General features: G+C 38.5%; 2 protein-coding genes across 3 annotated transcripts; one reads left to right on the top strand and one right to left on the bottom strand.

The window, feature by feature from the left end:
* The first annotated feature begins 58732 nt into the window (after window positions 1–58732).
* On the top strand, window positions 58733–67296 carry LOC107779373 (gamma-glutamylcyclotransferase 2-3). The gene is made up of 8 exons (XM_075233046.1): window positions 58733–58964; window positions 59500–59576; window positions 60218–60271; window positions 62079–62135; window positions 62241–62281; window positions 62372–62443; window positions 66850–66929; window positions 67071–67296. The coding sequence occupies exons 1-8, from the start codon at window positions 58856–58858 to the stop codon at window positions 67145–67147; spliced, it is 567 nt and encodes a 188-aa protein (XP_075089147.1). The 5' UTR covers window positions 58733–58855; the 3' UTR covers window positions 67148–67296.
* A 2166-nt stretch (window positions 67297–69462) lies between these two features.
* On the bottom strand, window positions 69463–88920 carry LOC107779372 (uncharacterized). 2 transcript variants are annotated; one of them, XM_016599797.2, is made up of 9 exons: window positions 88616–88920; window positions 86562–86667; window positions 73899–74194; window positions 71697–71802; window positions 71260–71607; window positions 71072–71160; window positions 70845–70969; window positions 70299–70553; window positions 69463–69755 (listed from the first exon to the last, which is right to left on the bottom strand). In XM_016599797.2, the coding sequence occupies exons 1-9, from the start codon at window positions 88711–88713 to the stop codon at window positions 69727–69729; spliced, it is 1452 nt and encodes a 483-aa protein (XP_016455283.1). In that variant the 5' UTR covers window positions 88714–88920; the 3' UTR covers window positions 69463–69726. The 2 variants fall into 2 exon arrangements, with proteins under 2 accessions (XP_016455283.1, XP_016455284.1); XM_016599798.2 differs by having other exon boundaries at window positions 69463–69749; window positions 88616–88916.
* Window positions 88921–144179: the final 55259 nt, after the last annotated feature.

The following is a 144179-nucleotide window of genomic DNA, read 5'->3' as shown; positions in this document are numbered from 1 at the left end:
TAATGTTTCGATGCTCCGGAGCTATCACGACGATCCGTCGCACATGTTGGATTTCAGTTCAGTCCAGTTGGACAAGGATCTATATTATATTGAGGAGCCAGTGGCAATATTGGACATGCATGTTAGAAAGTTGAGGTCAAAAAACATTGCATCAGTGAAGGTCCAATGGCGGGGTCAGCCGGTCGAGGAGGCGACCTGGGAGACCGAGCAGGATATGCACAGACGTTACCCTCATCTTTTCACTACTTCAGGTATGTCTCTATGCACGTTCGAGGACGAATGAATGTTTAAGTGTAGGAGGATGTGATGACCCGGCCGGTCGTCTTAAGAATTAATGCCCCGATCCCTTATTAACTGCTTTCCCCAAGTTTATTTCTGTTAATGTGATTTGTCGGGATGTTCGGTTTTGAGTTTCGGGGACTTTTGGGACACTTAGTCCCTAAATAAGAGGTTAAGTGTTGGAAAGTTGAACGTAGTCGGAATAGTGTGAACACGGCCTCGGAATAGAAATCTGATGATTCCCTTAGCTCCGTTGGGTGATTTTGGGGTTAGGAGCGTGTTCAGATTGTGTTTTGGAGGTCTGTAGCTAATTTAGGCTTGAAATGGCGAGAGTTGAATTTTTGAAGTTTCCGGTCCGATAGTGAGATTTTGATCTAAGGGTCGGAATGGAATTCCGAAAATTGAAGTAGCTCTGTAGTGTTGAATGTGATGTGCTTGCAAAATTTCAGGCCATTCGGATGAAATTTGATAGACTTTTGATTGAAAGCATAAGTTAAGAGTTCTTGGAGTTCTTAGGCTTGAATCCTATGTTAAATTGGTGATTTGATGTTGTTGTGAGTGTTCCGAAGTTTTAAACAAGTTTGAACGATGTCATGGGATGTGTTGGTACAATTAGTTTGAAGCCCCTGGGACTCGGGTGAGTTCCGGGATGTTTTAGGTCGAAAATCATAGCTGTTGCAGGTCTAGAAGAGTTGCAGGCCTCGGAACCCACCAGTGTGGTCTGCAGAAAGTCCAGTGCGTCCGCGGTGGGGGCTGTGCGGCCGCACAAAATGCAGTGCGGTCCGCGGTGAGGAAAATTTCACTGGTCCTACTTCGGAAGCTCATATCTTTTGATCTACAAGGAATGTTGGGATGATTCAAAAACAAAAGTTGAAGCCCTTCGTGTCTAATTTCCATAAAGATAAGGAAATCATAATTTGGACATCTGTAGAGAAAGTTATGGCTAAAATACTAAAGCATGTCACTGCAATCAAAACCTGTGCGGACAGCACTCGTTTTTGTGCGGACCGCACTGGTTTTGTGCGGACAACACTCGTTTTTGTGCGGACCGCACTGGTGGAAATCCGAGTGGTGCCCTATAAATACGAGGTTTTAGGTTTTATTTCATATTTTGACCTAGAGAGCTCGGATTTTGGCAACTTTCGAATCTTTTTCAAGAAATTCATTGGGGTAAGTGATTCTAACTCAGATTTGGCTAGAGTACATAGATCCATCATTGAATTCATAATTTAATTCGTGATTTAAGATGGAATTTGGGAAGAAAACATGTGAAATCTTTCAAAAATGTAAAATGATGATTTGAAGGATCAAATGGTACCGGAATTGGATAATTTTGGTATGGTTAGGCTCGTGAGGGTATGAGGTTTCTGAAAATATAAATTTTACTCGATTTCGAGAAGTGGACCCGAGGGGCATTTTGGTCATTTTACATAATTTCACGTATTAACTTAGAATTTAATTGTAGAATTAGTTACTTGAAGTGTTATTTACATTATGCAATTGAATTGAATAGATTTGGGCCATTTGGAGTCGAGTACTCATGGTAAAGACGTGGTGTGGGGTTGATTTTGAGCTGGTTTGAGGTAAGTGGCTTGTCTAACCTTGTGTGGGGGACCTTCCCCTTAGGATTGGTATATTTGGTAATTGAAATGCCTTGTACGTGAGGTGACGAGTGCGTACTTGTGCTAATTGTTGGAAATCCGGTTTTCTTTAAGTAAATACTAGTATGTTTCCTTTCCTGTTTCTATTTCTTGCACTATTAAGCCTATTTTTAGCTTAAGAAAGCATGTCTAAGTGACTTAATTGCTTTATTTGATTCAACCTGCCTTACTTGAATTCTGTGCAGCATGCTAGGCTAGAATCACTTATTTCCTTAATATGAAATTTTGCCATTTCTGTTTATCTTCCTGTTGCTGCTGTGTATTTATTTTGGGACTACGGATGTGGGATTCCGGTAACATCCAAAGCCATGAATCTAACCTCAAAACACATAAATACATTGAAACTCAAGAACTTCTAAAAATAGAACCATGCGTCTGATTCCTATCAAATCAACTTGGAATGACGCCAAACTTTGCAGACAAGATCCAAATAACAAAACTGACATTTTCCAAGTCCAACTACCAAAATTCAAACCTGATAGCCATAAAGTCAAACCATAGTCATACCTAAGAAATTTCTAAACCTTTAAATTGCCAACTTTCGGCAAAACAAGCAAAATCAACCTAGGAACTTTCGAATTCAATTCCAGAAATATGACCTAGTCTGAAATTACTAGATGAACCTATTAGAGCCATCAAAACACAGTTCTGGTATCATTTTCAGAAAAGTCAAACCTCGGTCAATATTTCTAACTTAAGCTTCTAAAATGAAAAATATTCTTCCGAATCAATCCTGAAACTATTGAAAATCAAAACCGACCACACACGTAAGTCATAATACACAATATAAGGCCATTGAAGACCTCGAACCAGTGAATAGAATGCTAAAGCTTAAAATAACCAGTCGAGTCGTTATTGAGGTATTCCTTGTGGACCGGTGTTTGAATGGCGTCACACACTGCGGTGGAGTTATGTTGGGATATGATCATTTATAATAGATTCATGTGTATTGGTGTTACTATGTGTGATAGGTTCATAACATTGCGCTTGTGGCGGTGCCTGTTGAGCTTGTGGAGCGGTTCTCTCATTTGATTCTCTTTCCATTTTTTGGTACATTTGAGTTGTTGCTTATTGGTGCACGGGTTCCACAGTTTGTGGCTTTAGGTAGCATTTGTATGGCATGTTAGTAGAGAAGCTTGTATTCAATGAGATGAGGCCATTGGACTTGGAATAAGTGTTATCACATTTGATTACAGTATGTTTTGAAGAATAATATAGGAAGTTGGCTTATAATTTGGCAATGGTTCTTATCAGGACAGAAGATCCATGACTGGTTGATATGATAAGTGGTTATGAGATTCTGCGTGTGTGATGACCCAAAAGGTCATCACTTGGCTTAGAAGTCAATTCTGTATCTCAAGGACTCAAAAACCTCTTTTTGTCCCACCTCGATATGTGTGCACAGTCCAGGCGAATTTTCGAAAAGCTTTTATGTGCAATCTAAGTAAAATAAGGAAATTGGCCTATAATTTGATTAAAATTGAGTTTGGTCAATATTATTGGTAAACAGACTCGGACTCATGATTCAACAATCTCGTAGGGTCCGTAGTAAAAAAAATGGGACTTGGGCGTATGCCCGGAATCAAATTCCGAGGTCTCAAGCCCGAGAAAAGAATTTTTAAAGAAAATTGTTTGCTGGAAAAATATAAAGGCCTTTAGAAGTGAAATGATGCATTTTCTTGATGGTATCGGGCTCGTATCTTGGTTCCGGAGCTCGGTACAAGTTTAAAATAATAATTAAGTTGAATCTGTGAAGTTGGTAAGAATCGGAGTTCGTTTGGTATAAATTAGACCGTTAGTTGAGAAAATGGAAATTTGAATGTTCTTGAGTAATTTATGAATTTGAGGTTGAATTCGTAGTTGTTGATGTAATTTTATGAATTTGAGGTTGATGATTTGATCACACAAGCAAGTCCATATGATGTTTTTAGACTTGCGTGCATTATTATTTTGGAGCCCCGACAGCTCGGGTGAGTTTTGGATAAGCCACGGAGTGAATTTGGACTTAGGAAAGTATCTGGTATTTTTGCCCAGGCCTCTGATCTCGCAATTGCGAGATAAGGCTTCACAAATGTGAAGATCTCAGGCTTGGGAAATGCGACCCAGGTGTCGCAATTGCGAACCAAGTTTGGGCAGGCCATTCTCGCAAATATGACAATTTGGTCGCAAATGCGAAAGGGACAGGGGTCACAAATGCGACTATTCCTTCGCAAATGCGAAGCTAACAGGATTTCAAAGGGTTCGCAATTGCAAACCCCTTGTCGCAATTGCGACAACTGAGACCTGTTAAGTGGGATTTTGACGGGATTCTTCTCACTTTTCGAACTTTTCAAACCCTAAAACAGCTTGGGCGATTTTTCAAAGAAAGGTTCTTCTCCAAATAAATTGTAAGTCATTTTTAACTTATTTCTTTCAATCTAATCCATCTTTTCACATGATTTCATTTCAAAATTAAGGGTTTTTCATGGGAAATTGGGTGATTTTGGGTAACACTTAGGATTTTCAAAATTTGGGGATTTGGACCTCGATTTCAGGTCCGATTTCAAAACTAATTACATATTTGAGTTCGTGAGTGAATGGGTGATCAGGTTTTGGTTTGAACTTCAGGTTTTGACCAAGTGGGCCCGGGGTCAATTTTTGACTTTTTGGATAAATCAATGGAAAATCTATTTTCATGCATTAGAATTGGTTTATTTAGCATATATTAATGTTATTAAGTAAATTGTGACTAGATACAAGCGAATTGGAAGTGGAACCGAGAGGTAAAGCGGTAGTTGAGGCTTAATTTGTCCGTGGAATCGAGGTAAGTGTTTGGTCTAACCTTAGCTTAAGGGAATAGGAGTTATGGTTTTATTTGCTATGTGTTAAGTGTTGAATACGATGCATAGGTGTGATGACGAGTATCTATACGTTGCTGTCAACCATGCCTGTGAGTCTTATACTATGATTGTTGTGACTCCGTTATGAATTGTTAATGTTTAATATGGTGATTATAAATGTTGAACAAGGCTTATGAAAGTATTCTTGGTAATTGACCATTGTTGTGTATTGGCTCAAGTTGAGACTTATATTGTGAAGTGATGGTGGAAACGAGATGAGGTATATTGTTGATTCCCTTGCTGGGATGTTATTGTTTATGATATTATTTCCCTTACCGTGATGTTATTTCTTATGATATTATTTCCCTTGCCGGGATATTGTTGTTATACTATTGTTCCCTTGCCGGTATACTTTTGTGATTGGTGTTGATTTGTATATTGGGATCGGGTTGCACACCGCAACAAGGAGTAATAAAGGTGGACAGGTGGGGTCGGGTTTCACGCCACAACATCATTATATGATTGGGATCGGGTTGCACACCGCAACAGTATTATATGATTGGGATTAGGTTACATGCCGCAACAGTATTATATGATTGGGATCGGGTTGCACGCCACAACAAGAAAGAATAGAAGTGAATATTGATTCTTATGGTGAGAGCTAGAGTAAAAGCACAAAGGGTGATGTCGTGCACTTGTTACTGTTTTCCTTATTCTTGTTGATATGAAATTATGGTGTTATTTATGCTTCTCTATTGAAATTTTGTTAGTACTTGATATTCCCCGCAACATGATTCCCCCTTCCCATCTTTAACTGCTAGTTTTTGTTATCATTATTTGTCGTATATGATTTAACTGCACAGGTTTATTTGGTAGTCTTGTCCTAGCCTTGTCACTACTTCGCCGAGGTTAGGCTCGACACTTACCAGCACATGGGGTCGGTTGTGCTGATACGACACTATGCACTGTGTGTAGATCCTGATGCTGAAGCATTTGGACCATAGTGAGGTTGTTGCCTTCAATCCAGCGGAGACCCGAGGTAGTCCTGCAGACATCCGCAGGCCTTAGCGTCCCCTTCTATCCTATTTCCTTCTGTTCTTACTTATTTTAGAGACAAACATTTGTTTTTCTTTGTTCAGACCCTATTAGTCTGTGACATTGTGACACCAATTCTGGGTGGAGTTGTATTTTGGATTTCGTATTAGTATTTAGTTAAATTGTTGAGTTTCGTCTTCCGCACTTTTTATTCTGCTGTTGATCATATGTTAACTTGTGAAATTTTTAGAAGATAAGGAAAAAGGATAATAAAATTTGTAATTGTTGGTTTGCCTAGCTTTCACTAGTAGGCGCCATCACGACTCCCGAGGGTGGGAAATCTGGGTCGTGACAAGTTGGTATCAGAGCTCTAGGTTGCTTATGTCTCGCAATTCACAAACAAGCTTAGTAGAGTCTGAGGGATCGGTACAGAGACATCTGTGTTTATCCCCCAGAGGCTACGAAGTTTAGGAAAACTTCACATCTATTCTTTCTTATCGTGTGATTTGATTTCTCAATGCTAATTGAACTTCCACTCTATTCTTTCGCAGATGGTGAGAACACGTATCGCTTCATCAGCTGACCAGCAACCCAAGCCCCCAGTAGCAGCTCCTGCAAGGGGCAGAGGCCGAGGCCGTGCTAGGGCCCGAGGCAGAGGCAGAGCTCAGCCTAGAGCTATAGCAGCAACACCAGTGGCAGAGCCTTAGGTTGAGTTTGATGATGAGGTCCAGCCCAGTCAGTTCCAACAGGACCAGCTCAGGTTCCAGAGGGGTTCATCGCCACCCCGGTACTTCAGGATGCTCTGGTCCGTATAGTGGCCTTATGAAGAGTGTCGCCTAGGCAGGCTTACTTTCTGTAGCACCAGCCGTCTCTTAGGATAAGGGATAAGTACAAACTCCTGCTACTCGCACTCCGGAGCAGATGGCTCCCCAGTTTCAGACTCCAGCATCTCAGCCAGTCGAGGTAGTTCTGTCACGCCCCAACCTCAGGAGGTGCGACCGGCGCTCAATCGAGTGAACCCACAGAGCAAACCTTTTTGTACACCTTCTACCCAACTCACTATGATCAATAAATCATGATTTCATTTAAATTAGACAATAGAGAAGATCGTATATGTAACATTGCTTGTTCATTTTACATTACAATTCTTAAACCATAGTCAAGTTTCTAAAATTTCATATAGTTATAGTTCAGAGGAAACAAGAGTTTAGAATTACAACATAGTTTAGTGACCCATCCAATGCCCGTACATAACCCATATAAACGTCTACGGAGCCTCTAAAGATACAAAAGACAGTGTTGCCGGCTATACCTCAAAAAATGGAAATTTATCACAAAATATATACTGTGTAACCCATGGAAGAGAAGGGGCTCACCAAGATTTCTGAGAGGAGGATGCTCCGCTACCTGTGATCAGTACTGTCTGCTATAGAGCCACTTATATCCATTCAAAAGATGTAGCATCCCCGGCAAAAGGCACGTTAGTACCATGTAATAGTACTAGTATGTATAACAAAACACCATCTCATTAGAAAGAACAACCATACAAGAATAAAAAAAATCATATGGACTAACAAAAAACTTTAACAATCACCACGTCATCAAATAAAAGGAATCACATAACTTTCACATAATTTCCATAGCTTTAGGTTGGGACATTTCATACTGTTGCATCATCGTTCACAATACTACCGCTTTCTTGCGCGGAGTTCGATCACGACCCGATCGGCTAGGTTACCTCACTTGAGATATGTACCTCAGTCACAATTTAATTCTCACTTTTTGGTTTCAACATCAGCACAATACCACCATGTGTGCGGCATGGCATCCGATCACGGCCCGATCGTCTAGGTCGTCTTACCAAGACGTTTTTTCCTTTTCCATCAGTCATCTCATTTCAATCTTTATTTCACATATATCAGTTCATCGGTACTTGGGGCCACAATTATCACATCATACTTGGCACTAGGCCATATTTCATAATGCATGTTTCACATCATTTCCACTTTCAACATTAACCTTGCCATTTAGGATAATGGGCACATACGAGAGCAATTCAAGTTGTAAGCATTGAGAGGAATTCACATAGTTCGGCATAATAATCACAATTTAAACTTGACTTGAAATCTAGGCATTTTAGCACATAGTTCACATTCTTCACACACCCTAAATTTACCAAGAATAACACATGGAGACACACCTTTCACATTTATTCTTGCAACACCAATTCATTTGAAATAACAAGTACTACATCAATCAAATTCGGACTTATAACATTTGCACATGGGATCTCAATTTCTAAGCAAAGGGGTTTTAGCCATACATACCTCAATAGAGCTTTCCTAAAATTCTTGCAATAATTCCGGAACTCCTAGCAACTTCTATCTATTTTATGAGAATTACAAGTTGAACCAAGAATTAGAGAGATGATCAAGATTCTAGCTCATTTGAGCACATTTTTCAAGCACTAAGTGTGCATTATGATTTTAAGCCCTTTTTGTGAAAGATTCTATCATCTTATACCCCATTTGTTACATTCTTAGCTCACAATCTCTCCATACCCTTTTATCACACATGCATGCAAGAAAACCTATCTTTATACTCATGAACCCACTTGTTAATTACTTATAAGAATTTTGAAATCAAAGAGAAGGGCACAAGTTCTTACCTCTTAGGGTGAAAGCCTAGTAACTTTACTTGATAATCTTTAAAGATTTGTGCAAGGATTGAATAGAGACTTAAGAGGATCACTTTTTCCCTCTATAACTCTTTCTCTCACTCTAAATGTAGTAGAAAATGACACAAAAGGGTCTAATGGGGTGTTTTAATGGAATGGGGTCGGGTTTTAAAAGTTAGAAAATAGGAGCCCCGACTCAGTCTGCAGTAGCATATGCGATTGCATAACTGACATACGGCCCGCAAAAGGGGCCTTCAAGATTTGAATATACTGCCTGGGTATGTGACCAATATGCGGTCCGCATACCTATTATGCGGTCGCATAATGTACCAGAGAACGGCCCCTCGCAAAACTCCCAAGGAGGTTATGTGACGACTATGTGGCCCGCATATCGTTTATGCGATCGCATAATTGGCCGCACAGTTGAGCTCAAAATTAGCCAACATTCTGACTCACTTTGTGGTAGATATGCGGCCCGCATTGTTGTTATGCGGTCGCATAATGGGCCGCAGAAATGCGCTCTTCTGAAAAACATTTTCCTTAGCTTTTTAATGCACATATCATCTCAAAAGGTCCGAAACACATATTTTGAACTTGGCACTACGAGATTTCGGGTTTTTGAGAAAAAAATCATGGGGCCTTACATGTTCAGTCGAGAGTTGTGGCTCAGACCGGTGATGGAGCAGCTATGTCTGTTGATTCCTTGTGGAGGTTGGACAGGTTCACCAAGATTTTTACTACCACTTTTGGTGGTACATCTTCTGAGGATCCCCAGGATTATTTGGACAGCTGTCATGAGGTTCTATGGAATATGGGGATAGTGGAGACCAATGGGGTCGACTTTGCTGCTTTTCGTCTGTCAAGATCCACCAAGACTTGGTGGAGGGATTATTGTTTGGCTAGACCAACTGGGTCACCTGCTTTGACTTGGGATCAGTTTTCTCAGCTATTTCTATAGAAGTTTCTTCCTATCACTCAGAGGGAGAACTATTGGAGGTAGTTTAAGCGTCTCCAGCAGGGTTCTATGACCGTCACTCAGTACGAGACCAGGTTTATTGAATTGGCCCGTCATGCTCTTCTTATACTTCCCACCAAGGGAGAGAGAGTGAGGAGGTTCATTAAGGGACTCGTTCAGCCTATTCGATTGCAGATGGCTAAGGAGACGGGGAACGAGATTTCTTTTTAGGATACGGCTAATGTGGCCAGGAGAGTTGAGATGGTTTTATCACAGGGGAGTGGTCAGGGGTCTGACAAGAGGCCCCGTCATTTTTGCAGGTTCAGTGGTGCCTCGTCTGGAGGAAGGGATTCTTTTGGTAGGGGCTATCCTTCCAGACCGTTTCATTCAGCACTACAGGCATCTCATGGAGCTTCAGGGGTCGTGGTTCTTATGTACCTCCTTCAGGAAAACCAGCTCCTATCAAAGCACCTCCTCTTTAAAGTTATTCTCATGGTCAGCCGGCCCGCCAGGGTCATTCTCAATTTCCTCAGCCACAACACTCAGTTAGATGCTTTGAGTGCGGTAATTATGGTCATGTACGGAGGGCTTGTCCAAGATTAGTGGGTGTTCAGTCGCAGCATCAGGGTTCCCATGCCATGGTTCAGGCACCGGGTGTTCCACCACCCGCTCAGCCAGCTAGAGGTAGAGGTGGAGGTAGATGTATTAGAGGCGGAGGTCAGGCCGCTAGAGGTGGAGTCCATCCAGTAGGAGGCCGTCCCAGGGACGTAGTTTAGAGTGGTGAGGCCCAACCCTGATGTTATGCTCTTCCAACTAGGCCCAAGGTTGAGGCCTCCGATGCAGTTATCATAGGTACTATTCTGGTTTGTAGTAAAGATGCTTCAGTTCTATTTGATCCAAGGTCTACATACTCCTATGTGTCATCTTATTTTGCCCCATATTTAGTCATGCCTAGTGATTCTTTGAGTGCTCTTGTATATGTGTCTACACTGGTGGGTGATTCTATTATAGTGGATCATGTTCATTGTTCATGTATAGTTGCGATTGGGGGTCTTGAGACCCGAGTAGATCTGTTACTTTTGGATATGGTTGATTTTGATGTCATATTGGGGATGGACTAGTTATCACCTTACCACGCTATCTTGGACTGTCATGCCAAGACTGTGACCTTAGCCTTGCTGGGTTTACCTCGTTTAGAGTTGAGAGGAACTCCTGGTCATTACACTCGTAGGGTTATCTCATATATGAAGGCTCGGCGTATGGTTGAGAAGGGATGTTTGGCCTATTTGGCGTATGTTCGTGATTCTAGTTTCGAGGTTCTTTCTATAGATTCTGTGCTTGTTGTTCATGAGTTTTTAGAGGTATTTCCTTCAGACCTGCCGGGGATGCCACCCGATAGGGATAATGACTTTTGCATTGATTTGGCTCTAGGCACCCAACCCATTTCTATCCCGCCATATCGTATGGCCCCGCCAGAGTTGAAAGAATTGAAAGAACAGTTGCAAGACTTGCTTGATAAAGGCTTTATTAGGCATAGTGTCTCGCCTTAGGGTGTGCCAGTGTTGTTTGTTAAGAAGAAGGACGGATCGATGAGGATGTGTATAGATTATAGGAAGTTGAACAAGGTCACAATCAAGAATAAGTATCCATTACCGAGGATTGATGATTTTTTTGACCAGTTTCAGGGTGCCCAAGTGTTTTCTAAGATCGATTTGAGATCTGGATATCATTAGTTGAGGATTAGGGCATCAGATGTCCCTACGACAGTTTTCCGCACTCGGTACGGGCATTATGAGTTCTTAGTGATGTCATTCGGGTTGACAAATACCCCAGCAACTTTCATGGACTTGATGAACTGAGTGTTCAAGCCTTACTTGGATTCCTTCGTGATAGTCTTCATTGATGATATTTTGATCAACTCCCGTAGGCGAGAGGAGCATGAGAAGCATCTTCGTGCAATTCTCCAGACTTTGAGGGACAGTAAGTTATATGCTAAGTTTTTGAAATGTGAGTTTTGGTTGAGTTCAATTGCATTTTTGGGTCATGTTGTATCAATAGAGGGTAATCAGGTGGATTCTAAGAAGATTGCAGCAGTTAAGGACTGGCCTAGACCCACATCAACTACAGAGATCCGGAGTTTCTTGGGTTTGGCGGGCTATTACCGTTGGTTTGTGGACGGGTTTTCATCTATTGCAACCCCAATGACCAGGTTGACCCAGAAGGGTGCCCAATTCAGATGGTCGGACGAGTGTGAGACGATCTTCAGAAGCTCAAGACAGCTTTGATTACAATGTCGGTGATGGTATTTCCTACAGGTTCGGGGCCATATACAATGTATTGTGATGCATCTCGCATTGGACTTGGTACGATGTTGATGCAGAATGGCAAGGTTATTGCATATGTTTCGCGACAGTTGAAGATCCACGAGAAGAATTATCCAGTTCATGATTTGGAGCTAGCAGCCATTGTTCATGCGCTAAAGATTTGGAGGCATTATTTATATGGCGTGTCGTGTGAGGTGTTCACGGATCACAAGAGTTTGTAATACTTGTTTAAGCAGAAGGAGCTAAATTTGAGGCAGAGGAGGTGGTTGGAGCTATTGAAGGACTATGATATCACCATCTTATATCATCCGGCGAAGGCCAATGTAGTGGTCGATGCTTTGAGTAGGAAGTCAACCAGTATGGGTAGTCTTGAGTATATTCCGGTCGGTGAGAGACCGTTTGCTTTGGATGTTCAGGCTTTAGATAATCAGTTTGTGAGGTTGGATGTTTTCGAGCCCAGCCGTGTGCTAGCTTGCACAGTCGTTCGTTCTTCATTATTTGAGTGTATCCAAGATCGGCAGTATGATGATCCCCATTTGCTTGTCTTTAGGGACATAGTGCGGCATGGTGGTTCCAAGCAGGTTACAGTTGGACATGATGGAGTTTTGAGGATGCAGGGTTGTATTTGTGTGCCTAATATGGATGGACTTTGAGAGTTGATTCTAGAGGAGGCCCATAGTTCCCGGTACTCCATTCATCTGGATGTCGTTAAGATATATCAGGATTTGCGGCAGCATTACTGGTGGAGGAGGATAAAGAAGGATATTGTTGCATATGTGGCTCGGTGTTTGAATTGTCAACAGGTAAAGTACGAGCATCAGAGACCTGGTGGTTGTTTTAAAGGATTGAGATTCCTGAGTGGAAGTGAGAGCGTATCACTATGGACTTCATTGTTGGACTTCCACGGACTCAGAGGAAGTTCGATGTAGTGTGGGTTATTCTTGATAGGCTGGCCATGTCAGTGCATTTAATTCTCGTGGCAGTCTCCTATTCTTCAGAGAGGTTAGCAGAGATCTATATCAGGGAGATTGTTCGTCTCCATGGCATGCCCATGTCTATTATTTCTGACCAAGATACGTAGTTTACCTTGCATTTCTAGAGAGCAGTTCAGCGTGAGTTCGGCACACTGGTCGAGTTGAGCACAATATTTCATCCTCCGACGGACGGACAGTCCGAGCGTACCATTCAGATTTTGGAGGATATGCTCCGAGCATATGTTATTGACTGTAGAGGTTCGTGGGATCAGTTCTTTCCATTAGCAGAGTTTTCCTACAACAACAGTTACCAGTCGAGCATCTAGATGGCTCCCTATGAGGCTTTATATAGTAGGCGGTGTCGGTCGCCAGTTGGATAGTTTGAGCCGGAAGAAGCTCGGTAGCTGGGTACAGATCTAGTATAGGATGCCTTGGACAAGGTTAAGATCATTTAGGATAGGCTTCGTACAGCTCAGTCCAGGCAAAAGAGTTATGCCGACCGTAAGGTTCGTGATGTGGCATTCATGGTCGGAGAGCGGGTATTGCTTCGAGTGTCGCCCATGAAGGGCATGATGAGATTTGGGAAGAAGGGCAAGCTAAGCCCTAGGTTCATTGGTCCTTTTGAGACTTTTGATCGAGTGGGAAAGGTGGTTTATAGACTTGCGTTACTGCCGAGTTTATCAGCTATTCACCTAGTGTTTCATGTGTCCATGCTTCGGAAGTATCATGACGATCCATCCCACGTGTTAGACTTCAACATTGTTCAGTTGGACAAGGACTTGACCTATGAGGAGGAGCTGGTAGTTATTCTAGGCCGGCAGGTTCGTCAGTTGAGATTAAGAATTTCCCTTCAATTCGTGTGTAGTGGAAAGGTCAGCATGTTGAGAAAGCGACCTGGGAATCCGAGTCCGATATGCAGAGCCGATATCCCCATCTTTTCTCCGACTCAGGTACTTTTATTATGTCTGTTCAAGGACGAACGGTTGTTTTAGAGGTAGAGAATGTGATGACCCAAATGGTCATCAATTGTCTTAGAAGTCAATTATGTGTCTCGAGGCCTCGAAAACCTCTTTTTATCCCACCTCGATTTGCGTGCATAGTGCGGGCGCATTTTTGAAAAGCTTTTATGTGAAATCCAAGTAAAATAAGAAAATTGGCCTTTAAATTTGATTAAAATTGACTTTGGTCAACATTCTTGGTAAACAGACCTGGACCTGTGATCCAACAGTCTCGTAGGGCCCGTAGTAAAATATAGGACTTGGGCGTATGCCCGGAATCGAATTCCGAGGTCCCAAGCCAGAGAAAAGAATTTTTAAAGAAAATTATTTGCTGGAAAAATATAAAGGCCTTTAGAAGTGAAATGATGCATTTTCTTGATGGTATCGGGCTCGTATCTTAGTTCCAGGTCCCGGTACAAGTTTAAAATAATAATTAAGTTGAATATGTGAAGTATGGTAAGAATCGAAGTTCGTTTGGTATAAATCGGACCTTTAGTTGAGTAAATGGAAATTTTAATGTTCTTGAGTAATTTTATGAATTTAAGGTTGAATTCGTAGTTGTTAATGTTATTTTTATGATTTGATCGCACAAGCAAGTCCATATAATGTTTTTAGACTTGTATGCATGATTAGTTTGGAGCCCCGAGGGCTCGGATGAGTTTTGGATAGGCCACGAAGTGAATTTGGACTTAGGAAATTTCAGCTAGTATTTGGTATTTTTGCCCTGGCCTCTGATCTCGCAATTGCGAGATCAGACTTCGCAAATGTGAAGATCTCAGGCTTAGGAAATGCGACCCATGCATCACAATTGCGAACCAAGCCTGGGCAGGCCATTCTCGCAAACGACAATTTGCTCGCAAATGCGAAAGGGACAGGGGTCGTAAATGCGACTATTCCTTCGCAAATGCGAAGCTGACAGGATTTCAAAGGGTTTATAATTGCGAACTCCTAGTTGCAATTGCGACAACTGAGACCTGTTAAGTTAGATTTTGATGGGATTCTTCTCATTTTTCAAACTTTGTCAAACCCTAAAACATCTTGGGCGATTTTCCAAAGAAAGGTTCTTCTCCAACTAAATTGTAAGTCATTTCTAACTCATTTCTTTCAATCTAATCCATCTTTTACATGATTTCATTTCAAAATTAAGGGGTTTTCATAGGAAATTGGGTGATTTTGAGTAACACTTAGGATTTTCTATTTTTGGGGATTTGGACCTCGATTTAAGATCTGATTTCAAAACTAATTAGATATTTGAGTTCGTGAGTGAATGGATGATCAGGTTTTGGTTCGAACTTCATGTTTTGACCAAGCGGGCCCGAGGTCAATTTTTGACTTTTTGGGGAAATCAATGGAAAATCTATTTTCATGCATTAGAATTGGCCTATTTAGCATATATTAATGTTATTAAGTAAATTATGACTAGATATAAGCGAATTGGAAGTGGAACCGAGGGGTAAAGCGGTAGTTGAGGCTTAATTTGTCCATGGAATCGAGGTAAATGTTTGGTCTAACCTTAGCTTGAGGGAATAGGAGTTGTGGTCTTATTTGCTATATGTTAAGTGTTGAATATGACGTATAGGTGTGATGACGAGTATTTATATGTTGGTGTCAAGAATGCTCGTGAGTCTTATACTATAATTTTTGTGACTCCATTATGTATTGTTAATGTTTAATATGATGATTATAAATGTTGAACAAGGCTTATGAAAGTATTCTTGGTAATTGACCATTGCTGAGTATTGGCTCAAGTTGAGACTTATATTGTGAAGTAATTGTGGAAATGAGATGAGGTATATTGTTGATTCCCTTGCCGGGATGTTATTGTTTATGATATTGTTTCCCTTGTCGGGATGTTATTGCTTATGATATTGTTTCCCTGGTCGGGATATTGTTGTTATACTATCGTTCCCTTATCAGGATTCTTTTGTGATTGGTGTTGATTTGTATATTGGGATCGGGTTGCATGCCACAACAAGGAGTAATAAGGGTGGACAGGTAAGGTCGGGTTGCACGCCGCAACATCATTATATGATTGGGATTGGGTTGCACGCCGCAACAATATTATATGATTGGGATCAGGTTTCATGCCGCAACAGTATTATATGATTGGGATCAGGTTGCATGCCACAACAGTATTATATGATTGGGATAGGGTTGCACGCCGCAACAAGAAAGAATAAAAGTGAATATTGATTCTTATGGTGAGAGCGAGAGTATAAGCACGAATGGTGATGTCGTGCACTTGTTATTATTTTCCTTATTCTTGCTGATATGAAATTATGGTGTTCTTTATGTTTCTCTACTAAAATTGTCACGACCCTAGTTCACCAACCGTGAACATGTCATGACGGCACCTAGTCTTCGTGACTAGGTAAGCCTAACACTTGCGGAAACATAATAATTGCGGAAAAATAGAATACCATATTTAATTATCTAAAAAGGAAATTGTACTGAATGTCGCTCGGCATATACGACTTAATATCTCAAGACTAAAACAATCCCAAAACCCGGAAACTCACGGGAAAACACAGGCTACAAAAATGTATAGTGAGGCTCCAAACTCCAGAATACCTAACAAACGGAAGGAAAGAGAACTAAGTACTAAAGATAGAATAAAGAGGGAGACTCGTCGGTCTGCGGACGCAGCAGATCTACCTCGAATTCTTCGTAGTCCTCCTGCCTCACTGATAGTGCACCTGAGTAGAGGTACCTGGATCTGCACATGAAAAACATGCGCAGAAGAGGCATGAGTACACCACAGCGGTACTCAGTAAGTGCCAAGCCTAACCTCGGTTGGGTAGTGACGAGGAAGGTCAGGGCCCTACTGAGGTTATATAAAATATAAAGATGGCAGGATAAGATAAGCAGTGCAATTGAGAACCTACAGTAAGAATCTATGCAGGATAATAAGAGTACAATAACGGAAACAATGATGAAAGCAAACCATAAGGAAAGTAACCGGGGATCTCTAAGTATCCCGAGGATCTCTTAGTATCCTCGACATGTACTAGGGATCACTTGGTATCCCGAGGATCTCTCGGTATCCTTAATATATGCCATGGATCTCTTGGTATCCCGAGGATCTGTTGGTATCCTCAATATGTACTAGGGATCTCTTGGTATCCCGAGGATCTCTCGGTATCCTCAATATATGTGCGGGGGATCTCCCGGGAATCTAACCCGTAGTCCCAAAGTAAATGTGCAGGGGGAATCTCCCGGGAATCTAACTCGTAGTCCCAAAGTAAATGTGCAGGGGGAATCTCCCGGGAATCTAACTCGTAGTCCCAATTTAAAACACAGAGCAGCAACACAAGAATATTAAATTAAACGCTAATTTCGTACCAAGTAACATCTACTTCTATCCTAACAGGCTTCACGTAATGCAATTCAGGCAATTTAAGCAAATAGGCAATTAAGTCAACTAAACATGCCTTTCTAAACTAGCAACATGCTAAATTCACAAGTAGAATAAAACAAGAAAAGAACTCAATTGAAATACTTAAGGAAAAACCGGATTTTCAACAATTAGCTCAAGTACGCGCTCGTCACCTCACGTACAGGGCATTTCAATTATCAAATATAGCACACCCTAAGGGGAAAGGTCCCCCACACAAGGTTAGACAAGCCACTTACCTTGAACCGGCTCAAAATCAACTAGAAATCACGCTTTTGCCACGAGTATCCGACTCCAAATGGCCCAAATCTAATCAATTCAATTGCATATCATAAATATCATCTCAAACAAATGATCCTATGTTTTAATTCAAAGCTAATACGCGAAATTATGGAAAATGACCAAAACGCCCCTCGGGCCCACATCTCGGAATCGGTAAAAATTTATATTCCCAGAAACCTCGCACTCTCACGAGTCTAACCATATGAAAATTATACAATTCCGACACTATTTGGTCCTTTAAATCATCATTTTACATTTTTGAAAGGTTTCACAATTTTCTTCCCAAATTCCCTCTCAAATCACGAATTAAATGATGAATTCAGTGTTAGATTCATGTATTCTAGCCAAATCTGAGTTAAAATTACTTACCCCGATGAATTTCTTGAAAAACCTTCGAAAAATCGCCAAAATCCAAGCTCTCTAGGTCAAAATATTAAATAAAACCCAAAACCTCATATTTATAGGTACCCCTCAGGTTTCCAGCTACTGCGGGCCACACCAAAACTCACGCGGTCCGCGCAAAGGCAACGTGCGGCCGCACAGGCCTCCCTCTAAAGTGACAAGCTTTAGTATTTTGGCCAAAACATTTGCCACAGATGTCCAAATTGTGATATCTTTACCTTTCTTGAAACTAGACACGAATAGCTACAACTTTCGTTTTCGAATCGTCGCAAAATTACTTGTAGATCAAAAGATATGAGCTTCCGAAGTAGGACCAGCGGGAGGGCCCTTCACCGCGGCCGCGCCCCACTTTGTGCGGTCCGCGCGACGCCTACCGCGGCCGCGCCCGTTTTTGTGCGGTCCGCACAGCACTTAACGCGGGCGCACTAATTTTTGTGCGAACCGCGTGAGTGAGCTCTGGGGCCTGCAACCCCTGTAGACCTGCTACAACTATGGATTTTGCACTAAAACATCCCGGAACCTACCCGGAACTCCTGGAACTTCAAACCAATTATACCAACACATCCCATGGCATCGCTCAAACTTGATCAACACTTCGAAACGCTTATAACAATATCAAATCACCAATTTCACATAGGATTCAAGCCTAAGCACTCCAAGAACTCTTAAATTATGTTTTCGATCAAAAACTGTATCAAATCTCGTCCGAATGACCTGAAATTTTGCACACACATCCCAAATGACATGACGGAGCTACTAAAACTTCTGGAATTCCATTCCGACCCTCGGATCAAAATCTCACTATCGGACCGAAAACTTCAAAAATTCAAACTTCGGCATTTCAAGCCTAAATTAGCTACGGACCTCCAAAACACATTCTGAACACGCTCCTAGCTCCAAATTCACCTAACGGAGCTAACGGAACCGTCGGATTTCCATTCCGAGGCTGTCTCTCCATTGTTCCGACTTCGGTCAACTTTCTAACACCTAAGCTCTCATTTAGGGACTAAGTCTCCCAAAACTCCTCAAAACTCAAAACTGAGCATCCCGGTAAATCACATTAGCAGAAATAAACTTGGGGAAAGCAGTTAATAGGGGATCGGGGCATTAATTCTTAAGACGACCGGCCGGGTCGTCACATCCTCCTACACTTAAACATTCGTTCGTCCTCGAACGAGCATAGAGACATACCTGAAGTAGTGAAAAGATGAAGGTAATGGCTGCGCATATCCTACTCGGTCTCCCAGGTCGCCTCCTCGATCGGTTGGCCCCGCCACTGAACCTTTACCGAAGAAATGTTCTTTGACCTCAACTTTCTAACTTGCCTGTCCAATATTGCCACTGGCTCCTCAACATAGGATAGATCGTTGTCCAGCCGGACTGAACTGAAATCCAGCACGTGCGACGAGTCACCATGATACCTCCGGAGCATCGAAACATAAAATACTGGATGCACTCCTGCCAAGCTGGGAGTTAAGACAAGCTCATAAGCAACCTCCCCAACTCGCCTCAATATCTCAAAAGGGCCAATAAACCTCGGACTCAACTTCCCTTTCTTCCCAAATCTCATGACGCCCTTCATAGGCGAAACCCGAAGCAAAACCCGCTCACCAACCATATAGGAAACATCACGAACTTTTCGGTCCGCGTAACTCTTCTGTCTGGACTGGGCTGTACGGAGTCTGTCTTGAATCACCTTAACCTTTTCCAAGGCACCCTGAACTAAGTCCGTGCCCAATAATCTAGCCTCGCCCGGCTCAAACCAACCCACCGGAGATCTACACCCTCTCCCATATAAAGCCTCATACGGTGCCATCTAAATACTGGACTGATAGTTGTTGTTGTAAGCAAACTCCGCCAATGGCAAGAACTGATCCCAAGACCCTCCAAACTCAATCACACACGTGCGGAGCATATCCTCAAGAATCTGAATAGTGCGCTCAGACTATCCGTCCGTCTGAGGGTGAAATGTTGTACTCAACTCTAATCGAGTACCTAACTCATGTTGCACGGCCCTCCAGAACCGTGATGTGAACTGAGTACCTCTATCTGAAATGATAGAAACTGGGATACCATGCAGACGAACAATCTCCCGGATATAGATATCCGCCAACCGCTCTGAGGAATAAGTAGTACACACAGGAATAAAGTGAGCGGACTTGGTCAACCAATCCACAATAACCCAAATAGCATCGAACTTTCTCAAAGTCCGTGGGAGCCCAACTACAAAGTCCATGGTGATCCGCTCCCACTCTCACTCCGGAATCACTATCTGTTGAAGTAACCCACCTGGTCTCTGGTGCTCACACATCACTTGCTGACAATTGAGGCACCAAGCTACAAATCCAACTATATCCTTCTTCATCTGCCTCCACCAATAGTGATGCCTCAAATCCTGATACATCTTCGCGGCACCTGGATGAATAGAATACTGCGAACTATGAGCCTCCTCCAATATCAACTCCCGAATACCATCAACATTGGGTACATAGACCCGACCCTGCATCCTCAATACCCCATCATCACCAATAGTCACATCTCTGGCATCACCGTGCTGAACCTTGTCCTTGAGGACAAGCAAATGAGGGTCATCATACTACCGCTCCCTGATACGGTCAAACAAGGAAGACCGAGAAACCACACAAGCTAGGACTCGACTGGGCTTCGAAAGGTCCAATCTCACAAACTGGCTGGCTAAGGCCTGAGCATCCATTGCCATAGGCCTCTCTGATGCTGGTAGATATGCCAAACTCCCCAAGATCTCCGCCCAGCGACTCAAAGCATCGGCCACCACATTGGCCTTGCCCGGGTGATACAAGATAGTGATGTCATAGTCCTTCAGCAACTCTAACCACCTCCTCTGGCGCAAATTTAGATCCTTTTGCTTGAACAAGTGTTGCAAGCTCCGATGGTCAGTGTAAATCTCACAAGGCACACCGTATAAGTAATGGCGCCAAATCTTCAGGGCGTGAACAATGGCAGCTAACTCAAGGTCGTGAACAGGGTAGTTCTTCTCATGTATCTTCAACTGTCTGGACGCATAGAAAATCACCCTACCATCCTGCATCAACACCGCTCCGAGGCCAACCCTCGAGGCAACACAATAGACTATATAAGACCCCGAACCTGTAGGCAGTATCAAAATTGGGGTTGTGGTCAAGGCTGTCTTGAGCTTCTGAAAGCTCGCCTCACACTCCTCCGTCCACTGAAATGGAGCACCCTTCTGGGTCAACCTGGTCATAGGGGCTGCAATCGATGAAAACCCCTCCACAAAACGACGGTAGTAGCCAGCCAAACCAAGGAAACTGCGGATCTCGGTAGCTGAGGATGGTCTGGGTCAACTCTGCATGGCCTCTATCTTCTTCGGATCCACCTGAATACCTTCACTCGATATCACGTGGCCTAAGAATGCCACTGAATCCAACCAAAACTCACATTTCGAGAACTTAGCATATAACTTCTTCTCTCTCAGAGTCTGAAGCACAGTTCCCAGGTGCTGCTCATGATCTTCCCGACTCCGGGAATACACCAGAATATCATCAATAAAGATAATGACGAACGAGTCAAGATATGGCCGGAACACACTATGCATCAAATGCATAAAGGCTGCTGGGGCGTTGGTCAGCCCAAATGACATAACAAGGAACTCGTAATGGCCATACCGAGTTTTGAAAGCAGTCTTCAGGATATCTGGTTCCCGAATCTTCAACTGATGGTAACCTGAGCGCAATTTAATCTTAGAAAACACTCGTGCGCCCTGAAGTTGGTCAAATAGATCATCAATACGAGGCAAAGGATAACGGTTCTTAATTGTAACTTTGTTCAATTGGCGATAATCAATACATATATGCATAGAACCATCCTTTTTCTTCACAAACAAGACAGGAGCACCCCAAGGCGATACACTAGGCCGAATAAAACCCTTATCAAGCAATTCTTGTAACTGATCCTTCAACTCCTTCAACTCAAGAGGAGCCATACGATATGGGGGAATAGAAATGGGCTGAGTGCCCGGCAACAGATCAATGCCAAAATCAATATCTCTATCAGGAGGCATGCCTGGAAGATCAGCTAGAAACACATCGGGAAAATCCCGTACTACTGGAATTGAATCAACTGAAGGAGTATCAATACTGACGTCTCTCACATAAGCTAAATACGCGGCACACCCCTTTCCAACCATATGCTGAGCTTTAAGAAAAGAGATAACTCTACTGGGAGTGTGATCTAAAGTACCACTCCACTCAACACGCGGACTACCTGGCATAGCTAGCGTCACGGTCTTGGCGTGACAATCAAGAATAGCATAATGGGGTGACAACCAGTCCATGCCCAGAATAATATCAAAATTAACCATGTTGAGTAACAATAGATCTGCTCTGGTCTCAAAACCACGAATAGTAACCAAACAAGACCGATAAACGCGGTCTACAACAAGAGAATCTCCCACAGGAGTAGAAACATAAATAGGAGAACTCAATGAATCTCGGGCTACACCCAAATACGGAGCAAAATAAGAAGACATATAAGAATAAGTAGAGCCTGGATCGAATAGAACTGATGCATCTCTGTGACAAACTAGTATAATACCTGTGATGACGGAATCGGAGGCAACAGCGTCGGTACGAGTAGGAATGGCATAATATATGGCCTGGCCTCCCCCTCTAGGGTGACCTCTACCTCCCCGACCTCCACCTCTAGCTGGCTGAGTAGGTGGGGTAGCAACTGGAGCTGTAACCATAGCTTGAGAACTCTCCGGGGTACGCTGTGGCTGAGAAATCTGTGAAGGTGCACTCCTCCCAAGTCTAGGTCACTCCCTTATCAAGTGGCGTGTGTCACCACACTCGAAACAAGCTCTGGGATGACGTGGTGGTTGTGACTGGCTAGGGCCAAGTCTGTTAGACTGACCTCTGAAAGCACCCCGCACAGGAGGCGCGCTAGAAACTGGAGGTGCATAATATGGCTCCTGAGATCTGGGAGGAGTTGGAGCATTGCTGGCTGCTGGAAGAGATGAATGAACGGGGCGACTCATATAGCCCCTACCATGATGACCTGCAGCTGGGGTATGGGTACCAGAATAATGGCCCGACTCACGAGACCTCTTGGCCTCCCTCTCCTCTCTCTCCCTAGCATGCATACCCTCAATCCTCCTAGCAATGCTCACCACCTACTGATAAGAAATGTCCATCTCTAACTCACGAGCCATACTAGATCTGATGGGAGGAATAAACCCCTCAATAAACCGGCGAACCCTCTCGCGGACAGTAGCAACCAAGGCTGGTGCATGCCTAGCCAATCTGGTGTAACGGATAGCATACTCTGAAACAGTCATAGCTCCCTAGCGCAAATGCTCAAACTCTACGCGCCATGCGTCCTTGAGGCTCTGAGGAACGAACTCTCTCAAGAACATATCTGAGAACTGGGTCCAAGTCAGTGAAGCATCATCGTCTGGACTGTCTAACTCATAAGTGTGCCACCACTCATAGGCGGCTCCCCGAAGTTGGAAAGCAGTGAAGGAAACACTGCTCGATCCGGTAATACCCATAGTGCGAAGAATACGGTGGCAATCCTCCAGAAATCCCAAGGCATCATCTGTCGCTAGTCCACTAAAAACCGGAGGATCATACTTCTTGAACCTCTCGAGTCTTCGCTGCTCATCCTCAGAAGCAGCTGCCCCATCCTCGGGCTGAACTAGTACTACAGTCTGTACATGAATGATCTCTAGGACCTGCTCAACCTGCACTCACTGCTCAGGAGTGTGGGCGGCGGGAGTTTGTGCCCCTCCCCCGGCCTAGGATGTGGCTGCAGCAAGGGGAAGCAACCCTGCCTGAGCCAGCGTGGTGTACATACTCATAAATTGTGTCAATGTCTCCTGAAGGGCTGGAGTAGTAGTGGTTGTAGGTGTGTCGGGTGCCTGAACTCCGGCTGGATCTGCTGGCGGTACCTCAGCGGCAGCTCGCGCAGGTGCTCTGGCTGCACCCCGTGCGCGTCCATGGCCTCTGCCTCGGCCCCTGCCTCTGACGACTGCAGGAGGGGTGCGGGTGCCTGATCGTTCCGAGTAGCACGTGTCCTCACCATCTGTGAGAGAATAGAAGATAGAAGTTTAGAATTGATGTCAAAAATATCGCACGACAAGGAAATCAATGAAGTGAAGAATTTTCCTAAACAGTTACATAGCCTCTCGTAGATAAGTATAGATGTCTCCGTACCGATCAGCGAGACTCTAAATAACCGGCCTGTGTTCCGTGACTCCTATGAACCTAGAGCTCTAATACCAACTTGTCACGACCCTAGTTCACCAACCGTGAACATGTCATGACAGCACCTAGTCTCCGTGACCAGGTAAGCCTAACACTTGCGGAAACATAATAATTGCGGAAAAATAGAATACCATATTTAATTATCTAAAAAGGAAATTGTACTAAATATCGCTCAGTATATACGACTCAATATCTCAAGACTAAAACAATCCCAAAACCCGGAAACTCACGGGAAAACACAGGCTACAGAAATGTATAGTGAGGCTCCAAACTCCAGAATACCTAACAAACGGAAGGAAAGAGAACTAAGTACTAAAGATAGAATAAAGAGGGAGACTCGTCGGTCTGCGGACGCAGCAGATCTACCTCGAAGTCTCCGTAGTCCTCCTGCCTCACTGATAGTGCGCCTGAGTAGAGGTACCTGGATCTGCACATGAAAAACATACGCAGATGAGGCGTGAGTACACCACAGCGGTACTCTGTAAGTGTCAAGCCTAACCTCGGTTGGGTAGTGATGAGGAAGGTCAGGGCCCTACTGAGGTTATATAAAATATAAAGATGGCAGGATAAGATAAGCAGTGCAATTGAGAACCTACAGTAAGAATCTATGCAGGATAATAAGAGTACAATAACGGAAACAATGATGAAAGCAAACCATAAGGAAAGTAACCGGGGATCTCTAAGTATCCCGAGGATCTCTTAGTATCCTCGACATGTACTAGGGATCTCTTGGTATCCCGAGGATCTCTCGGTATCCTCAATATAAGCCAGGGATCTCTTGGTATCCCGAGGATCTCTTGGTATCCTCAATATGTACTAGGGATCTCTTGGTATCCCGAGGATCTCTCGGTATCCTCAATATATGTGCGGGGGATCTCCCGGGAATCTAACCCGTAGTCCCAAAGTAAATGTACAGGGGGAATCTCCCGGGAATCTAACCCGTAGTCCCAAAGTAAATGTGCAGGGGGAATCTCCCGAGAATCTAACCCGTAGTCCAAATTTAAAACACAGAGCAGCAACACAAGAATATTAAATTAAACGCTAATTTCGTAGCAAGTAAACATCTACTTCTAGCCTAACAGGCTTCACGTAATGCAATTCAGGCAATTAAGTCAACTAAACATGCCTTTCTAGACTAGCAACATGCTAAATTCACAAGTAGAATAAAACAAGAAAAGAACTCAATTGAAATACTTAAGGAAAAATCGGATTTTCAACAATTAGCTCAAGTACGCGCTCGTCACCTCACGTACAAGGCATTTCAATTATCAAATATAGCACATCCTAAGGGGAAAGGTCCCCCTTACAAGGTTAGACAAGCCACTTACCTCGAACCGGCTTAAAATCAACTAGAAACCACGCTTTTGCCATGAGTATCCGACTCCAAATGGCCCAAATCTAATCAATTCAATTGCATATCGTAAATATCATCTCAAACAAATGATCCTATGTTTTAATTCAAAGCTAATACGCGAAATTATGGAAAATGACCAAAACGCCCCTCGGTCCCACGTCTCGGAATCGGTAAAAATTTATATTCCCAGAAACCTCGAACTCTCACGAGTCTAACCATACGAAAATTATACAATTCTGACACTATTTGGTCCTTTAAATCATCATTTTACATTTTTGAAAGGTTTCACAATTTTCTTCCCAAATTCCCTCTCAAATCACGAATTAAATGATGAATTCAGTGTTAGATTCATGTATTCTAGCCAAATCTGAGTTAAAATCACTTACCCCGATGAATTTCTTGAAAAACCTTCGAAAAATCGCCAAAATCCAAGCTCTCTAGGTCAAAATATTAAATAAAACCCAAAACCTCATATTTATAGGTACCCCTCAGGTTTCCAGCTACTGCAGGCCACACTAAAACTCACGCGGTCCGTGCAAGCCAGTGCGGTCCGCGCAAAGGCAACGTGCGGCCGCACAGACCTCCCTCTAAAGTGACAAGCTTTAGTATTTTGGTCATAACTTTTGCCACAGATGTCCAAATCACGATATATTTACCTTTATGAAAACTAAATACGAAGGGCTACAACTTTTGTTTTTGAATCACCTCAAAATTCCTTGTATATCAAAAGATATGAGCTTCTGAAGTAGGACCAGCGGGAGGGCCCTTCACCACGGCCGCGCCCCACTTTGTGCGGTCTGCGCGATGCCTACCGCGGCCGCGCCCGGTTTTGTGCGGTCCGCACAGCACTCAATGCAGGCGCACTAATTTTTGTATGGACCGCGTGAGTGAGTTCTGGGTCCTGCAACCCCTGTAGACCTGCTACAGCTATGATTTTTGCACTAAAATATCCTGGAACCTTCCCGGAACTTCAAACCAATTATACCAACACATCCCATGGCATCGTTCAAACTTGATCAACACTTCGGAACGCTTATAACAACATCAAATCACCAATTTCACATAGGATTCAAGCCTAAGAACTCCAAGAACTCTTAAATTATGTTTTCGATCAAAAACTGTATCAAATCTCGTCCGAATGACCTGAAATTTTGCACACACATCCCAAATGACATGACGGAGTTACTAAAACTTCCAAAATTCCATTCTAACCCTCGGATCAAAATCTCACTATCGGACCGGAAACTTCAAAAATTCAAACTTCGGAATTTCAAGCCTAAATTAACTACGGACCTCCAAAACACATTTCGAACACGCTCGCAGCCCCAAATTCACCTAACAGAGCTAACGGAACCGTCGGATTTCCATTCTATGGATGTCTCCCCACTGTTCCGACTTCGGACAACTTTTTAACACTTAAGCTTTCATTTAGGGACTAAGTGTCCCAAAACTCCTCAAAAATCAAAACCGAGCATCCCGGCAAATCACATTAGCAGAAATAAACTTGGGGAAAGCAGTTAATAGGGGATCGGGGCATTAATTCTTAAGACGACCGGTCAGGTCGTCATAGAAATTCTATTAGTACTTGATATTCCCCGCAGCATGTTCCCCCTTCCCATCTTTAACTGCTAGTTTATGTTATCATTATTTGTATTATATTATTTAACTGCACAGGTTTATTTGGTAGTCTTATCCTAGACTCGTCACTACTTCACTGAGGTTAGGCTCGACACTTACCAGCACATGGGGTCCGTTGTGCTGATACTACACTCTTCACTGTGTGCAGATCCCGGTGCAAGAGCATTTGGACCACAGTGAGGTTGTTGCCTTCAGTCCAGCGGAGACCCAAGGTGGTCCTGTAGACGTCCGCGGCCCTTGGTGTCCCCCTCTATCCTATTTCTTTCTGTTCTTACTTATTTCAGAGACATACATGTATTTTTCTTTGTTTAGACCCTATTTGTAGTATTCTTAGATAGTCCGTGACATTGTGACACTAGTTCTGGGTAGAGTTGTATTTGGATTTTGTACCAATATTTAGTTAAATTGTTGAGTTTTGTCTTCCGCACTTTTTATTTCGTTGTTGATCATATGTTAACTTGTGAAATATTTAGAAGATAAGGGAAAGGGATAATAAAATTTGTAATTGTTAGCTTTCCTAGCTTTCACTAGTAGGCGTCATCATGACTCCCGAGAGTGGAAAATCGGGGTCGTGACAACGTGTTTCTTTCATCATTTGGCAGTGTATGAAGGTTTAGAACAAGGTTTTATTGGATATGAGGTTTTTTACTAGTACCAGATTTGTCATTGAGCAACTACTCTAGCCGAAAGCTATTGTTATGTGTATCTGAGTAATGTGATTATATCTTGGGTCATGGATATGGCTTGATACAACTTGTTCAAACTTGCACAATGTTCATATGTGAGATTCAAGTCTTGTAATGGATACTGGATGTTGGAGATTTGATTCTAAGGCTTATGGACCAAGGTTAAAGTAAGGATATTCAGTTAGGTTGTGATGTCAGGCTTATATGGATTGGAATGACTTGGGATCGCCCATGGGTATGTGTATGGTGAGTTTATACAATGATTTGATAGCTTTGGAACGACTCTTGGCATATTCAAGGACGAACTTATGTTTAAGTGGGGGAGAATATAACGATCCGACCGGTCGTTTTGAGCATTTGTATTTAGTTTGGTGGTTTGAGGTCATGCGTAGCTTCATATGGTGTATTATAAGTTGCGTGTATTGTCAGTTTTAGCCTTCGAGTTGTTCGAAATTAATTTGAAAGAATAATTCTCATTTTAGAAGCTTTAAGTTGGAAGAATTGACCAAGTTTAACTTTTGTATATTTGACTTCGGATCAGAATTTTGATGGTTCTGTTAGGTCTGAATGGTCATTTTGGACTTGAACGTATGCCCAGATTTGCATTTGGATTTTCTAGATAGTTTTGACGCTAATTGGAGAAAGTTGGCTATTTGAAGGTATGCAATGTTCATGAATTTGACCGGGAGTTAGCTTTGATGATATCGGGTTTGTGACGGGAGTTGGAATAGGTTCTTTATGTCATTTGGAACTTGTGTGCAAAATTTGATGTTATTCCGAGTTAATTTGATGAGGTTCGGCACGAGTTTTGGAAGTTGAAAGTTCAAAAGTTCACCAAGTTTGATTTAAGGTGTGATTTATAGTTTTTATATTGTTATATATGACTTGAGGCCTCGAGTAGGTCCGCATTATGTTTTGGGACTTGTAGGTATGCTCAGACGTGGTCCTGCGGGGCTCGAGTGAGTTTCAGATATGGTTTGGATCATTTTGCCTCATGTTGCATTGCTGAAGAATTTCTGGTGATGGTGTTTCCGTATATGCGGAAGTTTGGATGCAGATGCGAGTCCATAGATGCTGACATGTTATCGCGGAAGAGAAGATGATCTAGTGGGCATGAAGGCCGTAGGTGCGGGGACCTGAGTGCATCCGCGCAACTGCAGGTGCAGTCCCCTGAGCGCAGAAGCGCGATCACAAAAGCGGAGTTCTGATCGTAGAAGCGGTATGTGCTGAGTTGAGTTGTTGTCACAAAAGCGAAATTGAGGCTGCATATGCGATTACACAAAAATGGGCATTTAGTTTCATATGCGACTTACTTGGGCAGAATATTATATATTCGAGGGTTTGTTTATTTTATCATAACTTGAGATTTAGAGCTCGATATTGAGCGATTTTAGTGAGGATTTTCACCAGATGGACTGGAGTAAGTATTTTCTACTCGGATTTGATTATATTAAATGATTCTATCTTTGATTTTGGCATTTGATTGATGATTTAAAAATATAAAATAGGGGTTTTGTCTCAACTTTCCTAAAGTGAATAATGGAGTTTTGAACATCGACTCGGAGTTGGATTTTGAATAAAATTAGTATAGTTGTACTTGTATTCAAATGAGTTATCGGCATTTGTGAGTTTTGTCGGGTTCCGAAGTGCGGGCCCGGGTTGGATTTTTGGTTGAATTTGATTAAAGATTTGAACTTAATTATTTGGGTTTGTTTCCTATAACATTATTTGATATTTTTGAGTTGCTTTTGGCTAGTTTTGAGCCGTTCAGAGGTTGATTCGCGCGGGATGGAAATTCTAGAGTATTGTTTGGTTTGCTTGATATTTGATTTGGATTTTTCAAGGTAAGTAACATATCTAAACTTGGATTTGAGGGTATTTAACCATGGGAACTATGTCATATGAGAAGTATTGGGGTGACACACGCGCTATGTGACGGGCATGTGTGCGTGCACCAGTGTGTTCATGATTTGAGGTGGATATTATACTATAATGGGATTGGTTTTCTATCATACCTTGTTAGATCCGTCTTTCTAAACCTGTATGATTATTTGAGTTCTGATTCATGTTAGAAATCATGTCTAGGCTATATGCTTAATTGTTTGAGACTTGATAGGGCTATCATTTCTGTTTCTGAGCTTTTTGACTAAATTGTACACATACTCTCAGTCGTGGTGTTATATTGATATCTCTGTCTAAGTACTTTCTTATTTGATTCCTCACATGTTGTTGATGCCTCCTATGTGTAACACTGTTGAACTTAGTATTGTGAGATGTATTATCTGAGACTTGAATGGTTAATGACTGAGTTTGGGCAATATAGCTGATTTGGTATTGATTTTGAGGTGGCGCGTACGACAGGCTCATATTGGGATAAGTGTTATTGATTTGGACTATTTGGGCTATGTGATTATAATCAGCACTTGGGTAGCATCCGCCCTTCCGAAGTATGACATACCAGCAGTGGGCGCTTGCACAATGTTTTATGTATGTGCTTTAGTGATGGGATTCCATGACAGGAACCCGTATAGTGCTAAGTGTTGCTGTGAGTGATGGTGTGAGCCTTAGGCCATGCACCATAATTGTGTTGAGTATGGTTATTCTGGTTTCACTGTGTTAATATTTGATGACTTGACATGTAGGAATAGGGATATATTTCCTCATGCTAGACATCATATGACATTTTATGATTTGATATGTATATTTGACATGTAGGCATAGAGATGTATCTTTGCTCATGCTAACTGGTAAACAAAAATTCTTATCTGGTGACGTGGATTGAAAAATATAGTTCTTTGGATAAACTTATGTTTCATTGATTTCAGTGGTAAGATTTGGACTTTGGCTGTCATAGTTGAAAGCATGTCTATTTTCCAATAAAGATAATAAAGCTGAGCATAATATTTTTTAAGTTATTTACTATTTCCGACATTATCATACTCATGTTACTATCGATTATTGATGTTGGGTTGTGATTATCTTTTGAACACTTCAATGCTTTCAACCTGATGTTAGGTTTGTTACTTATTGAGTACATGGGGTCGATTGTAATCATACTACACTTTTGTGCCTTGCATGCAGATCTTGGAACCAATGTTGTTGTATATGGCCGGACTTGGCATTGAAGATGTACTTACTTTCCGGATATAGCTACCACTTGTCCTTGTAGCTTTATATTTAAAAATCTATTTATGTACATTTCGAACAGTTGATGTATTTATTTTGTACCATCTTTATAAATTCTAAATCTTAGAGGCTTTTGATTTGTACTGCCAATCCTTGGGATCCTTATATAGAATTTCAGTTATTGTACTCATTGACTTCTAATATTCTCATTTGAGTTGTGTTGAATGTTATTTGGCTTACCTAGCGGGTTAGGTTAGGTGTCATCATCACTAGTTGGATTGTTGGTCATGATAGTTATGGCACATAGTTTCTAAGACTAGGTAAGCCTAACACAAGATGAGATTAACAGAGTTAAAACAACTCAAATCAATAAATAGAAACTGATGAAATATAAAATTGGCAAAAAGATCAACAATCATACATCCCAAAACTGGTAATACTGAGCCATAATCTCTATAGAGAGTACACTAGAAATATCAAAATACAACATTGTTTAAAAATACAATAACAGTAGCAAAGAAATAGTAAAAGGTGACATTGAGGCATGTGAACGGACATCAGGTATACCTTGATGTCTCCACAGCAACTCGGAAATCAGCTCACTAATGACCAGCTTGCTCAGAGGTGCCAAGATCTGCACAAAAACATGTAGAAGCGTAGTATGAGTACACCATATATGGTACCTAGTAAGTATCAAAACTAACCACAGTGGAGTAGTGATGAGGTTCAAGTCAAGACACTCACTGGACATATACCTTGTGCAGAAATATCAATATAGAACTAATAATGAAAATCATAATCAATGAATGGCAACAAAAAGTAAGCATGTGATAACACGACAAATTAACCAAAACAAGTAAACACAAAGTGAAATCAGTTAAGGAAATAATGATATGTTCAAATTATTAAGCTATTCCAACACAAGAATAACAACAAGAATCACCCCGAGGTACAACACCTCATGATCACAAATCTCAAGTCACCTTTATGTCGTTGCGTGAGCTTCACATTTTAAATATAATTTTTCCGAAATAGCTTCACGCGCATAAGCTCCCTTATCTCGCCACGTGGCATCACAATGAAGTATTTTTCCTAACTAGCACCATGTGCATAAGCACTCTTATCTCGTTGAATGTGCATTAATAGACACACCACCCTTATGTCGCTGCATGCGCATCTCAATCACAACATAACAATGAACCACACATCACATGCCCATATGTCACAATATTGCTCAAACAACAATACCAATACCACAACAATACATAGCCTACGGTTCAACAACAATAATACAAGAGTACAGGAAGTAAATTAATAATGAAATGTGCTTCATATAACAACAACTTCAATTCAAGGCATATTAATAGCCTAAGAGTCTAATCTGGTCAATTACCATATGTAAGACCGTGTACACATTTGTCACCTTGTGTATACGTCTTTTTACACAGTACAAGTAGTGCAAATAGACCAAATCCTAAGAGGAAGTTTCCCCATACAAAGTTAGCCAAGATACTTACCTCAATTAGGCCAATTCAATACTCTAAAAATTCTTTTTCCTTAAAATTCACCTCCGCTCATCTCAAATCTAGCCAAAACAACTTAATAATGTCAAACAATACAAGAAAAACCAATTTCAACTAATAAAGGTAAGATCTTTACACAAATTCCTCAAAAGTCAATAAAAATCAATTCCAGACTCACCTGGTCAAAACGCGAGTCGAAGGATAGATATCGACTATCCATAACCCCACTAGTCCATACATGTGTTTGGTTTTCAAATCCGAGCACAATTCGACTCTCAAATCTCAAATTTTTATTTTTCAAAATATAGTAAAAAATCCCCAAATATTTTCATCAAATTTCATGATTTAGATATTAAAACTCATAAATAATCATGTTGTATAATCAAAACTGAGTTAAAATTACTTACCTAATAACTTTGTATGGAAATCTCCTCTTAAAATCGCCTCCCACTGAGTCTATGGCTCAAAATATAGTAAAATAAGACTAAGTCCCAAAATTCCAACCTTTTGTTCAACTGTGGATGTCGCAAATGTGACTTGGGGTTCGCAATTGCAACCCCTCACAAATGTGACACAGGCTCGCAAAATCAAACTTTGTCAGCCCACACAGATGTCGCAGTTGAGACAAAGGCTTTACAATTGCGATTACAACCTACTTCGCAAATGTGACCTAACCAATCCATGTGTTACTTCTCAAATGCGATCAAGATGTCGCATTTACGACATCTGAAGCCCCCTGCCCTTTTCACAATTGTGATAATGGTGCTCGCAATTGCGATAATTACAACACCAGCACACCAACAACCTGAAACAATTCCAAACCAATCCGAAACACTTCCAAATTTCACCTGAGCCCCCAGGGCTCCACACCAAACATACACACCAGAGCCTAAAAACATCATACGAACTTGCTCATGCGCTCAAAATATCAAAATTAGCATTCGGAACCACGAATCAGACACACAGAAATTACAATGAAGCTCAAAATTTACTAAAATCACAACCAAGCATCTGATTCCTACCAAACGAACTTGGAATGACATCAAACTTTGCAGACAAGTTCCAAATGACAAAACGAACCTAATCCAAGTCTTGAAACCAAAATTCAAACCCAATAGCCATAAATTCAAACCATTATCAAACTTAATAAAATTTCTAAACCTTCAAATTACCAGCTTTTCGCAAAACAAGCCAAATCAACCTAGGAACCTTCGAATCCAAATCTGAGCATACGCCTAAGTTCAAAATTACCATATGAACATATTGGAACCATCAAAACGTCTTTCCAGGGTCATTTTCACAAAAGTCAAACCTTGGTAAGCATTTTCAACTTAAGCTTCCAAACTAAGAACCAATTGATCTACCTCAAACCAAAACCTCCCCGAAATGAAACAAACCATCCCCGCAAGTCATAAAATCATAAATACACATACAAAATTCTTCAAAACACAAAATGACTGATCGGATCATTACATTACCTCTATTGTTGAGGTTATCACTTAATTATATTTCATATACAGAATTACGAGTTATATACAAATTAATGATAAATAATTATTCCTTAGTAATAGCACATTTAATTGCTAATAACTACTACTACATATGCCTATCGGCTACCCCTAACTTACGTGTATTTTCTTATCCACCTTTTTCCTACGTCTGCCAGCCAATCCCACCCCGATATTCACATCCCAAAACCACCCCTGTAATCACCTCACATATTTTCTTTCCCTTTTAAACTTTATCTCTTTGAAGCTTTGAATTCAAAATAGAATTTTAAAATTATTATTTATTTGCATTGGGTGTTATTGTAGATGACTGAGAATATCCGTTAGAGTTTATATATTAACTTTGAGGGAGTTTGGTGAAGATTAGATTTGATTTTGACTAGATTTTCATATTAAAAGTTGAAGATGAAGACGATCACATGATATACAAAATACATACAAACAACATTGTTTACCCCAAAATTGGGTAACAACTGAATTTGTATGCGGTTTATAGGATAAGTGGTTTAATTCTATACGAATAATCAAGAAAAATAGATAAATGAATTAAAGATGAAACGAACGATCAAACCACTCGCAATGCTTAGAACAAGGTTGATCTTAGGTTGAATAATGAGCTCGTCCTTGATTGTGCCCTCCATTTAAGCCCATTCATGAATAAAGTACAGAACAAGTGAGTAAAACTACCAACAGTAGCTTAGAGAAAAAAAATAAACTTTATTACCTTGAATTGTGTGTTACAAATGTGTTAGATTAAAGAAGAACTTCCCCTTTATATAGTAGGAGAGTTTCAGCCCTACTAAAAGTCTTAAAAAGGTAAAAATATTCTTTTTCTGGTAACTACCAATCCATAATCGACATTGAGAGAGATTCACGCCATGATATCCGATTGAGGGAAAGTATCACGACCCTCTATCTGTCATGCATAGCCATTCTCCATGTCTCCTGATGCCTTAGAACTTATACTTGGCTCGGGGCGCGTTGCTTTACATACTCGATGACAGATACATCATTCACTCTTCCTACATCTTGGTTCGAAGGGTCTCTAACCCTGATTACTATCTCGCGGATCCGTGCTCTCCCTCCATTCTCCCATTCGTGAATAGGGGAAGACATTGCCCCTAATTTTACCCGTACACATATAGTCCCCTCATTTTTGGTAGAGTAGGTTTACCAAAATGATGGGAAGGGATAGATGGACCTCGATTCCTTCCTTCATACATTACAATTGTAGTGACAAGTCAATGAAACATCCCATCAGTCGCGTCCTTCTGACTTCGGAGTGTCAACCGCCAGTTGACTGTCTTCGAATGTGAAATGTCACACATTCATTGTCTTTCCTCTATTAAAGCTCCGACTCTTTTTTACTTCTCTACTTTCAAATTCCATAACTCTTAAACATACCGTCGAATTCTCTACTTGCCTTTAACTCCTTCAAATCTTCATAGATTGCTACTTAGACCTTCATATTTTCATCTTCAACCTTCATACTTTTTTGAATTTTCAACCCATACCTTCATATCTTTATGCCATCTTCAATTCTTCATATTTTATCTTTAAACCTTCATATTTTTTCTTAAAACCATCATATTTCCCATATCCCTATTGCAAAACTTCTAAGTACATGTCTCAGCAAACCACTCCTTCATCTTCCAACCCGGCCACAAATATCAAGGTGATCATTCCTGAGGTGGCCCAGGAGATTCCTTTGAAGAGCTTCCTACCCGAGGGTTGCTCCATCAGCAATGACATTCACATCTAGAAGGCCTCCAGGTAATAAGACCAAGGTGAGGGATCAGGGAGGAACATATACTCCATTACTGAGGAAATACTACCCATTGTCGGGGTAACTGTAACTGGGAGGGCACGGAGGTGGTCGTCCCCGGGCCCAATGATGACATCACCACTCACGTGGAGGGGTACATAAGTGTTTAAACTTACCCCTATATGGTTTTCCTAGTGGACCTCGTAGTTCTCCACTTATGTAAAAGGCATGAGGTCTGCCTTAGGAAGATTCACCCATCTTTTTGAAGGATTGTAATCCTCCTCCGACATATTGTGAATGACACTGAATCACCTCGGTTTACCCTCAACCATCTACTTCATCTATACAGTCCCCGAATCTTCCGAGGGGTGTTGATCAAGCTCGTCCACCGAGCAAGCAACGCTCCATTCTCGAGCATCAACGAGCACCGAGATCGAGGCTGGCGGGGGAGGTTTGATCGGGTGAAAATCAAATACATCATCCCTCTAAATTTCTACCATTCCTGGTGAAATAAAACGTATCATGTAAGTGTCTTCCTTCTCGAGTTTTTGGCATTCCCTTTTATTCTTTTTCTAATTGTCTGTCTTTGAAGTTTTGCAGCGGTTGCTCGGGTTCCTAATATAGTCTCCCATTTCAAGGAGGGGATCGAGGGGATCTGCAAATAGATACCCTACTCCGAGCGCACGTGGCTCAAGACCTCGAAGGGCAAGCGGGAGGCATGTTCCCATGGTGAACTTTCTGAATGATTACATCCATACATATGACTTATATTTCGTTAAGTCCTCTTCTTTCTCATAGGCTTGCCCAAGATCACCGAGCTCAGGCTGTTGAATGAGGACGAGTATCCGTCCTTACTTGCAAAACCCTACACTTTGGGGAATCCCAGGAACACCGCAAATAAGGAGAAAAACAAGTCCTCGAGTTCCCCGGATGTCGAGGTGGGGAAGAAAAGGGTGGCCATCGGGATCCAAAAAACAAAATGAGCACCAAGTCTAGGGTACTGGATTCTAATTCCCTTTTTCAACTTAGAGATTACCCCAATGATGACAGCCTCGAGTTTATTGCGCATGAGTCCACCCTCAACAAGGAGGATCAGGCAGCAACCAAGAAAAGTGTCCACGAGGTTGATCCCCCTCTAGCTCGGGGACCAGAAGGAGAGATGGAGGCCGTGGTCTCTCGAGAAGCCACTCTGATCCTGAAGAAGGTAGTTGGTGTTATCGACATCATGACGACATCGTCTTATACCTAGTCCATGCTCGAAGAGGCCCAAGCGGGCAAACAGAACTCAAACAAGAAGGCATAGGGCCCAGATTCTTCCCTCAATACGTTCTTCGATGGCATAGACCTGGCTGCATTGGAGCACTTTTCCGAGCTTGGCACCTAGAGGTCCCGAAAAAGAATGTACCATTAGGGGTGGGCGAGCCGAGCTCGAGCTGGAAACTGGTGAAGTAGTTCCCTGCCCCAAGTGTGGACCCCGACCGTAAAAGAATGGTCGTTCTTACTATCTTGACGGACGCTCGGGAACTGTCCGCTCCTATAGGTGTGGCCAGCTACCTTCATTGCCTGGTGAACAAGGAGGAACAGGCAAAGATGAATGAAGTAGGCACGTCGAGCCTCTTCAATGAGGCACAATAGGAACTAAACCTGGTAGGACATTTATCCTTTGTATCTTTTGTGGATTTTGCTCAGCATATTCTAATGAGTTTATATTTTTCAGGCTTCATTGCCTCACCATTAAAGCTTCCTTTGGTCTCGCTTGGAGATCAACCAGCTCGAGTTCGAGCTCAAAAATCAAGTCTGGAAGAAGGACATGCATAGGGCTCTTAATGAACAACAAGATGAGGCCCTCAAGGACCTCCCAATTTTCTGAGCAGAGCTAGAAAAGGCTCAGAAGGAGGCCTTGTCCATGAAGCGGGAGCACGCTGACCTGGTTGAGAAGGTAAAGATCATTGAGGCTAAAAATGAGAAGCTAACTCATGGTGACTAACAATGCAACTTCGCATGTCCAAGAGAAGGTAGACCTGATCGACTATCTTCGTGTTAAGATGGACGAGGTCATGGCCACGACTGAGGCATAGAAAGGCAGGATGGACCTATTAGCTTTAGAAAAAGAGGATGCAAAAGTGGAGCTAGCTTCAGTCAAGGACCAACTCGGGTGGCAAAGGACAAAGCCGACAAGTTGTCTCGGCTAAATGATGAACTCCAAGCAAAACTAAACTCAGCCGTCACGGAAGGGGATGCCTTCGGCCAAGAATATGATGTGTTGAGGTCTAAGTTGGAGGCAACTTCTATTTATTCCTCCGACATCAAGGAAATACTGGCCCAGTACAAGGATGATGTGGAGATAGCCAAGGTCTGCTTCAAGATGTAGACCGAGTATGTAAAGAGGCTATCTGTCCCGCCCCCCTTTTCTATAAAGCAAATTCGGGTTCATGACATTTGAGAGGACAACTCATTCCCTCTTGGGAATTGGGTTTTTTGAAGAGTCGCCGCCTAATGATTAAAGTGCATTAGGACACTAAAGAAGAGTTCGAGTTGGAAAACTAGAGTTCGGGCAAGGGCTAGAAATTATCTCGAGGGGAAGGTGTTAGGCACCCCCTAAGATCCACAAGTGTGATTCCCAGCCATGCTACAATTGTGACTTTGAATAACAAGTAAGCAAATAGAAGTCTCAAGTAGAAGGGGGTTTTCATATAACATTGCAAGCAAGTTGAGAGTTTGACGAAAGTAAAGAAAGCAGAAATTTTAAAGAAATAGTTTGAGAATAAAATAAACAAATAAAGAAAAGGGGGTCCTAGGTTTACAAATAATATGGATCACATCAATGCAATACCCGATAATAACTCCTCAGAAAAGGGGTTACACGTGGTATTAGCGCACCGGTCATCATATCCATATCTACCTTTTCCCACCCCATTAAGGTATTAAGCGCGGAATAGTATCGTTACTTATTGTATGTTAGTACCCGCCCCAATCCTATCATTCCCGAAGGCATTCGGGACTACTAGTCCTAAAGGGAAGGGAGATTTGGCTTTTCAAAGTTTTAAAAGGATAAAATTCTAGGGCGACAATCAAAACATATAAGGCAGGTATGGGAGAACACATAACAGTTTAAAGGGATCAAACGGGCCTCCTCATTTAAAGAAACAAATTGTTTAGCATGACTTACAAATACTGGTTATGGTCTGAATTAAATTTAAAGCGTTAGAGAAGGCTGATTTATCACATATTTCTCATATGAGAAGTCCAAATTAGGCCTCCACTGGTTGTAATTATCAAAGACTGATGCAGTTAATTAATTACCTAATGGCTTGCCTAGCTGAAACCTATAGGCATGATATCTAACAACGCTTATATATATATATATATATATATATATATATATATATATATATATATATATATATATATATATATATATATATATATATATATATATATATATATATATATATATATATATATATATATATATATATATATATATATATATATATATATATATATATATATATATATACTTTACAGATATTAAACGATATTAATACTGATTTTAGACTTGTAAACGATTCAGATTCGGTTAATTACTCCTATAGGCATGCTTTCTAAGCGTCGTTGGTTTAAAACAATTATGAAAGTGTAGGAGTCCTATAGACATGGTATCTAGGATGCATTTTGTTATTTTTAACCTATAACTGTTTGCCTAATGATGGAGGTATATGCGGAAGTGCAGAAAACCTATAATCATGATTTCTATATGCAGAAGTGCAGAAAAACTTACAGACATGATTTCTATGTGATATGAAGAAGTGCATAAACTTATAGGCAGGATTTCTATATGAAATGCATAAGTGCAGAACTTGTAAATAGTAACACCTATGAGCATGTTATCTACCCTTTGCATACATAAATGACTCTTCCCTTCTTACTTAGAACCCCATAAGTTATAATAAAATATTACAGACCAGAATGAATCAAGAAAAGTAAAATTACATCAGAAATTTAAGCTATAACCAAGGAGCCTAATTCAGACTCAAGGTCTAACAATATGAGATGAACCAACTTCCAGGATCAGATTTCCAAAGTCTTTCTCTCATTTGGGATGTGTCAAAGTTCCCTAAGAGCCTCAAGTGGACTCCAGGTAGTGCTTACACCCCAAATATATTGCAGACTTAAGCAAGTGTAGTGTGGAAGAGCCAACCCTCAAATTTCCAAGTTCAGAGGGAACTCAAGGTCCCAAAGCAAGGCTCATAGGAGGGGGCAGAACTTAGAATCTAAGAGAGAGTGCAAGTGCATAGAGGGGATTTAGGGGAAGGCTATGATAGGCGGTGGTCATGCCCAGCAATTAGGAGTGCTAGCACACCCTTGACCAGCCTGTTAGCCAAAGTTGGGAGTTAGGATCCATTGAGATCAGGTTTAGACCTAAGCAACAACTTGGATGCTGTCAGGCCATGAACCTTAACTCAAACACATAGAAGGGAGTGGGGGTATAGGTGTTGATACCCAATTTTTCCCTATGTATTTCTATACAAAATACTTTCAAAATAGCATGTACATGCATATATAAGCATGCCCCAAGAGTTTTGGTATTTTTTCTAATTCTTAAAGATTTTTAAAATCAATTTATTATCTATTTTAGTAGTACAAAATCCATAATTATTCCCAAAATCATCAATTTTGGTGAATAATTTATTTTATTCCCATATTTATACCAAAATATAACTAAAGTGATTTTTGCATATTTTTACAAATTTATTTGGTATTTTTTAAGTTAAATTGCATATAATTGCAATTTTAGCCTCCTTTAAGATTTAATAGCATTTTATAATTGTAAAATTGGTCCCAATATTTTAAATTAATATTTATATATTATTAATTGGGTCAGTACTTTTAAGTTGCTTTTAAAATCATTTTTATTATTTTTATAAAATAAAAAGGAAAAACTGGCTATTTAACATTTAGCCTCATTTCATTTCAATTATAGCCTATTTACATTTCAATTTTAGCCCTCAAATTAACCCAATCTTAACACCCAATTGGACCGGCCCAATTACCACTCTAACCCGACCCAGCACCTATTCAACCGACCCAGCCCATAACCCCTTTTAATCTCGGCCGTTAATCATTTAGATCAACGGCCACCGTTACTTCTTACCTTTTTTAATCCAAACGACCCTAAACCCTACCTCATTCTTTCAGAGACGCCGCCTTTGAATCCCTTCTTTCTCTCAACTCTCTCTCAACTCACCTCAAATCCTAGTCGCCGCCTCTCACTGAAACCCTAATCCATGGCTTCCCAGGCTCATCGAGGCCTATACCAGCCTCTCATGGCTTCTACGTGCTCGTTTCTGAGGTCCTATGACCAGATCTTGAAAGGTTTCGACCAAGCCTTTGCTTGATGACTGTTCTCCGGTCGTCTCAAACCTTTGTCCGGCCAGCCATGGCTATCCGAGTTCGACCTTCGACTCTCCAGCTTAGATCAATGGTTTTCAAAGCCTTCCTCATCACTTGGGTTTCTTACGAAACCCTAATCTCTAGGGTTCCTCCGATTTTATTTCAGATCTGCTCCGGATCTATGTGTGTTTTGAACTTGCTAAGCATTTTTTTCTCGAAGTTTCTTTAATTTTGCTTTCAAAACTCTTTATTCTTCAACTAGGGTTTCATGTTAAGTTATTTCGAAACTCTTCTCTGATTCTCGACATGTTTTACTGTGTTTTGCTTGTGTTGTTTTTCTATTTGAGTTAGCATGTTGAAAACCCTAATTTTGGAATTTTGTTTGAGTTTCTTAGTCTGTTTGTTTGTATTAGTTTGATTTACCTTGTTTACACCTGATTAGCATTGAAAACCCTAATTTTTGGGGTTTATTTGAGATTCTGAATTCGCTTGTTTGTTTCACTTGTTTATCGCCTCTAAACTCGACTAATTTTTGAAAACCCTAGTTCTTTGGGGCCTATTCGAGTCCCTTGAGTTTATTCGTGCAATTCGTCTGTTTGAAGTTGCTCAGCCTGATTCTTTTTGTTTCAGCATCTCTCTTCCTTATGTGTTTCCTTTTTATTCTGAGTTCCAACTATCTGTCAAACTCTACTGTGTTTTCAGAAAGGTTTTTACTTGATTCTTCGCATGCTTCTGATCTTTTACTCTACTACTAAATCACTGAAACCTGACCTACGTGACTATCATTCCATGAATACTTGCTCTATGCTATTACTGTATGTTGTTCCTTCTCGCCATAGCTTGGCCTCACATGCTTATTACTTGTGCACTTCATTTATATACTGAGTCCCTTCTGTGATTGATTTTCAAACTCGTGACTAATTTGTAAAACTTTTCCTTATGAAATTCTGATTTTTTACTCGCCCGTTAAGGGTTAATTGATTCTCTCTCTTTGTTTGGCCTCACCAGATCCTTTCCAAAATAAGTACATTCCTGTATTTAGACTTAATCCCTTACTATATGGTTTTACTGCTCATTTTATGGTAACAATCATTCTGCTTACAAACTGATCTTCTTTCCTTATATTAATCATGTTAGTGTCCGTTTGAGCAGTAATCCCTTGATTAAAGGGGAATACTTGTGTTAATTGATTCTGACTATGTTTATTTCCATGTTTGTGTTGAAACCTTATTTGTTACCTTATTCTCTACTCGTTTTCAAAACTATAAATACATGTACCTCTTCTCTTTCAAAAAAAAAGTTCGAACACACAGCATAAGTCACCACTTCTTCTCTCAAATACACTTAGGTTTTCTAAAAAAGCATTCGAGTTTTCTCTGAACTCATAAGCTCTCTTCTCTGATTGTGTTTGGCTGCAAGTATCTTGCTTTTCTTTGTGCTTACTTTTCTGCAACTGGTATGTCTCTTCTTGTTTAAATTCTGCCCCTTCTCTTATGTGTTTATGCTTCAGTCTTTTCTTTTTTTTATTTTATTGCTTTCTGCAAGCTTGTTATTCCTGCTCCTATATGAATCCCCATCCCTGAACCCTTTGTCTGTTGAGTTATGGTTCAGAAAATATGACAACCTTTGACATTGTTGTTCATGTATATGGACTGGACTCCCTGAGTCCTAAACTCTTTCAATTCCCATTCCATTTCCCCCTTATATGTATTCTGAGCTTGAGACCTTGGTCTGGCAGTGTCCTAATCACTGCCCAGATCATAGTCTGACCTTCAATAGGTTTGTGCTCTTATTTGTTGGCTGAACAGGCTTGGTCAGGGGTGTGCCAGCCTACCTTGTGGCTAGGCATGACCACCAGCCTGCCATGGCATTCCCCAATCCCCTCTCTTGCACTTACACTCATTCTTAGAACCTAAGTTTTTCCCCTCTCTTGTGAGACTTGCTTTGGGATCCATGAGCTCCCTCTGAACTTGGACACCTAAGGGTTGGCTCTTCCACACTGCACTGTAACTCTTTCTAATTAACATCTTGGGTGTAAGCACTGCCTGGAGTTCCTGAAACTCCTTGGATCTCTGAAACACCCTAGATAAGAGAAGGCTTTGGAAATCTGGATCTCGGAAGTGGTTCAATCACATATTGTTAGATACTAAGTCTGAATTAGGCTGCTCGGATGTAGCTGTAATTTCTGATGTATTTTTTATTTCTGTCTTATTTTTTACTGGTCTGTAATAATTTGTATAAACTCATGGGATTTTAGTGAAAAGGGGAGGGGGTTACTTTTCATGCACAAAAGGGTAGAAATCATGTCTATAGGTTTAATTTCTACACTGCGCAATTTCACACGTAGAGACCATGCTTATAGGATTTAACTTCTAAACTTTCTGCAACTATGCATATAGATACCGTGATCATAGGGGTTTACATTTCTGCACATAATGATACCATTAGGCAAACTGTAGGCTTAATTATAAAGTTGCATATAGATACCATGTTTGTAAGACTCCTGTTAAAAAGTGTTAAAATCAGTTAACGTATAGAAAGCATGCCTATAGGAACTTCGAGTCGGAACTGTCTCATTTGTTCAAAACAGCACCAACCGTTTAAATTAATATATACTTTGGTAAAACTGGCAGTCTTCTGTGATTTTCTGAACCTCGTAAGTTAACAAAAATTTTCTAAACCAAACTGGCATTTTCTGAAACTCACTTTTTTCTGATAAGGTTCGTGAAACTCTTTTTTTTTCAACTAGTCTGCATGTCTTCTGAAGCTCATTTCTTTTCTTTTAAATCTTTTTCAAAAATAGTACATTCTTTTTCTGAAACTCGTTTCACTCTGGAAAAAAAACTGGTAACTCTTTATAATCAGTCTGCTTTTCGAAATCGTTAGTTCTATCCAACACATAGCTAAAAGTGGACTAGTCTTTAACAACTGCATTCGAGCGAGCCTAATGTGGCTTCCTGTCTAAAAGTATGAGTTGAACTAGTCTGCTTATTGCTTTAATTTTAAAGATCAAACCAGTACATGCAAGACATGCTAAACTCTATGGCTTATCTGACTTAAGGAGGTTTACTTGAGCCTTACTTGCTTATCTGCTTCCCCCTTTTACTTGCATTACGTGTTTTGATTGACGCCTAGTGTTTTGTCCTTTGAAAGCTCTCAAAAGGCCCCAAATATCTTTCCCTTTAGGATTAGTAGTCCTAAATGCCTCCGGGACTGATAGGATTGGGATGGGTACTAGCATGCAATAAGTAACGAAACTTTCCCGCACTTTAATACCTTAACGGGGTGGGAAGGGTAGAATATGGATATGATGACCGGTGCGCTAATATCACGTGTGACCCCTCTTCTGAGGAGAGATTGCTGGATATTGCATTGATGTGATCCATATTGTTTGAAAACCTAGAAACCCCTCTCCCCTTTACTTGTTAATTCTTTAAGTTTTCTTTTAAACTTTCTAAACTCCTTCTACTTCATTTCATTTTCAACTCTAAAACTTGTTTGCAAAACTATGTGAAAACCCTTTTCTATTTGTCTTCTTAGAGTCACAATTGTAGCATGGCCGGGAACCACACTAATGGATCTTGAGGGGTGCCTAACACCTTCCCCTCGAGATAATTTCTAGCCCTTACCCGAACTCTGGTTTTTCCAACTCAAACCTTTCTTAAAGTGTCCTAATGCACTATAATCATTAGGTGGAGACTCTTCAACTTCTAAACCCAATTCTCGAAAGGGAATAGAGTTGTCCTCCCAATGTCGTATACCCGATTTCGACCCGTAGAAAAAGGGGGCGTCGACAATAGGGAATTCATAACAAACAACAAATGCAAAGAAAAAAAATTTACATAGTTAACATTAATCATTGAACATGAACAGCAAAGTAAACAAGCTTGCAGAAACTGTAAATAAACACATAGGGGAGTGAGGCAGAAAATTTAAATTAGAACATACCAGTTTTAGGGAAAACAAACAAGTAAAAGCAGTCTTGAGAAAGCCAAGTTGCAAGCAAACAATTCCAAAAGATCTCAGAAAGAGTAGAATGTTGTAAGAGTATTGAACTCAAAGCAGTATTGCAAGTATGTAAGTAAGTCGAAAGTATTGAACTAAAGGCTCGAGGTATTCAACTCGAAGTAGTGGTGTAAAAGTATAGAATTGGAAGTGTGTTAAAAGTGCGGAAGGGTAGTCCCTTTTATAGTGTAGAGAAGCAAGTAAGAAAGGTAAGAAAATAACTTGCAATCAATCACATAGAATTTCCCTTCAGTTAAGGGATTTGATTTCAAACGGGTAGAAGACATTTAAGGAAAGAAATTTTGATTAAACCCCTTTCAAAGTAGCACAAACGGGGTAAATACATAGAAGTTTATTTAAGGAAAAGCTCAGTGGTACACGGCTTGGGAAAAATAAGGAAAGGGAATCAACTAAACAGCCAGGGAAATCAAAGTTACAGGTTTAATCTCGAATGAACCAAGTCAGGAAAGGTAAAGAAGGTTCAATTAGAGAGAATTAGTATCAATCAGTCAGGACTCATTAAAAGGAATTAGAAATCAATCAATTAGTTAGTAAAGACCTTTTAAAATAAGAGTTCCCATATATAAAGCACACAAACATGTGAATCAAGAAGTTATATAGAAGAGAGTTTACTCAAATAGAGGTTCAGAATCATGAGCAAGAAAGGGTACAAGTCCAGTTTGCTCTGAGAGTTCAGGGTCCCAAAGCGGAACCCTAACTCGCACAAATTCAAAATTTCCAAGAAACCCCCAAATCCTAGGGTTTCATAGAGATGAGAAAGCAAGTCATTGAAACAGGCTCAGAAGCCTCTTTCAAAGACTTATGAGAAACAAACAGTCATGATACAAAGAAAGAAGGCTAATTTGGGGTCATAGAGAACATATTTGAGAAACTCGGAACTTAAACAAGTTCAGAAAAGAAGAGGTGATACATACTTAAATTAAAACATAGGAAACATGTTCAGCAAGAACACAAACAGAGTCTAATAGAGCAAAAAAAAAAAAACTCAACAGTAAGCACATATAGTAGAAGAGTAAGGGAAACATAACAAGGATTAATAGGAGTAGCAGGTATAGTAGAAAAATAAGAGTAGGAGAACAGTACACGCGTAGTAAAAGAAGCCATACGAGCATAGCACAGACAAACACACATAAAAAAGAATCAGAAAGATCTTTTTTGAAAACTTTTTCAGAAACGATTTTTGAAAAGAAAATTTGGGGTAAACACTTCAGAAGCCCAGTAGAACACGAACATACCATAGATCTAAGAAAATAAATAGAGAAGAGCCTCGAACAACTTAGGATTTCGGAGAATCCCTAGAAATGAGAAAGGTTTGGAAGAAAAATCAGATCCTGAGTCGAAGAGGTAAGGAATCAGGCTCCTGAGGCCTGAATGTGCCGGAGCATGGCCGGAGAAGCTATAGAAATGAAGATCTGAGAAGATCTGGAAGAACCATCGAAGTCAGCCTTCAAAACCTCAAACACCCAATGTATAATGATGGATAAGGGTGAGTACAGACCATCCATGGCTTGAGAAGCCATAGATTCTGGTGAAAACCTGGTGAAATAAGGTAGGAGGAGGCTAGGGTTTCGAAGAGCTGATGGGAGGATTTGAGAGCTTTTTGGGATTCAAAGGCAGCGGGTCAGGTGATAATAAGGGAGATTAGGGTAGGTCGTTTGGTTTAATTATGGAAGGGTGAGTTACGGCCATTGATCTTGTGTGATCAACGGCCCAGATTTAGGAGGGTAGGTAGGAACCAGGTAAGGGTCATTTGGATCGGGTTGTGGGTTTAGTCAAATTAAAAATTGGACCGGTCCAAATGGGTTAAGATTAGGTCAAATAATGATTAAAATTGAAAGGTAAAAAGGTTGTATTTGAAATGGAATGAGGCTAGATGATAAATAGCTAGTTTTCCCTTTTATTTTATAAAAATAGTAAAAAATAATTTTAAAAGCAAACTAAAAGTACTGAGACAATTAATAATATATAAATATTAATTTAAAAATACTGAAAATAATTTTACAATTGTAAAATGCTATTAATCTTAAAGTAGACTAGAATTGCAATTACATGCAATTTAGCTTTAAAATACCAAATAAAATTTGTAAAAATATACAAAAATCAGCTTAACTATATTTTGGTATAAATATGAGAATAAGATAAGTTATTCACCAAAATGATAATCTTGGGAATAATTATTGATTTTTGTACTGCTAAAGTGGACAATAAATTGATTTTAAAATCTTTTAAAAAAATTAGAAAAAATACCAAAATACTTGGGCATGCTTATATATGTATATATATGCTATTTTGAAAGTACTTTTGTATATAAAAAATACATAGGGAAAAATTGGGTATCGACACTATCCCCCGAGAGAGACCCTCGAGGAAGTTCGTGCTCGAGGTTTTGACCTGTCAGCCAAGATTGAAGAAGCTAGGAGACTTGAGGCTGAGCAAAAGGAACTCTATGAGCCTGAGGGTCTCGAAGGCTCCTAGGGTTCTGAGGACTTCGACAGTTCTTGTGGCGAGTCGAGCCCCGGTGAAGACCAGGCGTAAATGCATTAGTTATTTTTTAGTTTTTCCTTTTGTATTTTTTTGTTTATTTTGAGGTCGTTTCATCATGCCTTTGTAAATATTTTTTGGAATATATAAAAATTTTCCCTTTTGGCAACACCGTAACTTTACTTTCCAGCATCTATTTGCAATTTTCTGTTTGCATGTCGTTTTTAATGCCTTAGCATAAAATCAAATATAGTCTAGAGCATCTATTCTTCAGAGGCTTGAATGAGGCCCAACTTTTATAGTAATTCCGCGCAAAACCCCGTAAAATTTTACCTAGAACCCGGACTTTTTGGGTTGCACAATTCGATGAGGAATTGGAAAAATTATTTTGTAGAACATGTCATTTCTGCGGTCCACTATGCGACCGCAGAGTCACTTCGCGGACCGCAGATAGGCCGCATAATGCAATAGAGCCAAAGCCAAATTTGAAGGACATTTTGCGGTCAAATATTCGACGGCAAAATCATTTTTCGAGCCGCACATTCGTTGCAGATTCGACTTGAAGAATTCCGGAGGGGACTTTTGCGATGTATTATGTGACCACATAACTGGTCTATAGACCGCAGACTTGTCGCAAACCTAATCTGAACAAATCAATTTTAGAAGGTGATTTTGCGGTCCATTTTGCAAGCTGCAGACTTGATATGCGGTGCACTTTGCGACTGCAAAATTGACTTCGAAGGGTCCATTTTTTGATTTTATAAACCGACCCCATTTTGATTAAAAGCCATTGGGCTCATTTAGAAGGCAAAATCTGGTGTTTAGAGAGAAGGGAAGGGAGCTAGAGAGAGAAGGAAGGGCACCCAACATCTCCATACATCAAATCCTTGCCCAAGCCTTGAAATTCAATAAGGAAAAGTTGCTAGTTATCTTCTAAAGAGAAAAGATTCTATACCCTAGTCTTCAATTTCGAATTTGGGGTAGGAGATGGGTAATGGGGAGTGTGATTCTTGGGTATGAGAGTGTTATTTATGTATGCATGTACCAACAAGGTTTGTGGGAAGGTTATTGGGCTCAAATGGGTAAACATTGGGTTGTGGGATGAAAGAATCCACCATAAAAGAACCTTGAAATCATAATGCACACATAATGTTTGAGGAAATGCTCAAATGAGCTGAATTCATGAACCTCTTCCTAATTATGGTTCAATTTTGTTATGCCTTTAAATAGATTGAAGTTGCTAGGATTTTTGGAATAGTAATTTAAGGAATGCTCAAAGCGAGGTATGTTGGCTAAACTTCTCTTGTAGAATCGAATTCCATGTTGTACTCATAAGCCATCGAGGAAGGGTAGGTTGAAACAACCTAACCCCGAAACTACACGTGTCGGTGTAGGTGTGATTGAGGGGTAAATCCCCGTACTGATGTGTTAAGATTGTTTTCCCCTAAATGGGTGAGATGGTTGTATTGAGATTATTTCCCCCTTATTTGGGATGAAATTGTTACTAATCTTAGATTGTATGTTGACTCACATGGCACATGTGGGAAGATGACCTAGTCGATCGGGTAGAGATCAGACGCCATGTCGCGCACATGGTAGTATTGTAGTGGGATTTCTTGGGGTGAGATGACTTAGTCGATCGGGCTGAGATCGGATTGGATGTCTTTGGGTGAGATGGCTTAGCCTATCGGGCCATGATCAGACTCTATGCTATACACGGTGGTATATCGGTGCTAAAGATCTCCCAACCTAAAATATTGGAATTTACTTGAAACTTATCTTGCTCCTAATTTGATGTTTTTATATTGTTTGAGGCTTTCATTGATTCTATGTTGTTCCTCCTTGCACCGTTACTTGATTCATTGAGAAGGTGTTTAGTCTTACATACTAGTATTATTCCATATGTATTAACGACCATTTTGCCGGTGGCGCTGCATCTTTAATGGATGCAGGTGGTTCCACAGTAGGCAACATCGATAAGTGATAGCGGTACACCTTTTCTCCTCAACTGACTTGGTGAGCCCCACTTCATTTTGAGGTCTTGTATCTTTTGTCATCTATGTATAGTGTTTTGAGGTATATCAGGAGCCTTGTTGCTAACACCAACATGTTACTCTTTTATGTCCATTAGAGGCTCTGTAGACATAGTGTGGGTTGTGTTGTGGTTTTGGGAAAGTCAAGCTAAAGATGTTGTATTTGTATCACATGTTTCCACCTATAAACTATGAATATGAAATGTAATATTTTGGGAATTTTCGAATGATGTACTAATAATAATGAATTTGGTATTGCTCATGTAATCTTCTCATTGTCTAATTAATGGAATACATCCTCACTTTATTCATGGGTAAGGTCAAGTAGGAAACATCTAGAAGGCTTGCTCGACTGAGGTATCTCGGTTGAGCACTGGTCGCGCTCCCCGAGGTTAGGGGATGACACTCCGGATTACTTATGACTTTGAATCTTTGATAAAACCGAAGGCCATTAAGATGTTTAAGTGTCTTAGACAATATTTTTGTCGAGGGTAGCCTTTTAATAGGTTTCGAATTTTTGTAAGGGCCTTACTTTCTGAGTACAGACTTCAGACGTCTCCGAGCCATTTTTAGGGCAGTCGTAGCCTTTCATATTCGAGTACTGCCTATTAGTCTTGGTGCCTCGGGGATTCAATAGCCCAGGTCATCCGAATTTTTATCGGTCAACATTCCCCGAGTATGGGTAGCCCGTGGGCTTTAGGATCCAGGATCGGAGAAGTGAGCTACATAGTAATAAAGTATAAGGAAGCAAAGATTTCTTTCAATGATTAATATGTAAGGTACATGATCGGAGGCGCATAAGCCTTGTATCGTGGCTAGAGTGGACTATATGGGCACGGTTCGTATGACTGTTTGATCCTTACAATGAATCCTAACCACCAAGCCTTAGATTTTGACACATTAAATTTTCTTTTCCCTTGGTAAAGATCTTAATATAGGGGTAATGTCCCCCAGTATTCGAGGCTGAAATATGAGGGCTCGAATATTGTTTATTTGATGCAAATGATCATCAGTTCCGATTTAAGATCGATCTTCAAAACTAAGGTAGAACATTTTACTGTTTTCTCGCTAAAAACCTTGCCGAAAAACCTGATTGGGACAAAACTGGTTCAAGGAAAAAAGAGTGCAACACGTGATTCCAGAACTAATAGCCACATCTGCCCCTGGCCGAGTACTTATATGCGTTAGTCCCTAATGTAACAAAATTAAAAAGGAATTAAGTTTGTACTTTAGCAGTAGTACCATTTTAAGTGTGCCTCGTTCCAATTGTTTGGTAGTTGAATGTCGTTTCCCCCTTCGAGTTTATATGATCATTTGCCGGTTATTCTGACAAATTGATACGGTCCTTCCCAATTCTGGCCCAGCTTCCCTTCGTTTGGGTTCCTGGTATGTAGTGTTACCTTTATCAATACCAAGTCCCCGACTTGAAAATATTGGAGGTTGAATCTTCTGTTGTAGTACCTTTTTACTCGCTACTTCTAGGCGGCCAACCAGACCAGGGTGGCCTCCCGCCTTTTGTCCAAAAGTTCCAGGCTCATGGTCATGGCCTCGTCGTTTGACTCTTCGGTAGCATGCTAGAACCTGAGGCTCGGTTCCCCTACCTCGGCTGGTATTAAGGCTTCATCCCCATATACCAGGGAAAATGGGGTCGCTCCGGTGCTCGACTTAGAAGTCGTACGGTATGCCCACAGGACTTCGGGTAACATTTCCTTCCATTTTCCTTTCGAATCTGTCAACCTCTATTTTAGGTTTTGGATTATAGTTTTGTTCGTTGATTCCGCTTGCCCGTTCCCACTAGGGTGATAAGGCATTGATAATATCTTTTTGATCTTGTGATCTTCGAGAAACTTACTCACCTTTCTACCGATGAATTGTTTCTTGTTGCCGCAAATGATCTCGGCGGGTATCCTAAATTGACATATTATGTGAGCCCAAATGAAGTTGATGACTTCTTTCTCTCGGGCCTTTTCGAACTTTTGAGCCTCAACCCATTTGGAAAAATAATCGGTCATAAATAGTATAAATTGAACTTTACCAGGCGCCCATGGTAGGGGACCGACAATGTCCATTCCCCACTGCATAAACAGCCACAGAAATAGGATCGAGTGGAGCATCTATCCCGGTTGATGGATTATTGGGGCATGTCTTTGGCACTCGTCGCATTTTCGTACGAAGTCTTTTGCATCCTTCTCCATTTTAGTCCAGTAGTAGACGGCTATTATTAGCTTCTGAACTAAGGATTCTGCCCCCGAATGGTTCCTGCAAGGTGCCCTCATGAACCTCTCTCATGGCGAATTCAATCTCTCCCGGTCCTAAGCATCTAGCTAGTGGGTCGAAGAAAGATCTCCTGAACAATACCCCTTTGACTAAGCTAAATCTGGTAGCTTCGGTGTGCAGGGCTCTCGATTCTTTGGGATCCAAAAGAAATTTTCCCATCCTCAAGTAGTTTACGTATTTGTTTCTACAATCCCAAGTCAAAATTATTGAGTTTACTTCGGCGTGAACTTCTTCTATCACTAGTTCACCAGTTGTACCACTGCTCCCGAGCTAAATTCATCAGAGTCGACTGACAACCCCAAGTTAGCCAGTACATCGGCCTCACTATTTTGATCTCAGGGTACATGATGCATAGTCTATTCCTGGAATTGGGGCAAGCTTACCTACAATTTTACCAAGTACCTCTGCATCCTCTCTTCTTTTACTTCGAGCGTTCTATTGACTTGATTTACCACAAGGAGAGAGTTGCATTTGGATTCTATCATTTCGGTCCATCTTAGCCAGCTTTAGACCTGCAATAATGGCCTCATACTCGGCTTCATTGTTAGTTAATTTTACAGTTCTAATAGATTGCCTAATTATACTTCCCATAGGTGGTTTTAACACGATACCAAGCCTGGAACCCTTCGCATTAGAGGCATCATCCTTGAACAGGGTCGAGATTCCAGAATTAGCCCCCGAGATGAGCAGTAATTACTTTTCGACTTTGAGTATTAAGGTCGGCATAAAGTCAGCCAAAAAGTCTGCCCAAATTTGAGATTTTATGGCAGTTTGGGGTCGATACTTGATATTGTACCCGCTAATATCCACGGCCCGTTTGGCCAATAGGCCTGAGAGCTCGGACCTATGCATGATACTCCCTAGTGGGTAAGAGGTTACGACACCTATAGGGTGGCATTGAAAGTACGGTTTCAGCTTCTGAGAGGCACTTAGCAAAGTAAGTGCTAACTTCTCCAGGTGAGGATACCTCGATTCGGCATCGCCTAGAGTTTTACTGACATAGTAAATAGGAAATTGCGTACCTTGTTCCTCCCGAACTAGAACACCACTTACCATCACCTCAAAAATCGCCAAGTAGAGTATAGTTGTTCATCTGACTTCAGATTGTGCAGCAGAAGGGGGCTCGACAGGTACCGTTTGAGTTCTTCCAAAGCTTGATGGCATTCCGGAGTCCAGGAAAAATTATTTTTCATCTTCAATAGTGAGAAGAATCAGTGGCTTTTTGTCTGAGGACCTCGAGATGAACCGGCCCAATACGGCTATACGCCCGGTCAGTTTTCGAACCGCCTTGACGTTGTCCACTATGGTGATGTCCTCTATGGCCTTTATTTTGTCGAGTTGATCTCTATCCCCCGATTGGATACCATGAACCCGAGGAATTTACCCAAACCAATCCTGAATGCGCACTTCTCTGAGTTTAGCTTTATGTTGTATTTCCTTAGTATGTCAAAGGTTTCCTGCAAATGTTTCAAATGGTCCTCTACTCGCAGGGACTTGACCAATATACCATCAATATAAACTTCCATTAATTTTCCTACTTGTTATTCGAATATCCGATTTACTAGGCATTGGTAAGTAGCATCAGCGTTCTTTAATCCAAACGTTATTACGTTATAGTAGTAGGTGCCGAATTTGGTTATGAAAGAAGTCTTTTTGTTTGGGTCCATCCAAATTTGGTTGTACCCAGAGTAGGCGTCAAGAAAACTGAGTATCTCGTGTTCGGCCGGCGCGTCGATCATTCGATCGATGTTAGGCAAAGGGAAATAATCCTTAGGAAATGCCTTGTTTAAGTTTTTATAATCCATACACATCCTTAGTTTATTTCCTTTTTAGGTACTACCACTATGTTGGCTAACCAATCCGAGTATTTAACTTCCCAGATGGATCCTATTTTTAGAAGTTTGGATAACTCATCCTTGATGAATGCATGTTTGATCTCGGACTGTGGTCTCCTCTTATGCTTAACCATATGGAACTTAGGGTCCAAACTCATCTTGTGAGTGGTTACCTTCGGTGGGATCCCTGACATGTCAAGATGGGACCAAGCGAAACAATCGGTATTAGCTTTAAGAAAATTAATAAGTTTTTTCCAGAGCTCGGGGTTTAACCCTGTGCCCATGTATACCTTTCGATTCGGTAGATGCTCGGTTAATATGACTTGCTCCATCTCTTCAACCATTGATTTGGTGGTGTCGGTCTCATCAGAAACTATGAATGATCTCGGGACTCCGTAATCATCCTCATCGTCTGCTCCTCATTCTTCTTGTTTCTCCTATTTAGCCGAGGCTGGTATCAGTGATTGCTATTTGATCTCATCCTTTTTGGTTGGTTCCGTATTCCTTAACATCGAAACCGTGGGCACCGGGATTACCTCATCTATAGCAAACATATCCTTTGCGGCTATTATTTTCTATAGACTATTTTGACTCCCCCCGGTGTGGGAAATTTCAATGTCTAGTGCAAGGTCGAGGGTACCTCCCTCATGTTGTGGATCCATGGCCTTCTGAATAGAGCGTTGTATCTCATGTCCCATTCGATCATGTAGAACATCGTTTCTTGGATTGTCTAGTTATCTCTCCTTTTGTGGTCTTACATGCCATGTTAAATCCGTTCAACACCCTGACTGCTGGTACAATTTGGTCCTGTAATCCTAATTCCTCTACGACCCTTGATCTGATGGCGTAGCTACTTGGATCAATCATCACATGTTTAACTCGAGATTTATTGATAAGTACGAATATTACCAGTGCATCGTTGTGGGGCTATATGATGACCTCAGCATCTTCGTTGCTAAATGAAATGGCTCCTTCCGGAACATAATCACGGGTGCGTTTTTGCCTTGTGACAAATACTTTAGTGCATTTTATCATTGGTCCTTGGGGAACATCGACTCCTCTGATGATCGTGTTGATGACATGTTGAGGCTCCTCTTTTTCGACCTGTTTGTTGGCGTCCCTGTTCCTGAAGTGGTTTTTGGCTCGCCCACTCAGGAATTCTCAGAGGTGCCCGTTGTTGAATAACTGGCAACTTCTTCTCTTATCTATCGGCAAACTTTGGTCCTACAACTGTGGGTGCCATAATACTTGCACATCAAATTAGGATCTCTCTGGATAGGGTCATACTACAATGGTCGGGGCCACTTGGTCTCTTTTGATATGCCCTATGGCTGACATGATACTGGCAGTGTCCACATTGAAGTTGTACTCCAATAATCTTGGTGGTTCCCTACTCTCGAGCGGTCATTCGAACCCATTCTTGCTCATCAAACCTCGACCGCTGGTCCCTCGATCTCTTCTCTTCTCATTCATTTGAGGTGATGCCCAGATCCATTTCCCCTTCGGTCTGTGTTGTATGGTTTATACTAATCTCGGACCGGTCTTGGCTCATGATCAATGGCTCTCTTAAATCTATAATCGGCCCTGATGGGATAAACAAATCCAAAAGGTGCCCCGAGTTGGTCATCCTCGACCCTGATCTTTGACTAGTACCTGTTGTGGACATTGGCCTAGGTTACCACTGGGTACTTCACCAAATTTTGCTTTAGCTGTTGATAGGCCAGGGAACTTCGGGGGTTGAGTACCTGAGGGAATGCCTGAACGGCCCAATCATCTGCAACCGGTGGTAGGTCTATCTGTTCCATCCGGAATCTTGACACAAACTCTCTGAGCATCTCGTTATCCCTTTGTTTGACCATGAAAAGATATGACTTTCTGGTATCGACCTTGATGGCCCCGGCACGGGCCTTTACGAAAGTATCTACAAGATAGCAAATGAGTCCATAGAATTTGGGAGCAAGTTGTGATACCATATCATCGCCCCCTGGACAAAGTCTTCCTCAACTTCTTCAGTAACACCGACTTGATCTCATCATCTTCTAAATCGTTCCCCTTGATTGCGCATGTATAGGAGGTCCCATTCTCATTTAGATCCATGGTCCCATTATATTTTAAGATGTCGGGCATACGAAGAATCTTTGGGATCGGCTTTGGTGTCGTGCTGGGAGGAAAGGGCTTCTGGATAAAAAATTTGGAGTTCGATCCCTTCAATATCGGGGGTGCTCCCGGGTTCTGATTGACCCTGAAGTTGTATGTTTCCACATTTTTGTCTTTAGCGTCAATCTTTTTCTCACCTGACTCCACCCGTTTTGTTAACGCTTCGAGCATTTTCATTACCTCGGGGGTTACCCCGGGTTTGACTTCACCCGATCTCTTGATAATTTGTTCGTCTCTTCGGGTGCTTTCCGGGGATTGTTCGGGCTCGACCTTGTTGGGGGCGTGGTTTTGATTCTGCAGCTGTGCTATTGCCACTTGTTGAGCCTGCAACATTTTGAAAATCAGCCATAGGCTTACCCCATTAGCTTCGTCTTTAGGTGCTTCTCGAGCTGTTGGTCGGAGTCTCTCGCGAACACTATTTTCGGGATCGGTTGGCAAATTGATGTTGATGGCCAGCTCCGAGTTAGCATCGACTGGGTCGATAGTTGGGACACATTTGGGATCAGCAGGAAGCACATCATTGCTGGGCACCAAATTATTATTTTCGTCGTGATAGCCAGACTCAGCGTCAACGTTCAAGTGAGCAGTCTAAGAGTTTGACATTTTTAGGCTGACTTGAAACTAAGATTTCAAAGAACAAGCGTAAAATAGGGCGTATTATGTAGATTCGTGCCATATCACCACTTTTATCGATAGTCCTATGGTGGGCGCCAAACTGTTTACCCCAAAATTGGTTAACAATTGAATTTGTACGCGGTTTAATGGATACGTGGTTTAATTCAATACGAATAATCAAGAATAATAGATAAATGTATTAAAGATGAAACGAATGATCAAACCACTCGCAATGTTTAGATCAGGGCTGATCTTAGATTGAATAACGAGCTTGTCCTCGATTGTGCCTTCGATTTAAGCCTAGTCGTGAATAAAGGACAAAACAAGTGAGTAAAACTGTCAACAGTAGCTTAGAGAACAAAAATAAACTTTTATTGCCTTGAATTGCGTGTCACAAATGTGTCAGATTAAGGAAGAATTTTCAGTTATATAGTAGGAGAGTTTCAGCCCTAGTAAAAGTCTAAAAAAAGTAAAAATCTTCTTTTCCAGGTAACTATTGATCCATAATCGGCATCGAGCGAGATTCGTGCCATGATATATGGTTGAGGGCGAGTATCACGGCCCTCTATCCGTCATGCACAACCGTTCACCATGTCTCCCGAGGCCTTAGAACTTATACTTGGCCCCGGGCGTGTCGCTTTACCATACCCGATGACAGATATATCGTTCTCTCTTCCGAGGTCTAGGTACGAAGAGTCTCTAACCCCGATTACTATCTCACAGATTCGTGTTCTCCCTCCGCTCTCTTCCATCGGGGAATCGGGATAGACATTTCCCCCGATTTCATCCGTACACAGATATACAAAATACATATAGCTTACATAATTGTATGTAAGATGTATGCAAATTATATGGATGGTGTATGATGTTGTATGAAGCATGGCAGACAAATCATACCTAATTAACTACACGTTTGAAGTATATCAAAACTGTATGAAAGCTGTGATAGTTGTATGAATATTGCCCGATGTTGCACAAAATTATATAAAAATTATATGATGTTGTATGAAGGCATACAAATTGTATCTAGAAACGACCCCACCAAGGAAGATGTATAAAATTTTATGAATATCGTATAAAAGTTGTATATTATTTCATCAATTCGTTTTTTTTTTCTTCTCGATTTTACTTGTTGCTTTTGAATTTATTTGTGTTGGAATATTTCAAAACTATACCGAGTTTTCTTTTTGATGCTCGCATTAAATTGATTGTTGTTTCTGAATATTTTGGCGTTTAAGTTTAAAGTTTTGGAGATGAAGCATGATTTTTATTGTCACCATTGATGATAAAAAGTAAAGTTAAGTCTATGTTGTTTTGCGACCGCCTTTCAAAATTGTATCATAAATATGTGTGATTTGTAGCTAGCTAATTGTGTATGTTATTTTCAAATGCGATTTACTTTCCAATTACTAAGTTGTCGTCAATTTGTCAAATTTTGAAGCTACATATTAGTCAATTTCGGCATGAAAAACAAGATGTTTAACGGTGGATTAATTTGTAGAATCTTTTTAAAACTGATTTACCAAATTATTAGCTAATCACAATATATTTAAGGTATGTATTAATCGATGAAATTCTCTTTGATATAGTCAAATCATGTAAATAAGTTATTAATATATCATATATGGGCAAAAATCCCATAACAGCTTGTTTGGATGGTTGTTACACATCGTTTCATAATGTATTGTATATATTGTATTGTTTTATAATGTATTGTATTGTTTGGATGGTTGTTACACATCGGTTCATAATCTCATTCTTCATATCGTATTGTTTTATCTTGTACTATATTGTTTGATGAATACAATGTTTGGATAGATTGTATCGTTTGCTGTTGTTTCATGATATCATACACCAGCAATATGAAGAATAAACTTGCAACATTATAAAGAAAAATTATGATACGGGGTAAATTTATCATATAAAAGATAGGGTAAATGATAAAATAAAATTATTTAATAATAATGAAGGGTGAGATGAGAGAAAAAGATAACGACGCAACCACACCAAATTGGTCGTTACATAAAGTGACACATTTCGCCGTTACGTAACGACGAATTTAACAATACGATATAATAAAATCTAAGTAACAACCAAAACAAACATCCTATTTAAACTAACAATACGGTACAATAGGTAACAACCCCATTTAAGTGAAACAAATAAGGCTGAAAACCGCTCGAATTACAAAATTTTAGAGGAAAATATATTAAGAAAACTCGCCATTCTGTCTTGGCATCTCGCCATTGGATGCTATTAAAACTTTCTGTATTAAAAGTTATTCATAAACCACTGCATTCTTGGCTCCGTTGCTGTTCACTTTTCATCTCCTCTCTCTCACTCTCAAAACACAGCGAGAGTCTGAGAGAGAGTGAAAATGGTGATGTGGGTATTTGGATATGGATCTCTAATTTGGAAGCCTGGCTTTAACTATGATGATCGCCTTGTTGGTTTCATCAAAGGCTATCGCCGTGTCTTTTATCAAGGTGAACCTTCTGCCTTTTCCTAAACTGTTTCTATTTTAATTTTCTTTTAATATGTACATTTGATGGTTGGAATGCTACTCCCCTCCCTGCAAAATGTTCCGGAGCTAGCCTTGCAGTTGCGGGCCCGGTAACTTTGTTCAAGAAATCTATTGAATGATACACATATTGTTAATTTAGAATCCATTAACTTAAAAGGGCTACAATCCGAACCCATAAGCTTTAAATACTAGCCCCGCCTCTGAGTTGTCACGTGCTTCTTTTTCAGAGTTTCTTTAATGTGACACTCTTTCCCTTTTAGTATATTTAAACTTCTGATTTTACACTTAATGTTATTATTTGTAGACATAAATGAGTATGACTTATTTTAGACACACGTTTAAAAAAAAATTCTTTGTTAAACTACATGTCCAGTCATATAGTATCAGATAAATTGAGACGGATGAAGTATTAATTTATTTTAGATTTAACTATGACAGTTGGTCAAGTTGACGCTGGTAAGGAAACAGTTTTTATGAATACATGCTATGTAATGTAGGCAGTACTGATCACAGAGGGACACCAGAATTTCCAGGTAGAACAGCGACACTGGAGCCAGCTGAAGGAGAAGTTTGTGTAAGTGCTTTTCTACATTAAGCCATTTGATGTTTGTGTCCTGAAAAATGAAAAACACTTTCAGTTTTATAGGTTGTTATGTTTGGATTCTGAGGTGATGATGTAACATTGGTTCCTTCTATATTCACTTCTTCTGAGTCCATACATTCTTTTGTTACAATTAGTCCAAATGCACAAGTTGATTCTACAGCTGATGTCTTCATTTTAAATCAACATTATTAGTCAAAACAATGCCGGATTGATGCAAAGGGAAAAAAATGTCTGATGCGATGACTGTCTGTCCTGTATTCCTCAAATGTCTGATTGATGCAAAGGAAAAAAAGTAGAGTATGAAGTGTATATATTTGAAAGAAGATAAGAAAGCTATTCCTCTTGGTGGCTCTTTTCCCTTGCCTTTCCTCTTGTGTATTCAGTCACAACAGTGTGTATACGTTTGTCCTTTCTTTCTTAGAGCTATGAAACTGATCAACTTAGTAGTGACGTCTATTCTTAACCAGAGCAATGCAAAATCTTCAGCATATTGTTTCCAGCAACAACATACATTCTCAAAGAGAAAAAGGAACAAAGAGCTTGTGTGCTGTTTTATGTGATGAAATTTATCTGCTTACGTGTGACTGATGACTCTCTATGCTTCTGATCAGTGGGGTATTGCCTATAAGATAACGAAGAAGGAAGATCAAGAAGTTGCACTGACGGTATGTCTCTTTTTTATGCAAAAGGTTCTTTTATTTTATCCTTTCTCCAAGTGAAAGATTATAAAGTATATGTCGTTTCAGCTTTTTAAGTGAATACGAGACTCTGAACACCGAAATTTGTGTTTACATGAACGTGAGAATTCAAAAATTCATGCTTTTGTCAGATATGCATTTGAATCACATTCAGTTTTTACTATTTGAATATAATGAAGTGTTATCTTGCTGTCTTAAAACCTATTGACTTTATGCACTGAAGAGCCGAGTTGTTTGTTACACTTGAATTCAGTGTTGTCAAAGGCTCATTTAAGGCGCGCTTAAGCCCTGAAGCTCAAAAAGCTTAGGGAGGGTGCTTCACCTCGCTTAAGCTGAGCTTCAGTGTAGGCAAGGCACTAAGTTGTGCGCCTCATTGCCCATGAGTTCTATCCTAAATCGAGCAGTACTATACGACAAATATTATCGGCAAATAAGTGTATTAGTTGTTGATAAAGACATTAGGAATGGGTCTGTTTCTTTTTTCTTGAATTACATATGTATTTTTATATTTTTCCTTAGTTGCGCCTTTTTTAACTAAAGCTCGCACTTCAGTTGCGCTTAAAGCCCCAATCGACCTGGACCGCTTTTTAGAGCTTTTTGCTTTTGACAACAGTGCACTTGATAGAGGAAGTTCTGGATTTAAGGAGGTGAAATGTGGTCTAACTTTAAATATTTTGGGATCAGTCTGATCTAAAAGAAACAGTACATTCAGTTAAAACATATAAGTTTTTGAGCTATTATATGCACACAGAGTTTCTAATTTTCATTAAATTGAGTAATGTTATTACTTATAGCATCAAAAAGGGGAAACCCCCTGGACACAAGTTGTATACATTAAGTGAATTATAGACAGTTACATGTTTTTCTGCAAGGGGCAATTAATCATCTATGCTCATTGGAGTCTCACACGAGGTCCAAAATGAACAACAGTAGTGTTACATGCTGTATCTCTAATCTGTATTTATCCATTAAAAAAGTGCTAATACACTCCAAATCTGGAAATAAATCATTAAGCTCGAAGTTGTCTTACTATGCATGTATCTCTAATTTGAACGAGGACGGTGTTCAGTTGCCAGGCAGTGGGGCATGCATAATCTGTAAAAGGCATAATCCCTGGTTCTTTTTCACTAAATGTCAGGAAACAGAATCTCTTATGTTGCCTTAGAAAATCATATCAAAGTAGTTGGTTGTAATTTATCACCCCTTATACCATGAAAGAGAAGTTGAGCTAGACTTGATTTCACTTACCAGTGGCTCTTACAGATAATATTTTCTTGAGAGAATTCCTAAAAGGGAATGTAGAACTTCTGGAATTCGTTATCTGGGTACTTAAATTTCTGAATAGGACATTTAAGATTCAAATTGAGGTAATTCTACAATTTTGTTGTACAAAATGCACAAATTCTAAGGTATGCGTACCATCCCCAAACTCCACTTGTGGGATTACACTGGGTATGTTGTTATTGTTGTTGTAAAATGCACAAATTGTCATCAACTAAATGCTCATGTTCACCAGGATGAACTGGAAAACTGCATGCCCAATTTGAATCCAAAATATTTAGCTCCCTTATTATGATATTCTTTAAGAGTTTGACGAGTTAGTGGTTCCAGTTTTCCAAATTTTACTTAAGCTTCAAACTTTCACTTGTATGATGAGATTTTCTTGTTTGCCTGCTTACAATTCTATTATATTGGTATTCATGTGGCCTAAATCACAACATTGAATGACCCTATTTTTGTTACTGAATATTCTTTTCATCTGTTTTCCATCTAGTACCTTGAAGTCAGGGAAAAGCAATATGACAAGAAGGCTTATGTAGATCTTTTCACTGTAAGTCATAATGAAGTAATATTTAACCAAATAAAAGTGCTTGGTTTATTTATAATTCTTTGCTCTGTGATTATTTATTCAATAGCATATCAACTTATATTCCAGGAGCCTGCAGCATCAGAACCAGCTGTTTCTGGTGTATTAGTGTAAGTTACAAAAAGTGACACGCAGCATGATTTCTGCTCAGTTTGGTTTTGAAGGTTCATATGCATAACTTGACTGTTTTGTCTATTCAGATACATAGGGTCTCCAGACAAGAAGGTAAACGAGAACTACCTGGGACCTGCATCAGTTGAAGAAATAGCTAGGTGTGTATCATAGTTCAATGCTTTTTATTACTCCCTCTATCCCATTTTATGTGAACACATTTTTCCCTTTACTCTGTCCTAAAAAGAATGACACCTTTCTATATCGAACAATTTAATTTTAAATGTCCTTTTTTCTTAAGCTCCATCCCAGTCAGACACCGTCACATAATTGGGACAGGGAGTATTATTTTTTTGTTATTTGGCACTAAATTTGACATAGGCAATCACATGTCAGAATTTCTGTTAGAAAAAAGAAATACACTATTATGAGCGGTGATCTTGATATTGTCCAGAGAAAAAAATCTTGACATTGATATCCTATGTGAACAAAAGTGAGATTCATTTATATTGTTAGAGTCCACATCGGCTAAGTGTATGTGTTGTGATCTTCTTATATGGTTTCGGAAAATTATTATTGCATGAGCTAGCTTTTTGGTTAGACAGCCTTAGCGAGGACGTTGAGTTCGTAAAATGCGGATGTGTGTAACATGCTAAGTAAATACCACATCTGCAAAACACAAGAGGTACATAAGGAAGTAGCCTTAGGACCTGAGTACCTGACTACACGTTTTAAAACCGTGCAGTATTACAAATTTATAATATGATATCAGAGTCAGGCTCATCCTTGATGTTGGGCTACCCAATGTTGCACCCATGTTATATACCCCACCCCGCCCCACCCCACCCCTCCCCGCTCCAAATGTCCAGCCAGGAAGTGCAGGAGGTGTTAATCACACATAGGTTAAGTATATGGGTTGTAGTCTTCTTATGGCTATAGCCTATATGTTAACCCCCTAACAAAGGTCCTCGGCAGGTGTGGGTTGTGACAAGGATTTTCATGATGGCCTTGGCACACAACCTGAAAAATGGGGCAACATCATGAAGGGTTGTTCGGCATGACGGACAATGCGGGGTTCGACAAACGCACCTTGAACGGAAGCAAGGCGCATTTTACTTAGATGTGCGGGTTGGCAAAACAATGGCAAAGCAAAGCCATGTCAAGCAGGGGCAAAGACATGGCAAGGCAAGGCAAGGCGGGACAAGCAAAGGCAAATGATACGGACAGATTTGATCAAGTCGGGGACGACTTGACATGGGCGGACAGCTTTGACAATGAACGTGTGCGGCTAAGTCAGTGGATGGCGAGCTGTGTCAATGACATTGGCGCGGAGCAGTGTCAAAGACAAGGTTGGGCGCAATGCCAGCCTTGGCACAAAGCTGCTGGGCGAAAATCAGACCAAGCTGTGCACAAGCAGCAGTTGGAAAACATGTGCCAAGCACATGGGAAGCAGTTGGCAGTTGCAATCTCTTCTAAGACATGCTGATCATGGCCTAAAAGTGTGCCTACGTTTTTGTACTTTGTCTTAACTTGTTGCCCATCAGTTGGGGGCTTGTCAACTGATTGTAGCCTTTAAATACTTGCCTAGGCTGTCCAAAACGGGGCAGAAAACTTAGTCTAAGGCATTGTGTAGCCAAAATTCGTCTAAGTTATTTTCCTAAGGGTGGGAAAACCATTTTGGGGCAGGGAATTAGGGAATTCTTTGTCTTGGCCATAGGGTTGGCTATTGTGTTCTTGTATTCACTCATTAATACAAGTTGGGAAGAAATTCCTGTATATCGTGTGCCTTTATTTACAGATTTTGCTGCCTATTTTTCATTCTAAGTTCAAACGTCCCTAAAAATAAAACTAAGTGTTGGAAAGGCTGAAGTCAAGGCTGGGCTTGACTGCCGCACGGAGGTGAACCTCGGGCTGAGTTCGAGTGTCACAAATCACCCCTGTGACAACTGGTATCAGAGCGTGGCTGGATCGGGGCGAAGACACAACGTTCAGTGGTTGAATTTTGTGAAGAATGGCTGGTGGCAACGCAGACTGAGGGAAAAGGTTGCTGCATTAGAGGCACTTGTCGGAAATGTTGATGGGGATCAATTTCTGACTATCTTAACTCGTCTCGCCTATCTTGAGGCCGAGATGAACAGACTGAGCCAGGAGTGCACAGATCTGAAAACGGAAAATGGGTTGCTGCGTCGTGCTGTTGGCAATGATGAAGCACAGCGTGGGGCAGATCGTACCAAGGTCAGAATTCTGGAGCCTAAAGAGTTCAATGGCACAAGGAGTGCCAAGAAACTTGAAAACTTCCTGTGGGATATGGAACAGTACTTCCATGCTGCCAAAGTGCAAGATGGAGACAAAGTCCTCATTACGACTATGTACTTGGTGGATGATGCAAAGCTATGGTGGCGTACGCGCGTGGCAGATGATGTAAGTGCTGGTAGGCCGAAGATTGACTCTTGGGAAGGGCTGAAGAAAGAGTTGAAGGATCAATTCTTTCCTAGCAATGCAAGCTGAATTGCTAGAGATCGTTTGAAGAAGTTGAAACAAACTGGAACGGTCAGGGATTACGTCAAGGATTTTAGTTCTTTGATGCTGGATATTAGCAACATGTCTGAGGAAGACAAGCTGCATAATTTCCTTTACGGGTTGCAGTCGTGGGCGCAAATGGAACTCCGAAGGCAAAATGTGAAAGATCTTCCTAGTGCCATTGCTACTGCGGATGCGTTGGGTGATTTCCGGTTGGGACAAGATGGTTCTGATTTCTCTACTACTTTAAAGTCCAAAAACGGGAACAAGGACAAAGGAAAAGAGTGGAGGAAAACGGAAATGACAAGGGTAATGCTATTGAGGGCAATGGCAATGAGAAGGGAAAGCAATGTGCTGGACATTCGACAAACAAGGGACAAAACAGCAAGTTTGATGGCTGTTTTATTTGCAAAGGGCCACACATGGCGAGGGATTGTCCAAGAATTGAACGGCTTTCAGCGTTGTTTGATGAAGAAAAGAGTGAAGATGAGCAAAACGAGGAAGAACATGTGCAAGCAACAGCATATTTGGGACCTATGGTGGTGCTGAAAAATGCGGAAGCTGCTTCGTCGAGGACGACGAATTCTTCTGGTGGTAACAAAGGTCCTCGGCAGGTGTGGGTTGTGACAAGGATTTTCATGATGGCCTTGGCACACAACCTGAAAAATGGGGCAACATCATGAAGGGCTGCTCGGCATGACGGACAATGCGGGGTTCGACAAACGCACCTTGAACGGAAGCAAGGCGCATTTTACTTAGATGTGCGGGTTGGCAAAACAATGGCAAAGCAAAGCCATGTCAAGCAGGGGCAAAGACATGGCAAGGCAAGGCAAGGCAAGGCAAGGCGGGACAAGCAAAGGCAAATGATACGGACAGATTTGATCAAGTCGGGGGCGACTTGACATGGGCGGGCAGCTTTGACAAGGAACGTGTGCGGCTAAGTCAGTGGATGGCGAGCTGTGGCAATGACATTGGCGCGAAGCAGTGTCAAAGACAAGGTTGGGCGCAATGCCAGCCTTGGCACAAAGCTGCTGGGCGAAAATCAGACCAAGCTGTGCACAAGCAGCAGTTGGAAAACATGTGCCAAGCACATGGGAAGCAGTTGGCAGTTGCAACCTCTTCTAAGACATGCTGATCATGGCCTAAAAGTGTGCCTACGTTTTTGTACTTTGTCTTAACTTGTTGCCCATCAGTTGGGGGCTTGTCAACTGATTGTAGCCTTTAAATACTTGCCTAGGCTGTCCAAAACGGGGCAGAAAACTTAGTCTAAGGCATTGTGTAGCCAAAATTCGTCTAAGTTATTTTCCTAAGGGTGGGAAAACCATTTTGGGGCAGGGAATTAGGGAATTCTTTGTCTTGGCCATAGGGTTGGCTATTGTATTCTTGTATTCACTCATTAATACAAGTTGGGAAGAAATTCCTGTATATCGTGTGCCTTTATTTACAGATTTTGCTGCCTATTTTTCATTCTAAGTTCAAACGTCCCTAAAAATAAAACTAAGTGTTGGAAAGGCTGAAGTCAAGGCTGGGCTTGACTGCCGCACGGAGGTGAACCTCGGGCTGAGTTTGAGTGTCACAAATCACCCCTGTGACACTATACATAACCTAGAGTAAAGTTCTTGTCAATTCATTCCCAGTACAACATAGTGAAAAGGATAAGTACCCAAATTTAGCTCTTCATAGTATCATTCAGCCGGGGAAAGCATCTCTCTGTACATGGAACATCTTCTCCATGGCAACTCAAGCCTGTAGCACAGAGGGTCTTGGAAGCCATGGAATCCTAGAGAATGAACCATCAATGTCCCTCTTCAAACTGCATCTTAGTCATGGCTTGGGGAAGGAGTTAGTATTTGATTATTCAAGGTTGTGAAAGGAAACTTAAATCTTTCATTTATTAAGCGATGAACTTGCTATAACCAGTCAAATACAATGATAGTGTATCTTATGCTTTGTAATTTTAATGTCATCTAAAAGCAGCTAAATAGTTTGGATTTTGGAATAGGTATTATCATTTCGCATCTTCTTAATGTCTACTTGAATCGTGCAGTCAAATCGTTCGTGCAAAAGGCCCCTCAGGACCCAATAGAGATTACCTCTTTCAACTTGAAAAAGCCCTTAGCCTCTTGGGTAACTTCTTAAACCCTTGAAAGCTGTCTTTCCTACTTTATTTCTTGCTTTAGATCTGCTTATGCCTATTTAATTTATACAACTGTTTTGTTCCGCCCGCTTACATTCCTCCTCCAATATTGTCATTTTCCTTTGAACCAGGATGTGAAGATAAACATGTCAGTGACATTGCAAAGGAAGCCAGGCGCATTCTTTCAGAAGAAGTAACCATCTCATGATCTTGCAGATACCTTGAGCATTGTCTGAAAAACAAATGCCTTAATTTAGTTCTCCAAGATGTTGAGAAATCTGTATTACTATGTCTAGACATATGACAGACACACATTATTCTTCTTTGCAACTGGGAGGGAAAATAATTGCTTTTCTATGTCTAAGTTCCTTCAGATTTCGTGCATTCTGGAAAAATAATATAGTATTGGCTTTGACAACCTTCAGTAACATACTTGAAGTGTCAGACTTGCTCATAAGATCGAGAGATGTTCGAATTAATAGCTTGTGCTCCCGAGCGAGGTCCACTGTAGACATCTAGCAGATGTAAGATTCTTTTGTCTGAAAATGGAGCTTTAAAAACACCCTATGACATCAGACAAGTGCGCACACAAGCTATTAATTCGATCATCTCTTGATCTTATGAACAATTCTGGCACTTCAAATATGTTACTGAAGATTCTCAAGTTCTTTCTTGTCAAACATGATAGACTAGAGTCATCCCATAGATAACTGCACTAGAAAATAGTTTGTAGCCATCTTCAATTCACTCTGCCACTCCATTGCTTGCCTGCCAAACCCCCATCCAGGGCGCTAGCTTTGTCCAAATAGAAGTAGAAATAGGACAATTAAATGGCAAACGATCAGTGGACTCATCAGAAGAACACAAAGGATACCTCATATCAGTTGCAACCCCCAGCTAGTCTATCAACAACGAGGTTTCCAAATAGAAACTCGGCATCCTTCCCACCAAGAACTTCCCACCTTGCTCTTGGGGTGACTCGAACTCACAACCTCTTGATTGGAAGTGAGGGTTGCTTACCATCAAAGCAACCCCTCTTGTCCACTTTGCTAGTCTATCCTTGGTTAATAACCTCCTTTGAATGGCCAAGTATAAAATGAAACTCCACCAAGGAGCATCCTGATTATTACGTACCAGTCTCCTCCCTTCCACCTTAGGGGACGAATCTTTTAACTTTTATTATTGTACAAAAGCTTAAAGCATAATAATACAAATAATAAAAATACATTACGAAAAAAAATTAAATAAAGAAACAATTGTTGAAATTACGGAAAAGAAAGAATCTGCTTACGAAGTAAATAAAATACAGCATTATAAGAGTTATTATGAGATATAAAAAGATAGAACACTAAAAAAATTATTACAATAACATACCCAATATTATCCCACACCGTGGGGTCCGGGGAGGGTAGTGTGTACGCAAACCTTACCCCTACCTTGTGAGGATAGAAAGATTATTTCCAACAGACCCTCGGCTCAGGAAAGCATAAGCACCACATTAATGAAAATATAAACAAGAAGGAACAGCACCAAAAAGTCATATAAGAGCAAAATAAAAACAAGATAGTAAGGTTGATCAACATTGAAAAAATACAACGATTAGTCATAAAAACCTTACCAACAGTGAACACTAAAAAATTATTATGAGACGTAAATCAACTACAAGCATCTTAAAGATACAAAAGGATGTCAGACTATATCTTGTACCTCCTAACAGCAAATAAAGAAGGAAGCGTTGTAGTTACAGACTTCAAAAACTACTCCTTTCAATATTGTATACCTAGTTTTGGCACAAATAAAAACATAAAAAAGATAACTTTTATCTTAAAGAAGCAATTTCTATATACAGGAGAACATCGTTATGCATCTCACGACAAGTCATTAAATCAAGAAATAATTCTTGTTAGGATAACTACTCACTAAAATGAGTATATCATGTGAATAATTATTTAAAAGTCGTCACTTATTAAAACTTACAAGCTAAATAATTAGGTTCCTTCACCAATGAACACAAATAGAGCAATATTGTTTCGAACGGGAAACAATTAAAAATAATAATTTCTGAAAATATACACTAAGATCTAAAAGCCATTAGCAAAATGAAAACATGAAATTCGCCAATTTCCAAAGACATGTAAAGTTGTATCTCAACCTGACTTCGCAATAATAGAATATGTGGTTTAGGGTTGAAATATTCTCAAACTTCATAATTGAAATTGATGAAGACTTCGAAAAGTCAAGGTTAGTAAAAGAATTCTGAGGGTCAATAAGAGTCAGAAATTGTGCACATGATTTCCATGAAAGCTGATGGGCTAAGTGCTAACATCGAGAGCTGCACATTGAACGTGTTTATGTGCTTTGGGGCGCACAGTCGAACACTAGGTGTAGGCCTCGCGATAGAAGTGTCTCCCACAGGGGCATTTTCTAAGGGGGGCACGCTCCGAGAAAGTTTTTTTAAAACTGTTACCACCGGAACTCCCTTGCGCCGAAAAAGCCTATAACACACTGCTACCAGCACAAACACGAAGATTAAACCTCCCACAATGCACAAGCAAAGATGCTCCATTTACAAAATCGCACGATAACTAACAACTAAGGCTTCTAAGATCCATGACCACTAATTTAATATTTCAGAACCAACTAAATATCACATCTCATATAAATATACTTCTAAAATACACTAAATCTCAGCCCCCAAATCTAAGATGAGAAAACCGAAACTATTGATACGTTCGAAACATGATCGACTGACTGGTCTGTAACTTATAATCTTCATCCATGAAAGCTTCATTCACTGTCCTCGTTATCATCTGCATCTGCCACGGAAAAGGGAATTTTAGAAACGAGAAACAATCATGTGATAAATTTATGCAAATGATCAACAATTTCAGATGGAGTACTGTTGCAAATTACGTACACCAAAATACTTGTGTTCCACAAGATTACACTTAATCTTGTTCTAGTTACACCTAGAGTTGAAGTGATTTAGTTTTAGGCCAAGAGCAAACAAAACTGGTACTCTACTTCATAGGGAGAAAAAAGAAACAATGCTTTGTCTCATCTAAAATTGTCAACATATGCTAACAGGGAGAGTCTACGCACATGGCCAGTGCAAACGAAATTTTGGAATTTCGACAAAAGAGGAATATTGCCGTTATGGAACTTCAACCAAAGAAAGAGAAAAATCGCTGTTATTGCAGCACAAAAACATGCCACCAGTAGAGCATCTAAGAGGCCAGTGTTTAGCAAAAAGGAAAATACAGGGAAACTCAACTGAACAAGAAAGCTAATGCCTAGAAGGTAAAAGCAACTCAAATCAGTAAACCACCACTGTAGAATATATATGCTAGCAAATATACCTTCATTGAACTCCTCACTCTGACTGCTATCATCATCTTCATCGTCATCATCGTCTTTTTCGCCGTCACTTGCATCATCATTGCTGCTATCATCCTTTTTGTCGTCATTCTTATCCTCTTTAGGAGGTAACTTGGGTCTTGGAGGAGGAACAAAGCTGGTCGTTGATCTCCGTCGTGTATTTGAAACAATGTTGCTTAGGTCAATGCCTTCCAATTCCTTTGCTCTTTCCTTTCTCTTTTTGACTTCTTTGATTTCTGGGCCAATCAGAAGTGGCATCAGAATAAAAGTTACATAATAAAACTTCCCCATACATGCACCTATAAAGCTATTCAACACTTCCCAACTAGATATGGGAATTTGTTCAACCAAAAAGGAGCAGATAAAATAAGCAAGCAAGTCTTAAAGTAGCAGAGAGAGAATGATAGTAGCAAGAATTTGAAACAGAAGTGAGAAGCTATATTACATTTCAGCTGTAAAATTGTTAGATACCACACTTGCGGAATCTTCCTGCTCCTATTAGACACTTTTATATAGTAATATTGTACCTTTCTCGCTGGGATTCGTTGATAGCCCTTCTCCAGAAAGTATCTTTTCCAACTCCTTTATCAGGAAACCCTCACGCTTGTCGTCAGACACCTGCTTGGCTCTCTTATAAATAGAAGGAGCAACACTGGTTTTTAGGATGATCAGGTGCAGTTGAACGATTGAATTAGAATGTGGGTCTGTGCATCAGTTAATACATATAGAATTGAAATCTTACAAAAAGGCAAACCTCATCCCACAAGCTTTAATTATTGATTTCAAATGCTCCACACGTTTTCCATGTCCAGCAGTAGCTGGTGCTCCCTTTACAACTTTCTTCTGCATTTAGGTAAGTTTAATGAATAACCAAATACGCGCACAGGGAGTTTTTTTTTACAAATAAGCATAATTATACGGACATTATCATAATAACCTCACCTTGGCAGGAATTTCAGCAGATGATCCAGATTGACCATCTTCAGAATCACTCTTACTGGTATCTCCATCACTACTCTCATCTGATAGCTTCTTAGAAACTTCTTTCTGCTTTTTGGCAGGGACATTATCCTCTGAATTAGGACTTTTTCGTTTCTTCGGTCCTTCAGATTTCTCAGCCGTCTCTTTTGCGGCAGATTTCTTACCTGATTTTACTTTCTCTGCTACATTTTTACTTCGGCTGCTAAATGAATTAGAGTTTTCATCACTCTTCTCTGCTGCTTTATTTCTTTTTTCAGGGCTTTTCTTACCACTATTGGTGGATTTAGGAGCTTCAGAAGATGTTATCACCTGTTAACAATTTTTTTTTTAAAATAAATTAATAAACATACTCCCCCCTTCGAAGTAAAGAACTTTTCGAAACAAATCTGAAATCCCACCTCATCTACTTGGTTCTGAATAAACTTCTTAAAGGCATCAAGAGTATTTTTCTCAAGACCAAGATCTTCTTCCAGAAGTCGACGAACACCAGCAAGAGTTATTGACCTGAGATAGAACATTCACTTGAAACTGTTAAAGCACATAGAAAAGAACAAGAGGAAAATGAAGGGCCAAAATTTACACAAATAAATAAATAAAACCTTTGATGTGAAAGATAAATACATAAATAAAACCTTTGAGAGAAGAGGTAATGTTGAAATTGATCAAACTATTAAACAAGTGTTCAAGCGTATAACTAGTGAATACACCCATTTACTGCCTTCCCATTTATAACCCATTAGGTTGAATGCAAAATTCACCAGAGAATAACTCATTTTTCCACATTGTCATGTATATAACAACACAATTGCTCATGAAGACTTCTTTTTGGGTAGGGGCCACCTTGCGCGCCTCGACAAATACACCGGGTAACTTGCTATAGTTCACAAGCAGAGGTGTAAGGTAAATCGGCTCACAAATGTTAGATTAGATGGCTCACACTGAGTCTTGCAGGTGGAATTCGAACTTGGAATCTTTATATTGTTGCTCCTAAGCATCAACCACTCAGCGATCCCTTGGGTACTACTTGTGAAGAGATTCTTATGGATCTCAACAACACTAGGGTACCCAAAGAAAGAGAAGAAAAGAGAGAGAACAAGAACTTTTGTGCACCGCTACTTGAAGAAATTTAGCGTACCAGGCACCATGTTCTATCATGGATGGGCAGCCTTAAACTCATTGATAAAGTAAGGGCTCAAAAACAGTTATCTGAAAATGTGTAGTAAGTGTGACAGCAATACTTATAGTGACATTCAGGTAACTGTAATGCGAAATACTCATGTATCATTCATTATAGTCAACAAATAACCAATAGTTTTAGCAATACCCTTTTACCAACCAAAAACCCATTTTCCACCTTGCAAGTACATGACGACGGAATTGCTTCATGTGTTCTTATTGACTTTAAAGATTCTAAAAACGGCACCTTGGCACCCTTAATTCAATCCAGCAGACCCGCTGAGCACTCCTGTCATGGTCAAAATTCTAACTTGCCTTATGCACCAACAAGCACCGCAAAAGGTAACTAAACGTAACCCAGATATGATTTCATCAAAAGGATTGAGCCCCTTACCCTGTGGCCCTGCCTGAGGCAAAAAAGAAAAGAAAGAAGCCTCTATGGTTCCATCCAATCCAAATTTACAACAATCAAACTGTATAGCTCATGCATCAAACTCGCGCTTTAAAAGTATTGCCAAAAAAAAAAATCAGAAAAGAATCCTTGTATTTTGGATCATATATGAGAAGTAAGAAATCTTCAAATCAAAGAATGGTAGCATTTGGAAGGAGACTAACAGAGGTATAGAAATTTAAATATTCAGTCTTTTTATAAGAGATTCAGGATTGAGCTTTAGAATAATATTTCCATTTTCATTAGCGTCTGAAAAAGGAGCTATTGAGAACGGTCCTTGTTTAGGATATACAGGAAAGATAAAAAGGGAAAGAGAAGTAGTGTTCTAGCATACTTGGTCATTCAAGGAAGGAATAGTTCAAGGGGACAAGGTGGAGCCAGAGGATGAAATCATGAAAGGTAACAGTAGACAAAATTTCATTAATATTTTTATCTCTTTCTTTCTCCCAGTAACTTTTGAGTAGCAGGGGTTATGCCCTGCTTAGCTGCCTCATACGGATTTCAAGCAACTCTGCTTGCTGATTAAAGCAATAAGAATCTGCGATGGCCAAGGACAAAGTCATGGCAAGTCATTGCATGGAACAGATGTAAATATCTTAGAATTGAAAAAAGAGGAGCTAAAGCTGTGCACAAGTATGATTAACGCAATTGCAAAGCAATATGACAGTGATTCACACGGGGTATTGTTTGACGTTGGAAGCAAAGCGACATCGGATATATATGAGACTAAGGGGTGCACAAATAATTCTCCGACAAAATGTTTTACTCTTGAGAGAAATAAGGAAAAAGAGGGAAGGGAGGTAGCAAACAATCAAAGCCACTTTCAAGCAACTGTAGTGGCAACAGAAATTCTCTTTTCCTGTCATTCTTAGGTTATTGAGGCCCCAAGGATTGTTGGCAGAACCGGCAAGTAAGGAGTCATAGCTGTAAAAGATAGAATGAGTGACCCACATAGCAAATAAAGAAAACGTACTCAGAATTAGCTCTGAAGTGAGCAGCTCTCTCCCAGATGGCCTTCTTTATTGTGCTCTCACTTGGCTTTACACCTTGAGCATCCACTGATTCTGATTTAGAGCTCATAACGCCCATTATTGGAGAGTCATCCATTTCTGCTTCATCTTCAAGTGCTATCTCTTTGGTATCTTTCTTTATCGCTTCCTTTCTAGGGGACTCGGCCGCTTCTATTTCTTGTTTAGCTGAAGAAGCATCTTTTTCCAAATTTTCCTGAGAATCCTTAGGGGCACCGTCATCATCAGCATTCTCCATTTGCTAGCATGTCAAACCAAAAAATTATTAGGTCCTCTACTTTTCCTGCGAGGGTATAAAATTTTACATGCCAAAGTGCAAAATATGACAAAATGAAGACAATGTTGTAGAAATAGCTACTGAAAGCATTGCAATTCGAAGCATAACTCTCATTTAATTAATCATAAATGGAGAATTTTGCTGTGAACTGACTAAACAACTACCTAGAAAAGTCTTAAGTAGAAACAACCATAAGAACATTTTCTGGTAAAGAGGGTGTCATTTTAAGGCTTGCTTGAGGCCCTTAAGCCCTAAAAGTAGGTACAACTCCGATATCAAGGCAATGGGCCACCTGCGCTCTATCTTGAAAAAGTGGGACTAAACAATAATTATAGTTGACAAATTGTATGTTAATTGTAAAAAGAACACAATGATTATATGCTAATGAGTAGGAATAGCAAATTACATATTTCATTTTTTTGATAAAGCAAATTAGATATTTCGTATTAAACACTAGTTACTACTCACTAAATCTTTTGCATCTAATTCAGAAATTTTAAATGACTTTCCTTAATTGACATGATTTTTACTTCATATATTTTACTTAATTGCATAAAAGGAGGGGAACAAAGGAGGGGAGAAGAAGTTATTCCGACTCGCTAAGGCGAGAGAGAGGATAACTCGAGACTTAGACCAGGTGAGGTGCATAAAAGATGACGACGGCAAAGTTCTGATGGGAGATGACCAGATTAAGAGGAGGTGGCAGACCTACTTTCATAAACTTCTAAGTGAAGAAGGAGATCAAGATATTAGACCTGGGGAATTGAGGAATGCCGACAGTCACCATGAATTAGGTAATTGTAGGGACATCGAGATCGATGAAGTCATGGAGGCAATGCGTAAGATGAGAGGGGGCAGAGCTACCGGGCCAGACGAAATTCCGGTTGAACTGTGGAGGTGTGTGGGTAGAGAAGGCTTGGAATGGCTTACTGCATTGTTTAGTGTTATATTCAAGACTAATAGGATGCCTGAAGAGTGGAGGTGGAGTACAATGGTCCCGTTGTATAAGAACAAAGGTGATGTCCAGAGCTGTAACAACTATAGGGGCATCAAATTACTAAGTCATACCATGAAAGTTTGGGAGAGAGTGGTAGAAATGAGAGTGCGAAGGACGGTGTCTATTTCAGACAACCAGTTCGGGTTCATGCCGGGACGATCTACCACAGAAGCTATCCACCTTATTAGGAGGATGGTGGAACAGTACAGGGATAGGAAGAAGGATCTTCACATGGTGTTTATTGATTTGGAGAAAGCGTACGATAAGGTTCCTAGGGAGGTCTTATGGAGCTGCTTAGAGGATAAAGGGGTCCCGATTGACTATATTAGGGTGATTAAAGACATGTATGATGGAGCTAAGACTCGGGTTAGGACAGTAGGAGGCGACTCTGAACATTTTCCAGTTATTACGGGGTTGCACCAAGGGTCTGCGCTCAGCCCATTCCTATTTGCCCTGGTGATGGATGCACTTACTCATCATATTCAAGGGGAGGTGCCATGGTGCATGCTATTTGCTGATGACATTATTCTAATTGACGAGACACGAGGCGGCGTCAACGAGAGGCTAGAGATTTGGAGACATGCTCTTGAGTCTAAAGGTTTCAAGTTGAGCAGGACGAAGACGGAATACCTCGAGTGCAAATTTGGAGTTGAGCCGACGGAAGCGGGAGTTGAAGTGAGGCTTGACTCTCAAGTCATTCCCAAAAGGGGTAGTTTCAAGTACCTTGGATCGGTTATTCAGGGGATCGGGGAGATTGACGAGGATGTCACACACCGTATAGGGGTGGGGTGGATGAAGTGGAGGTTAGCGTCGGGAGTCTTGTGTGATAAAAAAGTGCCACCGTTACTAAAAGGTAAGTTTTATAGAGCAGTGGTTAGGCCTGCCATGTTATATGGAACTGAGTGTTGGCCGGTAAAGAACTCACACATCCAGAAGATGAAAGTAGCGGAGATGAGGATGTTGAGGTGGATGTGCGGGAATACAAGAATGGATAAGATTAGGAATGAAGATATTCGAGAGAAGGTGGGCGTGGCCCCCATAGAGGACAAGATGCGGGAAGCAAGACTCAGATGGTTTGGGCATATTCAGAGGAGGAGCACTGATGCACCGGTGAGGAGGTGTGAGCGACTGGCTGTAGTAGACACGCGGAGAGGTAGAGGACGACCTAAGAAGTATTGGGAAGAGGTGATCAGACAGGACATGGCGCGACTTCGGATTACTGAGGACATGGCCCTTAACAGGGAATTATGGAGGTCGAGTATTAAAGTTGTAGGTTAGGGGAGAGTTGTAAATATTTCTACATCACAATAGAGTGAGACTAGCCAGTTAGGAGTTAAACTAAGAATGTCATTGGTCATCTATTGATGCAGGGCTTTACCTGCTAGTCTTACTATACCAGTCATCTTTTTCGTATGTCGTATTTTGTATTTCATATCTATTGTATTGCTATTATTGTATTGCTGTTATTTTATTATGCATTTTTATGGTACTAATATATCGGCTTCTGTTGCTTTTTGAGTCGAGGGTCTCCTGGAAACAGCCTCTCTACCCTTCGGGGTAGGGGTAAGGTCTGCGTACATATTACCCTCCCCAGACCCCACGTGTGGGATTATACTGGGTTGTTGTTGTTGTTGTTGTTGTATATTTTACTTAATTGTTATTCTATTCAATTCCTTTATCAGATAGTTACAATTTATGTCTATAAATATTTTTTCTTGTATTACATATAAATTTTCTTTGTGCATTTCTCAGTAAAACTCGCGCATTAATTCTTTCTTTGCTTAAAGCCCGCTAGATCTTAGTGCTTTTCTGTTCTTTTCACCTTTGAGAACAGAACAATAAAGTGTTTTTAATGATCCGTTTGAAGTACGGTTAAGCCTTAATGCAAGTTGAGCGCTTCTTCTCACTTGGGTAGCAATTCGATGCAGGCACAAATGTGCTAAGGCGTGCGCCTAATCGTCTAAGGTTTCTGCTGAGATCATGAAAATTAAAGCAGTTACACGTTAGAATATGTCTTGCTCGAAAAGTGTCTAGGTTCATGGACTCTGAGCGTGAGACTATTTGACAATAATCTATAATGTTCAATAACATATTGTAGAATATTCCATATTTAATTTTAAGATAATTACTTAAATTGTTAGACATAGAGAATAGTTGCTTACCATGTTGTACATATCCTAAGACTCCTACATAAGAAGTCTCTCTCAACATTGTAAATCACCAATCAAAAGAAAATTTTCCTATTTTCACCTATTCTAGCTTGAAAAAAATGGCACTAAACAAATCTTTTTTTACAAGATAGAGCTGCATTAAACAATGAATATATAGCTGGCAACATGACAAATTAATTGTAAAAAAAGTGTTACAAATAATTTTATTACTAATCAGGAATAGGGAATTAAAAATTTTAGCATAAGAAAACTATTCATCAACTGGATGTAAAAACTTAAAAGTGCATCTATAGTTGTTCACGAAGTTAAGTTGTTTACTGATATGGTGAAGAAAAGACCCGCCGACAAGATTTATACAAAAAATAAAGAATCCTACGTAAGCATGAATTTCTATAAAAACCAAGATATCACCAAAGCTAAATGGAATATCATGCGCAATTCCAAAGATGTGCAAAAGAATAAAAATCTCTCACTGGTACATGTATATTTCTTTCCATATTGTCAGGTGAGTGCTAAATAAGCCACCTCAAATGTTTTTTTGCATCTGAATTCAAAGTTAAAAGCAGTTTTTAGACTTAAGTTTTACTAAATACATTTCACCTAATTGTAGGGTTTCAAATTGATATTTTGAGGGATGTTTGTTTCACTTCACATGCTTGTCTATGTCACAAATGCTTCACATCCTTTACATTGTCATCACTTCTCTATCAAGTTTTGGCCGAACACTATCACACACATTGTATACGCGAGTCCTTGATTCGCACTTCCCGAAATTCTTTCAAACTCCTTAGTTTCAGAGATCGGCGTACGAGTCTGACTACGTGGCATCCTGCAATTCTTCAGTCCCATTCTAAAAATCTAAGAAAAGAAACTCTACTCCTGAAAAGTTTTAGGTCATTTTGCATGCATACACCATAAGCAGGGCAAGTGACCTTGCAATTAGGAAATCTCCATTGCATCAATGGGTTTTTGACACAAATAACGCACATTTTAGGTTCCTCACAAGTTGCGGCAGTGGTGGACAAATATCAGAGTAGCTCATGGATACAAGATCCGAAGACATCTCGTTCCTAACTGCACTAATGAATATCAGGCCAATTAAAGTGTTGATTAAGTTGCTAATCGAGTTCTAGGATCCGACCCCAGTCGCATTTAGATACATTGAGTTCGAGATTACGCCAACCTTAGAATAGATCAGTAGCTTCACAGGGTTACCCTTGGAAGTGAGGAAACCGATAATTCCGCTAAAGCAGGCTGGGGGCATGTTCTTCCGTTGCATCGGTCTACGGAATAACATGGCATTGGGGTGTGTTGAAGGTGGCCGGATCAATTTGGACTACTTGTTCGAAAAGTACGGTCGCCAGAACAGTTTTGACAAATTCCGAGAAGATTTCAATTGCACACAGGAGAAGCAGGAGAGAAGACGCCTCGTGACTTTTTCTATTGCCCTCTTAGGAGTTTTGATCTTTCCACAACGACAAGGATGCATCATTTCTCCTTCTCCTGTGGTACGAGCTATGTTCGAATGGAATCTTGAAGTTACGCACGTGTCGATGATTCTCCCAAAAATGTTTTGAGCCCTGTCCGACTGTTCTAGAGGGCAAAACTTCTTTGAAGGGGGCAATTTACTTCTACAAATATGGGCCACAGAGCACTTCTTTCTGCGGGAGCCGATCATAGACTATTTCATCGTGACAAACAACAAGATTTGTAGTCACGTTGAAAGGATGAGACGTTGGAATGCCCCAAAAGGCTTTGATGAATGGCTCCAGCTCCTCACACATCTCACGGGGGATGATATTTAGTGGAAGTTGTCTTGGATGAATGAAAAAACATTGGTAAGAGGGCTACAAAGTACTTTATTAAGTTGGTAGGGCTAAGAAGGTCCAGCCCTATGCCCTTCTTCAGGTCCAAAGCCAATTTGGCATAACTCAAGATGTCCCCCCCTCCGGCCGAACATCGCTTTGTTTGAGAATCCCTACTATGAGGGATTGGCAATTCCAAGGGCAAGAGAGTTGTTGCATGAATGGTAATTGTTGATATGGGGGAAGTAGGATGGTGCACCCCTAGGTATTATGCCTGGCTCGTAGAAGGATAAAAGACATCTCAGTCAAGCAGTGAGGGAGAGTTGGCAAGCCTTGAGGATGTTAGGGCGAGCACAGCATGACGTGCGACCACACATCCATGCCACTACTTCAATGATAGAGCAGTAATTCTGGCACAATGGACCACATGATGCCGGATCATAAAAAAGTTACAAACAAAGAGGACCCAATCGAGGAGGATCCAAAAGAAGAGTTGGGAAAAGACGAAGAGGACCCAACAAAGGTTGACGTGATCTCAAAGTCAATGAATCTAAATACGACTTGGGTCGGATCCCAGAACTCAATTAGCAACTTAATCAACACTTTATTTGCCATAATATTCATCAATGCAATCAAGAACCCAAGATGTCTTAAGACCTTATAACCATGAGCTACTCAGATATTTGTCCACCATCGCCGCAACTTGTGAGGAACCGCATTGACCATGTGGATGTTGGGAATGGTTAGATTGATCTCCATCTATAAAAGAAATTCCGAACCCCTCATGGTTAAATTTGGATCTATCTATTATTATTTCATGTGCGTCATTCTGTCAAAAACCCGTTGACGCAAGGGAGGTTTCCTAATTGCAAGGTCAATACCAAGGATTGCGCTCCCTATGGTGTATGCATGCAAAATGACCTAAAGCTTTCTAGGGCTAGAGATTTTTCTCTTAAGTTCTTAAATTTATAGATTAGGACCGAATAATTGCGAGATGGCACGTAGTCAGACTTCTACGCCGATCTTTGAAACTAAAGAGTTTGAAAGAATTTCGGAGAATTGCAAAGCAACAACTCCTGTGTACAGTGTGTGTGAAATGTACGACCAAGACTCGACAGAGAAGTGACGACAATGTAAAGAAAGTGATAATAAGTAAAGCATGTGAAGCATTTGTGACATAGATAAGCATGCGATAACAAATTGTGATAAGTAAATTTTGAAATAAACAAACATCTCTCGAAAAGATCAATTTTAAAAATAAGTCCACTATGAGCACTGCACATAGGAAGAATTTCACCAACTCTGGAATATATTTTAGGAGATGGTTGCACCAACAAATAAGAATGGAAGTGACTCCAACAGCAGTTGGACTAAGATTCAAGTATCATAGTGGTGAAGGTAGTGAAGGGTTTCAAGATTTCGGATATTGACATATTTGAGCAACAAAGTGCAGCGAGATAGGTTTACTACAGGAGAAACAATTGCAAAATCAAAGGATAAGAGAAGGAGGAAGGACGGTAATGATGGCCGATAGAAAGCAGGGATGGAAGGCCATGTGGTTGAAGAGGGACAATGTTCTGATGCCAAACCCTTAATTGCAAGCTAATCTTATACTTACTTTATTAGTAGTTGTTAACTACTCCTAGATTAATCTAAACATTTTGTGTTCTTCAGCTCCCCTAGATTCTCGATTTCTTTCAAATTTTTCACATCCCATGTGCATATTCAGATTTTATTCCAACTCATTACAATATATCTCATACTTATTTTATTAGCAGTTGTTACGACACATTCATCTATGCATTAAACATGTTGACAATGCCTATAATCAAAGAGATCTTCTAAGATACAATTTGAGACATTCTTTTTCTTATCTTAAATAAATATTATGAAATTTCTTTTCTCTTGAAAGATGTCTTGACAAATATATGCTACAGCAATCTACTGTACTTCAGTTACCATATAAAATTAGATTTTGCAGAATGGTATGACATTCGGATATGGAGTATGTGAAATTGATGCTCTTTATGCGGCATTTAATACTAAACTAGTCCTATATTTCTATGATGACAGTAACTAGAAGAAAAATTCTCACGTATTCTTGTTATGTTTACTATATCCATTGAGCTCTATATGGGAATTGGGAACAGAAATCCTTTTCCTTCTTTAACTACCCTCAAACTGTCTCGACCTCATATTCTCGGTTCTTAATGGCACAGTAAGATAATCATTAAGCCCCAATATGTAGAAGCCTAAACAAATCTGCTGCTCAAAGTTATTTCTCTTTTAAAGAATTCTTCATTCATCAGACATTATGTTTCAAACACCCGTCACATTAAGAACTTCTTGACTTAAATCTATATAATGACCTTAAATAGTTGAATTATGCCTTGATCATTTCGAGCAAATTAACGGAGCCCAAGACAAAGGAGAGAGATTACCAAGCAACAGAGCCTGGAAAGTTTTCCTGAAACAGTGATGTTGGGATAAGGAAGGAAAGAAATCAGCTAGGTTTACTCCAATATGTTTGAGATTGTTTCCTGTTTGGAGCTTCTAACAAAAATTATTTACTTAACACAAAATTACTACGATAGAGATTTTAGTTGGCATTATCCAACACCAAGCCTGGATTGATTTTTAACTTTAATCTGCAGGCCATCTATCTAAGGAACATGTAAAACATAAAAAGGCAGAAGCTTGTAGAATCCATATCAACTAAACTACTCCCTTCGTTTTAATTTATGTAAACTTATTTGACTGGACACAAAGTTTTTTAAAAAAAAAGACTTTTGAACTTGTGGTTTTAAATATGCCATAATATTTTTATGAGGACTATAAGAGTTATGAAACATGTGGTTTTAAACATGATGTAACACTTGTGTTGCTCTCATTAAGGGTAAAATGAAAAGTTTAAGTTAAATTGTTTCTAATTCAGAAAGGGGTCATTCTTTTTTTAACGGACTAAAAAAAATATTGATTCATACAAAATTGAAACGGATGGAGTAATAAGTACATATAGGGCTTCTCATGAGATTTTATGCTTACAATTAACTCAGAACATACTTAACAACATAAAAACAATTGAAACCATTATCCACCTTAACTCTTTTTTTCTACATCGTCTCTTTTATACTGTGAAAGTTACCTTTCTTCCCAAATGACATTGAAACAACCAGACGGAAAACAAGCAACCGACAGAATACAAGGATATCATGTCAATGTAAAAGACAAATACATCAAAAAGATGTATATTTAAAAGATGCAATCTCCAATGAGGGAGGGCCGAGGCAATCTTATGAGAATTACGTGTCCTTTTTATGTTACTTGTTTCTACTAAATCCATATCTTTGCTTATGAAGCAAGAGAACGAGGGCTTCACTAGAAGACAATGGTAATTTGTCTCGGAATTTTTATGGACTTGCAATACTTTCAATAGATGGATAACACGTTATAGGAAGAGCTTCTTCTGGAAGGTGATGACTACCAAATGAACATTGGAGCATGTAATATAAGGGTTATCACTTTCTGGGCGAAACCATGTGCTTCAGAGAAGTGAAATATAACTCAAATAACAAATTCTCCTCCTAGTAGGTTCTCTTTTCTCTTTTTTTTCCTTGAAGGTTTTGATTCTCAATGGATGAAAGACCATTAAATGCCGATAAGAGGGTATCACGGGAAGAAGAAATTGAACCAAGGTCCAGTAAGGTCTTGAATAAATAATAAAAGAAATTTATCCTCCTATAGCAAAGGTATACACCCTATTTATTATAAACCAAAATCATTTTAAAATATTATTTTCTATAGCTACCTTTTATGTTTTATAGCAAAATAGGTATTTATGGTATATACTACCACTGAGGCATGAAATGCGCTACTTATGTTTTTCCTCTCTCTTTCTTTCAATTAACACAAGATTCTCTCTCAGATTTTTTTTTCTTTCTCTCTCTCTTCCTTCTCTCTCTTCGAGCAACTCAAGCCCTAGTATTGATGGCCGACGAGAAAGAAGAATCTCTCTCTCTTCGAGCAATGTGATGAACTCCCTAGTAATGAAGGCTGACGAGACATTAGAATAGAGTAGAAGGCAGCCAGGAAATAGAAAAGAGTGAATTTTTCGAACAGAAAGGAGCAATGTGATGAACTTTTATCAAAAATTTGTTGTACGGATCCAACGAACTTTCTTCTCTTCTTGGCCGGAAAACGCCATCTCCGACGAACTTTTTTTTTTTCTTTGCTATTTAGTCACATACAATGATACAAATACATTGTATTCTGTACAAGTTCACTCAAACACATTGTATTTTTATATAAATACATTTTTTTGCATGTATTTATGTATTTCGAAGATCTGTAATTTTTTAATACATCTGAATACACCTGTATTCATGCATACTATATGAATACAGGATATAAACATTGAAATACACTAAAGACAATATTAAAATAAAACAGAATATAAATAGTGAATACATTTAATTTTAAAATACAGTGAAATACAGTAAAATACACTGAATACAAATAGAAACACAGTGAATACAACCAATGAAATATACTGGATACAGCAGTAATAACATGTATTAGGAATAACTAAAATACTGTTAATACAAATACATTTGAATACACTGAATATAAAATAGCAAATACATAAATATAAACATTGAATCTAATGAATGCAACAGTAAAAACAATATTGAAACACACTAAATACAACAGTTATATACAACTGAAAAATCATTCTAATTAATTGGGTTGATAATGAGGCATGTTAGAATTGATTTTGTTGAGTTATATTAGGAGTGTATCACGCTAATTGATATTATTTCCGTTATTAGACAGCTGGACATACCTATTTTTAACGTGATTGTCGTTACTGTATTCATGAATACATGCGCGTACAGTTGGACTACCCTGATTTTAGGCGTTTTTTGCTGTTGTATTCATAAATACAGCAGTGCGAATACAACGAATACACTACCATAACAACTGAATAGTAGCTATAGGAAGTAATTATGTATACGGTAGCTATAGAAAGTTAATAGCCACTAAACAATAGTGGTTTGTTCCTTAATAATAAACTCAGAAGCTGCAGTAATTTGGTTGCCTCGTACCAGCAATACAGATTCTCTTTTCCCTGTCAGAGAGCATCAGTTGGGCAAGTAGCTTATATTCATGCTTGTTAAGGAAAGTTTTTATCCTCTTTCTTTTCTATGGTTGTTGCATGTGGGAGTGCAGAAGAAATAGGTATAGACAAGTATTTGAAACAACTTACCCAGGAAAGCATTTTAACGGAAGCCAAAGAAAAAGTGTTATTCAGATGTTTGAGACCTTAAAAGCATCCCTTACTTTCACTAAAATAAGAACCTCTTCTTACCCAAAAAAAACGAACCTGAAAATTAGAAAGCTAGGGAGTGTCGACTGTGAAGGGATGTGAGTGTTTTCATTATTGCCAAAATTGGCTCTAGTACTCTCTAACATTGATGATCAACTCCTTGATTCAATTGTTTGACTTCTAAAGACAAACATAATGGTCTGAATGCAGGTAAAGCATTCAAGCTGAACACATCAGAAAGGCAGCACTCCCTTCATCCAAGTTCGATATCCTACTTTCACTTGTCTGGTTAACAAGAAAGACTTGAAACTTTCATGTTCACTGCGAGAACTTTAGGACCATAGCTTACCTTGTAAATTTGTAGGAATACTACTACTACTACTACTACAACAACAACAACAACAACAAACGCAGTGTAATCCCACAAGTGGGGTCCGGGGAGGACAGTGGGTATGCAGTCTTAACCCTACCTTGTGAAGGACCTTCTAAATTTGTAGGAATAAGAATGGATAAATTAGAATTGAGAAGATCAGATGCTTGCCCCATTCATTTATTTTTGGAGTTGTATGAATGTTCTTTTAAATTTTTCCAAGCACAGATGCCTTCCCTGTTCTTTTCATTCATTTACAGAAGAATAGTAATGTGACATACGCTCTTACTGGAAACCATACTGGTGTTGTTCGGAATAATCAGCTTCAGAGATCTGTTAAAGATTGCAAATGGAAAGGTGATTTGTTCAGACAATTGTTACAATGTTAATGTTCAATAAGGTGATGACAGGATCTTCTTGCTTAAAGATAAAGGTAGTGATTCTTCTGTGAAGTATTATAACAACTGTATCAACTACAGCGCTAGTAATGATGATCATTGAAGATTTTACTGCCCAAGGTTTATAGTGCAGTTTATATGATAGATAAGTTGCGACAGAGAAGGCAACTACAATGTAGCATTCTATTTTCATCTTTTTTCGTGGTCTATTGGGTTATGCCAGTTGATATTAGATCTCATCTAGTACGGCATGTTAGAAAAGACCAGAGGCTGGAAAAGAGGGACTTCTGAGTATTCTGGATAGTTAAACGGAAAAGAATTGAAACTCATCTTCGTAAGATAAATAGTTCCCTTTTTCCTATTTTCTTTTGATCCATTTTTGGGCCAACAAGAGTGTTCCCCAGAGTGTATTGATTCATGGCAGTAGTATGCAATCAAAATTTATTAAAATAAGGAATATGCCAGAAGATCAAGAAGGTAAACACTAAAATGATAGTAAGAGATATCTACTAACTTTTTTGATAAACAATTCAAAATATTATAAATTTATGCACTAAGCCAGTGCATCAGACATAATTACAGGTTGTGCAAACCCTCTATTGTGCCTAGCATTCCATCAACATCATGTTCAATTACCAGATTGCACCAAAAAGCTAACCAAAAAATACATCTCTGTTTAAGGCTGTGAATGTTTCTCGTTGTGCCTTCAAATATTCTGTTGTTTCTTTCAAACCAGACAGTCCACCTAAACCCCAAATCGTAAGACATATCTCCTAACTAATAATGTTTCTCTAGACAACTTAGTAAGTAAAATGTGAAATTTCAATAACTGCTCTAATACATTATGAAATAGCTTGCAAGACAATGCAGAAAACACACTATAAATTTATGCACTAAGCCAGTGCATCAGACATAATTACAGGTTGTGCAAACCCTCTATTGTGCCTAGCATTCCATCAACATCATGTTCAATTACCAGATTGCACCAAAAAGCTAACAAAAAAATACATCTCCGTTTAAGGCTGTGAATGTTTCTCGTTGTGCCTTCAAATATTCTGTTGTTTCTTTCAAACCAGACAGTCCACCTAAACTCCAAATCGTAAGACATATCTCCTAACTAATAATGTTTCTCTAGACAACTTAGTAAGTAAAATGTGAAATTGCAATAACTGCTCTAATACATTATGAAATAGCTAGCAAGACAATGCAGAAAACACACTACACAAAATGTAGCATTTATAAACTAAGCAACCAATAAGATTACCTTCTCCAAGAACTGTTTAATGAATTTTTTATGCACATCAAGAGCATACGTTTCAAGCTCCAAGTCTTTCTCTATAAGTCTACGGACCCTCTCCAAAGTGAAGGAGCTGCACCATAAATTCAAAAGCCACTCAGCAATGCGTTAGATCTATAAAATATTTGAATAAGAAAAAGAGCCTTTTGAGGAGAAGAAGATCATGCATGGACAATATTTGCCACTTTTAACTCTGAATTACCCTAACACCTTCAGCTTTATTCTCCCCATATGCTGTTAGATAAAAGGTTTAGGTTAGATGGTCACACTCAAGCTGCTCAAGGAATAAGAATGTTTGCTCTTTCTTTTTCACAAGTAGCTCTTAGTCAAAGAGACATTATTGAATTTCTATTTCCAAATATTGATTAGAATGCTCATCTATTTCAACGTGACACCAGAGACCACATTATATTTAAAACGTAGTTGTTAATTCAAGATATCTCACAAATAAATTAATCGGGATATCCGTCACATATCAAGATTGATGTTTGACTTAATTCAAGAAAAAAGATCCATAGTAAGTATCCAAATTATTTGAGGAAAAAAAAAAAGGTCCAAATTTACTCCTCAACTTTTAACAATGGCTCAAAATTAAGCTTAGATTGGAGCTCCATTAGGGTCAAGGGACAAAACAAGACTTTATCCCAACAGATGGTTTAAAATTAACCTAAGATGGAGCTCCATTAGGGGGTCAAGGGCAAAAACAAAGACTTTATCCCTACATATGGTTTAAAATTAAGCTCAGATTGAAGCTCCATTAGGGGTCAAGGTCAAAAGCAAGACTTTATCCCTACAAATGGTTTAAAATTAACCTCAGATTGGAGTTCATTAGGGGGTCAAGGACAAAAACAAGACTTTATCCTTACAAATGGTATAAAATTTACCTCAGATTCGAGCTCCAATTAGGGGTCAACGGCAAAAACAAAGACTCTATCCCTACATATGGCTTAAAATTAACCTCAGATTGAAGCTCCATTAGGGGTTAAGGACAGAAACAAAGACTTTATCCCTACATATGGTTTAAAGTTAATCTTACATGTCAGATTGAAGCTCCATTAGGGGTCAAAGGCAAAAACAAAGACTTCATCCCTACAAAAGGTTTAAAACTAACCTCAGATTGGAGACCAATTAGGGGTCAAGGGCAAAAACAAAACTTTATCCCTACAAATGGTTTAAAATTAACCTCAGATTGGAGCTCCATTAGGTGTCAAGGGCAAAAACAAGACTTTATCCCTACAAATGGTTTAAACCTAACCTCAGATTGTTTATCCCTACAGATGGTTTAAAACTAACCCCAGACTGGAGTTCTATTAGGGGTCAACGGCAAAAACAAAATGTTATCCCCACAGCTGGGTTTAACACAAAGATAAGGCACAAGATGAATGCCTCTGGGTCTTTTATTGGATCATATCTTAAGATACTGTCAATTGTGCAGGGAAAAGATGTATATAATATACTTATACAAACAAAAAGTGGTATATTATTATTACTTGTATGTCGTTTGCTTTCGTTATCTTTTTATCTTGATGTTGCTACTGTTTCTTGCTTCCTTCTCACTGTTCTTTGAGTCGAGGGTCTATCAGAACAACCTCTCTACCTTCGCAAGGTAAGAGTAAGGTTTTCGTACACATTACCCTCCCAAGACCCTACTTGTGGGATTACACTGGATTTGTTGTTATTGTTGTTGTTGGAAAACTTGCAGGATACCCCAATGCTAACACGAAACAAACGCAGGCCAAATATATTTTCAAATTAACTCTCCTCCCTCCAACTGCTTCAAATTTTTTTTCCTCCTTTTCTTTTTTAGTTCAAAAATAAGAATATATCTCCAATTTTCACTCAACTGATAGAAATTAACGCCCTTTAGCACTAACTAGGAGTAGAAAAAACCACTAACACTTAATACGGGTAGGGATCCGGGTCTGAAAACCCAACGGTCCTGGCACCTCCAGCATAATCAAAGCACTGTATACAAAATAATTCTACGAAAACAGAATAAAATCAGGAGGAGGGGGACATACTCGGCATTTTCTTTGAAATGTTGAAGGCGGGAGCGCAAAGCTGACTCAACCTTGGATTCTATTCCGCCTTGCTTCTCTTCCTTCTCCTCCTTCGCCATCTTCTGCTGTAACCCCTATTTGCCTCCAATCTCTCACACACACACGAAAAAATAAACACGCTTTTGAAGTCTCGAAGATTACAGTAATGTAGGGGGGAGAGTTTAGGGCGTAACTAAAACCTCAACAAGTGTGAGTCTCCCTCCGTTCACACCTTGTCTTTTCTCTTTCTCCTTTCTTTCTACTGGTTTATTTTCACGTGTACTTCTTTTTTCGAATTTTCACATGGATTATATTTGGGGGGGGTTTTGGCAAATACATGTTTGGCCATAGATTTTATTTATATTTTGGTAAATTCTCAAAACTCAAAATCCAAATCCCATTTTGATAAATTCCCAAAATTCAAATCCCAAAACCAAATTTTGACCCAAAATATTACTATTACATTTTTAAATATTGCCCCAAATTTTTGTATTTTATAAAAGAGCCCATCATTATTATTTTGTAACAATGCTGCATCGTCTTTTCGGTCATCTGATAGTGTATTATGTAGTTCATTATAAAAATGATAAATTTGTACAAAATTTATTTATGTTCAGGACTAAGGTTTGCTATAATATAATGAATGTTATTGATAAAGGTATTATTGGGTATTTGTGATAGTTTTTAAAACTTGTGGGTATAAGTCATGTTTCATGTTTTTTCAACAAACAAAAAAAGTGAAATATGTTTTGAAAACTTATGTCCAAACACATTTTCATATTCAAACCAAATTTCACCCAAATCAGATTTTTCAAAACAAATTTGGGAATCTATGGCCAAACATTAGCTTAACATGTGCACAGTATTTGTGATGACCCAAAGGGTTATCTCGTGTTTTTGAACCCAATCCGGGGTTCCGAGGTCATCAAAACCACATATTCGTTCTCCTCAATTTGCATGGGCAGTCCGAACGCTGTTCCGGAAAGCCTTTATGTGAAATTTTAGAAAAATATTAAGTTTTGTCTTTAAAATTGATTCAAGTTGACTTCGGTCAACATTTGTAGCGAACGGACCTGGACCCATATTTTGACGATCCCGAAGGGTCCGTAGGAAAATATGGGACTCGAGCATATGACCGGAATCGAATTCCGAGGTCCCTAGCCCAAGAAATAAATTTTTGAAGAAAATTGTTAAACTGAAAATATAATGGGTTTTCGGAAATTTAACAATGCTTGATCTTGTTGGTATCGGGCCCGTATTTTGGTTTCGGAGTCTGGTACAGGTTTAATGTGGTATTTAAGTCATGCTTGTGAAATTTGGTGAGACACGGAGTTTATATGATGTGATTCGGACCCTCGGTTGTGGAAATAGAAACTTTAAGTGTTATTGAGAATTTCATTGATTTTGATGCTAAATCCGTAGTTTTAGGTGTTATTTTAGCTATTTGATCGCATGAGCAAGTCCGTATAATATTTTTAGACTTGTGTGCATATTTGGTTTGGATTCTCGGGGGCTCGGGTGAGTTTTGGATAGGTTTCAGAATTTTTTAGACTTAGAGGATTCTGATGTTTTTGTTGTTGCAGGTGCACAGGTGTTTTGTGCTTCGCGATCGCGAAGTGTAAATCATGCTAAGGGGAAATTTCTTCGCGAACGCGTAGGACTGAACGTGAACGCGAAGCACTGGTGGTGGTACCCTTCGCGAAGGCGATGGTCAAGGGACCTGGGGGAGGGGAGTCTCGTCCTTTTACGCGAACGCGACCTAGTGCGACCACTAGGTCGCGAGTGTGATGGCTTGGGGGGAGTTGCCTTACTCGAAGGCCTTAGGTTGCTGTGTATCGTGATCACGACAGGCCTCTCGCGAATGCGATGAAGGTTTGTCCAGCGAATTTAATAATAGAACCAGCACGGGATTAGACCAAAATTTCATTTCTTCTTCCATAGAACTCGACCTTGGGCGATTTTTGAAGTGGGGATCGAACACCAAATCATAGGTTTGTATTCTTAAACTCATCTCTTTCATTTTCCATCAAAACCTATTAGATTTTTAGGCCTAAATCTTGTTCTTTAAGAGTAGAAATTAGGATTTTGGGGAATTGGGAATTTTACAAATTTGGAAATTTAGACCTTGATTTGGGGTCCAATTCCGAAACTAATTGTATATCCGGGCTCGGGGGTGAATGGGTAATCGGGTATTGATCCGAACTTAGAGTTTCGACCAAGCGGGCTCAAGTCGATTTTAGACTTTTTGAGAAGAATGTTGGGAAATCCATAAATTTTCATTAGAATTGGTTTATTTGGCTTCAATTGATGTTAATAAGTTATTTATGAATAGATTCGGGCGGATTGGAAGTGAAAACTAAGGGAAAAGCAGTATTTGAGGCTTGAATTTGACCGTGGAATCGAGGTAAGTGTCGTGGCTAATCTTAGCTTGAGGGATTATGTGTTGAGCCTTATTTGCTACTTGTTTAGTTGTTAAGTACGACGTATAACTGTGGTGACGAGTATCTATACGTTGTTGTCAGGTCATAGCATGCGAGTGAGTCTTATACTTATGACCGTTGTGTTTCTTTATACGTATTGTTCATGCTTAAACTAGTTATTACTCATGTTAAACAAGTCTTATTATGTTTTTTCTGGTTTTGGATATTGGTTGAGTATTGGCTCAAGTTGAAATTTTTGTTGTGAAATTAAATAATGAAACGAAGTTGTTTGATTGTGATGCCTTTGCCGGATTGTTATTGTTTCTGTTGTTTCTTATGGTAAGGAAGAGTGATAAATCACGAAGGGTGATACTGTGCACATTTATATTATTCATATGGCGAGGAAGAGTGATAAAACACGAAGGGTGATGCCGTGCACGTTTCTATTATTGTACATGGTGAGGATTGAGAGTAAAAGCATGAAGGGTGATGCCGTGCATTTTCTGTTTTCTGTGTTTATTGTTATCATCGGTTCAATGTGTTTTAGCTGTTTAAATCCCTTTACTACTGTGATTCTTTATGTTGGAACCCCCATAGCATGTTGCCCCTTCCCATTCATTTCTACTTAACCTTTATTATTGTTATCTTGTTAGTATATTGATTAACTGCACATGTTTATGATGTTTGTCGTGTCCTAGCCTCGTCACTACTTTGCCAAGGTTAGGCTAGGCACTTACCAGTACATGGGGTCGGTTGTACTGATACTGCACTCTGCACTTTCTGTGCAGATTTCGGTGCCGGACCTCGTGAGTAGAGTTTGGGTTGCTGCCTTCAGTCCACAAGAGACCCTAAGGTAGATCTGTCAGTGTTCGCAAACCCTAGAGTCCCTTCCCTTCATCTTAGATTTCCCGTCTCTTTTCATTTCGAGAACAACTATATTTCCTTTAAACAAGTATTTGTAGAAATTCTTAGATGTTCGTGAAATTGTGACACCAGATCATTGGGTTAGTCGTGTATTAGAGTTTTGAACTGTTCTAAAAACTTCTGCACTTCATATATGTTTAGCTTTAATTATTAATTATTAATTATTATTGTTTTGGTTAATGATTAATATGTTAAACTCGTATCTGTTGGCTTGCTTGGCATTCAAGAGTTATGCGCCATCACGATCCCGTCGATGGGAAATTCGGATCGTGACAGTATTAATAAAGATCTTAAAAGGGATCGTTTGGTTACTAGGTTTTTAGGGTGCGTTTGGTATGAAGAGTGTTTTTCAATTTTTCCATGTTTGGTTGGCTTAAATGTTTTAGAAAATATTTTCCTCATCAACTCATTTTTCATACAATTGGAGGAAAATATTTTCCCTATCAAAAGGAGGAAAAATATTTTCCAAAACTCTTTTTTAACCTTCTCCACCCTATTCCACATGCCACCAACCCACCCTCACCCACCCCAACCCCCTACCCCCTAACCACAACCACACCCAACCTCGCCCACCACCTACCCTAAATAGAACTATTATTTAGAGTACTTTCTTTCCATGTTGTAGATAAAGTACTTTTTTTATTTCAACAAACCGAATATATTCTTTTCATGATGTAGTAAAAGTATTTTCTTTTATTTCAACAAAACGAGTACTTTTTTTTCATGATGTAAAAAAAAGTATTTTATTTTATTTCAACAAAACAAGTACTTTCTTTTCATGATACTAGTCTTTGCACGTATACTCATATAGTGAGTATTAGAACTTTTTAAAAAATCGTGTATATATTAATAAATAATATATTTGCATTATAAAATAAATACTAAAAAAATATAAATTCCTGAAATGATACATTCTTATTTTTTACATTATTCATTTGATAAAAATATTTTCATATATGTGGGTTATGAAACTTATTACTTATTAAATAGTGCTAGTGATTAACCTATTTATATTAATTAATGTTCTTTTAGTAACGAATTAGAGTACTGAATTATTTGTTAAATTTTTAGTAGCATATTAGAAGCACATAATGCTAAATTGCGTTACATAATTGTTAATTATTTCTATAAGACTGAATTTTCAAAGAATTAATCTGTAAAAAAAAAGTTAACAAAAAGAGAAATGACTCCTAAACCTAAAAAGATTACAAATTGCTCGAAACTATCCTAATGCGAAGCATTCGTTTTTTTAAGTTTGTTAGTTATGAAATATCCCTTTTTTAATCAGTCTTTTTTTCTCTATTTATAGTTTTTTTTTTTAAATTTCTCCTACTTGACTGGAACGAAGGTGTTTTGCAAATTTTTTTAAAGCTTCTAAACCTAAAAATGTGGTTTTATGTATTATGTGTTATTACCTTCTTTTTTTTGTTGCAAATATGGTATATTACTTAATTAAAATAAGAAAAATTTCAGTATAAAACATTTAGTTGATTTTGAAGTCCTAAATATTAGGAATTAATTAAAGTCCTAAATATTAGAAAAATTATTAAATGACTATGTCCTAAATATTAGGGAAATAATCAAATGACTATTTTGTCTAGTATGAACTCTATTTTAAAAGGGTAAAAAAGGCGAACGATATTTCGCTAAGGGGCTTCATGCTTTTAATATAGTACTAACCTTATGGTACGCGCGTTGCGCGTGTACCTATATTAATGAGTACACAATTTTAAAAAAATTACGTAAATATTATTCGACTATATATTTGACTAATTTTAAATTATATAATAAAAGTTAAATAAATATTCTTGGAACTGCTGAATGATGTTCTCATTTAGTTAACTCAATAAATGAAGAAATCTTGGCTGACAAAAGTTTTTAGATGATTTATTGTGATTTATGAGTATGTGTGAGGTCTCATGAAAATTATTGTTATTTTAATGACTTAATACTAAAAACAAAACACAAAAGAGAATAAAAGGTTAGTCGTATAGCTCCAAAAATTAATATTGACAATGTAAAGTCTAAAAAATGAATGTGATTGAATTAATATCTTATAATAAATAATTTAATAAAAAAATAGAGCTAGGCATTGTCATTTGTTGGACTAAATGCAACGAAAAAAATGTGAAGTTGTTTAAAATATATTTTTTCCTACTATTTCATTCTTAAATTTCTTACAAAAATATATACCATTTATTAGTATAATTTCGATATATAAATTTATCTTATTTATGTTTCACTTATCTGATTGCGTTTGAGCTTTAACATGTATACGTTCGACAAAAATATTAAAGTACATTATAGTTATTATTACTATAATTATATTATTTTCAAATATAGTCTTGTCATTTTTAAACTTAGTTATAGATAGTTCCTAATATGTTTATAGGTTTGGTTTGCGATGTACATGAGACTTCAATATGTATAAACTTGATATTATAAAGTTATAAAAGTAATTACGATTGAGTTAATAACTACTATAAATAGTTTAATATAAAAAATATAGTGAGATTAGCATTTGTAGGACTGGATGCCAGAAAAGAAAAACATTAAAAATGACGACTTATTTATAATATACTTTATTTTTTACTATTTTATCCCTAAATTTCTTATAAAGAAAAGGTACAATTTATTACCATTAATTTAGATATATAAATTTTGGTTTCTTATTTATACTTCAATTATCTAACCGAGTTTGTGCTTTAACATGTATAACTTCAACGAAAAATTTAAAATACATTATAGTTTATTATTACTATAATATAATTGTAATTATTTTAATAATTGCATTGTTGTCTTTGGTAAACTTATTTATAGATATATATTTTTTTACTCATCATGTTAGGTTTATAAGTTTGATTTACCATGTATAGGAAACTTCAACAATTATGGACCTAAAATTAAATCTATTACTTATTGGTAAATTTTAATGCACATGCACCCTTTCATTACTTTAAGTTATTTGTTGTAAAGAGAATAGTGAATAACCTTTAAAATATTCGCACTAAAAGAGTAATAATTTATATTTATTCTCTTTCAATTAATTTTCTTTTATTTTTTACAAAAATAGTAAAATTCTAAAGAATTAACCGGCAATAATTCTAAAACAAAGACAACACTCCTAAACCTTGAATGAGTTCTAGTACACGCTAGTTTCTTACATTGATTATGCTGGTATGTCTTTTATAAATATGGTATATTATATAGTTTAAATAAGGAAAAAGATAATATTGAAATTTAGGTAATTTTAAAGTCATAGATATTAGGAAAATAGTTAAATGACTATTTTGTCTAGTGTATACTTTATTTTCAAAGGGTAAAAAAGGCGAACGATATTTCGCTAAGGGCCTTCGTGCTTTTAATATAGTATAGACTAGTCTTAGGGTACGCTCGTTGCGCGTGTATCCTATATCATTACAAACAAAACTTTAAGATTAAACATTATGAATATTCTTTATAAACTAATTTAGAAAATTACAAATAAAAGTACAAGTGCCTAAAAATGAAGAAATGTTGTCCTACGAGGTCCTTTGATGCCTTATTATTGGATCCATAGAAATTAAATTACAATGAATTTTAATTTGGTAGGTAAATCCTAGGGTTTTACTACTTAACATAATGTGCTTTTGAAATCTATATATATATTAAAGCTAGAAAGTTATCATATATAATTGACATTATGGTTAAGCCAAGTGGCAAGCTAATAAATATCAATAATATATGGTAACTTTGTTCTATATTTGACTATTTTAGTTAAATACAAATATAATATATATATATATATATATATATATATATATATATATATATATATATATATATATATATTTGAATTAAAAAATAATTTTGAATTTATAGATAAAGTTCTAAAATTCGAATTTAATTAAAAATAAAATTTATCTTTTTTTATCATGTTATCATACTTAATTCGGTTAATGATCATATGCAATCATGTTAGGAACTTTTGTTATTTTTTTAATTATTTAAATACTACTTCGCCTCTAGCAAAAAAAAAACTACTCCATATACCTATAAAACTCTTTCACATTTAAAATCCTATAAGTATAGTTCTTTGAAATATTGTAGCTAGATTTGAATAAAACGAAATTCTTTTAAAATAAATGTAATATATAGGGTACACGTCTATATTTATCTAAATAACAAAAAAGAGTTTACAAAACCAAATAAAATTTTACTTACATATATAATAAAGTAAACATACATGCTAGAGAAAGAAACATCACAAAATCAGTCAATATTAAAAAAAATTGTTTCTTTTTTCTTCTTGAATAATATTTGTTTGAAGAGTCAATTTGCATATATGGACATCAAACAAATAACAAAACTTTGGCTATACAATTGCTATCATTAATTTTAATTTAGCACATTTAAAGAATTAAAGGGTATAAGCTGGACCCTTCATTTAGATGTAGTCAAGCCAATATTGTAAGGATATAATAATTTTTTCGTTGAAGAATATTAGTTTTGAATCATTAGATTATGTGAAAGGTTTTTTTTTCCAAACTCAACAAGATAGAAATTGGTTTCTGATTGATAGTTTCTATAGCGACTTTTAAGTGTAACAAAGAGTATATATAAAGAAAATATTGGTATGACGTGAAATTTTTATTTTTTTTAAATGTAAACAAATTATTTCGAAAAAACTCTTTACTTTTTTTAATTCAAAGATAATAAAAAAATAAGATATTTTTGAACATTAGTAGAGTGTTTTAAAATTATAATAATAGAAGTTATATCATGGATAAACTCAAAAAATCGAAATCTTATGGAATATTTACATAATATCCAGCCATATTTATTGTTTACTTTTTATAGTTAATATAAATAGATGATATTACCAATAACACACGATTACACACATATTATATATGGATTATATATAAATTACACATCATCCAGTTTTTTAATTTAAGTGGTCGGGTGAGCACCTATTCAGGCTGATTAGATAAAGTCAAAAGAAAAATATGAAATAATGTCACTAAAGACTAAAAATACAATTAAAGTTCATATGTAGAAAATTTATCAAAACTCATCCGTTTATAGTGAAATAAATTAATTTTTTGTAACAAAAGAAATAGTGACATAAAAAATAAGATAAAAGAAAATAAATATTTAAAAAAATGTTAGAAAGATCTAAAAACGAGAAATAAAAGATGACAACAAATTTCTTCTTATGTTTCATCTTTGTTGAGTATAAAAAATTTAAAAGTTTAATCTCATCGATTTCAAATATATATTTTTTCCAACTCAAATACATAGATTATAAGATGAGGATATCTTAGAATATTTTTTTAATTTACATTATGTGTCATTTTAAAAAAATCAGTATTACTAACAAACTGATATGATATTCGAATTTGAATTGCAATGCAATTTGAGTAGTTGCATTGAGGTTTAGCCAAGTATGGTGTCGAAAAATAAACTACTTGACAATTTTAAGACAACATATGCAATGTTATATAATAATAATCAACTAATTTGACATTTAATGATTCAAAGAACAAAATTTGTGTATATATAGGGTATTAAAAATTCAAATTCTGGGCTAGAGATATGATAAACTTAAAGTGGAGTCATACTGAAATAAATCCGGCCAAAGAATCATTTAGATTTTTAGATAGCCGATTAAAGTGAATTTTAAATTAAGGATAATATTTTCACTTGCATCATTATAAAGTTAATCATTATTATAATATATATATAAAGTTTTAGAAATTGAAATTTCAAAATAGAAATATTTTTTGAAAAATAAAAATAGAAATATTTTTTGAAAAATAAAATCATACCAAATAAGAGTTCAAGTCGTAGTATAAGAGTCACATCGTAATCAAAGAATCGTTTATATCGTATCAACCTTTGTGCTTTGCCGTAAATATGAGTTATTATTTTACTTTGTATCTATATTTATTGAGAAAGTGTAAATTTTAAGATTATTTACATACAATCCAAATAACTTAAATATTTGACATGATTAGTATCCGCGCATCCGCGCGGATACTAATACTAGTTATTAGTAAATAGACAAAGAAAATTTATATAAGGTAAAATTATATAGAGTTCAAATAGACAAAGAAAACTTTATTAAAAAAATAAAGATTCCTAATCCACAAATAAGTTCAAAAGGCTCATTTTTCACCTATTATATTTTATAAAAAAAAAATAGTCCTAATAAGTTAGTAGCGAAGCTTGTCTAACTTTCCTACGTCAAAACTTTATTAACTAAAGAAAAATTAAAACTTATAGGCAGAATTTTATTAACTAAAAAACCTCCTCGGAAACCTAAAAGAAGAAATTTGGTACTCCTAAATATAAATGGAGTTGGATTAAAAACTTTCTTAGTTTATAAATATTAGGAGAGTAATTAAATGACTATCCTAGATAGTAAGAAATTGATTAAATGACTATTCCTAAATATTAGGGAAATAACAAACTTTCCTAGTTTAAAAATATTAGGAGAATAATTAAATAACCATTCCTAAATAGTAGGATATTAATTAAATGATTATTTGTAAATATTAAGAAAATAATAAAATGATTATTTTGTCTAGTATGAACTCAATTTGTAAAGGGTTAAAAAGACGGATGACATTTCGCTGAGGCATTCGTGCTTTTAATATAGTGTATCCATGTCAATGAATATAAAATTCTTAAAAAATACATAAATATTATATTAATGTGCCCTAAATTATAACCTAAAATTAGATGAAAGCATTCGTGCTTTTAGATAGATAGATAGATAGATAGATAGATAGATAGATAGATAGATAGATAGATAGATAGATAGATAGATAGACAGGAGTCCCACATAATTCAAATAGAAAATTTTATTTAAAAATTTAGGTAATTCAAAGTCTTAAACATTAAAAATTTAAATAATATTTTAACTTATAGTACATTGTTAGATCTTTTTGGAATAAAATTTGTTCAACAAATAACTTTGTGGAATCACATAATTATAATCTTTGTAATTCATTTGTTTTATCTGTCATTCACCTAATCATACATTATGCTTCTAGAAAATAATATATAATATCAAATACATTATCTATATTCTATACGTATTGTTATTTCATTATTACTGTTATTACTTTTAGTAAAAAAAAATAACATTTACTTTTGTATCATATATACAAATACTATTTTAAGAGCTATTTCATTATTATTGATATTTAATATTTTGAAGTCCATAAATTACGAAATTATTTAAAATCTTAATTGGATATTTTCTAATGCTATACAAATTGTACAAACACTAAAATAAATAAGTGAATGAAACAAAAGTTGAAAATAAAAACAAAATTCCGTCATTGACATACACGAGATCTTTCATATGTTTCCTTTCAAATTTTCTTTTTATGTTTTTTCTATTTAATATAATACTCCTAAATTTGAATGGAGTTAAAGGCAAACAACTTTATTAAGAAAACAAACCCTTAAAACGTGGACGGAACTTTCCTAATTTGGATTGAAAAGTGCAGGAATTCTAGAATTAAAAAATTAAACTCCTAAATATTATAAAAATAATTAATTGAGTACTCGTAAATATTATAGAAATAATTAAATAAATATTCTTACATATTAGAAAAATAATTAAATGATTATTCCTAAATATTAGAAAAATAATCTAATGATTATTCCTAAATGTGAACTATATTTTTAAAGAGTAAAAAAGACGAACAACATTTCGCTAGAGCCTTCGTACTTTTAATATAATATAGATAGAGAAAATATTTTTTTTCATTTCAATAAACTAAGTATTTTCTTTCCCAGTAATAGAATTAGTATTTTTTTTTCAAAAAATGAGTGCTTTCTTTTCATGATGTAGAAAAAGTAATTTCTTTCATTTGAATAAAGTGAGTACTTTCTTTTCATGAAGTAAAAGTATTTTCTTTCATTCAACAAACTAAGTATTTTCTATTCCTAGAATAGAAAAAGTATTTTTTTTTCTTCAAAATTGAGTACTTCTTTTCATGATGTAGAAAAAAGTAATTTCTTTTATTTCAACAAAACGACTACTTTTTTTCTTTCATTTCAACAAACCAAGTATTTTCTTTTTCTGAAATAAAAAAAAAATTCCAACAAAGCGGGTACTTTCTTTTCATGATGTAAAAAAAGTATTTTCTTTCATTTCAATAAAAAGAATACTTTCTTTTCATGTGTAAAAAAAAGTATTTTCTTTGATTTCGACAAACTAAGTATTTTCTTTTCTGATGTAGAAAAAATATTTTCTTCATTTTAACAAAACAAGTACTTTCTTTTCACGATGTAAAAAAATCTCATTTCAACAAACTGAATATTTTTTTTAATGACGTAGAAAAAGTATTTTCTTTCATTCAATAAAATGAGTAATTTCTTTTCATATTATAAAAAAGATACTTTCTTTTTCAATAAAATAAAGTATTTTTTCTAGTTATCAAGCTCAATTTTTAAAGTTGTTATTGTGTGAAAAAGTAAAGTAGCACATTAGTTCCTTCGGGTTTTGTGTTAATAATTAAAAATTATAAATGGAAACATAATTAATGAAAGTAGTTTAATAAATCTTATACATAATCCAAATAGATCTTAGACAAATCCAATCTTTATATCTATATTTATATTTATATGTATATTTGTATCTATATATATATGTGATTCACTCATAGATTTTTTTCTATATTAGCTAGAAATATGGAGGTAAAAAATTAATTAAAAAACTAGAATAAACAAATAAAAAAGTATAGAAAGACATAAATTGAGATAAGCTATGACTATTTGTACTTTGGAGCTATAAAATAAAACTAAAATTTACTTACGATATTAAAATTTTTATTGAGTTTAAAAATTAAATAAATTCAAGCAGCAAATTAAGATCTTACATAAAGTATACAAATTATTTATAAGGTAAAAAAATTAAATAATTAAGAAAAAATAGTTTAATAACAAGAATAACAAAGTCATATTAATATTGATAAATCATGCAAATGAATATTTTATACGTAAATATTACCACAACATTTAGATATAATGTGTTCAAATAATTAAGAAAATATTTTTCTATGATTAATATTTGAATGGAATGCAGTTAGTTTAAATTTGAAAGCATAACATACTTTTAAAATGCGGTCCAAATTAGAAAATAGAATGATAAAAATTATTTGAATTTGAGATGAGAAAGTTTTTAAATTTTTATCAATATTATATTAGAATGAGTGTGGTAGAAATAGATATTAGATTCAAACAAGCTAATAAAAATTCACATGACAATGTAATAATATTAGTTATTGAATAATATAATATTAATAAAGAATAAATAGAGAAAAAATTAAAATTCAGATTTTTTATCATAGAGAAAAGGGTAAAACTTATTTAAATTTGAGATGAGAAAGGCTTTTTATATTATGATAAGAAAAGTCATAATATGGATAAGTCCACATAACTCAAGTCTAATAGATAAATTCAATAACTAAAATATTGAATAATAAAAATAAATTAGAGATAATGTGAGGAAATTTGTAAATCATAAGTTTAGAAAATAAAATAAATGTAAATATACAATACTTAAAAAATTTAAATTTTCGAGAAATATTTTAAAAACAAAATAAATATTTATTTTATGATTACAAAAATTTATATATATTAATAAATAGAGAAAAAATAAAAATTCAGATTTTTTATCATAGAGAAAAGGCTAAAATTTATTTAAATTTGAGATGAGAAAGTTTTTTATATTATGATGAGAAAAGTCATAATATGGATAATTCCACATAACTCAAATCTAATAGATAAATTCAAAAACTAAAATATTGAATAATAAAAATAAATTAGAGATAATGTGAGGAAATTTGTAAATCATAAGTTAAGAAAATAAAATAAATGTAAATATACAATACTTAAAAATATTATTAAAACTTAAAAAATTTAAAATTTTCGAGAAATATTTTAAAAAATAAATATTTAATAACTTAATTGTACAAATTATATATATATATATATATATATATATATATATATATATATGAGAGAGAGAGAGAGAGAATAAATGGAGAAAAAAATTCAGATTTTTTATTATAGAGAAAAGGGTAAAACTTATTTAAATTTGAGATGAGAAAGGCTTTTTATATTATGATAAGAAAAATCATAATATGGATAAGTCCACATAACTCAAGTCTAATAGATAAAATAAAAAACTAAAATATTGAATAATAAAAATAAATTAGAGATAATGTGAGGAAATTTGTAAATCATAAGTTTAGAAAATAAAATAAATGTAAATATACAATACATAAAAATATTATCAAAACTTAAAATTTTTAAAATTTTCGAGTAATATTTTTAAAACAAAATAAATATTTATTTTATGATTACAATTTTTTTTATATATTTATCTATATTATATAAAGAATAGTAGTGATAATGATATTAAATAAAGTTACAAATTAATGAAAAGCCACATAAAACGTAATAAAACTATATATTAGATTAAAAAATAGCAAAATTATATTAAATTATTAAAAATGTACTATTAGAAAGAAAGGGAAAGACTATTTGAATTTGAGATTAGAAAGTTCTTAAAACTATGTTGAGAATGCTCAAACTATAGAGAATGCCACGAAATTGAAGTCTTATTTATGAAAAATAAAAAAACAAATACATATTTAAAAATACATAATATAGGTACTAATGAAAATTAGAAATTAAATTTGAATCTTAAAACTAAAAAAGAAAAAAATTTACGTAAAAAAATAAAATGACAGTGAAAATATTACTACAATATTTAGATATAATGTGTTCAAACAATTAAGAAAATATTTTCCTATTATTAATATCTGAATTGAGTGCAATTAGTTTAAGTTTGAAAGTATAGCATAATATTTTGAAAATGCAGTCCAATTTACAACATAAAATGATAAGAATTATTTAAATTTAAGATGAGATTTTTTTTATTTTTGAAAATGTCATGTAAAGAAATAAAACAGTAAAAATATTACTACAATATTTAGATATAAAGTGTTCAAACAATTAAGAAATATTTTTCTATGATTAAATTAAAATTCTAAAAATATAAATTAATTTCTAATATAGGTAATTTTACTAATGATAATTAAAAGTTAAATTTGTATCTTAAAGCTAAAAAGAAAAGAAAATTCAACTGCATCTAATACAAAAATAATTATAAGAGAACTCAGTATATTTGGAACGTAATAATCAAATAACTTATGTATTAATATTTTAGACTAATTCAAAGTTACAATTTAAAATAAAATATGGTATTATTTTGGTTATAGGTAAAATATTAATATAAAAACTATTTAAAATATAGTAGGGAAGAGATGTATAAAAAAATAAAGGTAGTGTAATTTATACTTTAAATTAATTGAAATTAAATAATTAAATTATATTTAAAAATATTACTAATAAATTTAATTGATTAAAAATTTTCGAATAAGAGGATACAAACATAAAAATATACCAAATTTCAAGAATAAAATATTTATATTTATTAAAGACTATTAAAAATATAATAAGCAAGATATTAATTAAATTATTAAGCTAATAAAAAATGATATGATAGTATAATAATATTAAATAATGAATAATACAATAACTATAAGAAAAGAACAAAAATAAAAAAGAATTTGCAAAAAATGATGTGATGAATAAGACATATTTGACTTTCAGTCAAAAACAAAGTGATAATAAAAATTTTCTTAAAATAATATGATATAATGTGCTCAAACAATACAGATCACAACATGACATATTTAGTATTTTTTAATATTGACACCGAAACGAAATACAAGTACTAAAATCAAGGGATTAGGTTGCTACAAATAAAATAGAAGTTGTCTACTATGAGATTTGAATAATAATTTCATATCTTGCTTCAAAATTAATATCTAATGTTATATAATTTTTATATGAAAGGTTTATATTTTAAGGTTATTTGCACATAATTCAAACAATATAGATTACAATTTGACATAATTTGTGTCCACGCATCGCGCGGGTACTAATACTAGTTTCTTTTATTTCAACAAAACGACTAATTTTTTTCTTTCATTTCAACAAACCAAGTATTTTCTTTATCTGAAATAGAAAAAATATTTTTTTCCAACAAAGCGGGTACTTTCTTTTCATGATGTAGAAAAAGTATTTTCTTTCATTTCAACAAAACTACTTTCTTTTCATGTGTAAAAAAAAGTATTTTCTTTGATTTCAACAAACTAAGTATTTTCTTTTCTGATGTAGAAAAAATATCTCATTTCAAAAACTGAATATTTTTTTAATGATGTAGAAAAAATATTTTCTTTCATTCAACAAAATGAGTAATTTCTTTTCATGTTATAAAAAAGATACTTTCTTTTTCAATAAAATAAAGTATTTTTTCTAGTTATCAAGCTCAATTTTTAACGTTGTTATTGTGTGAAAAAGTAAAGTAGCACATTAGTTCCTTCGAGTTTTGTGTGAGTTTTGAAAAGAATAATTAAATTTTTGAAGAAAATAGAGTCGGGGGGGGGGGGGAGTACAGAAAACATGAGGATTTTGGTTTAGGTTCACCAACCAAATAAAGAAAAATACGTGATAAAACCACTCATTTTTCATGGAAAATATTTTTCTTTATACCAAACACACCCTTAGTGTTTAATTAATTATGGAATGCATACTGATATAAATTTTGTTTCAAACGTTCTAGCTAAAAATATTCCCAAAATTATAACCGTGAGATTATAATGTCTTGATAACTTTGTTACTCACAAAATGACCCCTTAGGAAAAAGATCAATTACACTTACCCTTTTTGGTAGGTTGACAAAAAAAGTTCCCCTCAGGAAAAGAAAATTACTCAAGTTGTGCATCTTACTTTTCTTCCCTCTATTTCAATACCTTTCTATATTTAGTAAGTTGTAATTTATAACATTCTTAATTTATGCTTAATGATACTTCTTTATATGAATAATATGAGATATTTTAAGATCACAAGATTTAAAGAATATTTCTAATATTTATTTATACCTTTAATTTTAAGATCACAAAATTTAATAGTTAAAATTTCATCCAAGCAAACTAAAACACATAAAATAACATGAAAATATAACATTTCCTATTCAATATTGAAAAGGAAAAATTACGTGATACATCAAACATCTACACTGTATTTATCATTCGTAACTATATTTTCAACAAATATTTACACTGTATTTATCATTCGTAACTATACTTCAACAAATTTATTATTCGTAGTTATATTTGAATTTTATAGCAAATCCATAATATAAGAGATTAATTGTTTTGAATTGAAACAAGAGAGCAACTAGCTCTCATAGCTTAGTTGGTTAGAACGCCTGCTTTCTATATTTTTGTATTTTGTTTTAGTTGTATCAAGCTTTACATGTTTGTAATAATTAAACAATAGCTACGAATGATAATTAGGCAAATTGTAGTTATTAGTATCTAAACTATAGTGGTTTATGAAAAATTCTCTTATTTCACCTTCTACAGCAAATTATTACACCCTATTTATTATAAACCAAAATAATTTCAAAATATTATTACTTATAGCTACCGTTTTGATTTTATAGCAAAATAGGTATTTATTATACTTACCATTGATGCATAAAATATGCCAATTATGTTCTCTCTCTCTCTCTCTCTCTCTCTCTCTCTCTCTCTCTCTCTCTCTCTCTCTCTCTCTCTCTCTCTCTCTCCTTCTCTTTCTTCGAGTAAAAAAGAACAAGATCGATAGTAGGTCCTTCTGGATTTAGAACTGATGGATAGATCGATAGTAGGTTCTTCTGAATTTAGAACTGATGGACAGATCCATAGTTGATAGAATATAAGGGTTCACCAAACTCTATAGAGAACCAGGTTCTCTAGCAGGTTCAAGAGTACACACACACAGTAGTAAATAAATGACAAGAGGAATTTTACATGAAAAATTCCTAGCTCAACGAGATTAAAAACCATGACCTACCATTGTAGGTTTTCAACTTCACTACTGAGCAACTTTTAGATTACAACCTATGCAACCTAGGAATTAACCTCTTAATCCCTCACTAACTTGTAATACTCTATTACAAGCCACTTTGTAATAACTCTATTACAAAGACTTTACAACATGACTAACTCTAGCCAAGACTCAAACACACAGGTTTAAGGTTTACAAAGAGTTTCCTACAGAATGCTTCCAAACAAGCTAGGTAGGAATAACAATTGAAGAACTATTATAAAGTTACAATTCAACTAAGGACATATAATAACTATATGTGGGAACTGGTCTGTAGTTCTTTTGTTCTTTGTTCTTGAAGCACTTGAAACTTTCTTGTTGGATAGTCACGTAAATGAGCTTCTGAAATGTTCAAGTGATTGTGTTTTACCTCCCAATGTATATATACATGTGTGACATCACTTACAATGATTTAAGCAAGGTAGGTAAAAAGTTTTCCCTGAAAAGTTGACTGCAACACTGTTCCTGCACTGTAGCGTGTGCAAGCAACAACTTTCCAGCTAGAAAGTTGACTTCGTATAGTCTCCTCAAGAACTGATAGGGACATGTTCCCTCAGCTGTTCCTTCCACTCTGAAGAGTTGAATCATATCCCATGCTGGATCACCACCTGGAACTTGTGATCTTAAGGTGTTGTAAATATGTAGCAGGTTCCTTATCTGATTCTAGATAGTAAGTTTGTTAGATCATCAAAACATAAAGTAATGTACTTATAACCAAAGTACTTGTAACCTATCAATTTCCCCCTTCTTAATTATGATAAACTTATAATCGAAAACCATGGAAAGAGACACAAAGAACCAGATTGTGAACTAGAAAGACCTTAAGTTCCGCCTGAAGCTCTACATTCCCCCTTAATCAGTGCAATTATTTTTCCCCCTTTTGGCATCATAAAAAGATCAGAAACAGGTAAGCAATAATAAAGTCTAGTTTTAAGTTAACTCATGTCACTTATGTGCACACGGTCATGATTAAGAACAGAGCATAAAAGCATGGTATAAATAGCAACAAGGGAAAAGCTTGCATTAACATAGTTTTGGATTTTACAGGAGGAGCAGAGTCAATGTTACTACCACATCCACACATTAGAACAATTCATAAAAATACCACAAGTTATCATTGTCACACCTCCTTTTTGCGCGCCCGGCCTTGAAGGGTTAAAAATGCACGAGGGAGTTTTTCCAATTTAAGTGACAATATTCGAAATGGGATTATTTATTTAATTCAGAGTCGCCACTTGGGAAAGGTTTGGCTTTTGGTGTCCCAAGTCACCGGTTTATCTTGAATCCCAAATCGAGGAAATTTTCGACTTTTCCAAATGAAGTCTGCTAACCAGAAATTCTAAGTAAGGAATTCTGTTGACCCGAGGAAAGGTGTTAGGCACCCTCGAATCCCGTGGTTCTAGCACGGTCGCTTAATAATGGCTAAATATCTGATTAAATACATGTTGTGACTTATGTGCTTTTATTAAGTTTAAAACCGCTTTTATAATTATCATTTATTTTTATAGAATTGCAACGTCGTGAAAATGCATCTTGAACCACGTCGCAATCAATGCACCCGTAGTTATTAATACATTTCGACTCCGTTGAGATTTGGATTCGGGTCACATCAATGTGCACCCGAGTTTAAGAATGTAATTTAATTAAGCCGCGCCTAAAGGGCCTAACGCGTTATTATCTTTGGGGAAGGCCATAAAATTCACTAAATGGCCTGTCCTGAATTCTAAATATTTATTATGTTTAGTTGTTGAGGGCCCCGCAATTGACATTTTTATTTGGCGAGGCTCGTCTCATTATTTTAGAAAAGGATATCCTGAAGCGACTACATTTCTATTACATTTGTCTCTAAAAATAAAAGAGAAAGATACCAAACTTACTTGTTTAAGCAACTAACATACTAAATTTCTACTATGTGTGACGAGTCCGAATTTTGCTTGATTACCTAATTGGTTGTTTATGAGGTGAGAATTATTTCATGCCTTGTCTTCAAAGAGTGAATAAGCTTTGTTAATTTGATAAGAGAGATTGCAAGCAAACAAATAACACATACTAAATTTACATTAAACAAACCTTAAGTTTGGATTTTAAAATTAACTTATTTAGGCTTGATAAATGAAATCGGCTATTTATTAAGAAAAAACTACTATTAATTGGATTCGAGAATGCCTATTAGTTTTTCTCAAAAGTCATCGCATTATTTCGAAACAATGAATCTATATTGAAGCCCATATCGAACCTATATAGGAACAAGTAATCTAACAAGAGAGTTGGCATACATTATCACCCCGTTAACGTAACGCTGCATGAGAATTAGTTTGGGGTACACTTATCTTGAAATTAAATGGAACCAAATATAGCAGATTTGACAGTTCAGAGATCTAGACAAAAATACATACAGATGCTTGCTATGATTCTATGTTATGATGTCATAACTGAAACAAAACCTAATGGTTGTATGCATTAAAATACATCTGATCTAACAAGCAAATGCTATCTAATAGTTCATCTCAAATCAGAATGTATGTTAATTTATACAGAGTATTTGCAGTTTGAAGTTAAATAAATACAGGCTAAACTAACATTCGACCTATTTTGAACACAAGTATTATAAAGTAAACAGACATTCGTTTCTTTATTTCTGCTTCAAACTTCAAACTTTTAACAACATATGGTTTCAGAAGTTGTGTACCTAGAAGTGTTTTACAATTGAAGAAAAAGAGAAGTCAGCAGAGTAACAATGACAACAAATGCAGCAGCAATAACATCAGGTAACCAATAGAACAAATCCCAGTGCAAGATGCAGTTAGAGCCGATGAAAAAATGGCAGAATAAAGCAAATTCCCAGTAGTATGGAATCAGAATTTAGGCAGAACAAATCCAGAAATGAACTAATGCTACAACACAACCAGTAACCTCAATCAGGACTCAGAAGAAATCAATATAGAACAGGCAAATCCAGACCAGTGAGAATCAAGACAACGATGGAAATGCAGTCCCTATTTTTGTGTTATGCCTCTCTCAATATGTATCTGTATGTTCTCTCTATCTTTCTCTTCTTCTGAAGTTTAGTGTCAACTTTTAGTCCCCTCTCTATCTGTGTTTCTGTTTTTTCAGAACTTCAGCTCTCAATGTTCAGTCTGAGTTCCCTCTCTCTCTCTGTGTATCTGCCTCAATGTGTATCTCCTCCCTTTTATAAGCCTAACATCAGGCTATTCACAGCCTGTTCAACAACCAGAAACCCCTCCCATGTGGTCTGTCTTGTTTCAGTTTCCACTTACTATAAATATATAAACCCCCCATGATATTCCCTGGCAGACTTACCTTTTAAGTGAGGTTTAATATTTCTAAACTAAAGCAGGGTATGGGCAGCAGGGGTGTGTTCTGACAGCACATGCTGTCCATTACATTGCAATGCATATGCTGCCCAAGGCTGAGAAATGAGTAAACAATGCCATCAACTAAATTAAAATCTGAAACCTGCAGCTAATAAATCAATCCTTAAACGTTTTTCTGATTTGGCTAAACAAATTAATACCTAGTGGCAACAAAACTAATCTGATTCAATCAATGCTTCAGTAAATCACAATAGTCTGAGTCAAGTTGCTACCATTCCAACATGAAATTAATTGACGACGTATATCAACTCGACTATACTAGTTATAACACATACAATCGAAGCCAATAATCAGAAATTCAACAGTATTAACAAGGGGTTCAGATTGCACTGTCAAAACAAAAATGACCCTGGGAACTAATTCAACGAACCATTTCAAATTCGTTTGATTGTACAGCTTACACATACACACATTGTCAGTAAATGGAAGAAAAACTCGATCAAACAGAGGGGTACAGGCAAGGTGAACCAGACACAGTTGGTAAAAAATTTCAAGGACACAAATTAAACAAACAACTGGACGCACAAACAAACAGACTAAACGAACTGATAAAGAAAAACAAACATTACCTCGAAACTTGAAAAAATCAGAAAACCTTGTCTTGGATTCAAACAGACCTTTCTTGGGGTTGAACGGACTTTAATCGAAGTGTTTCTCAAATGAGAAACACTTCGATTAGGGTCCATTAGACCCTAATCACTTGGCTCAAACAGACACGGATCAGTCACGAGGAAACCTAGGGTTCTTAGAGGGCAGATTTGGGTTTTGGGCTTTCTTGGTTAGATTCGGACCAAACCAAGCATGGTTTGGTCATGAGGGAGGTCTGGGGACTGTCTGGTATGAATTTAGGGCAGATCAATGTAGATCGAGTTTTGACTCGAATCTTCAAATGAAGATTCGAGAAGGTGGGATGGGATTTGAGCTGAACGGTTGGTGGATTCATGTTCAGGGTGTCAAGGTGGTCCTAGGGTGTTAAGGTGAGGGCCACCGGCGTTCAGGCCGCCGGGATTAATGGTGAAGGGAAAGGGGGCGGCTAGGGTTTCATGGGGAAAGGGATGAGGATGAAGGCGGGGGTCTTGGATAGGGGGGTAGGGTATGGTAGGAAGCTTATATATGGAGTGGATGGTTTGATCTCAACCGTTGGATGGGGTGAGATGAAGGGTCAGGATCCTTTGGCTGGTAGGGAACGGCGTCGTTTCAAACTAAAGGGGTTTGGGTTGGTCCGGATGGAAATGGGTCGGGTTCATCATGGGTTATGGGGAAGTGATCTTGGCCGTTGATCAATCTGAGATCAACGGCTCAGATCAGACCAGATTAAAACGGTGTCGTTTGGAAGTTCTTGAAGTAGTCTGGTCTGGATCGGGGCAAGCACAAGTTTTGGGCTGGGTTGTTTGGGCCAATTTGTTTAAGATTGGACTGGCCCAAGTCCGAAAACCCTTTCTCCTTCTTTTTTATTATTTTTTTCTTTTGAATTTCTTAAATTAATTTACCAAATAATACCATGTAAAACCATAAACAACAATTTACATACAATTAACATTTAATTATACTAACATCACTTAATGACAAAAATAAAAATGAAAGATGCACATTTTTATTTATATATTTTTTGAATAAAATAAACACGGACGAGATTACAGATAACTAACAAATATGCCACATAAAACCCAAAACTTGTACAGCAGGACCATTTGTTATTTTTATTTCTTTTGGAGCAATTGTCGCGTAAAACAAAAATCACGTGCTCACAGCTGCCCCTCTTTGTTCGGAAACACGAAGGGTTTTCGTGCAAAGATAAAGTGAGCGGATATGAGCGATTTTTGCCTATGGACTACTCCGTGTGAAGCATGTTTTGAAAGATCTGACCGAATCTTTGCTTCAAAGATTTCCTACATATCCTGGGCTAAATAGGAATCAGGTCAATGTAGTTCGGGAAATTTTTGGCAGCTGGGACTACCATGGGATTGCAATGCTTGCTGTTACTGCTGTTGCTGTTGTCACCGTTGCTTTACTGACCGCCTTATTACAACCAAAGAAAAATTGAAACTGAACTAAATACTTATATGCATGTCAACTGCTAGTTACAAGATTCATATCTATGATTCTTTTGCGACTTGATCTTGAGTCTTAGCTGATTGTGCTTGGAGACTTCGATCTGAATCTTGATGCTTGCGAGTTGTGGCGACTTGTTTAATCTCCGGGATACTCAGTGAGACGCGACTAGCAGAGTTCAGGACCTTAATCAAATGTTGGAGTCGATCCGCCTTCCATTTACTCCGATATCTCGGGACATCTTCTTTTTGTCTTTTCCTTCTTTGATTCTAAGTTGAGACTCAATCTCGTGGGTCGTTTCGATCCGTGTGGCTCGAGGTTAGACCTGCGGGAAAAACAAACGAACGAAATTTTCTGCCCCAGTTTCACTAGGAAAATTTCGTGAATTATTCGCCAGAAAGTTCATAAAATTGATGAAAGAAGATATGAATGCTCAGTTCAGGGTTGGAGCCCTAATGCCGACTAGCTGGGGAGAAGTTCAGTTTAGAGTTGAAACTCTAATACTGACCAACTAGGGAAAAGTTCAGTTTAGGGTTTAAAACCCTAATGCTGATTAAAGGAAGAGTTCCGTTTAGGGTTTTAAAACCCTAATGCTGACTGAGAGGCAAAGTACAGTTTAGGGTTTAAAACCCTAATGCTGACTAAAGGAAAGAGTTCAGTTTAGGGTTTAAAACCCTAATGCTGACTGAAAGGAAAAGTTCAGTTTAGGGTTTGAAACCCTAATGCTGACTGAAAGGAAAAGTTCAGTTTAGGGTTTAAAACCCTAATGCTGACTGAAAGGAAAAGTTCAGTTTGGGGTTTAAAACCCTAATGCTGACTGAAAGGAAAAGTTCAGTTTAAGGTTTAAAACCCTAATGCTGACTGAAGGAAAAGTTCAGTTTAGGGTTTAAAACCCTAATGCTGACTGAAAGGAAAGAGTTCAGTTTAGGGTTTAAAACCCTAATGCTGAGTGAAAGGAAAAGTTCAGTTTAGGGTTTAAAACCCTAATGCTGACTGAAGGAAAAGTTCAGTTTAGGGTTTAAAACCCTAATGCTGACTGAAAGGAAAGAGTTCAGTTTAGGGTTTAAAACCCTAATGCTGACTAAAGGAAAAAGTTCAGTTTAGGGTTTAAAACCCTAATGCTGACTAAAGGAAAAAGTTCAGTTTAGGGTTTAAAACCCTAATGCTGACTGAATGGAAAAGTTCAGTTTAGGGTTTAAAACCCTAATGCTGACTGAATGGAAAAAGTTCAGTTTAGGAACTGACCTTTTTTTTTGGATTTTCTTGTTTTAGTAGAAGAAAAAGGGAGTCTCGTGGAAACTTACCTTTCGAGTGAATTCCTTATTGCCAAAATATTTCTCGTACCCATGTACCTTCTTCTTTGGGCGACACCTGCTTCTTGCACGATTGTCTTGGATTATACCTGTTTCAACTTTTCAGACAAAGAACAATTGTTAGTTCGGAAATGACGGGTGGTTTGGTGACCTTGATCGTTCCCGTTGCTTTGTTGCGTCCTTATTTCTGTCGCGAAGTCCCGCCGTTGATTGGATTCAAATGGCGAAACTTTTTTGATTGCTCAGGATTGTATTTCCAGATTCTGTGATGATTTGCCTCGTAAGGCTCTTTTTTTTTTCTTTTCTCTTTTTTTTGTGTGTCCTATCTTGCTTGGAGATTCTCAACGGGGATTTTATTGGGGATACTCTGTGGGGATTTGTACAAAAGGAAGCTCTGTGGGGGAATATTTACAAAGTGGATTCTTTGTGTGGATTTTTGTACAACGGGGCATGCTGGGGATTTGTTTCAAAGCGGGCTTTCTAGGATTTGTTGGGGTAAGCTTGTTGGGGAATTCTTACAAAGGGACTTGCTGGGGATGTGATGGGGGTTTGTGTCCCATTTTTTCTTTTTTTTTTTTTTTTTTTTTTTTTTTTTTAACAAAGGGAAGACCCTGTGGGGATCTGTACAAGAGAAAATCTGTGTGGCTTTCGCTGGAGTAGACCTTTTGGGGAATACTTACAAAGTGGATTCTTTGTGCGGATTCGTACAAAGGGAGACCTTGTGGGGATTTGTCCGAGGCGGACTTGCTGGGGAAATTTCTCTCTTACTTCGAACGCCGTCAAACATCATGATTCTTCAGGTTTGGACAGACGTACCAACGAAACGAGGTGTTTTCCTTCATGAAACGGAATTTCGTGCAACCAAACCTGCCACCTGTCCCCTCCGGTGTGTCTAGAACTTGGGGTTAAACATGAAAGAGATTCGAAGAAAAAACAAAGAAAAGAGAAAGCAAATTTCAGAAAAGGAGTATCCCCTTCAGGACGAGAAAGACTTATCTGAGGAAGACAATGCTGGCTTTAAATAGACATGACATGCTTTTTGGACTGGACGCCTGATCTTCAATGAACTTGCGTTTTCTGCCGAACCAAAACGGATATGTGATTCCAACCGGTGGAACTTTGCCGAGACCTCCTTGGGGTGGAGTCATTCTTTTCGGCCAACAGCGCCCTTTGCGGGTTTTCGCTGGCTGACCTCTCTCATTTCTCTTCCTGTCATCGCTTGATAGCACTCTTTGTGAGTTTTTACTAAACAAGCTCTCTCATTTCGGTCTCTCTACTCCCGTCGCCTCGCGGTGCCCGAAGGTTTTCACCGACGAGACTCTCTCATTTTATCTCTCTCAATTTAGAGTGTGCCGGTCTCCATTTGTGACGCTTATTGGCTTCCCACTATCTTTGGTAATTGATCTGAAGGCTTGTGCTTGGCAAAGAGAGGTAGATGATAATAACTTCTAGACCGCTCGACGTGCCCCGGTTTCAATTTCAGGGTAAATGGGATTTTATTGTTGGTGTGACTGAACCTCAGCGAGAGGCTGCCTACGTATCCTTTCAGAATCAAGTCAAACGTAGTTCAGGCCTCAATCAATGTTTTGTTTTGTGTTTTTTTTTAATTGATCACCAGAGGGATGTGACCGGCTCAAATGGCTTGTAGAGAGAGTTGGTAGTGTTTGGGAGTAGTGGGGAATAAAACCTTCGTCATTTCAAATGTGTCAAGACCACTGGAGTATAATTCAAACGTAGTATCTCTTGACTGCATCTGCATTTACTGCTGTTTCGGGGTCATTTCCTTCGATATCACCTAAATACAATGCTCCTCTCGGCAATATCTTACTTATGATGTATGGGCCTTTCCAATTTAGAGCAAACTTCCCTTTTGCTTCCTGGTGATGTGGCAGAATACGCCTCAGTACCAGCTGACCTACTTCGAAATTCCTGGGTCGGACTTTCTTGTTGTAAGCACGGGCCATTCTTCGTTGGTACAACTGTCCGTGACAAACCGCGGCCATTCGCTTTTCATCGATCAAAGTCAACTGCTCCAATCGAGTCTTGACCCACTCGCTGTCTTCGATTTCCGCTTCAACAATGGTTCGAAGAGAAGGAATTTCTACTTCTGCTGGTATCACAACCTCGGTCCCATAAACCAAAAGATAAGGAGTCGCTCCTACTGACGTGCGTACCGTAGTGCGATACCCCAACAATGCAAATGGTAACTGCTTGTGCCACTGTCGTGAACTTTGGATCGTTTTCCTCAAAATCTTCTTGATGTTTTTATTTGCCGCTTCTACAGCACCATTGGCCTTTGGCCGATAAGGAGTAGAATTCCTATGCGTTATTTTGAATTGCTCGCATACATCTCCCATCAAGTGACTATTCAAGTTTGCTGCGTTATCTGTAATGATAGTCGCAGGAATACCGAAACGACAGATAAGATTTGAGTGTACAAAATCCACTACAGCTTTTTTAGTGACCGACTTGAGAGTGACAGCCTCTACCCATTTTGTGAAGTAATCGATGGCAACCAGTATAAATCTGTGTCCATTTGAAGCCTTTGGCTCGATTGGTCCAATGACGTCCATGCCCCAGGCGACAAATGGCCAAGGTGCAGACATGGGATGCAGCTCCGTGGGAGGTGCATGAATCAAATCACCGTGCACCTGACACTGATGACACTTCCGAACGAAGCTAAAGCAGTCCTTTTCCATGGTCATCCAGTAATAACCTGCTCGAAGGATTTTCTTCGCTAAGACATACCCGTTCATGTGAGGTCCGCACACACCTGCGTGTACTTCATGCATAATCTTTCTCGCCTCCTCGGCGTCAACACATCTTAGGAGGTTGAGGTCCGGGGTCCTCTTGTATAACAATTCACCGTTCAGAAAGAAACCACTTGCATGTCGCCTAATGGTTCTCTTTTGATCTCCAGTAGCATGCTCGGGGTATTCTTGTGTCTTCAGGAACCTCCTGATGTCGTGGTACCAAGGTTGTGTATCTGCTCCTACCCCGATTACGTTGCAGTAACCGTGTCTTTCCTTGATTTGGATTTCCAAAGGATCGACGTGGGCGTTGCCCGGGTAGGGTAGCATTGAAGCCAGAGTAGCAAGTGCGTCCGCCAGTTCATTGTGACACCTCGGGATATACCTGAACTCTATTGATGTAAAGCGCTTGCCGAGGTCCTCCACATGCTGTCGGTAAGGGATAAGCTTGACATCCCGAGTTTCCCATTCACCTTGGACTTGCCGGATAATCAGGTCAGAATCTCCCATAATCAGTAGGTCTTCGACATCCTGATTGATTGCCATATGCATGCCCATGATGCAGGCTTCATACTCAGCTGTATTGTTTGTGCAAAAGAAACGCAGTCTAGCTGTGGCGGGATAATGCTGACCGGAAGGCGAGATCAAAATTGCCCCGATCCCTACACCTTTGGCATTCACGGCTCCATCAAAGAACATCTTCCAAACATGAGCGTCCTCCGAGACCACTTCTACGGTGTTTACTTCTTCATCTGGAAAGTAGGTACTCAATGGCTGGTATTCCTCATCGACCGGATTTTCGGCCAAATGATCCGCTAGCGCCTGGGCTTTCATTGCCGTGCGAGTGACATAGACTATGTCGAATTCAGTAAGCAAGATTTGCCACTTGGCCAGTCTCCCAGTAGGCATCGGTTTCTGAAATATATACTTCAAAGGATCCAGCCTGCTTATGAGGAAAGTAGTGTGGGCTTGGAGATAATGTCTCAGCTTTTGAGCAACCCACGTCAGAGCGCAACATGTCCTTTCCAGCAGAGTGTATTTGGCCTCGTAGCCGGTGAATTTCTTGCTCAAGTAGTAGATTGCTTGCTCCTTCTTTCCGGTTATGTCGTGTTGCCCGAGGACGCAACCAAAAGAGTTCTCCAAGACTGTCAGATACAAGAAAAGGGGTCTCCCTGGCTCTGGAGGGACCAAAACTGGGGGATTCGAAAGGTATTCTTTGACTTTATCAAAGGCTTCTTGACACTCAGTTGTCCATTTGATCGCCACATCTTTCCTTAACAGCTTGAATATGGGTTCACACGTGCTCGCCAGCTGGGCAATAAATCGACTGATGTAGTTCAATCTGCCCAACAAACTCATCACGTCTTTCTTTGTTCTCGGGGGAGGTAAATCTCTGATAGATTTTATCTTAGTTGGATATAGTTCGATACCTCTCCTGCTTACGATGAAGCCCAAAAGTTTGCCCGACGGAACTCCGAAAGCACATTTGGCTAGGTTCAGCTTCAAGTCATACTTCCTTAGTCTCTCGAAGAACTTCCTCAAATCTTGGATGTGATTATCCTGCGTTCTGGACTTGACTATCACGTCGTCCACGTACACCTCTATTTCCTGATGCATCATGTCATGAAAAATGGCAGTCATGGCTCTCATGTAAGTAGCCCCAGCATTCTTTAGACCAAATGGCATGACCCGATAACAGTAGGTGCCCCAAGGCGTGGTGAAGGCAGTTTTCTCGGCGTCCTCTTCATCCATCAATACCTGATGATACCCAGCGTAACAATCTACGAAAGACTGTATTTCGTGTTTGGCGCAATTATCAACGAGGATGTGGATGTTGGGCAGTGGGAAATTATCTTTGGGGCTTGCTCTATTCAGATCTCGGTAATCTACACATACCCGAGTTTTCTCGTCCTTTTTCGGTACTGGAACCACATTTGCCAACCACGTCGTATACTGGACTACCCGAATCACTCCCGTTTTCAGTTGTTTGGTGATCTCCTCTTTAATCTTGTCACTGACCTCAGTTTTGAACTTTCGTTGCTTTTGTTGAACTGGAGGACAATCAGGATGAATCGACAATTTATGAACCACTAGATCTACACCTAGTCCCGGCATGTCATCGTATGACCAAGCAAACACGTCTTTAAATTCAAAAAGAAGTTGAATTATCGCATCTCGCATTTTCTTGTCCGTGTGAATGCTTATTTTGGTCTCCCGGATTTCTTCAGGAGTTCCTAAATTAACCGGTTCGGTGTCATTCAGATTTGGCTTAGGTTTATTCTCAAAATGTTCCAACTCTCGGTTTATTTCCCTAAAAGCTTTTTTTTCATCATATTCTTGTTCTGGGTTCATTAATTCACAGTTAAATAGCTCGTTGTGATCTGGGCGTGAAGTCCGCAAGCATGTCATATTTAAAGCCGCATTATTATAACTGAAAGGAAAGATAAAAGAAAAAATAACAAAAATCAGAACAAAAAGAAAAAAACAAAATAGGAAAGCAATGATGATTTTTTTTCTATTTTCTTTGGAAAGTTGGAAGACAACAATGTTTACAACTTAGGAATTCAAAACAACAATTGAAAGGAAGAAAACGTTCAAGTTATGTCCTGGAGACAACTTGTGACACATGAAAGGTGGCAGGACAGGTCTACCCGGACTTCCGTCTAGTCGGGAATGGCGTGGCCTCCCAGTTTCGAAGTTTGGCGTTCGCCCCCACGTACAACATCTCAGCAGTGCTTGTGCCTTCATCTGTTTGAACCATGTGAGTCTCGTAGAGCATTTCTCTCATCGCCCCACATATCTCCTCGATTTCCTCAGCTGTGAAGACCTCATCGTCTTCTTCTTCGGCGTACCTTGGCTTGATGAAAGTTGCATATAAATCTGGCAATGGTCGAGGTAACTTCCAACCCTCATTTTTCCTTTTCTTTGCCCACTCTTCGTCTGCTGGAGTAGGTTTGAAACCTAGTCCATAAGGTTTCTTGGTGACTGGCAAGGTGATGGGTTCTGTTATTCCCTGAAGGGTTCGTCCAAGCCCTTTCCCTGGCCTAAATCCGTGCTGGATCATCTCTTTGGCCACCATAATCGAGGCGTTAGACAAGAAAGGCTGGGGGTAGGGTATTCCCTCTTCGTGCTGCTCCGCCAGTACAATCTCGAAAGCCTGATAAACCGTATGTTTGCTCCCTTCTCTCGGTTCAAGATATGGGATGGATGGGTCCCGATAAATAGCATGCTGATCTTCTCCATGGACCACGATCTCTCGGTCTTCGTATCCAAACTTCACCATCTGGCGAAGAGTGGAAGGCACAACTCCTACCGCATGGATCCAAGGCCTGCCGAGGAGAAAATTGTAGGATGTATCCATGTCGAGCACCTGGAAGGTTACTTCAAATTCGACTGGCCCTATGACCAACAACAAGTCTATTTCCCCCATGGTATCTCTCTTGATGCCGTCGAAAGCTCTTACGCAGACATTGTTGGGTCAGATTCTTCCGGTCCCAATTTCCATTCTTTGTAGCGTGGAGAGCGGGAAAATGTCAACACCTGATCCCCCATCCAACATTACCCGCTTGACATAATAGTCCTCGCATTTAACTGTTATATGCAAGGCCTTGTTGTGTGCCGCTCCTTCCGGGGGTAAATCGTTCTTGCTGAAAGAGATTTGGTTGAAGGCGAAAAATCTTTCTGTCATCCGCTCTAGTTGTTCAACCGAGGTTTCGACTGGCACGTATGCTTCATTCAGGGTCTTCAGTAAGATCTTTTGATGCTCGGCCGACCTCATCAACAATGATAACATGGACACTTGCTCGAGGTACTTGCGCAGTTGATCTATCACTTCGTAATCCGGCATTTTCATTTGTTGGAAGAACACTTCCGCTTCTTCAACGCTTACAAGCTTCTTTGGTGGGAAGCGCCTTTGTGTGGCATTGTTCAGCTCTTGGGTATTTGAATACCTTCCAATGAAAGTATTTTCTGGAAGTTCTCCCACGACCTCTTTACCTTTGTACCTTACCAAAGTCTTTTGATAATTCCACGGCACTGTGGACGGGTTGGTCATCGGCTTTTGTGGCACGCGTCCGATAACCACTGGCTCATTCAGCCGAAGTGGTTGAATCGTCCCCCGGACCACATAGGCCCCTTTTGGCATGTACATAGGTTTTGCCTTTTTGATCCCGAAGTTCTGCGTCTTCTCAGCTCGACCTCGTGGTATGTAAAGAACTCCATCCTTTACCGGTACCACTTTCTTCTCCAACTTCTTTTCAGGCTCGCTTTTTACAGCATTGGCCTCCTCCTCCTTTTCTGGTTTCTGGTCTGTCTCAGGCCTTTTCCCCGTGTTGACAATGGCGATTATGGCTTTCAGAGCAGGGTCGAATTCTTTGTCTTCGCAAATCATTCCGATCAGCGGCCCATTATTGTGAGCGGGTAATGGATTGTTAGTCACATTTGGGATCTCCTCGTCCCTTAGCACTATTTTCCCTTGCTCTATCAAATTCTCTACCACTCTTTTCAACGACCAGCAGTCATTTGTATCGTGTCCCTCGGCCCCTGAATGATAGGCACATCTGACTCCAGCTTTGTAAGAAGGTGACGTTGGGTTTTGCCTCGTTTGAGGGATTGGTTGCAAGAAACCCAACTGGACTAGCTTCGGGAACAAAGTAGAGTATGGTTCACCGATGGGCGTGAAAGTCCGCCTTCTAGGTGGTTCCTGAGGGCGGAAGTTATTCTGCGGAGGTTGTGGGTTATAGTGGTTGAGGTAAAGAGGCTGATTTCTGGGAGGTGGAGCTTGGCCTCGGTTGGCTTGTTGCGGCGGATGGGCATAAGGTTGGGCATTCATGACCATATAGGGTTGATGAGCATATGCCAGATTTGAGTGGGGATAGTAGTGTTGTGGGGTTCTTTCCGGAAAACGGGGCCTGTGATTACGATATTCCTTTGCTTCCGAGGCTGCCATGGTCGTTTCTTCCTTCTTCTTCCCTCTTGCCATTCCCCCGGACCCGCTTTGGACGGCTTGAGAGGTCGCCCTTATGACTGCTTGACTCAGAATCCTACCTGTTTTCAGACCATTTTCCACCATCTCTCCAATCTTAATTGCTTCTGCAAACGGCTTTCCCATGGCTGACATCATGTTTTGGAAATAGTCAGACTCTTGAGCCTGGAGAAAAGTAGTGACCATTTCTACCTCATCCATGGGAGGCTTCACCCTCGACGCCTGCTCACGCCACTTAATAGCGTATTCTCTGAAACTTTCTTCTTCAAATTCGACAGAGAATTTCGGTCTGGTGCAATGTCGATGTTATACTGGAATTGTTTCACAAAATCTCTGGCGAGATCATCCCATATATGCCATCGGGACATTTCCTGGTCCATATACCATTCCGAGGCTATCCCTACTAGACTTTCCCCAAAATATGCCATTAGCAGTTCTTCTTTTCCGCCGGCTCCCCGCAATTGGTTGCAATATTTCTTAAGATGTGCAATGGGGTCACCGTGCCCATCGTATTTCTCAAACTTTGGGGTCTTGAAACCCACTGGCAGGTGCACGTGAGGGAACATACATAGGTCGGCGTAAGAGACGCTCTTCTGTCCGCTCAAACCTTGCATATTCTTCAAACTTTGTTCAAGGCTTCTCATTCTTTTGGCCATCTCATTTTGTTCTGCAATTCTGGGGTTCTGATCCTGCCCGGGTGCAAGCTCGCACTGAGGCGGTGGAGGATTAGTGTTGGTAGCGAACCTAGTTAGTTCCATTAAGAACGAAGGTGCCTGGAATGTAAAAGAGGATGAGTCAAAGCTTGGCTTGTACGTAGCCGGCTGTGCCGTAATGGGGCAGGGCGGTGCAGTAAAAATGTTCATGCTTGCATCGGTGGCTGACATTCGGGGATGAGGCTCAGAAGGCGATCCAGCAGAGAAGGCTGAAGTGGCTGGGTACCCGAATGGGGTAGCGGAATAATTTATGGGGACATTAGAAGTACCGCTTGACCTGGAGAATAACTCAGGGAATCCGGGGATGACACTTGGCGGTTCTTTTCCGTTATTCCAGTCGTCCAACATTTCCAACATACAGAGTCGTAGGATTCTATTTTCTTCCGCAGTTGCGGATTCAGGTGTGAGGATGGCCGAGATCGAGCTCTCCTCGGAAACAGGGATTGTTTGCAACGGAATTTCTGAAGACATTTCCACACTTCCTTTTGACCTGGTGAAGTAAGTGTGAGTACTGCTTCCGGTCTTAACAACAGGTAGTTGAACACTTCTCTTTGACCTCGTGAAGTATGAGTGCGAGGCCAGACTTTCACCAAACCAACCGTCTTTTCCAAAAACCTGGAAGAACTCAACGACACACGAGTGGTTAAATCAAAATAAATAACAGATAGGCAACCTTACGTTGAGCATGATGCACCTATACAGTTAAGTGAATTCTACATGTTTGCGACAAAAGCATGCGTCATTCCGACATTCTTTTTAGGCTTGCCTTTCCTTATCATCTTTTCTTCTCTTTTTGTTTTTCTTTTATGTTCTTATTTTGCGGAAAAAATGCGACCGGATCCGATGAGGATTGCCTACGTATCACGGCGCCACGTGAATCAGATCATAACGTAGTTCAAAACACAAATGAAAGAAACACACCTTTTATTGTTGAAATGGTCTATTACAAACTACATCTTGCAAAAGAAAGAGCAAACTTTGAAAAATAAACCTAGACTCAAAATAGACTAAAAATCACCCTGATGGGAAAAACAGGCAGAAGATGCTAAGATACAGACTTGATTTATGAGTACATTATGGTTTTGAAAATTGGTGTCCGCGGGGCATCGTTCGGCCTCGCCGCGGTCCTAGGTGTGAGATCCCTCTCAAGTTGCTCCAGCTCATGCATGGTCTGCTTGACATAACTCATCACTGCCGAGAGGACGGTAACGCTGGTCATGTTCTCACATAGTAGACATCGTCTGGTGATGGCATGGGCGATGGCCTTGATCCTATCTATGGTTTGCTTCTTCTCTATGAGTAGGCATTTTATCTGATCGCTACATATCTTAAATGCCTGAGCATCCTGTATATGCCGATGCTTCAGTTGCCGTACTTCTAACTTCATCTAGGCCAACAAGTCGTACCAGTATCTGCTCTCAATTTGGAAATCCTTGGCTTGATTAGCTGCTCTGACCTCAAGTGTAGCCATCTCCCTCTTCATTTTAGCAACAGTTTTCTCGTGGTCGCCTTCCAATTGATTCAAGTATCGGCGATGCTTATCTGCTCTTGTATCCCACTGTGCCCTGAGCTCTGCTATGACGTTTTTAGATTTCTCTAAATCCTCTTGCCATTCCCTGACTTTGCTTTTTAGCCTTTTTATCAACTGCTCATCTGATCGACGCCTTGGCTGTTTATCCGCATCCATCCTTATCTGTTTGATCTGGGCTCTGAGCATTTCGTTTTCCCGAATCAACCTGTTCTGTTCTCCCAGATTGGTAGCAACTTGCACGTTGTGATCATATTTCAGGCTTTCCACTTGTTTCTTTAACCTGCTGATTTCGGCGCAATAGCCTCTTTCTTTTGCTAGCCAATCCCACTGCTTTTGCGACGATTCGGCGAAATTCAGGATGTGGGGTCTCTTAGCCGGCCTTTCATGCTCAAGTTCCCTTCTATACCATGCAAGGTAACCTGGCGCCGTCTCACCTTTGGCTCGATCCCGCACGCAAGTATCTGATTTCAAATATTGACACTCACTCCAGATTTGGCGAATCTTCGCTTCTGGAAACTGTCCGTTAGGACTTATCTCAACTGCTTGAGTGCTAAGATCTTCCTCATGAGGTACTGTCTGGCATCTTCCGAGCTGTCTCAAAACTCGGCAGGGTGCGTAAGGTTGAATGCTCTTAAGCCCCATCAGTAAGAAATGAGTTTTAGCTGCCGGCATATATATGACCTCATCAACAGGCAACCATCCCAGCGTCCATTGTATTTGGCTGGTAGTAAGAGCTTGAAAGAACGAGGTCCATGCCAGGACTCCTTTGGGCAAACTGATCTCTTTGGTTCTCGTGTAAAATTCTTTTATGCAAGTCTTTTCCGGGGAACCGTGGCTCAAAATCTCGGAACGATGGCAGAGGTGCTCGGTCATCCACATTTGTAGGAGCAAGTTACAACCTTCAAAGAAATTTCCCCCAGCTTTACAAGCTGTGAGAGCTCGGAAGATGTCAGATACCACCATAGGCACGAGAGTACTGTCACTTTGCGTGAGTAGGGTGCTGACGATCCCGGATATCTTCAAATCAATGTTTCCGTATTTCCTTGGAAATACCAGAAGGCCCAGGAACATCATCATGAAGGCTACCCGTCTGTGTTTGTCCCACTTTTGACGAATACCTTTGCTGCACAGTTTGTTGATTGGATTATTGAATCCCTCTTCATGACCGTACCTATCATATATGAAGCATGGAGTACAAAAACCGGCAGCCAAATCCGGGTTGTGGACCGTTCTGGGTATCTTCAGCGAATCTAGGAACCGATGCACCGTGACAGCTCTCGGGGCGACCAAGTATTTTTGCTTTAATGGAAGTTCAGCAATTCCGATGTACCCAGCCATTTCTTCCAAAGTCGGGGTGAGTTCAAAATCAGAGAAATGGAAAACATTGTGCGCCGGGTCCCAGTAGGTAACCAAAGCTCTTATGATTTCTCCCTGAGGCTGGATTTCCAACAAACCCACGAGACCTTTCAGATATTTCTTAACCTCATTTTGTCCTTCAGCCCCTAGATCATTCCACCATAGCCGTAACTTGACAGGGATTTTGGTCATTATTGAAAAATGTTCATTTTGCATTGTGCTCATCCTGCACATTTATTAAGGTGTTCTTTAACAAAAATAACTTGACTCAAAATATTTTACAAGGAGGATCAAGTTTTCGAACACGGCCTTTCAGCACTTTGGGGACGAAGATTTTGAGGCTGTGTGGGTCAATTGGATGAAAATCCTAAAAACAATGACCCGAAGGTGGTTATTTTATGCAAAGTCAGCCTTCCGGCGTCCCTTTCGGGAACATTCGACTATTTATGACAAAACAACATTACCTGATTTATTCGTGACAGAATTAAAATTTTTACACATTTTTTTTTAATTATTATTACTATTTGTTCGTTTTTTTTAGTAAAAGGTGGGGTTGAACCCGATGGGGGTTGCCTGTGTATCTCACATCCGGTGAGAATCAAACCGGCGTAGTTCGGTAAATCGTGAATAGAGGAGACCCAGAGAGCAAGAATATGTTTTTTTTCATTATTTTCTTTTGAAAAGAGGTAAAAAAAAAATTTATTTTTTTTCTTTAAGGAAATATTTGGACTATTAGTCTGAAAAAGAGGTACTACGAAAGAAACAACATTTTTTTTTGAATTTATGAATTTTCTATATTTTTTTTTAATAAATATCCTTTTTTTTTTGTTTTTTTTAATAAATCAAACTAGAAGACAAATCTTTTTTTTAGAAAAATTCCGGCGAGGTTTTGACACTACTTGGACGTTGGTTTTATTTTTTTCAAAATAAATAATTATTTCCCTATGCTGCTATTTTTCCCCCTTTTTAGAAACCGGTCAGCATGCGGAACTGAAGCAAATAAATGCGCAAAACAAATAGGATGCAACAGGACGGTCTTTTCATTTCAGGTTGCCTGTCCTAGACAGACCCAACCCCTGTGTTGAGTCTCCTAAGTCAAATTCAACATGATGCAAATAAGCGTTCCTACTAGGGATCCGACATGAAATTTCGTTATACTAGGTTTATAACCTGGGTATTTGTTCTAGACTGTGTACCCGAGCGGACAACTCGAGTCGAGGAGGGGGCTACGTACCGGGGACCCGCGAGATCGTCCGGCTTTGTAACTTGTCCGACCTCTTTCTTATTTCAGGTATTGACACTAACAGAATAGGGAGTCTCGACCAGCGAGCTTATCCCCGGAGGTAAGAAGAGAAAGGTTTCGGCACAGTTTATATACAGTTCAGATAATATCAAAGCGGTAAAAGACAACATTTAGCACGTTATGCAAAAACATGTAATAAAGATCAGATAATAAAGCCAAATATAACAATTATTCTAAGCTCGAATTCTTGAACCCTGAACTAGTGGTTCTGGGTCACATCCCCAGCGGAGTCGCCAGAGCTGTCACACCTCCTTTTTGCGCGCCCGGCCCCGAAGGGTTTAAAAATGCGCGAGGGAGTTTTTCCAATTTAAGTGACAATATTCGAAATGAGATTATTTATTTAATTCAGAGTCGCCACTTGGGAAAGGTTTGGCTTTTGGTGTCCCAAGTCACCGGTTTATCTTGAATCCCAAATCGAGGAAATTTTCGACTTTTCCAAATGAAGTCTGCGAACCAAAAATTCTAAGTAAGGAATTCTGTTGACCCGAGGGAAGGTGTTAGGCACCCTCGAATCCCGTGGTTCTAGCACAGTCGCTTAAATTGTTATAATGGCTAAATATCTGATTAAATACATGTTGTGACTTATGTGCTTTTATTAAGTTTAAAACCGCTTTTATAATTATTATTTATTTTTGTAGAATTGCAACGTCGTGAAAATGCATCTTGAACCACGTCGCAATCAATGCACCCGTAGTTATTAATACATTTCGACTCCGTTGAGATTTGGATTCGGGTCACATCAATGTGCACCCGAGTTTAAGAATGTAATTTAATTAAGCCGCGCCTAAAGGGCCTAACGCGTTATTATCTTTGGGGAAGGCCATAAAATTCACTAAATGGCCTGTCCTGAATTCTAAATATTTATTATGTTTAGTTGTTGAGGGCCCCGCAATTGACATTTTTATTTGGCGAGGCTCGTCTCATTATTTTAGAAAAGGATATCCTGAAGCGACTACATTTCTATTACATTTGTCTCTAAAAATAAAAGAGAAAGATACCAAACTTACTTGTTTAAGCAACTAACATACTAAATTTCTACTATGTGTGACGAGTCCGAATTTTGCTTGATTACCTAATTGGTTGTTTATGAGGTGAGAATTATTTCATGCCTTGTCTTCAAAGAGTGAATAAGCTTTGTTAATTTGATAAGAGAGATTGCAAGCAAACAAATAACACATACTAAATTTACATTAAACAAACCTTAAGTTTGGATTTTAAAATTAACTTATTTAGGCTTGATAAATGAAATCGGCTATTTATTAAGAAAAAACTACTATTAATTGGATTCGAGAATGCCTATTAGTTTTTCTCAAAAGTCATCGCATTATTTCGAAACAATGAATCTATATTGAAGCCCATATCGAACCTATATAGGAACAAGTAATCTAACAAGAGGGTTGGCATACATTATCACCCTGTTAACGTAACGCTGCATGAGAGTTAGTTTGGGGTACACTTATCTTGAAATTAAATGGAACCAAATATAACAGATTTGAAAATTCAGAGATCTAGACAAAAATACATACAGATGCTTGCTATGATTCTATGTTATGATGTCATAACTGAAACAAAACCTAATGGTTGTATGCATTAAAACACATATGATCTAACAAGCAAATGCTATCTAATAGTTCATCTCAAATCAGAATGTATGTTAATTTATACAGAGTATTTGCAGTTTGAAGTTAAATAAATACAGGCTAAACTAACATTCGATCTATTTTGAACACAAGTATTATAAAGTAAACAGACATTCGTTTCTTTATTTCTGCTTCAAACTTCAAACTTTGAAAAACATATGGTTTCAGAAGTTGTGTACCTGGAAGTGTTTTACAATTGAAGAAAAAGAGAAGTCAGCAGAGTAACAATGGCAACAAATACAGCAGCAGTAACAGCAGGTAACCAATAGAACAAATCCCAGTGCAAGATGCAGTTAGAGCCGATGAAAAAATGGCAGAATGAAGCAAATTCCCAGTAGTATGGAATCAGAATTTAGGCAGAACAAATCCAAAAATGAACTAATGCTACAACACAACCAGTAACCTCAATCAGGACTCAGAAGAAATCAATATGGAACAGGCAAATCCAGACCAGTGAGAATCAAGACAACGATGGAAATGCAGTCCCTATTTTTGTGTTATGCCTCTCTCAATATGTATCTGTATGTTCTCTCTATCTCTCTCTTCTTCTGAAGTTTAGTGTCAACTTTTAGTCCCCTCTCTCTCTGTTTTTCTGTTTTTTCAGAACTTCAGCTCTCAATGTTCAGTCTGAGTTCCCTCTCTCTCTCTGTGTATCTGTCTCAATGTGTATCTCCTCCCTTTTATAAGCCTAACATCAGGCTATTCACAGCTTGTTCAACAACCAGAAACCCCTCCCATATGGTCTGTCTTGTTTCAGTTTCCACTTACTATAAATATATAAACCCCCCATGATATTCCCTGGCAGACTTACCTTTTAAGTGAGGTTTAATATTTCTAAACTAAAGCAGGGTATGGGCAGCAGGGGTGTGTTCTGACAGCACATGCTGTCCATTACATTGCAATGCACATGCTGCCCAAGGCTGAGAAATGAGTAAACAATGCCATCAACTAAATTAAAATCTGAAACCTGCAACTAATAAATCAATCCTTAAACGTTTTTCTGATTTGGCTAAACAAATTAATACCTAGTGGCAACAAAACTAATCTGATTCAATCAATGCTTCAGTAAATCACAATAGTCTGAGTCAAGTTGCTACCATTCCAGCATGAAATTAATTAACGACGTATATCAACTCGACTATACTAGTTATAACACATACAATCGAATCCAATAATCAGAAATCCAACAGTATCAACAAGGGGTTCAGATTGCACTGTCAAAACAAAAATGACCATGGGAACTAATTCAACGAACCATTTCAAATTCGTTTGATTGTACAGCTTACACATACACACATTGTCAGTAAATGGAAGAAAAACTCAATCAAACATAGGGGTACAGGCAAGGTGAACCAGACACAGTTGGTAAAAAATTTTAAGGACACAAATTAAACAAACAACTGGACACACAAACAAACAGACTAAACGAACTGATAAAGAAAAACAAACATTACCTCGAAACTTGAAAAAATCAGAAAACCTTGTCTTGGATTCAAACAGACCTTTCTTGGGGTTGAACGGACTTTAATCGAAGTGTTTCTCAAATGAGAAACACTTCGATTAGGGTCCATTAGACCCTAATCACTTGGCTCAAACAGACACGGATCAGTCACGAGGAAACCTAGGGTTCTTAGAGGGCAGATTTGGGTTTTGGGCTTTCTTGGTTAGATTCGGACCAAACCAAGCATGGTTTGGTCATGAGGGAGGTCTGGGGACTGTCTGGTATGAATTTAGGGCAGATCGGTGTAGATCGAGTTTTGACTCGAATCTTCAAATGAAGATTCGAGAAGGTGGGATGGGATTCGAGCTGAACGGTTGGTGGATTCATGTTCAGGGTGTCAAGGTGGTCCTAGGGTGTTAAGGTGAGGGCCACCGGCGTTCAGGCCGCCGGGATTAATGGTGAAGGGAAAGGGGGCGGCTAGGGTTTCGTGGGGAAAGGGATGAGGATGAAGGCGGGGGTCTTGGATAGGGGGGTAGGGTATGGTAGGAAGCTTATATATGGAGTGGATGGTTTGATCTCAACCGTTGGATGGGGTGAGATGAAGGGTCAGGATCCTTTGGCTGGTAGGGAACGACGTCGTTTCAAACTAAAGGGGTTTGGGTTGGTCCGGATGGAAATGGGTCGGGTTCATCATGGGTTATGGGGAAGTGATCTTGGCCGTTGATCAATCTGAGATCAACGGCTCAGATCAGACCAGATTAAAACGGTGTCGTTTGGAAGTTCTTGAAGTAGTCTGGTCTGGATCGGGGCAAGCACAGGTTTTGGGCTGGGTTGTTTGGGCCAATTTGTTTAAGATTGGACTGGCCCAAGTCCGAAAACCCTTTCTCCTTCTTTTTTATTATTTTTTTCTTTTGAATTTCTTAAATTAATTTACCAAATAATACCATGTATAACCATAAACAACAATTTACATACAATTAACATTTAATTATACTAACATCACTTAATGACAAAAATAAAAATGAAAGATGCACATTTTTATTTATATATTTTTTGAATAAAATAAACACGGACGAGATTACAGATAACTAACAAATATGCCACATAAAACCCAAAACTTGTACAGCAGGACCATTTGTTATTTTTATTTCTTTTGGAGCAATTGTCGCGTAAAACAAAAATCACGTGCTCACAGCTGCCCCTCTTTGTTCGGAAACACGAAGGGTTTTCGTGCAAAGATAAAGTGAGCGGATATGAGCGATTTTTGCCTATGGACTACTCCGTGTGAAGCATGTTTTGAAAGATCTGACCGAATCTTTGCTTCAAAGATTTCCTACATATCCTGGGCTAAATAGGAATCAGGTCAATGTAGTTCGGGAAATTTTTGGCAGCTGGGACTACCATGGGATTGCAATGCTTGCTGTTACTGCTGTTGCTGTTGTCACCGTTGCTTTACTGACCGCCTTATTACAACCAAAGAAAAATTGAAACTGAACTAAATACTTATATGCATGTCAACTGCTAGTTACAAGATTCATATCTATGATTCTTTTGCGACTTGATCTTGAGTCTTAGCTGATTGTGCTTGGAGACTTCGATCTGAATCTTGATGCTTGCGAGTTGTGGCGACTTGTTTAATCTCCGGGATACTCAGTGAGACGCGACTAGCAGAGTTCAGGACCTTAATCAAATGTTGGAGTCGATCCGCCTTCCATTTACTCCGATATCTCGGGACATCTTCTTTTTGTCTTTTCCTTCTTTGATTCTGAGTTGAGACTCAATCTCGTGGGTCGTTTTGATCCGTGTGGCTCGAGGTTAGACCTGCGGGAAAAACAAACGAACGAAATTTTCTGCCCCAGTTTCACTAGGAAAATTTCGTGAATTATTCGCCAGGAAGTTCATAAAATTGATGAAAGAAGATATGAATGCTCAGTTCAGGGTTGGAGCCCTAATGCCGACTAGCTGGGGAGAAGTTCAGTTTAGAGTTGAAACTCTAATACTGACCAACTGGGGAAAAGTTCAGTTTAGGGTTTAAAACCTTAATGTTGATTAAAGGAAGAGTTCAGTTTAGGGTTTTAAAACCCTAATGCTGACTGAGAGGCAAAGTTCAGTTTAGGGTTTAAAACCCTAATGCTGACTAAAGGAAAGAGTTTAGTTTAGGGTTTAAAACCCTAATGCTGATTAAAAGGAAAGGTTCAGTTTAGGGTTTAAAACCCTAATGCTGACTGAAAAGAAAAGTTCAGTTTAGGGTTTAAAACCCTAATGTTGACTGAAAGGAAAAGTTCAGTTTAGGGTTTAAAACCCTAATGCTGACTGAAAGGAAAAGTTCAGTTTAAGGTTTAAAACCCTAATGCTGACTGAAGGAAAAGTTCAGTTTAGGGTTTAAAACCCTAATGCTGACTGAAAGGAAAGAGTTCAGTTTAGGGTTTAAAACCCTAATGCTGAGTGAAAGGAAAAGTTCAGTTTAGGGTTTAAAACCCTAATGCTGACTGAAGGAAAAGTTCAGTTTAGGGTTTAAAACCCTAATGCTGACTGAAAGGAAAGAGTTCAGTTTAGGGTTTAAAACCCTAATGCTGACTAAAGGAAAAAGTTCAGTTTAGGGTTTAAAACCCTAATGCTGACTATAGGAAAAAGTTCAGTTTAGGGTTTAAAACCCTAATGCTGACTGAATGGAAAAGTTCAATTTAGGGTTTAAAACCCTAATGCTGACTGGCTGGGGACAAAGTTCGAGAATACTAACGGGCTAGGGTTTCATGGGGAAAGGGATGAGGATGAAGGCGGGGGTCTTGGATAGGGGGGTAGGGTATGGTAGGAAGCTTATATATGGAGTGGATGGTTTGATCTCAACCGTTAGATGGGGTGAGATGAAGGGTCAGGATCCTTTGGCTGGTAGGGAACGACGTCGTTTCAAACTAAAGGGGTTTGGGTTGGTCCGGGTGGAAATGGGTCGGGTTCATCATGGGTTATGGGGAAGTGATCTTGGCCGTTGATCAATCTGAGATCAACGGCTCAGATCAGACCAGATTAAAACGGTGTCGTTTGGAAGTTCTTGAAGTAGTCTGGTCTGGACCGGGGCAAGCACAGGTTTTGGGCTGGGTTGTTTGGGCCAATTTGTTTAAGATTGGACTGGCCCAAGTCCGAAAACCCTTTCTCCTTCTTTTTTTATTATTTTTTTTCTTTTGAATTTCTTAAATTAATTTACCAAATAATACCATGTAAAACCATAAACAACAATTTACATACAATTAACATTTAATTATACTAACATCACTTAATGACAAAAATAAAAATGAAAGATGCACATTTTTATTTATATATTTTTTGAATAAAATAAACACAGACGAGATTACAGATAACTAATAAATATGCCACATAAAACCCAAAACTTGTACAGCAGGACCATTTGTTATTTTTATTTCTTTTGGAGCAATTGTCACGTAAAACAAAAATCACGTGCTCACAATCATCATAAGAACTGACGCGAAGAGATTGGACACTGAGGGGACAGAATTTAAGAAGAACTAGGAGGAGAAGGTTTGGAAGCAGAGTGATCACGCCCAACTATGCCTTATAAAAAGGACTAAGCGGACGTTGAAATATAATCTGAGTATTTCGCCTAGAGTCGAATCCACAAGGAATTAATCTATCAATTACTCTTGTTAAACTTACTAAATTCTACGGAATCACCTTCCCAAACATTTTGAATAACAATTGAGGATATTTCTACTAACTACAACTGATTGTAATGAAGTAACTAAAGACTAACTATGATTAAGTTGCAAACAATTAAGAGAAGGATCTAAGGTTGTGATTTTCCCTAGTGAAGGAATCCTTTCCGGTTATGCTTCATATAGATTTGCCTAACCGTCTCTATCGATCATGAGCACTCTTATTACCGTAAATCTCTCCCGAGTAATCACGACAATTTACTAGACGCACTCTCCCGAGCTACGCTAGCTGGCTTTTAATAAAGCTCACTTCAGATCGCACCCAAGGCTTTGTTATCCCTAATCCCTCCTTTAAGCCCTCAGTTATTGATCCCTCATATACTCTGGGAGTGGTATTGTTCAACAATTACCTAAATGTGCACTCGCTCCCGAGTAATACATACTAAATAGGCACAACTAATTGAGGATCCTATCAATTAACTACAACAAGAACGTAGTTGATCAAATAGAGATTAAACCGGGAAAACTATATTAACATAACAAGAAGTTCATCCTTCAATAGGTTCCATCAAAATATTAGACTAAATATTTAGCTATTCATAATCGTGTTCATAATTTCCCAAATAAATTGCATAATTAAATTACAAAGCAAGGATGAAGGAATGAAGAATTTGATGCCAATCTCCTCTGGAAATTGCTCCAAACATTTTCTCCCTTCCGCAATAGCCTCCCTAGGTCTCAGATATGTCCAAAGTTTTCAAAATGGCATTTTTACATGTATTTATACCAAATAGGGTCGGGCATAGACGAAAACACCCTTTCCTACGCGAACTAGGACTTAGCTCTAAAAAAATGGAACAGTTGCGCCGCACTATGCGGCGCGTTAGTGCACTTTGTCTGCAGCCTCTTCTTTTCGTGTCAGGCATCATTTTACACTGCTGCGCCGCGCCTTGCGGCGCCCCATGCGGCGCGGCAGTGTAGTTTTCTGAGAGTGAACTTCTTTCGTCCTCTTTTAACATCCAGATTTCATACACGACCCCCGAACACGATCCCATCTTAATGTATTGGGCTTTTACTCAGACTTCAAAGCTCCGAATTGATCAATTTAGCTCCAAATTAACTTTTGAGCTTAGGATCACTTCTTGCAAGGCATAAAACACGTACTAAGTGCAATTCACTATCATTTCAACTCAAACGCACGTAAAAATGCAATCATTGGAATGTAATACCACGGCTAAAACACGGGTTTCTAGCCTAACATCAACACCCCGCACTTAGACAATTGCTCGTCCTCGAGCATTTGAACTACACTACACCTAGGGATAACTTTTCATCAAACAACCTCCCTGATACATCACGCCAAGAATAATTAATGTAGACTGAGCACCTTATCATAACATCCCACCCTCAAGATTCGCTTAAAAGTACCATGCATTAGTCACTCGCCCACTTACTCTAACATAGAGGTCAATGACATTACCTTTCCTTCATGAATAAAGTTCCCTCACATAACAAAAGAGAGTAGTCTCACACAATAAAATTTACGAATATTTAGGAACTCGAGATAGAAAGAATTCACTCACTCTCAGAAATAACATTCATATGCCACAAAAGATGCACCATAGGCTTGCCCGTAGTGTACTACTCTACTAATCAAGCTCATTTAGTCTAGGATCAAGTAGGACTTTAATTGGTTGTAATGTAGGCTGCGGGACGGGTAGGATACATTTAGATTTAAGAGTGACTACACCTCCCTAAGCACTTTAATACATATACTTTAACCTTCAAACCCCACTTATGTCAAACCAAAACTCCACTTTCACATCAATCTAGATTAACTCCCTACATCTTTAAGCACAAGTATGTCAAGAGCCACCACGTCCGGAGCCACCACTATCAAAGAATATATATATATATATATCATTTTTTTCTTCTTTTTCTTTTCTTTCTTTTTCAATTCAAGTGGCTCTTACTTTTTTTTTTCCAACACAATGCACCTTTCTCCTTATTCCACTAGTTCTACTAAAAAGCCACACCCACCACCCCACACTTTAACTTTTACAAAGTTCATAACAATTCAAGTGCTTATGAGAGGTGAAAGGGTTCAAATATATGGTCAATTCAAACAATTAGGTAAGGCTTGTAATGTGGTTGCCAAAGAAATAGGATTACAGGCTCAAAGGGGTTAACTACGATACATCACAATTAGGTGGGTAAAATATGCATATATGGCTCAACAAAGAAACGCCTATGTCACTTCCAAGACTGAACAAAACTACTATTTCGCTTTGCAAACACACGGGGCAAGTTCTAGGCAACAAATGCAATGCACAGAATAACACAAAACCTTACACACACATGGCACATAACTCACTCAAGATTGGACTAATCAAGACACTCTTAGTCAAAGTAGTTAAGCACAGTTTTAATCATACGATTTAAGGCACTTATTTAAGAGTCAAGAATTGAGCCTAAGTGTCACAACTAAGGCCCTTACCATTCTCAAGGCATATGCAATCAAGGGAAATTGATCCTTCAACTTAGCTTCCTAACTAAAGATTCTTAATTCCTAAAAAATAAAAAGATTTAACTACACCCGGTTCAAGCAAAACCCTTGAAAAAGAACCGCGGCACAAAGAAAAACCAAGGGGGAATTTTTACACTACCTAAAAGAAAAAAACTAAAATAAAATTCATATTTTTGGATTTTCACATATATGAATTTTTTTTGTTTTTTTTCTTTTCGGCTCATCTCCCTCAATAAACCAGTCGACGAAATCCATCGTCGGGAAGAGTCGAACTACATACTTAATTACTAACTATTACAGGCCCGATAGAATTCAAAATTATAGTTTACAGACCAATTGTTTAAGAAAGCAAGAAATCAATCAAATAAAACCAACTAGCAAATGAAAAAATAAAAACAAGTACAAATACAATCAAATATATACAACGAATTAGGCATGATTTAGACTCCTTCTTCTCAATCAAGTACCTGAGAGCTGCATGATCAGTATATACAATTACCTTAGAGCCAATCAGGTATGATCTGAACTTGTCGAATGCAAACACCACATCCAGCATCTCCTTTTCAGTCACAGTGTAGTTCGGCTGGGCTCCACTCAGCGTTCTACTGGCATAGTAGATTGGGTGCATTAACTTGTCTTTCCGCTATCCCAACACTGCCCCCACTACGTAGTCACTGGCGTCACACATGAGTTCGAATGGTTGCTCCCAGTCGGGGGCGACAATGATGGGTGCTGTGACTAGCCTCTTTTTCAACTCCTCGAACTCTACCCTGCAATCATCAGAAAATAAGAAAGGGTGATCTTTTTCTAACAACTTACAGAGAGGGTTGACAATTTTTGAGAAGTCTCTTATGAATCTCTGGTAGAAACCAGGAAGCTCCTGATTGCCTTGACTGAAGTGGGAGGTGGCAGCTTTGCTATCACATCAAATTTTGCATGATCCACCTCGATTCCTTTACTTGATACCCGGTGTCCCAAGACTATGCCTTCTTGTACCATGAAATGGCACTTCTCCTAATTAAGAACTAGGTTAGTCTCAATACATCGTTTCAACACTCGGGTCAGATTTATAAGGCACTCGTCGAATGAGTTTCCCACTACCGAGAAATCATCCATGAACACTCCATTATATTTTCGACCATGTCAGTGAATATGGCCATCACGCACCTCTGGAATGTGGCGGGTGCATTGCATAGACCAAAGGGCATCCTCCGAAAAGCATAAATGCCATAGGGGCAAGTGAAAGAGGTCTTCTCTCTATCCTCTGGTGCAATGGAGATTTGATTGTACCCTGAGTACCCATCCAGAAAACAGAAGTGAGACCTCCTTGCCAATCTATCAAGCATCTGATCAATGAAGGGAAGTGGGAAGTGGTCTTTCCGGGTGGCCAGATTTAATTTTCTGTAGTCCATGCAAATTCTCCAGCATGTGACGGTTCTTGTAGATATCAGCTCATTGTTATCATTTTTGACCACCGTTATGCCACTCTTCTTAGGAACACATTGCACCGGGCTAACCCAGTTGCTGTCAGAGATTGGGAAAATGATTCTCGTATCCAACCACTTAATCACTTCTTTCTTCACCATTTCCTTCATGTTGGAGTTCACCTTCTTTGGTGCTCCCTAGAAGGTTTGTGTCCCTCTTCCAGTAGAATTTTATGCATACAATATGCCGGGATGATCCCCTTGATGTTTGCCATGGTCCACCCAATGGCAGTCTTGCATTCCTTTAGTACCTGTAAAAGTTGTTGTGCCTGCACATCTAACAAACTAGATGAGATAATAACAGGTAATGTGGAGTTAGGTCCTAGAAACTCATACCTGAGATGGGCGGGCAGTGGCTTCAATTCTAGATTTGGTGGTTCTTCTATGGATGGCTTGGCTGGAGGAGTTTCCCTGTTTTCTAAGTGCAGGGGCTCAAATTCAAGAGTTCTATCCCAAAACCCTCTGACCTCTAAAGCCAACACCCATTCTGCCAATTCTTCCCCATTCACCTCATTTAAATTTACCAGACATGCAGTAAGAGGGTCCTCAATAGTCAACTTTTCATCATCAGCTTCTACGATTACATCCACGACATCAATTAAAGAGAAATTTACGAATTCACTCAGTGGCCTCATAGATTTTTGCATATTGAATGTTATCTCCTCATCATTCAATCTCATCTTGACCTCCCCAGTTTCGCAATCAATGAGAGTTCTCCCCGTGTCCAAGAATGCCCTTCCCAAAATTATGGGAATTTCTTCATCCTCCTTGCAATCTAGAATCACAAAATCTGCATGGAACACAAATTTCCCTACCTGAATCAGCACGTCATCCAAGATACCAGAAGGTCTTTTCACGGTCCTGTCAGCTAGCTGCAACAACATAGATGTGGGTCTAGCTCTTCCACTCCCCAACCTTTTATAAATTTCCAGGCGCATAAAATTTATGCTAGCCCCCAAATCACAAAGTGCCTTGGCAAAAACAAAGTTACCAATGGTGCAGGGAATTGTGAAACTCCCCAGGTCAGAGAGCTTCTCAGCAACTGGTCTGGTCACTACAGCACTGCAGGTCTGAGTAAGAGTCACTATGGCCAAGTCTTGAAAATCAAATTTTTGGGACATCAAGTCCTTCATCATTTTTGCATAACCAGGCATCTCCTTCAATGCATTAATCAATGGAATATTTACCTGAATTTGTTTCAGCATCTCCAAGAATTTCTTGTATTGTTCTTCTTTCTGGTACTTGACTAACCTCTGTGGGAATGGTGCTGGAGGTCTCTTCTTTCCAATGATTTGGGTATTTTCTTTGTCAGACACCACCTCAACTACCGGTCTTTCTCAGCCTCAATCTGTGTGTTATGTTTTTCCTGGGCAGGCTGCACTGTCACCTCTGTCAGTTTCATTGAATCATCTAGCTCAGTGGGCACTGGTACAAGTGTCTCAACCTGTCTGCTTTCTCGAGCCCTCTCTTGCTCCAAGTCTAAGTCTTTGCCATTACGTAGACTCACTGCCATCAGTTGCTTTGGGCCTTGATCTTTTGGATTTATCTGAGTGTCTGAAGGTAATGTCCTATGAGGATGATTATTCAAAGACATCGAAATCTGGCCCATCTGCACTTCAATATTCTTAATAGCTGAATCATGTGCATCTACTATTTCACTGATTTTTGCATTTGACCCAATAACCTACTGCATCATTGCCTCAAGTCAAACAAACCCATCTTTTTGTCTTCCACCATGCTGCTGCTGAGAAGGATGATAACCTTGCTGTTGATTTTGATTATTATATCCCTGTGGACTTTGGTAAGGCGCCATATTATTGTGAGGTCTCATGCCTCCCATGTTTCTATTGTTGAGTTGTGGCTGGATTGGCCTGTACGACTGATTTTGTTGGCCCCAATTTTGACCACCCTATCTCTAGCCTCCATAATTAGACACATAATTCATGTCCTCAGGGTAGTGATGATGATCACTTTCTGCATTCCATTTGTTACCAATTGGCTGACTAATGCAAGATGTGCATAAGCCCCCATTGGTAGTATCTACAATATGTACTTGCTCCCTGACTCTTCCACCTTTTTGGTGAGTATACTCATCTGTGTCATTAATGTGGCCATATTTTCAACAAGAGTGTTGGATGGCTCTAAGGGCACTGAGTGAACCACTAGGATGATAGGTGTATTCCTGGTTGTCCACCCCGAATTCTGTGCCATCTTGTCAAGCAGACTCTAGCTTTTTCTCCATGTTTTGCTCAAAAATGCTCCACCATCTGAAGCATCAACATTACCCTTCACGCCATCTGCCAAACCCATGTAAAATCGCTGCCCCAACATTTGATCTCGAATACCATGGTGCAGACATATAATCAACATCCCTTTGAATCATTCCCATGTTTCTTGTAGTGTCTCTATTGTTCTATGTTTGAAACTCAAGATTTCATCAATTTGTTGAGCAGTCTTGTTGGGTGGATGAAACTTGTTCACAAATTGCTTGACTAACTCCTCCCAAGTCGTTATGGAATTAATGGGGAGCGAGTTTAGCCAAGTCTGGGCAGCTCCGGTCACTGAGAATGAAAACAACAACAGTTTTATTGCTTACTGAGTTACGTTGGGCTACCTTTGAGTTTTGCAGATTTACAGGAAATTCTTCAAGTGTTGTTGAGGATCTTCGATTTGTGACCCCGAAAATAGTCCCTTGTTTTGCAACAAGTGCAGCATGTTGTTCGTGATTTGAAATGATTCAGCCTGTATCTGCGGGACTAAAATCGCTGTGGCCAAGTTCTCTGCTGTGGGTTGTGCCCAGTCATATAGCGCAACCTCTGGCACAAGAGGTGCCACTAGCGCTAATGGCTCAGCTGGGTCTACTATGTGATCCCCCATGTCTGGTTCGAATTGTTCAGTTGTTGGTTTTTCCGGTTGGCCCGATTCAAGGCCTTGAAAACTTTCTCAGGATCTGATAATGCTTCAAATACTTCACCAGTTCTCGTTCTAGGAATGCACCTGTACAACCAAGTCAACAAACATTAAAATTTCAATGTATAGATTGGATATAGAGAAAACTGACTACACTAAGAATTTTTGTACTTCTTTCAATTGTAATTGATAACACCGTTAATTCCTCAACAACGATGCCAAAATTTGATCACGCCCAACTATGCCTTATAAAAAGGACTAAGCGGACGTTACAAATATAATCTGAGTATTTCGCCCAGAGTCGAACCCACAAGGAATTAACCTATCAATTACTCTTGTTAAACTCACTAAATTCTACGGAATCACCTTCCCAAACGTTTTGAATAACAATTGAGGATATTTCTACTAACTATAACTGACTGCAATTAAGTAACTAAAGACTAACTATGATTAAGTTGTAAACAATTAATAGAAGGATCTAAGGTTGTGATTTCCCCTAGTGATGGTATCCCTTACGGTTATGTTTCATATAGATTTGCCTAACCGTATCTATCGATCATGAGCACTCTTATTACCGTAAATCTCTCCCGAGTAATCACGACAATTTACTAGACGCACTCTCCCGAGCTACGCTAGCTGGATTTCAATACAACTCACTTCAGATCGCACCTATGGCTTCGTTATCCCTAATCCCGCCTTTAAACCCTCGGTTATTGATCCCTCATATACTCTAGGAGTGGTGTTGTTCAACAATTACCTAAATATGCACTCTCTCCCGAGTAATACATACTAAATATTCACAACTAATTGCGGATCCTATCAATTAACTACAATAAGAACGTAGTTGAACAAATAGAGATTAAATCGGGCAAACTATATTAACATAACAAGAAGTTCAACCTTCAATAGGTTCCATCAAAACCTTAGACTAAATATTTATCTACTCATAATCGTGTTCATAATTTCCCAAATAAATTGCATAATTAAATTACAAAGCAAGGATGAAGGAATGAAGAATTTGATGCCAATCTCCTCTGAAAATTGCTCCAAACGTTTTCTCCCTTCCGCAATAGCCTCCATAGGTCTCAGATATGTCCAAAGTCTTCAAAATGGCATTTTACATGTATTTATACCAAATAGGGTCGGGCCCAGATGAAAACACCCTTTCCTGCGCGAACTAGGACTTAGCTATGTGAAAATTGAACAGCTGCGCCGCAGGCTATGCCGCACCATGCGGCGCGTTAGTGCACTTTGTATACAACCTCTTCTTTTCGTGTTAGGCATCATTTTACACTGCTGCACCGTGCCTTGTAGCACGACATTGTAGTTTTCTTAGAGTGAACTTCTTTCGTCCTCTTTTAACATTCAGATTTCGTACCCGACCCTCGAACACGATCCCGACTTAATGTATTGGGCTTTTACTCAGACTTCAAAGCTTCGAATTGATCAATTTAGCTCCAAATTAACTTTTGAGCTCAGGATCACTTCCTGCAAGGCATAAAACACGTACTAAGTGCAATTAACTATCATTTAAACTCAAACGCACGTAAAAATGCAATCATTGGAATGTAATACCACAACTAAAATACGGGTTTCTAGCCTAACATAACAGAGAAAATTGTTTAGAGGACTAAATCCATTCGAGCATTTGCTAACATTTGCTCATTGAGCAGTTTTTCTTTCAGGTCCTCCACTTGTTTCCGAGCTCAGTGTTCTCCTTTGTCAGGTGAGTAACCTCTTCGCTTTGAGAGTGACTGGAACCAGGTGCCTCTTACAGCTGACTTATCTGAGTCTCAAGGATAGCATTCCTTGCTTTCAATTGCCTTATCTCAGTAGTAGCACTGTTTTGTGCATTTATTAACTGAGAAATAGTTGAAGTGCTTGAAACCCCTCCAAATTTTTCTATGCACTCACATTCTTCAAGAGTGATTTTTGAAAAAGTTTGCTTCTTGGCACCCACTTTAATTGGTCCAAGATAAACCTGGAAGTGCTCAAAGACCTTGGTAAGAAGGAACCCATATGACAACCCATGATTACCATCTTTAAAGTCTGCCACTTTATTCATGTGCTCTATCATGATCCCACGCAGATTGATGGTAGTAAAGTCATATAGTGCTTCCATGAGGAACAAGTCTGCACGAGAGGTGATGGATCTTTGCTCAGCTCGAGGTAGAAATACTTTGTTTACCATCTCAAACATCAGTTGGTAAATAGGAAGGAGGGCCTTCTTCTGAACCCGTTCCTCTTGCTGAACTGCTCTTTCCTTCAAGATAGCATTTCTGAAGTTCTGAGTACAAGCTCCCTGAACATTAGATACCCCTTCAGTGGGCACACCAAAAATAGATCCTAGCAAGGCAGAGTCTATTACCATATTAACCCCATTCACCAATGCACAAATGTGACCATCCTCAACCTTGTACAAGTCGGCATAAAAACTTTGAACTTCCTCCTCATATACCCTAATAACATCACTTGTGAACAAGTGTGTCCATTGTTGGAAATCACAGATCTCAACTAACTGTCTCATACCAGCCTCCTCCAAGACATCAGAGGCAAATGTGCGCCCCCATAGTACCTTTTGTCTTCTCAATCTTTCTTCCCAGCATTCCCCGGATTATCAACTTTGGCCTTTTTTGAGGAACCAGGTTCCTTGTTAGTATCAACCTTTCTCTTAGTAGTCTTGCGAACACCTTTCTCCTTTTTATCAGACTTCATAGATTTTTCACCTGATTCTTTCTCCACATTCTTAGTAGCAACAACATCAGCAGACCTAGTCAGTCGTTTAGTAGACATAGAAGATCCCCCTTTTGGTTTGTGAAGACCATGCTTTTGTGATAACTTCCTAGTCAACGTACTAGGTTCCTCCGCTTCTTCTTCATCCATACTCATAACCGGTACTATCTTCTCATTTACAACTTTGCCATCTTTCACTAATTTTCTTCTCCTTGACTTAATCTGACTGTTCTTAAGAGCAGACTCAAGAGCCTCCTTCTTTTGCAACCTTGTTATAGGTCGCATAGGAGTGGGCTCTCCACCAACAACTACTCTATGCCTAGGCAGACTGGCAATTGGTAAGTCATCAGAATCTTCTTCACTATCCTCTTTTTGATTTTCAGACACAGGTCTTGTCTCATGCATAATTACACTTAAAGGCTCAACATCTAAATGAGGAGATGGAGCAGGGTCAGCACTGACCTGGGGTTCCTAAGTAGGAACCGAAATTGGATCCTTCAAAAGCGGATCAAGTCCTCCAACAGGTTCCCCAGTAGCACCTTTCTGTGTTGAGGGTACAGCAGGTACAAGCTCATTATCCTCTCCAACAAGCTCAGATTCTTCCCCTTGAGTCTTTAGACCATCCTCACTTCCTCCGACAAAAACCCTTTCATTGGCGATGGATAGCATATTTTCGATTGCTTCCTTTTCTTACAGATGCATGAGAAACTCAGGAGAGGTACCTAAGGACAGGGGTTCAGGAGCAGTCTTTGTTGAGTCAATGATTTTATTTCCCTTAACCTGGTTTATCTTTGACTCTTCTTCTATAGGATAACTTGATATTTTCCGATTTTCTTCATTCTCTATGATACTCATGTCATCCCTCTTTTCTGGCAAGGTAAGAAGGGAGCTCTAGGGAACATCTCTTGTGAGAGTTGATGCTTGGTGACTCTTGTGAGAGCAGGAACTCGAATAGGTAGGAGAGGATACGGAGTGTGAAGGTGACTCTATTCTAGAGTTTTGGTTATCATTAGTGTGATAAGGAGAGTCTGGCGTTGGTGTTTCGACTAGTGAGGACTCAATAATACTAGAGATCATTTGATCTTCAGCCATGGTGGGAAGAAGAGAGAAGATTTGGTGAACTGAAGAGAGAAAGAATAGGAAACAAGTTTGGAAGTATTGATGTGTGAAGTGCGGTGATAGAGATAGATGTATTTATGATGATAGAGGGATCAGTTAGAAAAAGGGCGATAGGTTTTAGGGAGATGGGTCAATTAATAACTGGTGGGGAGTTTGGGTTCAAAAGACACAAAACTAAAAACTGACATGCTGATGATGTGGCACTTGTTTTAATTGTTCAGAATTATGCATTAGAGAACAGAGAAACTACTAACCTGTGTCAGGAGAACCAGGTTCCCTGACTGATCTCTTGTTTATAAGCTTTGCCCTTTTTACCAGTGTATACAACCTCAATTGCTTATTTTCTCTATAATCATCAAACGTGTCTACCTGTAATGGTATAGAGATGAGTTAGACTTAGCTAGAAAACACCTTTTAGCTAAATTTATCTGAACCTTTGTTTATAGCCAATCATTGAGGGACCAGGTTCTCAATTGGGTTTTATCAACACCAATGCCAGACGATTTTGCTCGAAGTGTTCTCTGCTCAGGGCTTTGGTAAATATATCTGCAGTTTGATCTTCAGTGCTGCAGAATTTCATGCATATAAGCCCTTTCTCAACATTGTCTCTAAGGAAGTGATGACATACATCAATGTGCTTGGTCCTTTTATGTTGAACTGGATTTTTTGCTATGTTGAGTGCACTAGTATTATCATATAAGAGAGGCACACATTCTGAGAATACTCCAAAATCTTCCAATTATTACTTGATCCACAAAAGTTGAGCATAGCAAGAGGCAACTGCTACATATTCAGCTTCTGCAGTTAAAAATGCCACAAAGTTCTGCTTCCTTTTACCCCATGAGATTAAGCAGGAACCCAGGAAGTGTGCCATTCCAGATGTGCTTTTCCTGTCCACAGATATCCTGCATAATCAGCGTCAAAGCTGTCTCCTGAAGGATAATAGTAGACCAGGTCCTGTGTTCCTTTGAGATATCTCAGTATTCTCTTAGCAATCTTCAGATGAGATTCCTTTGGATTGGATTGAAACCTTGCACAGAGACCCATGCTAAAAACAGTGTCTGGTCTACTTGTAGTGAGATACAATAGTGACCCTATGATCCCTCTATACATGGTCTGATTTACAGGGTAACCAAGTTCATCCATGTCTGGATGAGTGACTGGTGCAATGGGCGTGTCGATAACTTTTGATGCTTCCATATCAAACCTTTTCAGCAACTGCTTGATGTACTTTTACTTACTTATCAATGTTCACTTCTTAGATTGTTTCACTTGA

This window comes from Nicotiana tabacum, chromosome 16 (assembly GCF_000715075.1).
Source record: "Nicotiana tabacum cultivar K326 chromosome 16, ASM71507v2, whole genome shotgun sequence".
NCBI lineage: Eukaryota > Viridiplantae > Streptophyta > Magnoliopsida > Solanales > Solanaceae > Nicotiana > Nicotiana tabacum.
Note: the sequence above shows the minus strand (reverse complement) of the source record. Positions and strands in the feature narration are given on the sequence as shown.

Bases quoted from the DNA above. Each gene is read 5' to 3' on its own strand.
- LOC107779373 (XM_075233046.1), top strand. From the start codon at position 58,856: ATGGTGATGTGGGTATTTGGATATGGATCTCTAATTTGGAAGCCTGGC. The intron at 58,965-59,499 runs GTGAACCTTCTG...TATGTAATGTAG, and splicing joins TCGCCGTGTCTTTTATCAAG to GCAGTACTGATCACAGAGGG. The intron at 59,577-60,217 runs GTAAGTGCTTTT...GCTTCTGATCAG, and splicing joins CAGCTGAAGGAGAAGTTTGT to TGGGGTATTGCCTATAAGAT.
- LOC107779372 (XM_016599797.2), bottom strand. From the start codon at position 88,713: ATGGCGAAGGAGGAGAAGGAAGAGAAGCAAGGCGGAATAGAATCCAAG. The intron at 86,668-88,615 runs GTATGTCCCCCT...TTTATGGTGCAG, and splicing joins CATTTCAAAGAAAATGCCGA to CTCCTTCACTTTGGAGAGGG. The intron at 74,195-86,561 runs GTAATCTTATTG...TTGACATGCTAG, and splicing joins TTAAACAGTTCTTGGAGAAG to CAAATGGAGAATGCTGATGA.